The sequence below is a fragment of the Lytechinus variegatus genome, chromosome 3, assembly GCF_018143015.1.
Source record: "Lytechinus variegatus isolate NC3 chromosome 3, Lvar_3.0, whole genome shotgun sequence".
Taxonomy (NCBI): domain Eukaryota; kingdom Metazoa; phylum Echinodermata; class Echinoidea; order Temnopleuroida; family Toxopneustidae; genus Lytechinus; species Lytechinus variegatus.
This window is the reverse complement of record NC_054742.1, coordinates 16,325,799-16,469,977: the sequence shown is the minus strand read 5'-3', so window position 1 is coordinate 16,469,977 and position 144,179 is coordinate 16,325,799. Positions and strand designations below refer to the sequence as shown.

The 144,179-nt window shown below is 35.2% G+C and overlaps 7 protein-coding genes and 1 long non-coding RNA gene across 11 annotated transcripts in view; 5 read left to right on the top strand and 3 right to left on the bottom strand.

The window, feature by feature from the left end:
* Positions 1-7,941: 7,941 nt before the first annotated feature.
* On the bottom strand, positions 7,942-22,535 carry LOC121410348 (RING1 and YY1-binding protein A-like). The gene is made up of 4 exons (XM_041602372.1): positions 22,417-22,535; positions 14,947-15,072; positions 12,542-12,664; positions 7,942-9,317 (listed from the first exon to the last, which is right to left on the bottom strand). The coding sequence occupies exons 1-4, from the start codon at positions 22,440-22,442 to the stop codon at positions 9,143-9,145; spliced, it is 450 nt and encodes a 149-aa protein (XP_041458306.1). The 5' UTR covers positions 22,443-22,535; the 3' UTR covers positions 7,942-9,142.
* Positions 22,536-30,399: 7,864 nt separating this feature from the next.
* Positions 30,400-35,193, top strand: LOC121411974 (probable serine/threonine-protein kinase DDB_G0280461). Its single transcript, XM_041604885.1, has one exon. It carries the CDS (start codon positions 34,372-34,374, stop codon positions 35,191-35,193), a length of 822 nt encoding a protein of 273 aa, XP_041460819.1. The 5' UTR covers positions 30,400-34,371.
* Positions 35,194-37,020: 1,827 nt separating this feature from the next.
* Positions 37,021-40,922, top strand: LOC121410347. 3 transcript variants are annotated; one of them, XM_041602369.1, is made up of 2 exons: positions 37,021-37,733; positions 39,016-40,922. In XM_041602369.1, the coding sequence occupies exon 2, from the start codon at positions 39,145-39,147 to the stop codon at positions 40,300-40,302; it is 1,158 nt and encodes a 385-aa protein (XP_041458303.1). In that variant the 5' UTR covers positions 37,021-37,733; positions 39,016-39,144; the 3' UTR covers positions 40,303-40,922. The 3 variants fall into 3 exon arrangements, with proteins under 3 accessions (XP_041458303.1, XP_041458305.1, XP_041458304.1); XM_041602371.1 differs by lacking the exon at positions 37,021-37,733 and adding an exon at positions 38,173-38,597; XM_041602370.1 differs by lacking the exon at positions 37,021-37,733 and adding an exon at positions 38,173-38,665.
* A 5,005-nt stretch (positions 40,923-45,927) lies between these two features.
* On the top strand, positions 45,928-49,250 carry LOC121410346 (dynein light chain Tctex-type 5-like). Its single transcript, XM_041602368.1, has one exon. The coding sequence runs from the start codon at positions 47,079-47,081 to the stop codon at positions 47,514-47,516; it is 438 nt and encodes a 145-aa protein (XP_041458302.1). The 5' UTR covers positions 45,928-47,078; the 3' UTR covers positions 47,517-49,250.
* Positions 49,251-56,052: 6,802 nt separating this feature from the next.
* Positions 56,053-58,390, top strand: LOC121412182. Its single transcript, XM_041605087.1, has 3 exons — positions 56,053-56,235; positions 56,692-56,817; positions 57,738-58,390. Exons 2-3 carry the CDS (start codon positions 56,741-56,743, stop codon positions 58,174-58,176), a joined length of 516 nt encoding a protein of 171 aa, XP_041461021.1. The 5' UTR covers positions 56,053-56,235; positions 56,692-56,740; the 3' UTR covers positions 58,177-58,390.
* An 8,236-nt stretch (positions 58,391-66,626) lies between these two features.
* On the top strand, positions 66,627-131,031 carry LOC121410344 (FYVE and coiled-coil domain-containing protein 1-like). 2 transcript variants are annotated; one of them, XM_041602365.1, is made up of 21 exons: positions 66,627-66,762; positions 87,675-87,764; positions 88,239-88,358; positions 89,010-89,128; positions 91,315-91,421; positions 92,265-92,493; positions 96,737-96,964; positions 105,476-107,395; positions 107,865-108,075; positions 108,790-109,160; positions 110,739-110,879; positions 112,856-112,927; positions 114,766-114,813; positions 117,079-117,197; positions 119,243-119,330; positions 120,719-120,843; positions 126,358-126,648; positions 127,250-127,423; positions 128,124-128,277; positions 128,790-128,956; positions 130,927-131,031. In XM_041602365.1, exons 2-21 carry the CDS (start codon positions 87,722-87,724, stop codon positions 130,985-130,987), a joined length of 4,788 nt encoding a protein of 1,595 aa, XP_041458299.1. In that variant the 5' UTR covers positions 66,627-66,762; positions 87,675-87,721; the 3' UTR covers positions 130,988-131,031. The 2 variants fall into 2 exon arrangements, with proteins under 2 accessions (XP_041458299.1, XP_041458300.1); XM_041602366.1 differs by lacking the exon at positions 112,856-112,927.
* LOC121410345 lies at positions 77,041-79,208 on the bottom strand. The gene is made up of 3 exons (XR_005969321.1): positions 79,040-79,208; positions 78,207-78,422; positions 77,041-77,181 (listed from the first exon to the last, which is right to left on the bottom strand). It is a non-coding gene; the product is annotated as an uncharacterized LOC121410345 (long non-coding RNA).
* Positions 131,032-139,449: 8,418 nt separating the features above from the next.
* Positions 139,450-144,179, bottom strand: part of LOC121411973 (endoplasmic reticulum membrane sensor NFE2L1-like) — a gene marked incomplete at its 5' end in the record, with an annotated part of 5,204 nt that continues 474 nt past the window's right edge. The window contains 2 exon segments of the mRNA XM_041604884.1: positions 139,450-141,904; positions 142,399-142,497. Of these exon segments, the coding sequence (XP_041460818.1) occupies positions 141,264-141,904; positions 142,399-142,497 (740 nt within the window).

Here is a 144,179-nt window from a genome sequence, read left to right as displayed (position 1 = left end):
GACTGCATACAACATTGTGCTATAAGCTTGCTAAATTTTATGCAAATAAGCGACCGGGGCTTCCCCCCCATACCCCATGCAGTAGGGGTTGAATAAATGTGTTGTGTAAAAGCTATATTCGAAACCCGCGATTTGCCTGAAAATTGCGGCAATCTGCGAGGTTTTAATGGCTTTGATATCAAAAAGTTCCGGGGGCTTCAGACGGACGCCAGTCGCATAGCACTGCCGTATATGAGTATGGAAGGGTTGGGCCATGGTCCCAAAAAGTTCTACAACCAAGAAAAGCAAAGGAGAAGTGTAGGATATGATATTATTTACTGAATATAATGTCAATAAATATCTCAAAGTTAAATTCTCATGAAAATGTGATTTTTATTCTCGCTCGCTTTGCTCGGGACTTATATTAAGCAGCTTTTTAGCACATGCGCCTCTCGTTGGTTTTTTACTCTTCACGCTACTGCCGCAAAGAATCATGTTCACAGTGGCATACAGACCACCACCACAAAAAAGAGGAATGGAAGAGAGAAGAGTGAAATATATTATTCTCTGGATATCATGTCAAAATCTATCACAAAATTTTATTTTTGTATTAAAAATGTCAAAATTTTCGCTCGCTCGCATTTTTTTTAAAAAACTTGCCTAATACGCAATGTCTGGCCCTCTCAAGATCGTCGCCTCAATACACCATTACGCATGTTCATACCATGATATGACCGGGAAATTTTTGGCTCTTGCCCCCCCCCCCCCTCCCCCTGTTACGCCGCCACCACCACCCCACCACCACCACCACCACCATCACCACCATCATCCAACACCAACATCGTCATCAATTCAACTTCAACTTCATCATCACCATGTAAACTGAAATTACTCAGTAAAGGATGAGGCGAAAATTCGGTGGGGATGATATGCAAGAGTTTTAATTATTTTTATTCCAATGCTCCACAGATACATATACACTTGTCAAAAATATGAACTGTGTAAACACAGGACATACGTGACATAGGTATAATGTTATCATGCGTTTTTTTTTCTTCTTAAAAAACAAACAAAGATCTAATGGTGAAGAGCGGGCTTCAATCAAACCAGAAAAGATCTCCATGATTGTAGATGGAGGAAGAAAACATGAATATTAGGCTAAGAAATTTGCAGGAAATACACAATTACGTTGATGTACATGTATAAGTAAGGAACGCGCAGGAAAAACATCAAGAAAATACAATGAAAACGGTGAAGTTTTGAGATAGAAAATGTATAAGCTCTTAGTAGATAAATATTCACTAGGAAACTAACCCAGATAAAAAGTCGTTTTTTTAAGGGAATAAAAGGGAAAATTACGGAAGCAGACAGGTCAAAGTTTGAAAGAAATGAAACATGAGAGAGTCAGAAATTTTAAAAGTTGTTTTTAAGAAGTTGTAATCATTATACCAATGGAGAAATCAAATTGGCCCCATTGACTTCATTCTGATGAAGGGTAAGGGCGACCAATTCATTTGCACCAATGGATGAAATTGCTCAACTGTCTTTGTTTAAAAGTTTCCTGTATTACATTTTCTTTGATGAAGGCATATGATACAATATAGGCCCCATGTGAAATCTTAAAGAGTTTTTTAATGTTAAAGTTTATGAATACAAATTCAAATAGTGTATGCAATTTGTTTGCACGTAATTTGCTCTGCCTGAGCAAACTTTTATGTGCATTGACAAATTAGCAGAATTATAAGAATGGTAGGCAAATAAAAAAAAACATTTACCTTTGAATTCTACTACTAGTATCCCTATAGACCTTGTACATGGACCGTTCAGTTCCAGTAGGCAATGTATGTGCAATGTATGTATGTATTACTTTGTAGACACATATTGTAATTTGAAATATGGAAGAAAGGAACTGGTGACAATATTCATCTCAAGTGTTACCATAAAGTATTACTGTACTAATACTGAATTGGTCTGGCTATCCAGGAAGATTTAATATTACCTTAAAAAAACCTAAAAGGCAGTGTCCAATCCATTACGATTTAAACATTCAAAACATACTTCATTACCCCCCCCCCAAAAAAAAATACATGTCACAGAAAATGACAAGATACAATGTTGTAAATTCATTGTTTTTTTTTAAAGAGACAGTGGGACATAAAAGATACTAACATTGTGACCACGCCTTGTTATGGTGCTTTCATGATTACAGATCACATTTAAATAATCTCATACAGAATTCAATTGATTACATGATTTCAATTATTAAAAATACTACCCTGCACATATTTCATAACAAACTCAATATAACAAACATTTAACAAACATACATACATATTCAGATGTCATCGGTATTGGTCATAACTTTGATGGAAAATGATACCCTTGAAACAAGACAGCTTGTGCAAAAACACAAAAATAAAAGAAATAGATAAACAAATGTTTGATAAAAATTTAAAGAATAATAATAAAGTAATGAGCATTTGAAGTTTAGATCATTATTGTAATGTAGATTCTCATATTGGCAACATGACAAATATGTGTGATGTCACACGTAAACAAATTTGCCATTACTTTTCTATATATTTCATTTAAACTGCCTCACATCTATCAGTAGATCATGTATTCTTTCTATAGGAGGGCAAGTAATACAGATTTTCAAAGAATACATCATGGATAAAGAGCTTGCATCATAACTTTCTCATTATTTGTCCGATTTTCCTCAAACATGCTTTGATCTTATTCTTTGATTTTTCGGTTTCCACAAAAGCCAAGTTGTTCCAAGAGTTTCCTTCCCCTTACAATAAAAACTAAAATTTTGGCAATGTAAGTAAGTCTAGATCAGACCCTTCATAAATTTGTCTTACATTTATTTTCTATAATAAACATATTATTTCTATTGATTTTCAGTGGAAACTTCTACATTTGTGAAACTGTACAACTCAAGAATATCACATGGTCAGGAAATAGATTCAGCTCCTACTTTGAACAAGCAAAAATCACAAAGGACTCCAGTTTATGAATGTCAAACTAATCAGGATATATTATACATGTATTCTTTTACTAAATACAACAGTTACTGTAATAAAATTTTGAAAATAATGAAGAGAAACCTTACAGTTTGAAAATTACAATGACAACAATGCCACTTATTCCTTTATTTATTTTTCATTCTATATATATAAACCAAAAATAGATCAAGCTTCATTAAGAGTAAAATAAAAAAAAAGCAGGCTGGAAATTACATGGTATTCCTGCAGTCATCTTGCTTTTGAGCAAAGTGATGTTATTTTGATGGTTGCAGCAAAACACAACTTATCGAATGTACACCACAAATTGAGGCATACATGTACATGTTGACCTTTCATCAAACAAAATTCATGACAAAATTTTTCACATACAAATAAAAGACACTTCAAAGGTTTTCTTCAAGGGAAGTACAAATCTTGCAGACAACTAAAGTGTTTGTGTATGATTCTTTTAAATGGGGGGGGGGGCATATGGAGCAGCATAAACAAAACACCAATGTTCAGCAAGCAATTAATATCAAAATATCAGGACAGTACCAGAGCCATGGTTCTGACTCTTGTAAACAGAGGGTTGTGTGTTCGAATCCCACTGTGGTCTAGCGCCCTTTGGCAGCCGTTAATCCACACTTTGCCACTCTCAACCCAGGTGCTAAATGGTTACCGGTAGGATGTGAAAGTTTTTGTTTGACTTCGCCAGCACCATTATGAGGCTGCGATGAATTCAAGGAATGCTCCCTAGGAAGTGGAAATTGTGCAGTTTTAATGCGGCATTGAAATGAATCCAATGAACGGGGTAACAATATGCTGTAAAGCACTTCAAGCCGTTATGGTAAAAGTGCTGTATAAAAAGTAGTTATTATTATTATTACCAGAAACATTGTCCACAAAGATAATATAGGTGTATTAAAAACATCTATAGTGATAGTCCAGAAAAAAGATTAAATATATACCGACTAATGTTGATCTTTAGAGCAAAATAATAAAATTAACAAGAATTTGATATTTGACGAACAAGATATAGTTGATGCTCATCAAAAGTGTGATCAATGACATTATTGTGCAAATTAATCATTTGATCTTACTATCAAACTTGCATTTTAACCTTTGACATAAAAGAATGTAACTAACCCTCTCACATTTGTGAACTTTAAAGTCAAAGCCTATGACTTCAAAATTAACTTCATTCATATCAACACACTTTTAAAGTTCTTTCTGGAGTTTTCACTAAAAAAATATGGAAAAAAAAGAGACAAGCAAAATTAATCAGCAGCAGGCAGTCTAGCAAATTTAGTTTTTTACAGCACAAAATAATTCTATATTATATACAAATAAAGAAATATTCATAGTCACAGATGCTCAAATGGATGGTTTAAATGCTACATGAAGTAAAAGTAATTCACACCAAATCTCATCATATGCATAACATTCAAAATCAATTGAAAACATGAATTGAAATGCACATAACTGAAAAAAATAGCAAGAAGTATATACAATATAAAAATTATTTCATAATATGTCATTTGCTAACAGCATAAGTGCAATTCTTCCTACCTATGTATTTCAAGGAATGTAATAAAACTCACTACAAAATGTTTATCATTTGTACTCATTCTAATGATTTTAGGTGTAACAGAGTGTTCTGTGTATTGAAACAACAAGAGGAACGCCTCTTGACAGTCTCGCCTGCATTACGCGATTCAATATAGCAGCAGTGCCGACTTTGAAAACAGCTATAGAATAATTATTCACAAAAGAAAACTCTATGATAATTGAATACTATGTCCATTGACCTAACATGACCTTGACCATGATCATGTGACCTAAGACAGGTGCAAATCATACTTGACTACCCTTACATGTATGTCCATGTTCCATGAAGTACATGTGTATATCCATAAACTTTCTACATGTAAGTTATGATGCCAATTCAACAAATGATGCACCACGCCATACACTGGGGTACCGTAGTTCCCCGGGGTACGGCGTTGTGCAGCGCCATCTCGTGTTGTAATAGTGTACAGTTACATTGTTGTCATGGTGATCACGGTCGTACGATCGGTGCGACAATCATGACATTGATGGGGACAATGATCACAACGCCTATTTCCTTTCTTTGATACAATCTTATGCCAATAATAGTAAACAAATAGAAGAAAGTTATCATTTGCATGCATTAATTGTTACATAAGATCATTAAAAAGAAAAAAAAAATCTGTACATAACATTAAAATATACTTGTACACATTTTTGATAACCCAGGGTACAGCGCAAAAAATAAAAAATTAAACAAAATGGCGGATTATTATTTGGTACTCCAGGGTACCAAATACTGCATCAAATACCCCCAACACGGCCAAAGTTCATTGACCTTAAATGGCCTTTTTATCTTGGTCATGTGACCTGAAAGGCACACAGGATATTTGGGGACACATGGTTACTCTTATGTCAAAGTTTCATGAACTAGATCCATAGACTTTTAAAGTTGTGACAATTCCACAAATACCCACAACATTATCAAAGTTTGTTGACCCTAAATAACCTTTGACCTTGATCATGTGACATGAAACTTTCCCAGGATATTGAGGGATGCTTAATTAATCTCATGTCTTCCAAGTTTCATGAACTAGATCCATAAATTTTTAAAGTTATGACGGTTCAACAAATACCACCAAAATGGTCAAAGTTTGTTGACCCTAAGTGACCTTTGACCATAATCATGTGACCTGAAACTCGGGCAAGATGTTCAGTGATACACTATTACCCTTATCTCTAAGTTTCACGAACTAGGTCCATATACTTTCCAAGTTATGACAACATTTCAAAAACTTCACCTTGGTTCAGATTTCAATATTGATTCCCCCAATATGGTCAAAGTTCTCAGGCAGGATGTTCAATGTTGATGACGCCGCCATCGCCGTCAGAAAAGCGGTGCCTATAATCTCGAATTTCCCAAAGAATGCATTACAAAATTTCATGGATTCATGACAGGCTTAATAGAATGAAAGCAAAATTTGAACCTGTCTTTTCTTTTTAAATTTCAAAGCAATCTGTTAACATATTATTTTTTTATTTATTTACCACTTGTGGGATGGAACACCCTATCAGCACATGCTGTTTTTCGTAGGGGTCCATAAAATTATTATGCCTCTCAAGATCATATGTACTATCTTTAACTCCAAGGTTAAAAAAAAGCATCTCCCCACTGGATACATCTTTCAGGAGTGGGGGGGGGGGGGAGAAAAGAGGTAACAATAAAGTGATAATATAGTAATGAAATATAGTGATAATATAGTAATAAAATTTCTATGCATGGCAAAGGAGGGATTTCTTCTATTACACATTTAATCCGTGCAATTGAACTTGACTTGAATGCAGATGTCATGTTAATGTAGATCCATCATTAACCCCCCCCCCCAAAAAAAGAAGAAAAATACATAAACATCTAGACAGACCAGAATGTATGAAATACATCTCAACTAAAAATCAACTGGCATTCTTTAAACTATTAACTGATATTGCAAATTTGTTTTTAAACAAGATTTGTGAAACCGGCCCCAGATGACAGCATTTCCTTATAATTTAGTTACAGGTCAAGTCCATCCCAGGAAAATGTTGATTTGAATAAAAAGAGAAAAATCAAACTAGCATAACGCTGAAAACTAGGTCCATATACTTTCCAAGTTATGACAACATTTCAAAAAACTTCACCTTGGTTAAGATTTCAATATTGATTCCCCAACATGGTCAAAGTTCGTTGGCCCTAAGTGACCTTTGACCTTGGTCATGTGACCTGAAACTCAGGCAGGATGTTCAATGACACCTGATTAAATTAATGTCCAAGTTTCATGAACTAGGTCCATATACTTTCTAAGTTGTGATGACAATTCAAAAACTTAACCTTAGTTAAGATTTCAATGTTGATGACGCCGCCATCGCCGTCAGAAAAGCGGTGCCTATAATCTCGAATTTCCCAAAGAATGCATTACAAAATTTCATGGATTCATGACAGGCTTAATAGAATGAAAGCAAAATTTGAACCTGTCTTTTCTTTTTAAATTTCAAAGCAATCTGTTAACATGTTATGCCTCTCAGGATCATGTGTACTGCCTCCAAGGTTAAAAAAAAAGCATCTCCCCACTGGATACATCTTTCAGGAGTGGGGGGGGGGGGGGGGGAGAAAAGAGGTAACAATAAAGTGATAATATAGTAATGAAATATAGTGATAATATAGTAATAAAATTTCTATGCATGGCAAAGGAGGGGTTTCTTCTATTACACATTTAATCCGTGCAATTGAACTTGACTTGAATGCAGATGTCATGTTAATGTAGATCCATCATTAACTCCTCCCCCCAAAAGAGAAGAAAAATACATATACATCTAGACAGACCAGAATGTATGAAATACATCTCAACTTAAAATCAACTGGCATTCTTTAAACTATTAACTGATATTGCAAATTGTTTTTAAACAAGATTTGTGAAACTGGCCCCAGATGACAGCATTTCCTTATAATTTACTTACAGGTCAAGTCCACCCCAGGAAAAAGTTGATTTGAATAAAAAGAGAAAAATCAAACTAGCATAATGCTGAAAATTTCATCAAAATCGGGTGTAAAATAAGAAAGTTGACATTTTTAAGTTCCACTTATTTTTCACAAAACAGTGATATGCACAACTCAGTTGCATGCAAATTAGACAGTCAATAATGTCTGTCACGCACCATTTCTTTTGTTTTTTATTGTTTGAATTATACAATATTTCATTTTTTTACAGATTCAACAATAAGGAAAAACTTAACTGAGCTATATAGTATTAAACAATGTTAATTCTACATGTTCAGGGTGTCATTAATTGTTGTTTTACTTGACAATGTGAAAATCAGAATGTTTTTTGGATTTTTCTCTTTTCATTCAAATCAACTTTTTGTTGGGGTGGACTTGTCCTTTAAGGGGGGAGGCAGTAAAAAAAAAAAAATAATCTATTTTGAAGAAGCTGTCGCATCTGGACATTTACCTTTCATTAACAATACAAGCAGATTTATTGATTAAATATAATTTCATGCTTTAAAGTGAATTCAAATGAATCCAGATTCATTGTTATTCACCTTTTCATAATTTACTTACCACCTCAGAGTTATGATCATTCTACTAGTGTCTACGTTTTGTCTTTCTTATGTCATAATGTCTTAATATTGTTACAGGGTCCTGTTGGAGACCAGCATATTGGTTAAAGGCCTTCCCTGATTTTTCTTTTAATTAAGTAAATGACAGAAATTTAATAAACATTTTAAGTGTCACATAATGACCAAGTTACAAGCAAATACATTTTGTATTTAGTAAACCTGAATTAAAAAAATATCCTCATTAATCTTTTTAAATATCTTTATACATCAAATCAAAGACTGTTTTACTTCTGGAAAGATACTAATATTTATCATAGACATAATCTTCCTAACAAAAACACCTTGATGAACAGTTTATTTTTTCATTTAGAGTGAAAGGTTAAATAATTTTTGGCAAGAGCTATTTTCTCCTCTTACATTATATACAATTTTCCCCCTTGAAGAGGAATATACACACATAACAGCATAGGATCTGACAATCACACGATAAACTTGATTTTAAGCTTAGAGAATTGACTATCATAAAGCAAGATCTAATGCTCCTAACTGTTTCAAAGATTATTATTCATTCAACTGCAGTGACTCTGACAGCATTTTGATATTGTGACATCAATCCTGATAAACTAACAATATTCAATTCTGAATTATCTACAATTACATAAAAACATAATAGCTTCAGGCAGTGGCACTGGAATGTTCTGGACAGAAAAATGTTTAGAGGGAAGAGCCTTTGTATTCGCTTGCCCCTCCAAACCTCTGGATGTCAAGAGCATCCCATCCCAGTGCCACTAGTTTCAAGCAACAAGTATAACAATGAGAATCCAGATGACATGTTTACAGCACCATACAAGCTACTTTTCCTTCAAAGTCCACCACTTCATCTCCATTCTCAATGCAGGTAAAGCAGCATATCAGAGTCATAATAACTCCCTTCAGTAGTTTTTTAACCTTTCAGTTACAAATGAATTCAGTCTTACAAAATGCTATAATAGAAAAATGTGCACAACCTGTCCTTAGACTCCATTAATGTTGTTCGTTGTTTGATCTCCTGAAGAGGTATTATCATCTGATTCAGGTGAAACTCTTGTGTGAGCCTTTGCTCTATATTCTGTGATGATCACAGACACATCATTCACCACAACCTGAGTTGATATAGCACTACTTCGGTCAACGTTTTTTAATCTTGGTCTGTAGCGAAAGAAAAGGGGAAAAAAATCAATTAAAGAGTACACACAAAAAGAAGTAAAGTAAAAAGTACTAAAATAAAAGGGACATGCATTTCAAATTCACTGAATTTGTACTGCTTGAAAATATCCATTGGAAATAGTGGGTAGAGTACCTGAAGCAATATGTTCATCTAACATTTTCAGCATCACTGAAACAAAAATATTCAAGAATTACTCTCAATTCAATTTACACACTCAAGGTGAACCAATGATGCCTGACATTTTTCTTACACTACAGAGTTAAAATACCTATACACATAGATCCTTGAAGCCCAGTAGTGGCCTCATCAAGTGCTTCCCACTCTTAATACATCCAATCCTTATCACATTGAGTCATATGACCAATAAGCCTTATTTTGAGATAGACAAGTAGCATGAAATGTAATTTGGAGCTGGAACATGAGCTTTAACACATGCATTCAGATTTAATACCATGATACTTTTTTTCCTTTACGAACTCCATTCAAATGCCTAAAAAAATATAAATGTGGATCAAGTGGAGAGGGTATCAGAAAAGATGGCATTAACAAGAGGAACACCTCGGGCTCGCAATCTTGTTTGCATTTTTCAATTCACTTTAACAGCAGTGCTGACTTTGAAAACAAGTAGCATGAATGAATAAAAAATAAAGAGGAAAAAAATTCCATTCATTCGATAAGAAAATCTTAAAGCTTTTTTAAATGACTCTGTATGCCAATGATCATCAGCATATTCACTAATTGCTACATAAAAACTATAATGTTTTCATGTGCAGCAATGACTTTATAGATGATAAATTTGGAATTGGACCAATGAAATAACCAATAAAACCATCATACCCACCCCCCCTCTTGAATGCTTTTCTAGAAATCTTAAATATCCAGACAAAGGAAATAATAGTTCAAAACAAAACCGTATGTTAATGAACCATGAAACTTATCAAAACTTCTAACAAGGTTATGCTCTTTTGGCACATTTCCTTTAGTTGAATTCCAAAATTTTCTTATAAAGGACAAAAAAGTACAAAGTACCACTATAATGACATTCCCAGACAAAGCAAGTAAAAAAATTGAACCCTTTAAAATGATTCATTCCATACATGTACAAGTGTAAATTGATTTTTTTTGTCTGTAAAGTGGGAATGAGATAGTTTTGCCAAAGATTCTGCAACAGATTAAATAAAGATCATATGTGCATCATGCTGAATGCAAATTTTTAGTAAAAAATGTGTTATAATGATAATCACACTTCTAGCAAATAAAACCAAATAATAATTGATAACAAAACTTAATTATATTGTTTCATATAAGTGCATCTAAAGGGACATGCCTAGCTATGAGTTACATGCTCTAAAAGAACTGGATAATGTAACTTCTGAAGATTTTTTGTCTGTAAAGAACTGGATAGTAGTACCGACATGAAATACAGTATTCATTGAATTAAATTATGTTCAGAGATATGGAGCATTGTGGCCCAGTGGATTAGTCTTCGGACTTTGAAACAGAGGGTCGTGGGTTCGAATCCCATGGCGTAATTTCCTTCAACAAGAAATTTATCCACATTGTGCTGCACTCGACCCAGGTGAGGTGAATGGGTACCCGGTAGGATTTAATCCTTGAACGCTTTAGCGCCTATATGGCCGCTCAGCTAGAGCCGGGGTAATAATAATATACCAAAGTATATTTTCAGCGCCTTGAGCACATAATCAATGTGGATTTGGCGCTTTATAAATACTCTATATTATTATTATTATTATTATCTTCACCATGCATGCATAACACATTATTTTTTATGAGACATAGGAAAAAAATCACTGAAATGTGTATTTAATTTCCAGTTACCATATGTAGCATTTAACTTTTTCTTTTAAAGTGCCATCTACATGTGTAGTACAATTTTCTGGAGGACAGTGTAAGAACACTTGCACTCGTTAGTGACATTGTCGTAAAAGACAATCTTCAAGAAAGGAAATAATTTCGTTCATTTTTTCTTTCTTTATTGCGACCTAAACAGTTTTATTGAAAAAAAAAAGATTCACAACTTTAGATGAAATAGCTGTTCAAGATGTTGATCGTCAACCAATAAAACTGGCAAGCATTGAATGTGTGCCAATTCATAAAGGGGTGTCTGAAGTTGTTTGGACAGCACTTCTTGAATAAAGGCAGAATGAATGTAGTTCACAACAACATGATCTATATTACAAGTTGTGTTTCTAAAGCTGTGATATTTCCTGTCATGTCTGGATAAGTGGGGTTCACATATACTTCATTATAAAAGATTTAGCAATGGATTAGAAAAGAAACATTAAAGTAACAATTCAAGCCTGGTTTTATCTCAACTTTTAACCCATGGTGTCCTAAAATGAATGACTGCAATTTGCACTACAATCATTTTTGTTACATGAATTGAAACATGACTACATATCACACTATAAGAATATTAAGAGATCATGTTGAATGAAATATAAATTCTTGTAATCATACAGGAAAAGTGCTAATAATTAATCAAAGAAAACCAGTTTAACTAAAAAACCTGAAAATGACAGAACTTGTAACCTCTATATACAACATGCATCTATAAAATATTTTTTTGTAAAATAAACAAAAACATACTGCTGCTACTCATAAAATTATATATTTTTTCAAATTAAAACAATATTCACCATGTAGGAGTACATGTAACGGACTAAATGAGAAGTCTGACTAACACAACAAAAGATGAGATAGAGTATCAAGCACTGAAATATAAAACATTTTGTATGACATCCTCTGCTGGTATCAATTTGATTCAACATCTGACGTCATGTAGCATTTCAGTCTTTTCGGATATCTTCAAGTAGTATGTTTAAGTATGAACTGGGACATTACTGACTGTGCGCATACAGGATATGAAGATCAGGCCATGTCTCCCAAATCATAACATGAAAACAAGGTGCTTTGTAACAATATACATGTACCTTATCCATTACAACTACAACATTGCCACAAGTTAATATACATTTCAAGGATTATTATTTGACATTAGAAGTCAATACGGTGGATTATATGATTTCATCACTTATTCTCACATTTACAAACCAAAAAGGCATATATTATGTTACTTAGAGCTCTGCAAGATCAGTTTAATAAAAAATGAAGTTCTTGAGGAAGGTTAAAGGAAATAATAAATTGCATATGGGTCAATAATACCACAGGGGTAAAATATTACCTGTTTTTCCTTTGATTTAAACCTTGTTTTCTGAGGTGTTTCGGTTGGTGTAGACCAGTTCCAGGGGCCATGAATTGTTGGGCTCTCTGTTGTGCAACTACCTGTGCATTCAAACGTGGCTTTCTAGAAAAAAAACGGTAAATGGTAGTAAGACACCCTTTTAATAATAACAATAATAAAAATATTCAGATCTTTTATAGTTCACATCAACTCATTTATCTAATATGTCTATGCACTTCCAAAGGGTCCAAGGATGTGATTACCCAGGTTTTCAATAACTGCCACCACCACCAATGGTACTACATTCATCCTATCAAGAAAAGAAAATCAATCTTCAGAAAAGGATATCAAAATACATTTTGTATTCTATTGTAAGAGATAAAAAATATTTAGATTTTCGCTAATAAGAAAAAGACTCTTAATTAAATCACAATAAGTGACAGAAATGGCAATTCAACTGTTCAGGGATGAATCAAATCCTGTTGCACATTATAATGAGAAAAAAAATCTCAATTCATATAATATACAAAAGAAATAGTGAGTGGGTGACAACATTGGTTCTACCATTTGCATATTTACCAGGATATGAATGTTTTGTGCAATGAAGCAAAACTTTCAAATTAACTTTAAAAAATGTCACGACTTTGCTACTATTTTACAACATCCAATTTTGATGACATTTTAAGCGTTAAGTTTGTATGAATTTTTCTCTTCCTATTGAATTTTTTTTTCTCTCGAGTGCTTTCACTCTTTACAAGAACAAACACGAAAACCCATAAAATTAAATGATTACAATGTTTTAGAAAACAGTACAGCATTTGCCGTATGCAAATTAGCCAATGATCACATTTAATCTAATTCTTTTATACCATATTACAGGAAACATCATATACAGTCTATCAGAGACTGTAAAGAATTTACATTCAATAATGTAGAACCTACTTTTGAAACAATTGATTGCACAAATGATTTGTTGATGAAACATATACAGTTGGTTGAGATCTAAATGACTAAATTTGAATTAATTGAACAGGTCTCATAATCTTGGAAGAAAAAAAATGCGAAGTTATTCTGTCAAAAATATTTCATTTCTTAGAAGTAAGAAATTTAGGCTCAAGATGTAATGGTTCACTAGTGATACATGTAGCTGGATAATCATGGTGACCCACTTGATATTTATCAATAACTGTGCTTTTTCTCTGTATTGTTCACACTAACCCAAGGGGGAAATGAGCGAGTTCCCTGCCAAGGGAAATTTAAATCTCTCCCAGGAAGCAGGGGTCTGGCTGACAACACACACAACGGGATACTGCCTTCCTCATTACCTTAACATGAACATAGAGGGCGATATTGATCTATATACTTGTATCTAGAATTGATCACATCTACTTGTTCATGAAAAAATTAAGCTCAACTCAATAACTCTAAACACCCAATATTATTCATGTACAGTTATTTGTTTTATACAGAAAAGGAAATCATCAGTCAAATATTCAGGTGCATAAGGCATAACTCTACAATGTATTACAAGTGGAAATGTGGAATGCCTCTGGCAGTCTCGCTTGCATTACACGATATACATAGCACCAGCCAGCGCTGACTTTGAAAACAGCTATTGAATAATTATTCACAAAATGAAACACTCATATGATGATAAAATACTATGTGCATTGACCAAAAATGTCCTTTGACTATGATAACATGACCTAAAATAATCATTCATACTTGGTTATGTCTATGTTTCATGAACTACATGTGTAGATCCATGAACTTGTTAAGTTATAATGCCAATTTAACAAATACCCCCACCATGGCCAAAGTTCATTGACCTTGAATGACCAGGATGATCAGGGATACTTAATTGCTCTTATGTCAGAGTCTCATGAACTAGATCCATATAATTTCAGTTATGATGACATTTCCACAAACATGGTCAAAGTTTGTTGACCCTATAAAGTGACCTTTGACCTTGGTCATATGACCTGAAATTCAGGCAGGATCTTCCATGATACACAATCACCCTTACACTGTACATCCATGTTTCATGAACTATGTCCATATACTTTTTAAGTTATGACAACATTTCAAAAACTAAACTCTGGTTAAGATTTTGATATTGATTCCCCCAACATGGTCTAAGTTCATTGACCCCAAATGACCTTTGACCTTGGTCATGTGACCTGAAACCAAGGCAGTATGTTCAGTAATACTTGATCACTCTTATGTCCAAGTTTCATGAACTAGGTCCATACTTTTTAAGTAATGATGTCATTTCAAAAATTTAATCTTACGTCAAGATTTGATGTTGATGCCGCTGCTGTCGGAAAAGCGGCGCCTATAGTCTCGCTCTGCTATGCAGGCGAGACAAAAACAAAGATATTTCGGAAATTATCAAACTTTCTTACCGAGTAGAAGTACCCTTTCTGACATCACACATCTCACATTTAAAAGCTTCTGATCTATTACGATAGGTGCAGACACTACAGTCCCAGTAGTTGGCTTCTGGAGAGCGGGACACTCGTTTCTGTCTCCTGACAAGATATGAAAAATACATACATTGTATACATTAGGGTGTAACAAGTGCCTGTTATCATGGCAGGGGGAGTCAAAAAGTTAAAATTTTCTGGAAAATTCAAAATAGGCAGGAGTAAATCATTTAGCTGGTTTTAGAGGCAAGCCCAAAAAGGGTTCAAGGGATAGATCCTATAAGCATAAATTGTTTTGAAGTGCATTATGACTATCAAAATGCAATTCACTACATTGCAAGTAGCACAATTTTAAACAATTTCTTTCCAATTTTCCTATAAACACATCCAATTTTCCCATCATGAAAGCAACAGGAAACAAAAAAAAAAACCATGAAAACATAATTTTAGCACAGAATTAAACCATGGTCTAAGTTAAACCTGATTTCAGAATATGGGCCATAATGTCAGGAGGAACGTGTACCATCACTTAAAATAATATTGTTTCTGTTATACCTAGCAAAATGCTTAATATCTGGACTAAACAGGCCCATATTAGGTGAAGCACTTAGCCATTGGAGCTTGCACTAATGGGGTACTGTCTGTGTCTCAGGACGACGATAAAATGACAGAAATTGTTTAATAAATCCGCAAGAAAGACGGTTATTCCTGTTGTTATGTCACTGGTCCATGGAACTAAAGTTTTATTTAAATATAATGCCCTGGACCTAATAAAATGAAAAATCACAGGCTGCTGGAACTAGATTTTTAGTAAATGTTGATGAAAACCACAAGTTTTTAAATTTTATTTCAGATGCTGCTTACGAAACTGCCCATTATCCGAAAACATGCCTAAAGTACCCTACACACTGGCAGCTTTACCAGCATACAGTGTATGAAAAGGGAGCAAAAGTATTGAAATAAAAAAGCAAGATCCCACAAGCACACATGACCTCGGGTAGCATTTCGCATTTATCCAGCAGGCTATACACGTATTTCACCTTCATTTTTTTACTGAGCTTAATGAATTGAATCGTATTGTGACATCACCTCCTAAAGCCTTACAACAGTATACGTACATTTTGGATGGTACGTCGTGTATGCAACAGTACACATGTTTGACATTCATTTGCTCACGTACAACAAGCCAAGTAGGCATTGTACAATATACAAATAGCGAATAGGCATAAGTGCGATGGTGCGAGATTTCGCATGAGGTGAAAGAAAGATGCTCTATTCAACGAGGCGTTAGCCGAGTTGAATACAGCGTTTCTTTCTTTCACCGAATGCGAAATCTCGCACCATTGCACGAATGAGAATATTCGCTATTTGTGTTGTACAACGCCTCGGAATCTAGCGAAAATATGAAAAAATCAAGAGTTTTTCCCTCCAGTAATCTCTGAAAAGGGAGCAGAAATATTGAAAGCGAAAATCAAAATCCCACAAGCGCACAAGATCTTGGACGGCATTGCGCATTTAGCCAGCGGGCTGTACGCGCATTGCCACCTTATTCAATGAAATCGCATTGTGACGTCGCCTCCCAAACCGTGCAATGGTACATTTTGGACAGTACATTTTGGATGGTACGTCTTGTGTGCAACGGTACGAATGTGTGACATTCAACCTCCCATTTGATCGTGTACAACAAGCTAAGTAGGCGTTGTACAATATAAAGGATCTCACACATAGAGCTGGGCATGGGGTTGTGTGATCAGCCAATTAGCGGTCGGGGAGTCCGTCTTTTGCAATTGTATGGGATTCTTTTATGTGTAGAGCACAACGGAAGGAAAACTCTTTGGCACCTGGATATGTGGAGGGGAAAATGGTATGCACTAGAACAAAAAAGTAGGTGTAAAAATGATGGTCCCCTCTGAGGCATACACCCACTCTCCAAAATATACAGAGTACGGAAAGACTTTCATATATGTCCCCTCCACATTTTAACAAAATTCTATGACAAAACCCCCTTCGTTTGCTATCTTGTTTCTAATTTTTTTCCTACTTACTGCCAGTTGTCCAAAGATCAGAACCTCTGGTTGCAGAAAAAGGCATCTCTAGTCCATTGCCTTAATCATTGAGCTAGGTTTCACAGTGATTATAATGCTGTTGTTTGAGCTTATACAGTGCATATCTTTCAGCAGTGAAAATTTGCACCAGCATAATTTGCCGTATATTTCATATAACTTTCTCTGTATCAATTCAATAAATGTGAGATATAGCACTGCATTATTCGCACAATTTTGAGAAAATCACAACAGACTGTCGTCACTAATCACTATAGTGCACAATCTATTGTACAATAGGTCTATACTGGATTACATCCAGAGTTCAGGTTTATGAAAAAGACTGCACAAGGGATAATTTTATATTTGGAGTTCATATAGTCAAGTAATATTGTATGATAGCATGTTCACTATTTATCATAGTAAATTGTACAACGCCTACTTAGTTTGACGTATGCAAGCAAATGGGAGGCTGAATGTCAAACATTCAAACTGTTGCACACAGACCATTCAAAATGTACCATCCATAATGTACCTTGCACGGGTCAGGAAAAGCTGACATCACTATAAAAATTAAGATTCAGCGCATTGCATGCGCTTACATAGTAAATGCAGACGCGCAGGGCTTACTGGTTAAATGCCCATTGCCATTAATAATTATTCTCTCCATTCATTTAACACAGGTTTTACCCTCCAAAATTTGAAAGTTATATTGTACATATATGAACAATATAACTTTTTGAAGGGAGGTTACGCGGTACCAATCTATGCACTTATCAATTGTATTCCCGGCCCTGCGGGTCCTGGGACATAGCAGGGACATAGCCGGGAATGTACAAAAAATTGTTGCCCCGCATGCCGGGTTGTGTAGCTGAGACATGGCGGGGAATGTACAAAAGACTGTCCCCAGCCCGCGGGGACAATCATTGAAGTTAGCGGGGACATGTACAAACTTTTTTCCCGGCACTGCCGGGACACAGCGAGGACTGTCTCAAAGATGTCACACCATAGTAAAGGGGGAAAATACACGGGATCGGATGACCAATGAGCGATTTCGCTCTGAAATTGCGCTCGCGATCTTTCAAAGGTACCAGTAGTCTGTACAGCTACAGTACAGACAGTGCGGCTTGGAAGAGGACACTCTTCCCAAAACCGATAGGCTAGTATAGGCAGGCTCGTTCATTTTAGTTTCATGAGACGTTCCATATAAGACAGATTTCTAAAACCTGGAATCATTTTTGTGGCTCGCCTCTGTACACTTTCTAAATTTCTTTGTTCACTCAATTTATATGGTGACCATACAGCTTGTCCATACTCTAATAGGGGTCTGATAAGACCTTTAAACAAATATGACATTGGAACTGCATCCAGATGAACAAAAGATCTTCTAATGATTCCTAGGACTCTGTTTCCCTTTAATGTTGCTTGTGACACTTGGTCTTTAAAAGACAGCTTTGAGTCAATTAATATCCCTAGGTCTTTTTCAGCTTGTACCTCCTTAAGAGTTATTAGATTAGACTCTCCTTTCATGTAATACTGGGTCTGCTCTTCTGTACTGTTTTTTCCTTGCTTTAAGACGGTGTATTTATCCGGATGGAATCGTAGCTGCCATTTTTTAGCCCATTTTTCTAAAAGGGAGATATCTTTTTGGAGTTGTTTGACACCGACAGCACTATCAGAGCGTACATACATCTTTGTATCATCCGCAAACATTACAATATTAGACTTAACAACACTTGGCAGATCATTTACAAAAACCAAAAAGAGGGTCGGACCCAACACACTACCTTGCGGTATGCCGCTCAGTACTTCTCCCCAAGATGACGATTTTCCACCAACAACTACACGCTGCCGTCTTCCCGTTAAAAAAGACATAAGCCATTCATGGAGTTTACCACAGATACCAAAGGATTTCAACTTAAGAAGGAGACGCCGATGAGGCACCGTGTCAAACGCTTTCATGAGGTCCATGTATATGGCATCAATTGTACCACCCTCATCTAGTACCTGTGTCCACTCATCAAGCACCTCCAAAAGATTAGTGACAGTTGATCTACCATCAACAAAGCCATGTTGACACATAGAAATTAAATCATTCTCTTCCAAATATACACACAATTTATCACGGATTAACTTCTCCATAATTTTACAAACAATGCTCGTTAGACTCAATGGTCTATAGTTTTTACAATCAGCCTTACTACCTTTCTTGAAAATAGGTGAAATATTAGCAGACTTCCAATCCAAGGGTAACAAACCACAATTCATACTCTTGTTAAACAGTAAGGACAACAGCAGCGCCAATACATCAGCCAATTCTCTCAATGGAAAAGGATGAAGACCATCAGGTCCAGGAGATTTATTAGTCTTCAAATTTGACAACAACTTGAAAACATCGCCTGAAGTTATTTCAACATCACCAAGAGGGAATCATAATGCATTTCCTGTGAGAGGGGAGGAATATCATGAACATTCTCCTTTGTGAAAACAGACGAAAAAAAGGCCTGCAAAATCTCTGCCTTGTCCTGGTCAGAAGAGGTAACACCTCCATCCTCCTTTGTAAGGTTTGCTACATTTTTGCGAATTGTTGTCTTCGATTTGACATACAACCAAAAACCTTTTGCATTTCGCAATTGAGCGCTCAAAATCACTAGCAGCTTTCCGACAATGCCACCTCGCCTGATTACTCGCCCTCTTATAGCATTCTTCCTGTTTTTTTTTAGCTCTGATGGAGTATATTTTCCATAACTTTTCTGACTATGCATGTTGCGCCACTTTCTGAACTGCCTGTGTTTCTCTCGAACAAGTTCAAGTGTTTTTCCTTTGACCCATGACTTATTTCGTGTATTTTCTCTATATTTTTTCTTAGGTATGTAGCGATCAAATACATCAAGCAACGTTTTCATGAAAAAGATCCATGGAAAGACTTCCATATGTCCCCTCCACTAATTTTAAAAAATACTTCCCCAAAACCCCCTTCTGTCTTTCTCTTTTTTCTTCTTTTTTTCTTCTTTTTTTCTTCTTACTTCCGGTGGGAACTTGGATTCGAACCTCTCGCTGCAGAACGAAGCATCTCCAGTCTGTCGCCTTACTCACTGAGCTAGCAGGAATTGTTGAAAGCCATGGGTTTTATAACAATTATCGTGTGTGTGTGTGTATTTGAGTTTCGTCAGACGTGTATCAATCAGATATGATTATTTACGTCTGGGACCGACCTTTAACGTCACCATCCGAAAGACGTGACCAGGGCTCGAACCTCGAACCTCGAACCTCTGCATCAATTTGTAACTTCCCCACAGCTTGGATTACAGGCGCATGCCACAACGCCCAGTTGTTAATATCAACCGATATTACGACTTGTCTACTCTCCAAGAGTATTGGGTATTTATTTTTCTGACTAAATAAACCGATGCCATTGGGAATTACACACACTTGAATTTTTGACGGAATAAAGCCATATTTTGGTATGTATCCGACTTTTCCTTCTTAAATCTCTTAGATATATGTTAGATAATTCTTGATAAACCTTCTCCATATTTTTTTGTCAGTTTTAGTGGAGGGGACATATGGAAGTCTTGCCAGATCGATGAGTCCTCCATTGACTTTACAGAGAATTCATCAGCCCATTCGATATCAACTAACTTATCATGCATGGCATCATAGTCTCCTTTACCATATACCAGTCGTTCTCGATCATCGAGCCTCGAACGGCCACCAACTTTCAAGTTAAAAATCAGTGTACAATGGTCACTCTTACCAAGACCTGCTGAGGTAACAATACTCGAGATAGCACTCTCATTTAGAGTAAAGACAAGATCTAAAACATTTGAACGCTGACCTTCACGGTGGCGTGTAGGCTTAACCTGGTGCTGAAACAGAAATGCATCTTTACTACAGTCCAAAAACTTATGAGCAGGGTGCTCTTCACCAGATGAACATGACTCCAGCTCCCAGTTAATTTCTGGGAAATTAAAGTCCCCAAATAACAAAACTTCCTGAAATTTGCTTTGTCCTATTTCCTGAAGTAACAGACATAATTCAGCATTGATTTCATCACTTTGCATCTATACACAAGACCAACTAAAAGAGAACCGCCATCTTTCAGTCCCACACAAGCAAACACTGCTTCCTTAAAACTAAAAGCAAGATGAGAAAAACCTACATATACCTCTGCTTTGAGGTCTTTAGAAATATACAAACAAACACCACGACCAGCGTCATGAAGATTATAAAAAACATAAAAACCATCCAGCTTAACTTCAGCTGAGTCAACACTATAACGTAAATTTTTAGGTTTGACTTCACTTAAACCAATAACATGAGGATGATGCAATGAAATGAAAGTTTCTAACTCGTGTCTCTTATTTAACAATGAATCTACATTAGTACGGTATATACACATTTCAAGAATATAAAAAGAAAAATAAAACTATTGTAACTGAAACTGGCAATAGTTAATTTTGCGAAACAAATGTAACATGGATATAGAGTCTTTGTTAGATATCACTTGACAAACATTCTCCATATTTTTTTTCAATTTTAGTGGAGGGGTCATATGGAAGTCTAGATCTAGACAGGAATAACCGTCATTTCTGGGGATTTATAACAATTTCCTACATTCTACTATCATCCCCATTCACCGAGGCTACTATGTCAGTGCGAGCCTCATGTGTAATCATGATGCTCAATTCAAGCCTATAGTCTATAGTGTTTTGTCTAGATTTTTATTTTTTTTAGATCTAGGCCTAAATGAAATTATATTATCTTAACGTACGTGCGCGTCTTTTACGTTGGGGAAGAACAAAAGGAAACAAGATGGCGGCGTAAACATCGGTTAGACTCCCACAGCCCCGTCTTTCCATAATAATATTAATATTTTTCTCATTTTTTTGATGAATTCTTGTTTAAAAATTAAATTGATGGCATAGAAATGTCGGAAATGAGAAGTTGTAGGCCTATTCCATTTTTTAGGGCTAGAATTTTTTAAAACTAATCTCGGGGGCGAAAGTTTTTTTGAGGTTTTTTGGCGGTATCCGGGTATGTGTAGATGAACTCAATTGAATCCCTGGCTTTGTGGAGGGTAAGCATACATTAGTAAATGATTTTCACTCTCTAGAAGTCTCCTGACTAATTTGTCGGTGCGAAACTGATTAGCCCAGCACCGAACTTGCCTAGGCTCGAGTACCGTACATGTACCTATCCCCTAATAATGTACCTCGCGCTACGGTAAGGGCACGCACACCGGACTGCTCCCACTGCACTCCGGAGGATTTAGATGAGAGATGGGGTCCTAGACCTAGTGCAGACAAACGACTCAAACTTTACCATTTCATCACTCCATTCAGGGCAAAATGTGAAAATAACCATGTATATACAACGGAAAATTATACTCAAATTAACACATTACCCTGAAGATGAACGTTTTCCCTCCATGACCACAATTTCTGGGCAAATAATGTACCCAAATACGACGCTGGCTTCTGAACTTTGTGTGCTTTAAGCTAGCCTACTTTTCAGCAGCTGAGCAGGTATTTTTTTGTATGCGCAAATCTTATCACTTCTTCTGTAGAGTGCTGTGGGATTCTCGATAAACTGCTCAATAAAAGTTCTATGTTATAAAAAGAAAGTACATTTTATCATATTTTGATCATGGATATGGATTAGATTATTGTTGAACCATATTGACATTGTTTGACAATGTTTGTAATTTATGTAAATTGTATCTAGCACGTGATAAATTTACAAAATATGGCTTCTTCTTTCCTTGGTCTTGATGGCATCCGGTCAGAATTCGCATAGCTTTTAAAGTGATTTTAATAGCTTCTATTGAGTTATTCTTTTTAAAATTAATTCTTGATTAGGCCTATTCTATTTCAAAATCCAATATGTTTTTAATGTATAAATATCGGAGAGGCTCGAGGGTGTTGATAGGAATGGGAGGGAGGAGGAGGGGGGAGGGGGGGGGGGGGGGGGGGCCGGGCCGGGCGGGGGGTCTGTAGCAAGGGCATTTGAGCTGCCTCATCAACACAAATTCAAATGTTTGAGTTTCTATTTTCATTGTCAATTTCAAGCATTTTTAAACGTGAAAAACATATCTGAAGTTAAATTATTTTTTTTAACGAAAATCTGCTTCAATAGTACATGCATGTATATGAATCTCATTAAAGATGAGAAGATAATTATAAAGTCCGGTCTTAGATATTCTAACTATCAGTGATTCAGTGATTTGCCTATTTGTACGATTCAAATCAATTATAGTGTCAAATGGGAAATTTTTAGTATGATTTTTCCCCTATAGAGTAACCAATTCAATTAGGAAACTACCCTCCATAACAGTTACAATTACGCTTTTCATATCTCAATGCTTCCGCGCCTAATAGCAAGAAGACGCAAGGTCGCATCGGCCAGGGGCCGATTGCACGAAAGGGTCTTTCCAAGGACCGTCTTTCGTGTCGCCCATCTTTTATGATACGCTATAAGCGGGGTGTTTCTGAAATTTATGATAAAAAATAAGATTTGTTAGCCTGCTTTTAAATCAAATTTTGTACAATTTCATGATATATCATATCATTTTATGAACAAATATTCTGTTAATTTTAAAGGACGAATGAAATATGTTTGGAGATGATTTATTTAAAATGCGTATCACATGGCGCATCATAAAAGATTGGCGACACGAAAGACGGTCCTTGCAAAGACCCTTTCGTGCAATCGGCCCCAGGGGTCGAACCCAAGACTCCGTTCATGAGGTGGGCGCTCTACCACTGAACCACTATGCCTAGTGTTGAACACATGCAGAAAATCAGAAACCATACAACAATCCAAGTAATAATCTCAGTACCTGAGATTGTGGTCATTATGGTGTCAATTGGTGTACGGGGGGGGGGGGGGGTGATTGACACAAATTTGTTCTCTGGGAAGGATTTTGTTTTTTTTAGTTTAGGGAGGGAGTCAGTAGCTTAGTAATTCCAAAATGTTTAAGGTGCCAGACATGGCGCAAAGGCAAAAAGATTAATAAAAAATATTAATTTCTAAAAGAAGAATTTATAGGCACTATACGTACATGTACTAGATCAATAATGCTGGTGCGAAGGGCCAGATGAGATTTTAAAAAAAATGACCTGAAAATGAGCGATATTGAGGAATTTATGTCGGTGTTCAGGGTTATTTCCCTTCAAGTCAATATACTCTCTTCTGAAATTCATTTATCGTTTCTTATGTATGTTCCCCATTTATTTCACATCATGAATTGGGATAAAGAGTATACTATCAAACAAAACTGAAGTGCACATTCAAAAGGGTGGTATATAAACGGGGCACCCGCCATGCGCTTGGTTGGGGGGAGGGGTAAATCTAAACAAGATAATGTCCTCTATAAAAACCTGAAGATCAGTGGCGTACCGTGGGTCATGGCATTGGGGGGGCACCAGCAAAAATTTCGGGTCACTTAGGGAGCGCGCGAAGCGCGCTCAGTTGTCAGGTAAACTGACCTAATAGAGATATTTTAAGGACATGCAGTGCCATCAAACGGATATGTATCTCACTGATTAAATAATGCGAGCGCGAAGCGCGAGCTGAAAATTTTTGATATTGAGGGCTAAAAATTGACATTATAAGCAAATTGTTTTGTAATCATGATACTCAACTGTCTCGCTAAACAAACAATGCGAGCGCGAAGCGCGAGCAAATTTTTTTGTATATTCTGACCCTAAACAAGGAGATTTTAAGGATTATATTTTAGAATCCATTAAGAGTATAAATGTCTCACCATAGTCATCTAATGCTATTGCCATCCTTTTCTGATTTTGTACATCTAAGCACAGTCATGAAGCACCTTTTGTTGTCATGTAATCATGATTATCATACGCATCTTACTAATCAAATACTGCAAGCGCAAAAGCGCGAGCTGAAAATTTAGGAAATATAGACCTGAAGAGGGGCATTCTAAGGGTTGTTTGTAGGAATTCTCTAAGACCCTACGTATTTGACTAACCAAATGATGCGAGCGCGAAGCGCGAGCTGAAATTTTTGTATATATTGACCACAAACATGGATATTTTAAGGACTATAGTTACGAATCCATTAAGTCAGAGTATACATATCTCACCATAGTCATCTAATGCGAGTGCCAAGCGCTTGCTGATTTTGTTAGAATTACATCTAAACACATGGAGCACTTTTTGAAGTCATTGTAATCATGATTATTATACGCATCTCACTCATGAAATACTGCGAGCGCGAAGCGCGAGCTGAAAATCTAGGAAATTCAGACATGAAGAGGGGCATTCCAAGGCTTGTTTGTAGGAATTCACTAAGACCCCACGTATTTCACTAACCAAATGATGCGAGCGCGAAGCGCGAGTTAAATTTTTTTTATATTCAGATCAGAAAAATTGACATTTTAAGGACTGATTTTAGGAGTTCATGAAGAGCAGAAATCTCACCAATCCACTAATGCGAACGTTAGCACGGACAGGAAATGTTTTATATTAAGACCTTAAAATAGGGCAATAACTTTCAGTAGTCATGAAAAAGAAGAATATATCACTACTTAAATCAATAATAACTCTAATTGCGAGGAAATATATTATTTTGTTGTGTATTGATTTGAAAACGGGAGGCTTTAGTACAGCAGGTTTATATATCTCGTTAAAAAGTCTATGCGAGCACCAGGAACAATGAAGACACAATTAAGCAAATAACGTTTCATAAAGTTGTGAAAAAATGCTTCTTATGTTATATAACATAACATAATATAACAATATGATAAACAACAATTTCTTCTTCCCCCCACTACGTTTCTCTTCCTTGTTCCCTCTTTTTCTCCTTTTCCCCGTTTTTTTTTTTTTTTGGCCAGCCGATTGGGGGGGCACGTGCCCCCCCGTAGTTACGCCACTGCTGAAGATGATCATGTCATCCGTTTCACCCTGGATTTTTTCCCCATCCATCTGTTTCTAACAATATATGGAAGGAATTGTTTCATTCAAAAAGAATACAAATCCTGAGATAAAATTGATGCATATAATAATTCTGTATAATGATCATCACGTACTCTCTCCTTATAATCATGACCATGCTTGTCATAATGATAATTCATCATATAATGATGTTCGACTGTAAATTATTGGGGGGGGGGATCTTAACACACGTCATTCCCCACCTTAAATAATGGGGGGGGGTGGTGATCTACCCCCGGCCTCCTTTGATCGACACCCATGGTGGTTATGCAAAAGGTAAAGGTTTATCAAATCTGTTGTCACATTCATTTAAGCTTCGGGTCAATAGTAGCCCGAGATATTGCCAACGAAAGTTCCAGAAACGTCTTAGGCCTATAATGTATTATTCATAGAAATGTACAGTTTTGCGACTGCTCCACCCCCATGTTTGTCCGCACTTTGACCCTATATTGTAGTCAGAAACATAAGAATTGAAGATGTAGACCTACTACATAGCTGAAGACCATCGATTATCGACGCTGGTGACATGAGTGACGTAACAATAAAATTAAATCGCAACGAAAGCACATGCGCAGAACGTGCCGGGGCGGGTCATAGTCATTATTAAAGTCTTTCATTGGTTTAAAGTTTTGACTACGTCATCGCATAGACTTGTGGGATCCGTTTGCAGGCGCTAGGCAGGTGACTTAGCCCTGACAACGCTCTAATCGCACTAAGAAAAAGCAGTCAGAAAATCCCAGAAACAAATCCATAGCAGATGAGTTGCATTTGATAGAATGGATTATGCGGGTAAATATTTTTCTTTTGATATTCATGAATCAGTAATTTGGTCACTGTTTGCTTTGCGAACATTACATTACTTAATTCCTTATAACCATAGATGATTCGACTATAACAATGGTGTCTGTTTAAGTAATTTTAATGTTGTTGGTATTCTAAACCAGTGCTATAGGCCTATTCATTAAAACACTAAATGATTTTGTGTGTCTGAACAGGTTTATTTGAGCATAAAATTACATTTCATAATTTACTTTAAGACAATAAAAAACATACATGTACACGTAAAAAGATTAATAAGATCTATTCATTTTTTAAATAAACTTATACATGTACCATGATGATGTCTTAGGTATGGGAATTATTCATGAATAAAAAGTGACATAGGGTCTACCATTTTAGCTATGTTTATTGTTTATATGACTTTATTTTATCATACTTGATGTATGAATTTCAGGGACGCACATTGCATGTAGGATTTTGTAATTAAATTTGACAAGAAACTCAACAAAACTTTATGCAAAATCAATGAAATAAGCAGGCGCGGATCAAGCGGGGGGGGGGGGGGGGGGGTGGCCTGGAGGGGGTTACGGTTATAAAATTTGAAAATACCCCTAAAATGAACGATTACCCCTTTTCCGTGTAAAATCTTTTGGGCAAACACGCATACCGTAAAAGTCCGACTATAAATGTACACCTGCAAAAAGACACATGTCATGTAGTGTAGACATCATTCGTATAATAACACATCGATTCATATTAACATTAACAGCACACCATTAGAATAGAAAAATATCTCAGAATTTTTAGGTGTAATCATGGATGAATTTTTGATCTGGAATCAACACATAACACCATGTTACAATGTGCGTTTCAAAAAGTATTGGGATAATTTCATCTTCCTCATAAAACTTTATTCTTATCATAAAACTCTTTATGCAAGTATATCAACATTCAACTTCCTCCATCATTTGATAAAATGTTTAGGTTTAACCGGTGTCTACTCCTACCCAACCGGCATATCTGGAAACACCCATCTCAATTTTAATAAACAATGACTATTCGACATTACGGTCCCGAATGTATCACACTCTTCAAATTAATACATCAGCTGCTCCCTACTGCATCTGCATTGCACCCACTTGATCAATGTACAAACACATGTACCTTTTACGAGGCCGCCATCATTATCAAGCCTAATCGCTCACGATGGCGGTCTTCTGCATTCCTCTAAATAATCATTTCGTTAAATGGACAATATGTTTATTATTCATCTTAATTGCTTATTTTACGACCACAGTATTGTTGGTTTGTTATATATTTATCATGTGCATTGCCTCTGTATTAAAATCAAATCAAAGAGTACACGTAGAGGCATACGTGAATAAGTTTGAAAATATCTGTGACAGAATAATGGCACATGATGTACACATATTTCAGAATGGCTGAAACGAGAGAAACCAACACAAACGTACAACAAACAGACTTGTCACCTTCAACAAAGAAACCGGTTTTCATTTCAGAGGATGCCAGTGAAAATAGGCCTAGAGCAACAGAATCAGTAAGTACTCAACTGAAAACTGATTTATCGGTGGAAAATACTAAAAGTTTTTATTTTATAAATCTAATTTCCTTGGCTTCTAATAAATTATCTTATTCGAGCCTGACCTTAGCAGCGGCCTAATTAGTAAACAAGTGGAATGCCTCTGGCCGTCTCACCTGCATCACGCGATTCAACATAGCAGCAGTGCTGACTTTGAAAACTACTTTAACTCACACAAGATGTTCAGTGATATTTGGTTACTCTTATTTCCACGTTTTATTTGATTTGATTTGATTTGACTTTATTTTACATATTTCACAAGTACAAACAAAATTTGAAAACAATATCAGAAAACTCATGAGAATACAAATCAGACAAGGCATAACAATGAATTCAAATTAAAGAGAATAGCGATTTGGAATTAAAGACAAATAAAAGAAGTGAAATATGAGGGAACCTGCATAAAAAAGCAAGGCTTGTTAAGTCTGCATGATCCAGAAAAAAATTCGGTCTCAATGAGGAGAGGACAGGTAAGAAATTGATTATAACAAAGTAATGCCAAAATGTGACGATTGTGTAAGGAATACAAAAAAGTAATAAAATAAATAAGTAAAAAAGAGTCCGCCACTCTATCACTATTATTTATTACTCATTACTCAGCCAGAGCGTATTAACAAAGTACATGAATACAAAAGTTTACAAAGGGAAATTATAAGAATTGATAAGCATCGCTTTCAATTTACGTTTGAATATATTAAGTGAGGTACTCTGTACCATATCATGGGGAAGATCGTTCCAAAACCTGGGCCCTTCAAATGCGATTGTTCTTTGAATTGTTTTATGAATTAGACCAATATACTTACAGAGATACATGTAGGATGGTAATTCAACAAATACCCCCAATGCGGCCAAAGTTCATTGATCTCACATGACCTTTGACCTTGATCATGTGACCTGAAACTTGCACAGGATATTCAGTGATACTTGATTAATGTTATGTCCAAGTTTCAAAGTCAGATCCAAAAACTTTTAAAGTTTTGATTGTAATTCAACAGATACCCCCAAATCGGCCAAAGTTCATTGACCCTAAATGACCTTTGACCTTGATCATGAGACCTGAAACTTGCACAGGATCTTTAGTGATACTTGATTACTATTATGTCCAAGTTTCATGAACTAGGTCCATATATTTTCTAAGTTATGATGACATTTCAAAAACTTAACCTCAGGTTAAGATTTTGATGTTGATTCCCCCAACATGGTCTAAGTTCATTGACCCTAAATGACCTTTGAACTTGGTCATGTGACATCAAACTCTAATAGGATGTTCAGTAATACTTTATTAACCTCATGGCCAAGTTTCATGAACTAGGTCCATATACTTTCTAAGTTATGATGTCATTTCAAAAACTTAACCTCAGGTTAAGATTTGATGTTGACGCCGCCGCCGTCGGAAAAGCGGCGCCTAGTCTCACTCTGCTATGCAGGTGAGACAAAAAAAATGAAGGGGCTGGTTATTGGTACGATGCATAATATCATCTGCGAACGAAGTTAACAAACTAAACATATTTCAATACAGTCAATTAGACCCATAACATGACCGTCAAGTTGGGTATATATGCAATTTTTTTTGCTGAAAGTTGTTGTGTATGGTGTCTACCTCAAGAATCCGATGAGTTCCACTTAGGCACCTTTGGGCATTTTTTTTTTCAAATTGACGACATAGTGCACGCCCACCATTTTTTACATACCTCTTTAATATGACTTTTATATTTTACGACATAAACATGTCATGTTTGGTATCAAATTAAAGCCAGTGATAAAAAATCAAATGCAAATATATAGATCGTTGTGCATTTAAACCACGTAAAGGTAATTTACGGTCTTAAAAGGTCAAATGTAAGTAATACATATAACAAAATAAAATTCTTCAAGATGACAAGGTCGCACCCATCAGACTCTTAATATACACACCCTCAACTTAAATTATGTGCAAAAATGCACATAATACATAACATGTTTGTATTAAAACATGATATTTTCGCCTTGTATGTATTACTTAAATGATGTTTAAATTACATTTTCGTAATTTGAATACACATTGATTCATATATTTGCATATGATTTTTCATTAGCTTTAATCTGATACCAAACACGACATGTTTATTTCGTAATATTGAAGAGGTATTTTAAAAAGTGGGCGTGGTCTATGACGTCAATAAAAAATTCCCAAGGGTGCTCAAGTGAAACCTGTCGGATTCTTGAAGTAGACACTATATACTACAACTTTCAGCAAAAAAAAGATACATCCCAAACGTGACGGTCATGCAATAATTTTGATCATTATCTACCCGACTAATTAAGTATTTATTCTGTAATAACTTTGTCACGTAAAGATTATAATACACCCAGAAATTCAAAGAAATTCTGCATTAATTCTTCCAATAATTTAATTTTTATTTCCGGACTGTAGATTGGCGATTGCATTACTAAGATATACTCCACTTGTAGTGCAATTGCATATCATGGAAAATGCCTCAAATAGAGAGCGAGTGTTTGAGAGGGAGTGAGGAAGGGGGAACAGTTGAACTCTCTAGCTGTCTACTTTTCATTTCTATTTGTATAGGACTACGCGAAATTAGTTGACGCGGTTCGAGAAATCGTACCTTGCCCACTTGACAGCAATGTCGATACTGTCATTTACCAATTACACACTACTTGGAGGAGACAAGAAGCTACTCGAATAGTCATGAAGAGGAAGCTCGATGTGAGTTCCATGAAGAAAGTTTTGAAAATAAAGACTAGTAGTTGGTTCGCCAATCACGACTTTACAATATGCATGTGATTATATATTGGCTCCAAACTTCGCTTTCTTTATGAGTTAAATTTGTACACAATGACATTTTGCAAAATTATTTGAAATGATTTTCAACCATCTGAAAATTCAAAAAGATTAATAGAAACATTTACTTTTTATATGTAAAAACGGATAGCTCATAATAGTCCTCGCTAGAGTTGTAACAACCCTTTGGTTGTTTTTGTCATTTTCTTATTATACTTGGTGATAGCAAAAGCTATGTAAATTTTTAATAGAAATTCCCGGATGGCATCTTGCTGATTTAAGCACATTCTTTTTGAAAATGTGTTTATGATATCAATAAATATATATTTATGTCAATGATTAATGCTTGTATGCCGGAACAGTAGTGAACATTCACAAATGAATCTGTCCCTAATATCATTATTCCTAGACAAATTATACCATTATACTCTATTAATAATAATAATAATGGTACGTGGCTACTTATATAGCGCACAGGTCCACCTTTCGGTGCTCATGGTGCTTCAAGAAAAAAGAACACAACACTCAACAAGAGAAAACGAAATTAATTTCCTGTGTACACTAGACTTTTGTAATTTGTTTCTTTTCTAAAAGTTATATGGTTATTTATACCTTCTGCCTACTTTGCTACCATTATTCTCTGTGTATTTCGATGAAATATATTTTTATGCAGAAAATCAAAGAGAAACTTACGTCCAAAGGGAGTTGTGCACACCAATGTGGTCTTGTCAATGAGAATGCAGCACTTCGAAAGCAATGTGGCGAAATAAAAAAAAAATATGAAAAACTCCTACAAGACTATAGGCGAGTTTTAAAGGAAAATAGTCTCAATAATCAGGTAAGAAATATCATCATGGTAATTACTCAATACTGGAATAAGGCAATGACAAATTTAGGGTGTCAAAGTTTTCAGAAGATTTGCGAGCGAGTAGAGAAAGTTAGCCCAAGTCAACATATTGTAATAAATATACAATACTTCCTTTTATACATTTGATTTCTAAAAATCAAGACTGCCAGTAGGAAACTGATGGAAATGGTTGAAAAATACATAACAAAAATAACAACAATTATCATCCGCATTTAAATAGCGATTAAGACATCAGAACAGCGTCTGTTACCCCTTTCATAGGACCCTGGCATGCCCGCACACAATGTATGCACTTTCTCCACTCCCTGGAGAGCAGTCCAATAAGAGTTGCTTTGCTTACTTCATACATGTAGGCTTTCGCTTCCACACCTGGGTGCAGAGTACATGTCAAGGTGTGGATTTACTCCTTGCCAGATGACGCTAGGTCTCGATAGGATTCGAACTCACGACCCTCTGTTTACAAGTCGAGAGACAGAATCGCTACACCACGACGTGTCGTCGTGACGCTTATACACGATGATTAGGCCGAAAATGCCACTTCTGAGATTTTTTTTATTTTTTTTATCTTTTTTTTTTTTTGGGGGGGGGGGGCTTCCAAGTCCCCATCAATAATTTTACTCCTCTTCCTTCAACGCCATCCTTTTTAGCCTAGAATTGTAAAAAAAATGACAGTTTTTTTTTAATTGAAGCATCAAACACAATATCTTGCTCTTTAAACAATTTCGAGGATATTATCTTCATTTACTATTAGAATGCACATCATTAAATATCGTCTAGTGAGCATCTAGAAATGATATGTCACTTTTTTACAGGTATTACGTGAAGAAGGAAGGGAAAAGGATACCGACTCAGCTACTATTAATGTAACCGATGTGAACAAACCATGTGGAGAGACAGTGGCAAGATTAAAAGTCATCACCAAGGTGATTTTTAATCTCAAAGATTATCATAATATGCTTGTAAATGCAAGAGAATTTCTTACATTATACAATGACATTTGTTATAATCCAATGAGCTCTAGGATAAACATTGGATTCATTCACTTGCATGAAGTCAGTGATAAATCGTTATTAAAATATCATTATCGTGGGAGTGTTTATAAGTAAGTAAATACACACACATAAATATATATAATTGCATGATGGGTATAAAGAAAACCTTTCTCAGACAGAATCTGTATAGTCTTCTCGGTATTTTACTTTGGACAAAAGGTTATTTTATCGATGATATGGGATTATGAGGTATGCTTTGCTTTATTATTTTCACTGTGTAGTTTCTCTTTTATACTGGTCACCATCATTCTATTCACAGGTTGACAGCCATGATACTCACATAGGAAATAACAACACTGCTATCAAATCAGAGAAGTAAGAATCCTTCTAACTTACTCCTGAAAGGTTTTCCTCAGTAATGCCATGATATATTTTCAAAGTCTTTAATGTTAATTTCAAAAAGGATAATTAAATGTCATTTGTTTACCACTGAAATAATCGCACCACATCAAAGTGCTTGATTAATTTGCATAAACCAACTTTTAATATAAGTGTTGTACAATAATTGGGAGAAATGAAAGAAAATTTTGTCTCTGTAAATGAAAAAATATTCTACAAAATCTTATTCGAATCGTTTTACCCATAATTGCATATTCACCTTCTTAGAGCAATTTATCTTGTGGTTAGTTTTTTACTGTGATTGAAACAAAATGGACAAATGATAATGACCTGTGATATACTTTAAGCATTTTATTGCTTATTTATTGCCTCAAAAATTAATAAGGCTCTTGTGCATAGAAGGAGATGCAGAGACACTATTTATGCCCTTTCTTTTTGCATTTAGCAACCTAAGATATATATTGAATTTTGTATTTCCCTCAGAAATTCAGATGAGCCTAATTGTAGAATAAAAGAAGAGCTAGCATGTCTTCATTTTGAGAACGATAACAACAAGATCATGGTGGATCGTCTGCGCCATATGCTTTCATCGTAAGTCTCTGAGATCTTTATACCGTTTCCATTGATTCCAGATTCTCAAAAGATTTAGTTTTCAATTTGTATGTATTGCTTGGTTTGCATCAAATAAATTCTGCATAAATTATTTTTTTCAACTTTGTTTACTCCTTAAAACCACTCGTTTTCACTAAATGAGTCTATTAAAACTATTTTACAAAAAAAATATCAAATGGAAGGTTCAGTACTTGAGTTCCTTTATTGCTCGTTTGTAATACTCTCTACAACTCTTTTTAAAATTACCATTTCAGATTTCACAAGAATGTAATCATCAGCAGTGGTACACTGCAAGTGTCTCCTATTTCGAAGACTGACCAAGCCGTTCTTGCCACCTTCGCGAAGATTCCAGTTAAGCGTCTTGATCCCAAAATGCTTCAACTTTGGAAGAACACATCCAATGATACAGGAGAAGAAATCTTAATAGGCAAGGGTGCTTTCGGGAAGGTGAATCTCATGCGCTACATCCCAACAAACATGCCAGTTGCTGTCAAGATCCAAGAAAAGAAAAATCGTGGAATAAATGAAGAAGATATGAAGAACAAACTCATCTCTAGATCAATGAAGGAGGCAGTCATGCAACATGTGATGTCGGATAATCCTTCATTCCCTGGATTGCTTGGTATTGTTGAGATCGATGATAATCTTGGCGTGGTGTTAGAATTTATTGGGGACAAAAGATTTGCCATCATCCATCCATTATGTGATGTTCTCTTTGAAAGACGTCCTGGATTAAGTCGACTGGAATGGATAGACATCGCACTCGATATCGTCCAGGGTCTAGCTTCCCTCCACGAAAATGGACTCCTCCATAATGACCTCAAGAAAAATAATATCCTGATGCAACGAAGTGGTGAGCGATGGCGAGCATACATTATTGATTTTGGACATGGTAGTACAATCACAATGCCTTTAAAATTCCCAATATTCACGCTTGAAGAAGAACGGGAATATCTTGAAGGACTCCTCTATCATCATCTCGCTCCAGAAATTATAAGAGATCAGGAGCCAACCTCGGTGTACACGGATATATATTCTTTAGGAAAAGTCCTTCTTGATATTGGAAGAGTTTCTGGTGATCGGGATCTTAGGCTTGTTGCGGAGATGTGTACCAGGGAAAAACCTTATCGAAGGGCTACAATGTCAAAAGTCGAACTTTCTGTAATACGTGCAAAAGAAAAATCACAGCAATGAGCGTTCTTTATTCCATGACTTATCTCTGAAATTAAGGAATTATAATTTTAAGTTAGAAGCAGCTAGGTTATGGCTATGTTTACTGCTTAACATGGGGATGATATATATGGACGGTGATGAGAGGGTTAGTAAACATTTTTCAGAAATAGGATGGACAGAATCCTGGACGTCAATCGAAAAAAAGAGGAGATATGGTACTTTCTGTTGAAACTATTAAACATTTAAAATCAATGCACAAGCAAATAATCTGTGTGCTTGTGAGGTAATTAACTGAATTGAACACGTTGAATGACGGAAATCTAGTGTAAAATAACATCGTGTATTTTCTCGTATTTTTTTTTAAATCGTGAAAAGGGTCTTTATACATGTCAAGGCATTGGGATCACCATAAATTATCATGGTGGAACTACATTGAAAATAACAACAACAATACATCCCACAAAAAGGCACAGCATGCCATTGATTGTGAACCTGATATTGATGGAATTATTTTGTCTATTTGATCATCAACATTAAATGAGTTAGTTGGAATTAAGTTTTATAACATATACCAAAAAAGTTTGCTGTAAAAAAAGAAGAATATCCCCAAAAGTCCTACACTGCATGGGTTCACAGTATGTTCACATTGTGGGAATAAAGTGAAATCATCTTTTCACACTGTTAATATGCTCAAATTAAAGATTGTGAATATGCCGATCTAGTCCAGTGTGTGAACACACTTTGAATACTCATACTATACATAGAGGTGTCCACACGGCTCAAAATTATTTTCACATTTCATAAGAGTGTGAATTACATTTACAATGTGAACACACCGATAACACACTGTGGGGTCGTTATCTTTTCATGCACGGAAAGCATATTAATATAGGGATCGATCTGGTATTGATTTAATTCTTTTGTTTCTGGAATCAACAACTTAGCTTCGGCAAGTTTTATCTGTTGATTCTGTTATGATGTACTGCGTAACATGCGGAACACCAAACACTATCCACGACATGATTGGGGGAAAACCCATGCATATATTATTATTAAAGAGACACTATCATTCCTTTACAGAATCAGTTTAAATAATTAGTTCCTACATACACTCTACAAAAATGTTAAATGATTCTTTGTCAATGATTTTTAAAGCATTTTCTAGATTTTACAGAATTGAGCAGGTTTTTCTCACGATCTTCAAGTATTTCCACAAAATCAAACAAGATGACACACACGCACACCCAAACACAAAAAGAAAAACACAATGAAATGAAGACATAGACTGGTAACAAAATTGATCTTAAGACCACAGCATTTTGTCGGGAAATTACATGCTTTGTATATTCACATGTGTATATAAACATGCCACGCTACCTAAATTATAACGAGCAATTACACAGTAAAAACGCTGTTTAAGATTTTATACAACGCTGTTTACTATATGAACCTTACAGTATTTGTTTAACCTTTTAAACAATCATGTTTAATTCATTGAAGATTAGATATTGGAAATTAAACTTTGTTGCTTAAGATTTAAACACTTGTTAAAACTGTTTAAACAATTACTGTAAGGTTCATATAGTAAACAGCGTTGTATAATTTTTTCTTACTGTGTAGTGTTTTATCAACGCATTGCAACATTCCTAATATATGTGTTATGTCTTTGTAATCTTTATCCTTTTGATTGGCTCATTTATTTATTCATTCGCTTATTTTTATCTATGTATTTATTCACTTTATTCGACTAATTCATTTGATTATTTCCCTCTGATTTTTTTAAATTTTAATTAATTTGTATTTTCACTTATCTTTAAATTTATTTTGTTTTACTAATATTTATTTTACTATTCGTTTTAGGGAGGGGTGTCATCAAAATGTAACTGCATTGTTAATTCACTTTGTACGTCAACTCGGTATTTATAGTGTATGATAAAATGATCGGAAATATAGTTGTACCTTTAAAGGAACACGACTTGCTTGCCAATCATACCGCTAAATATTTGCTGGTCGTAGGCATGCTGGTATGTCAGTGTTAGTCTGATTATACGAACCTCTTTACGACATCAGTATTTAGCGAATTAATCAAGAAAGTGTTAAAATCAAGTATCATAGTTTGCACGTTTGTATATAGTCTTTTTTTGTCAGAAAATGAAGCTAACTTATCACTCATATTTTTACCATTTAAACAAATACATTTCGTTTTTTAATCGGAAAACCAGTTTCATTTATAAGACTGATCAGTTCGATGCTGGTGATGTTATCAATATTAATTGCAATATACAGTTGTGACAACCTTTACTCACTGTGAGATGTTGCAATGGTAGCCTGTATCCGCCAAGTATATCGGTAATAGTTTTTAGTCAGTGAATGGAAAACCCCGGGATGGAAATGATGAAGAATAAGAGTTTGAAGCATCGACTCATTAAGTTCTCTCGGCGGATGACAAGATAGTTATGTTGAATTTCGAGTATTTCAGTTACTACATGAGAACAGGGACGTGAGAGGGAGAGAGGGTGTATAGGCCAGTCGAATATAACGATGGATCTTCTTATGAGCACGTAAGTATAACAATAGGTCAGGTTTACGAATCATTACTTGTAAACAAAGTCCAATGTACGCTTTAAGTGCAAATTTGAATAAGAATTGCAACAATAAACTGGGTTTCATCGTGCAAAGATTGTATTTTTTTTTGCAGCTGGGATGTAATTTTAATGTTCAATAATGCACATTAAAGGGTCTAAAGCAGGGCCTACATGGGAACGATTTGTAAAATGGATGCTGAATTGAGGTGATTGTGATGTGGAAAAAATAGACAAGCCCCCCCCCCCAAAAAAAAAAAAAATCAACAGCATACCAACCTAATTTTGCAGGGTGCTGTATATGGTGTGCTTCAGCACCCCCGTTTCACACAGCCATGGCCTACAGGAACGCGTAGTTCCATCTTCCCAAGACCAAATTACAATAAGGGTACCGGTATATAGTTCATTGCACTCTTCAGCGTATACGGTTTCTTTGTGAACTAAGTCTCTACTATTTCAAATCAATTCATTGTTTTGAAGGGTGGGCTAGAGAGAGATTTCAATTGAGGATTATAACTCACAAGGATCTACCCGCGCCCTACTTCTATACCATGTATATTGGCCGCCCTTGGCCGGACACTGAGAGCCTCGTCCAATAATTCATTCACCGTAATAACACGTTCACGGAGTCAGTCATGGGAAGATTTTGATGAATGATCCTCAAAGTGATGAATAGTATTTAGATTTTGTTAACAAAGCGAAGATGACGGACGCAGTGAAGGATGAGGGGTAGAGACGATTTCAAGAGGTTTTCATCTTCACAAATACACTGAGAAAATCACATTTGAATTTCGGTCCGTCATCTTCAAAGGCTTTGTGTTCTAATTTCCTTCTACAAGTTCGGTAATAATTAGCTATGATTCGCTTTTATGGGACTTTTGTTGTGGATGCCCTTTTTTCTAATTAGATGGGTATGTTGTTTCTAACTAACTCGACCCAATTTCTTATAAAGGCTGCAGTTGCTCTTCAAGAAACTTAAAAAATCGTTACGCCAGTGCTAAAATTTTCTCACAAGATCTATGAAATACTACACAGATTTTTTATGAAATTACTGATCTTTATGGTCAAATTTGTCTTCATTTGATTTGTTTTCTGTCTATCTTGTAATATCTGGGAAAACAATGCCCTGGTTATAATGCATTATTTTGCTTCAATTTGTAAATTACGTTATTCGTATTCAATATCAGTTCTCGGGAAACGTGTAACATTTCTGCTTAATTGTGTTTGTTTTTCCTTTTTACTCTCTTTGTAACGTTTGCAGCTTTGTATACGCCATGTTATAATACAAGACAACGAATGGTCCACTGAATTCCAAAGTAACATAGTTGCCACAGAACCGTGAAGTTTTATGCAAGAGAAGGGAGAAAGTTTATCGAGGTGATAATTTGATATGCACATATCTACAATGCCCAATCATCAAAACTGTTGTATGGCTACTATGGAGGATCTTTGTCTAATCATTGATAAGGAAACTCGATGTCCATCTTGCCAGAAGGAGTTGCAGGACCCCAAGGTATTATCATGCTCCCATACTATTTGCCTTCAATGCTTAGAAGAAACCATCCAATCTGCAGAAAGTGCTTTCAAGATTACATGTCCAAAGTGCAAGAAAGATACTTTACTTCAATCAGACGGACTCCAAGGTATTCCAACTAATGATGTCATTGTGTCTTTATTGTCTGCAGTCAGTATATTCAAGGTAGAACACGGACTTTCAAAGAAAATGGATTTATGGAAGTTTAGTGTGAAGGAAATAGACCTTCCTTCCAAGGATTGCGCAAACGGACTTTCAGCCACGCAGGACAACAGAGTGGGCCTTGTTGATCGATTCGGAGGCATCCACCTATATTTCCCAAATGGATCCATGGAAACGATACTCCCCGATCTACAGAAGATACAAGGGGCAGTATTCCTCAAGAGTGGTCGATTTGCAGCTTTGTTTAATGACAACTCTCTCCGTCTTTACAATTCATGTAGCCAAAGCCTTGGCGAGAGATTTGAGACGATGAGTGTTGAAGATGGCGGCAGTAGTGTACTAGCCGGGGAAGAAAAGGGCAACATATTTGTCGGCTACCATGGCATGGGAAACGGTAAGATCCAAGTTTTCACACGAGAAGGCGGTAAACCTTATAAAGAGATACCTTGCGTTGGATTTAAAGTCAAGAAGCTACTGTCGGTATCTTCGGAGAATTTATTGGTTGCAGATATTTGCTACAATGGAGGATATATTCGTTCCTCCAAAGTCATCCTTATCGATGAGGCTGGAAGAGAAAAGTGGTCAAAAGAGAGACAGGGTGTCCAAGTTCAAATTGCCAGTGGTCAGGATGATACTGTCTTGATCTCGTGGCTCAAGTCTGACATCGAAAATAACATGGGACTTCTGACGATTGAACAATATTCAAAGGACATGAAAAGCAAGAAGATTTTGATATCAGATTATGAAGTTGTGACCTCTACCTGCCCTTCGTATTATCTACAACAATACTTATCTGGAGAATTGGCATTTTGTACAGCAGATAAGCTGTATATATTCACAAGAATCGCATAATAATATTTAAGAAATCTGCCAGCACCTAGCCATACACAAATTTTAAAGGCAATATGTGGTTGTGCGTGCTTCATCTACCTTTATTGTTTTACATCCAAATTTGATGACATTTTAAGTGATATGCTGCTCTGATTTTTCTTCAAATCTACTGGTTGAGGGTTTGACTTGGTTTAAACTGACTTGGTATATATCATATCTAACATAAACTCGAAGGTGATTTTACTGTACATGCATTTTTGATGTTATACGCATGTAATTGATTTAAAGTTCAGGTTTATATATTTGAAATTTACAATGCGTAGGCATGTTATAAGATCATCATGGGCATGATGGGCAGTGGTAGTTAATTTCATCTGAGGTAATTTTTTTTTAAGTTCAACCTGCAAAGATAACCTAGAAGGTATAATGGATTTAAACGATTTAAATATTTCAAATTTCAATACGCAATGCATGATATTTATATCCCTCAATATAATTTATGTCTTCTTTTTAAAGGCTAAATAGATGTTTTCATAGGAGAAGAATAATATATCTGTGAAGGCGACCACACACCTTACGATTGGTCTGCGACCCGATTTCAGAATAAAATGTAGTAGAATTGGATGCTAATATTGAGACTTCGAATATCTTACTGCGTAATGTTCTAAATCATTGTACAAATACAAATGTTCAAATCTGTGACTATGCTATCATTCTTCTTAGAATAAAAGCGAATCTAAAAATATCTAGTCGTAATGACGCCATAGTAGTCGTACAATTTGCTACGATTTGAAACTAGTTTGGCCTTTATTCCAAAACAAAGGCTTGCAATCTTCCAAAATGGTTATATTAGTATTCTTTAAATTAATTTTAACCTCAAATAAAATTATCACATGAAAGCAAAACATTTTTGTGTATTACTAAATGAATAAGAACAAGAGAACCCCTGTTTCAGTTGGGTGGTGGGGGGAAATTTGTCAACTACCAATAGATCATGAATGGATACACATAGTTTATTTTAAGTTGAAAAATGTAAGAGATAATAAAGTGAGACAATTTAATTTCAAATTACTGCACAATATTTTGCCTTTAAGTTAAAATATTTTTAACTGGAAGATCTCGTCAAATATTTGCTCATTTGGTAACGAACCTGAATCACCTATTCACATTTTGTTAAAATGTTACCAAGTAACTGATTTTTGGAAAAGGGTTCACATTTTAACATTAGATTGGTTTCAAAAAGACATTTATTTATAAGAAAATATTATTGTAATTGGTTTTAAAATCAGTGAGTCTAAATTTAATTTGATTAACCTATTATTAATTTATGCACAATATGCAGTGTACAAACTATATATGTTAAATCACTTTAGGAATAAATTGTTTAACAGTCAATCAATTTGGATGGTATTCAAAAATGATTTCAGGAATTATGTTCAGTGGAAATACAAAAATAAGAAAGATGTTTTAGAGAAACTTGAAAAGTTTCTGTTCTAGATACTCTTACCATTTCTGCATTTGTATTTACTATTTTTTTTTGTCTACACCTGTTGATTAATTTTGTATACATGTGATTATATTGTTATTTGATTTTATGAAATAAAGTACCTCAGAAGAGGAAAAGAAAAAAAAAAACTCAAATAAAATTATATGTTCCATTCACATTTTCAGAAAATGAGCAAAATGCCATTTGTTCCCAAATAGGATCGCGAACGGTTGTAAGGCGCTTAGACACGTCGTTCCGATGTACTAAGCGCTATATTATTATTAAAAGAAAAAACAGACGAAAAAAAGTGTTGATGGGCAAAAGGGTGATACCATTATTTACAAAGAGAAAGAGTATGTAAAATATATTAAATTGATTTCAAATCCTGATGATTTACAATGTAAAATGTCCTTATTTCGTAATTTCACAAAGCGAATTTCATGTTTTGATATTGAGAGGGGGGGGGGGGGTCTTTAATCCGCACATGCGACGGAATCAAAATGTTGTTTTGATGAATTTTGAAAGGAAACTGTTTAAAGTGCATGCTTGGAATATCATAAAATGGAAATGAATTCATTATTTCAATATTATAAATGTTGTCAATATACTTATTTTACATGATTTATCTATGCATTTTTATTTTGTAATTTCATTCAAATAAAATTATTTGTTTTCTTCAATAGTTTATCGACACTCATCTTCTCAGTGCTACTTTAAGATGATGAATGTTCAAAGAACATTTTCTTTCATCAAGCATTTCTCTAGTTTTGGTTTAAACTTGTATATGTTTTTTTTTAATCTTATGGAAGCAACATTTACTCGCGTCATTTGCGAGGAGGTTTACATGCAGTCATGGTTACTGCATGTACAAGACTTTTACTCCTGCAAAGCTGTCGCCAATTTGTCTCCTATTCTCTCTTAAGTTTAAATAATATTGCGATTTTTTTTCTTCTTTGAAATAAGGATAACTAAAATTGTATTGAGTTTTGTCACGGGTACAACATGGTGAGGAGTGAGTTAACGGTGATGTTTATGTAGGCCTGTTATACTTTTTATATACATGTAATTAGATTTGTTTGATAAAAAGGTCCATTTAATAATACACATTAGTCTTTATTCTATATGAAACATGAATTGAGACAAGAAATGAATACATTTGCATAGTATTCAAAAGGAGAAAAAAAGTAGGACGTTGGAATTGTATAGACCCCCAAGCATAGTGTTGTAATGAAAAGTGGAGCGTAACCTAATTATTTTGATGCATTCATTTTGTTTGTGAGAGAAAACACAATGCCATATAGCTTTAGCATACCCAGATACATAATAAAGGAAGGAATAAAGGAAGTTCTGATCGCCATAAATTCCATTTGACGCACGAATTTTATCATTTGTTGAGGTATAATAAAATTGTTTGTTTTCAATTAACCAATTTTGTATTGCTACATTGAGAGAGACATATTTCTTCATCACAAAAGAGTCGTTTATTATATTGCCTAACGGGGCCTAACGCAATGAGCCAAAGAACAATTTCCTTGTTATTTAATATTGAGTTTATTATGATCATATCAAATCTGAAATCTTAAGAACTGGCAGAATAAATGGAGCCAAAAATCGATTTGTTCTTTACCCGAAAATGTTTAATCATATTCAGTGGCGTACCGTGGGTCATGGCATTGGGGGGGGGGGGCACCAGCAAAAGTTTTGAGTCACTAAGTGAGCGCGCGAAGCGCGCCCAGTTGCTGGATATACTGACCTATTAGAGACATTTTAAGGACAGTGCCATCAAACGGAAATGTCTATCACTGGTCAAATAATGCGAGTGCGAAGCGCCAGCTTAAATTTTTTTATATTCAGACCTAAAGAAGGACATTGTAATCAATCTTTTGTAATTATGATACGTACTTGTCTCGCTAAATAATGCGAGCGCCAAGCGCGAGCTGAATTTCTGTAAATATTGACCCCCAAATAGGAAGATTTTAAGGACTATATTTTAGGAATCCGTTAAGATTATACACATCTCACCGTAGTAATCTAATGCGAGTGCCAATAAGCGCTTGCTTGTTTTTGTTAGGATTGCATCTAAACATGCACATAAAGCACTTGTAATCATGATTAACATACCAATCTCACTAATTAAATCTTGCGAGCGCGAAGCGCGGGCTGAAAATTTAGCAAATTCAGAACTGAAGAGGGGCATTTTAAGGCTTGTTTGGAGGAATCCACGAAGACCATACATAGTTTACTAACCAAATGATGCGAGCGCGAAGCGCGAGCTGAAAATTTTTGATATTCAGATTAGAAAAAGGGACATTTTAAGGACTGATTCTAGGAATTCATATTTCACCAATCCACTACTGCGAACGTGAGCACGGACAGGAAATGTTTTATATTAAGACCTTAAAATAGGGCAATCACTATAAGTAGTCATGAAAAAGAAGCATACTATTGTACATAAAACAATAATATTAAACTCGACGTGCGAGGAAATATATTTAGCAGTTTGGTGTATGTTGACTTGCAAACGGGAGGTTTTAGTATAGCATGATTATATTTCTCGGTAAACAGACAATGCGAGCACCAGGAACAATGAAGACATAGGCCCTGAGCAAATTATGTCTCATAAAGTTATGAAAACATGTTTCTTATTTAATATAACATAACATAATAATGATATAATATAACATTATAATGAACAATAATGTCTCCTTTCCCACTACGTTTCTCTTCCTTTCTCCCTCTTTTTCTCCTTTTCCCCCTTTTTTTTGGTCAGCCGATGGGGGGGGGGGCACGTGCCCCCCCGTAGTTACGCCACTGATCATATTGTGTCAACCTCTCTAACCCATTCCGTGATGCCTTTTCGGAACAACAAGTCTAGGGAGTTGTCGCATGGAGACGTGAAGAGAATTCAAGAACACAGAAAATGTATTGTCAAATGCTCTTATTGGCAAAGAACAACAAAGACGTCCCTTTGTCGAAAATTTGTGAATCAAAAACAGCAGTTTAGTCATTGAGTCTGAACAAACAACATATGCTCGATATTCTTCTTCTTCTTATTCATCATTATTCTCTGTCTTTCGTCTTGGAGTAGAATGCAATCAAAATAATAAATACTCGTTCTTTTAACAATAGAAAGTCAATCTGTATTCTTGTTGCTATTTTCTGTTTGTAAACTGAACCGAACTACCCTCCAACTTATTGTATCATTTGTTATAAATAAAACATGATAAATAAAATAAGTAAATGAATTTTCAAAATGCAACGTATAAAGGTTTGATTGAATCACTGAGTGAGAAGACCGTTCACCATGTTGGTAACCCTTCAAAGGATTTTTGGGATTGTGGAATGAATAAGAGAAATTGAATACCAACAAAATGAAAGAGACGGGCTGAAAATTTGAAGGCAAGAACGTAAATGCTCAGTGGGAGAGCAGAAAGATTGTTTTTGTGATGGAATGATGTCCAAAGTTATGATCATGAGATATGAAGTAATGCAGCAAGCCTGATTGTCTATCATTAGGACTTCAGGAGGTGTCATTGAGATAAACAGAAAATGAATTGTGGGCCTTTCTTAATGTAACAAAAATAAATAAGTGCCCGGGCATGAATATTCTATACATCCTCTTTATTCAACAATTAACATGATTAAGATACAATATAGTGCTGTGCTGTGTAGAGATAATCAAATTGAGTTCTGCAATTTGAAAAGTCATATACTCTTCCATGTCATCTTGATATGAATATTCTTTTGAGTCTGGCTCTGTGTTGATTAAATACCTGAATCATGGAGCTTTACTTCTTTTTTTAAAGTACTTTTACATGTAACAACAAAAAATATGATTCAATTATGAAAAAAAAACAGCGCAGGAAAAAAGAATAAATATGTAGCATTTTCTCCTTCAGCTGTGTTAAGATGAAATTTTACAATATCGCAATACTAATATGGTATGGGAGGGTATTCAAGTTGGACATGCTAATCAGAATATCTGACCAGCCATCACAGCTCTGCCATGTTCTTCTTATTGATATACAACATAATCATGTAAATAGCTTGTTGATGCGTTGATTCATATCGTGATTTATATTGCTTGAAATGATCGAAAATAATACAATTGAAACAGATGCATGGAATATTCTGTGCCCAGACACTTCATGATAAAGAAACAATTTTCTTAAAATGCCACATGGCCACTGTCAATCAACTGGAAAGGCTAACACAACGAACGTCACTACGTACAATCAATTAAGTAGTTCTATCATTAGCACCATCCCTCTAATAACAGTTCATTCTCCCCTGTTATGAGCAGTGATTTCAACGCGGTTGATATTCTATTCCAGTCGGGATAATACACTGTTCTATATGTAAATAGAAATGCGGAAGAGAAATCATGAAACATAATACTAATTCTGTGTTAGAACTTTTATATAAAATATAGGTAGGACTGGATCAACGTAGTCGAGACAGGAATTCATTTAACGGTATAATCGAAAAGACAGTCAATGTGAGATGAAAATGAGGAGATGGAGTATTTCAAGCTTTATCTACGATTAAACTGTAGTGTTTAGAGCTCTTAATTAAGAACTAGTACTCTGCGAATCGGACACAAAAGACCACGTCGGTTTGGAGCAAATCACCATGGGTGCATTATTGGTTGACTTTCTCCTCAGCACCCGTTCTAATATTTGCAGAAAGGTTTTAATTCATTCAGCTTCGCTCTGCGTTCTTCTGTTTATCTCGTTTTCTATTCATTACCCTCACTATATACTGATAGCGCTGTTAACAAATCACACTCTCGTATTTTCTTTGAGACATCATTAGACCCTGGTGGATTCACAAACAACAAAAATATACTTCTCATTTAATCTGAAACTTTCGATTAGAAAAGGTCTTTATCGTTGATAGATTGTTATCTCCAGACGATATTTTACCAAGTTCCAAAAGCTCGTAGGAAAAAATGGAATGATAGCCTGTAAGCAATTTTCTTATCAAGAGACATGCACATGTCTGGACTGGAGCATCGACATACGCAGTTAGATCAATGTTACCCTCTTCTAATTTTTCATGCAAGAAATCGTATAGTGACGAAATATATATACGGTCAAATTTGGAGTGGCCAGGAAGGACTAAACCTATTCTAAATAGAAGAACAAGTTGGAGTCGGGAAGAGTGGTTTTTAGGTATTCTCCAAATAATACTTGTCAAATGAAATGGGACCGTGACACATAATCTATCCAGGCTTTCGGAGGACCAAGCTTGCTGTTTCCTTAATCAACGGACTCAAACAAAAAGGAGATAAATTCTTCTATTAATAATCATGTCTGACCGATCCAAAGCTCCAGCTGGAGCTGGTAGCGAAGATGCCTTCTTGACGGAGCCTGCTTCACGACCATCCACTGCAATGGAGCCATCATATCGAATGGAACCAGCCAGGAAGTTTCGAACTTTAAATATTGAGCAAACCACTGAGAATATCTTAGAGAAACACCTATCTCAAGAAAATTATGATCCAAAGCAGTGCCGTCTTCTGTCTCGGGATATCGCAGGCGTTATCATGGAAGAACTGAAGAGAATGATGTATCCTCGATATAAGTTCGTCGTCGTCGTCAACATCGGGAGTAAGAAAGAGAAACCCGGAGTGCAGCTTGGTAGTCGATGTCTTTGGAATGACAGTACCGATTCAATGACCACTGTGCATTACAGTAACGGATCATTGTTCGCAGTAGTTATGGTTTATGGACTGTATCAGGAATAAAACAAATAATGTTCATAAAATATACAGCAGATATTCTCTGAGAAAGTAACCCCAAATCAACTCTACAAGTTCCTTTTCTGCATACATTTGGTGATCGATTACCAAATCTATCAATCGTGAGTTTGATGTTATACGTCTACTAATTTCAGTCATCGCTTGGGTCTTTCTGGTCTTCCTTTCCATCTTTTAGACTGTGCATGGAGTCTTCATACTTGCATTAGTACATCGTGGTTATGTTTACCCATGATATTACTGCTAAAGTACTACGGTATATGGACTAAGCTTAATAATTAATACGACGTCAAACCCACAACTTAATGTATTTGGATTTGAGCAGAAAATACGATTCATTAAAATTTGTGTATACACCATGTGTTCAGTCGTTACACAAACACAAACTACAGTGAACAACAAAATAGAAAGAAAAATATAAATACATGTATAAGTAACAATTTTAGGAAGTACCAGAAGATACTATTTTCTTGGAACTATAATTTTTTGAAATGCATATTATTATTTTGCGTGAATTTGCTGTTATTGCAGTGATGTTCCTTGTATGTTACATTCTTATAATATATATATATATTTTCTTTAATTCAATTGTGTTGCTACTACAAACAAATTTATGAATGAATCCGCCTAAATATAAGTATGGTTTCTTGTTTAATAAGTAAAAACCATTTTAATAACCAAAAATGATATGAGAATCATTTTCATACAGATTTTAAGTGGGAAGACTCCGGTGCCATATATTAATCTTCTCGAAAGTCACGACGATCTGATGTGTTCTTGATGAATTCAAATTGAGCGTGTATCATATAAGACTTACCATGTCTATCGATTTATTTCATGGAGAGATCAAACTATGATATATAATTATCAACGAAAAGCATTATGTCTTTATACGAAGATTGTGCGATTTGTACGAATTGTTTTTTTTTAAATAGAAGAATACAAAAAGCGAATTGAATCAAATAAACAGGGCTAAGTTTTTACCATTCACAACATTGAAAAATGTAGTGTCTTTTCGTGAGCTGTACTAATTGTTGTATAAAATAGTGTTGTAAATAGGAATAATTATCGGAAACAGACTTCAAATTCCGGGGTGTATTTATTCATCGCTATCTGATCTACAAAGAAATAGGCAAGAATTGAAAACAAAACCATTTTTAATGAAATACAACGATAGCTTTCGATATATATCTTTCCCATAAGCATGTTGACAATAGTCTTTTCTCAGAAAAGAAATAGATGAACAAAATAAACTTGTAAAATCTTCAATGGATTTAGCGTACACTCTCAAAAATATTGGGCAACATACTGTCCACACAACAATTAGTTAAAACTTTGTCCAATTCTGGGTAGCTTTAAACCAATGTTTGTTTTTGGTGAGAACTACATAGTATTGGTTGAAAACTACCCATAGTTGGGTAAATTTTAAAGCCAATTATTGTGTGGACAATATCTTGTCCAACATTTTAAGAGTGTATGAACTGATTTTTAATCAATGATCTATTGATCAAGATGAATTTTATTGAAATGGCATTTTCATAATTCATTATATCTAGGTCATAAAACTACTTTGTTACATTTCTTTCATCTATTATAGTTGTGAATTAGTCATATCATTTTGGCTAAGAGTTGTATTTCACAGATATATAGATTACAAGTATAATTCATGTGATAGATATCAGTTTCTTGAATTTTGTCATTCAATTCTTATCTCTGACAAATAAATATTTGAAAGAAATTTCTGCAGCAACCAGTGTCTCGAGATTCTTTTTGAACGGTTACACTTCCTAATTCCGAAGGTTCGTAATTCCGAAACACGTAAATTGCCTATACCTCGATGTTCGTTAATCCGAAAACGTAAAAGGGTTCGTTAATCCAAACATTTGTGGCGTTATTCCGGAGGTTCGATGTGTTCCGAAGGTTCGTTATTCCGAAAACGAAATAAGGTTCGTTGTTCCGAAGGTTCGTTAATCCGAAAACCAAATGAGTTCGTTGTTTTGAAGGTTCGTTAGTCCGAAAACGAAATAAGGTTCGTTAATAATTTAGTTTTCGGACTAACGAACCTTCGGAATTACGAACCTCATTTCGTTTTCGGATTAACGAACCTTCGGAATTACGAACTTCACTTCGTTTCCGGACTAACGAACCTTCGGAATTACGAATCTCATTTCGTTTTGGACTAACGAACCTTCGGAATTACGAACCTTCGGAAATACGAACCTTCGGAATAACGAACCTTCGGAATATCCGAACCTTCGGAATAACGAACCTTTGGGATATCCGAACCTTCGGAATAACGAACCTTTGGAATATCCGAACCTTCGGAATAACGAAGCTTCGGAATTACAAATATATGCGTTTTTGAACAAAGAAACCGAATTATGTAAGAAATTAGATGAATGGAACTTGCAGCAACTTTCTAGCTTCTCTTGAAAGTTCAGACTGTAAAACAATTTTTACTGTGTCTTTTATTTAAAAATGAAATAAATACCACTTTCGACTGTAAGGTGAATACACCAGTTTAGTTTTGGAACACTCCATAACACTTCATGAGACTTTTATACTTTATGGAACTGGGAATCTTGAACAAATACTTTAATACCTCAAGATGTGTCTTTAAACCCTTTATTGTCTCAGTGGTGAATCTTGATAAATAAATAGAGAAAGATCAAACAAGCATAACACTTTAAAAGCCCCCTCACACCTGACCGAATGTAGGCGGACGAAGGGTGACGAATGGGGAAAATGAACGAAATGCACGCGAATTCAACGAAAATTTCCGTCAAATCATGCGATCAGTAACTATTGTCAATTTTGTTTAACGAACAGTAAGCGAAGGATAAATATGACATGCAAAGGATATCGATTTTTGGGTTCACCTCTTCAAGAAAACTGCTGCCGAAGGCGAGCGAAGGGTTGATATAAGCCAATAAGACGAAGGAACAGTGAGCAATGGTTTGATATGGCGTGCGATTAGAAACGAAAACGAGGGAATAGATCAGGCAGTCTTGTTCGTTGTGTCATCCTGTCGGTCCTCTTTGGCAAGAGTGCGAAGAGGGACTATGCGCGACAAAAACACACGAACTATAAACGAACGATTACCGCAGACGAAATAAGAGCTGCGAATTCAAACAGTTGACCAACAATTTTTCAATTCGTCGGAAAAAAATTTAAACATGTTCAAAATTTCCGCGTGAATTTTGATAATCGTTGGTCATGTTGTTTGAATTCGCATCTCTTATTTAGTCTGCGGTATTTGTTAGTTTATCGTTCGTGTGTCATTGTCGCGCGTAGTCCCTGATACATTCCCTGATATTATTGCCTGATCTATTCCCTCGTCTTCGTTTCTAATCGCACGCCATGTCAAACCATTGCTCACCGTTCGTTCGTCTTATTGGGTTATATCAACCCTTCGCTCGCCTTCGGCCGCAATTTTCTAAACGAGGTGAACCGAAAAATCGATATCCTTCGCATGTCATATTTATCCTTTGCTTACCATGCTTACCGTTCGTTGATAAAATTTGACAATAGTTACTGAGCGCATGATTTGACTGAAATTTTATTTTAATTCGTTGAATTCACGTGTATTTCGTTCATTTTTCCCATTCGTCACCCTTCGTCCGCCTACATTCGGTCAGGTGTGAGGGGGCTTTAAAGAATAAGGCCAGCGAATTTGTGGTGCACAACAACCTTGATATTGTTGGCCTGTTTGCGAGACCTGGTTATCTGCGGACGATGATACTGTGATAGCAGGACTCAACCCTAGCTGGTGGATACACTTTCAAGCACGTACCAAGAACGGGAAAACGTGGTGGTGCATGAGTTGGCCTTCTCTATCGAAGTTCTCTCAATGTTAAAATCCACCCGTCTGTCCAAAACGTCAAGTCCTTTGAAATGCATGACTCAGATGGATGTCATAGAGAATTCGAATGCTGTACGCCTGGCTGTTTTCTACAGACCGTCAGGTTCATCAGTTCCTTTCAGGTGTTTCCTTGATGAGTTCACAAACGAACTAGAAGATTATCTCTTTAAGCAAGCCAGTTTAATCATCTCGGGAGATTTCAACATTTACGTTGACACAACTTCAGCAGAAGCCAGAAGATTCATGGATCTTCTTAAATCGTATTATACCTTGGACGACACATCCAGCAGCCAACTCATGAACATGGACATACCCTGGACCTTCTGATATCAAGGTCACAGAAAGAAGACTTCCAAGAAAGTGTTCTCTGGCATCACGTAACATTATTGAGGATTTGAAGAAAGTCCCACTGATACATAACGAACAGCTTGGAGATTGCTGTCAGCAATTACAACTCAATTCTGATGGCTACTTCAAATCAACATGCTCCAATCAAGAAGCGACTGTGACTGTTCGTCCAAACACACAGCGATATACACCGAAAATCTCAATAGAGAAGCTTCAACGTGGGCAGCTTAAGAGACAGTGGCTCATCCAATATTGAAGTACACTGACAAATGTATCTACATCAGTGCTCGAAAGTCCAGTCCGTGATTCGTGAAGCAAAGAAAGAGTATAACCTACAACGAATCAAAGACTGTTCGGGGGACTCAAACGACTCTTCAGGGTTGCTGGAGATCTTATGAACAGAAAGCAGAAATCATCCCTATATATCAACAAACAATGCTGCTGAAGCCTTATAGCTTCTCAATTTAATAATTCTTTGTTCAAAAGATTGAAACTATCTGTGCCAGCTTACCAGACATCAGACACGTACCAGTGACCAGCCAGACTACTGCAGTTCTGGTCTCACTTGCACCTGCTTTTGAAGGTTAAATTCGCAACATCATTTCAAAGTCATTAGCAAAGTCATGCGAATTGGATCATCCCTACCTCCCTTCTGAAGAGGTGCATGTCTGCTATATTGTTCCGTCTGTCACATAGATTGTCGATCCATTTTTTTAATACCATTTCTGGTCTCATTTATTACATCAAATCCACATAAAAAATTACAGGCTATAACAAAATTTCCTTTTTCAAATTACCCCCCCCCAAATATACTGTATACAAAAATTTAAGGTACAGACAAGGAAAAAATACAGATTATCGGAATACGATGACAACAATAAATTGAATTAAAAGGGAATTACAATCTTCCGAGGACCCTTTTCCACAACTCGGTATTCATCTCTTTATTTGTTTTGCTTTTGTTTGTTTCTACACAGCAAAAACTGTGGTGTTAACCGGTGTACACAGAGGACCACACAAGTTATTTTACACCGGTGTTAAATTGGTGGTGTTAGTTTTACACATATAAGTGTTATTACAACACCTATGGTTGTTACATCTTTGGTGTTATGTTCAATCTCTAGGGTGTTATTTTAACACTTCAGGGTGTGATCCTCTAATATTAACACCAATTAGTGTCAGTTTTAACACCATAGTTTTTACAGTGTACCTCCATACGATTTCTCAACAATAAAGACAAATAATTTTTCAAAATATCATGTGCCTCATTTTCATTTCCTATATGTATAATTGCGGCTCTATGAATAGAAAAAAGCGCGTAGTTAATGAATAATCTTATATCATTTATATTTTCTGTCTTTGTAACTAAGTTAAATACGGCAAACTGATTGAGGTGAAAACACAAAATTCTACTATTTCTACAGTATTCCAAAACGATTTAACTGAATCGCAAAAGAAAAATACATGCATTAAACATTAAATCTCCCTTTTGGTCACAATAATTACAAATATCAGACTCTTTCAATTTCCATTTAAACAATTTGGATGGAATTGGCAAAAATATTGTACATAAACTTAAAATTAGATTGAATGAGGGCATTATCACGAACATATTTTAACTTATATAACCAAAGCGATTTCCAATTTTCGCAGGATTTGGGTTAAAAATTTCATTCCAATATCAAGCGAATTGCTCTAGATGTCTTCTTTTTTAAGGTCAAAAGATCATTATATGTTTGTTTCAATTCAACACACTCAATACAAGTCTTGATACTGGAGTTGTTCCTTAGAACCTGAAGGCGGCGATTGTTCGTCCAACTTTGAAGAAATCTGGAATGGATGCCGAGTCTCTTCAGAGCTACCATCCCATATCCAATCTGCCATATCTTTCAAAGGTTATGGAGCGCGTAGCATGCTCCCGCCTTCTTGAACATCTCCAGAAAACACGCTAATGAATAATTACCAATCAGCGTACTGGCCTTACCACAGCGTGGAAACACTTCTGACCAATCTAACTGATGATGTCCTGCGACAAGTGAACAAAGGCAACATCACAGCTCTTGTCCTTCTTGATATGTCGTCAGCATTTGGTACGATTGACCACGGAATATTCCTTGACCAGCTGCGATCCCTAATTAATTGGCGTCGATGGTACTACTTTATGTAGGCTCAGGTCCTATCTGATGAATCGTTATCAGTGTGTGCATATTGGCGAAGCTAAATCTGAAGCTTCTCCTCTGACATACGGCGTCCCCTAAGGGCCATTATGCCGCAAGCTCTTTTCTCTGCATCTTCAGCATATGTGCATCATCATTAAGAAACATAACCTCAAATATCACTGATGCGTAGATGGCATTCAATTATTGCGTCATTTCTTCCCAACTGTACAGCAATGTCAATGGCTGCAATGCAGTTAGAGACTTGCATCAAGGATATCACCAAGTGGATGGATGTGTCTGGTCTAAAACTCAATCATAAAAAGTCAGATTTGATTATGTTTGGATCAAGACAAATGCTCAAGAAAACACCCACCGAGGACTTCTGTATTCATGTTTGGAAAAGTGTAATTTACCCATCCTCAAAAGTTTGCAACCTTGGTATGATATTTTACACAAACATGTCCTTCGATGATCATGTGTCCAATATATCAAGATCTGTGAGATATCAACAACCTGAGCTTTGCTCGCAAATTCCTGACCCGAGACGCAACTGAACAACTAGTCCACGCCCTCGTGTCTTCTCGATTTCTGCAACTCCCTGCCCTCACCAAGAAAGCCTGTCACATAACCCTGTTCTGCAGTCCCTTCACTGGTTTACCCATCGACAAGCGCATCATCTTCATGCTCTTGTTGCTGATTTACCACACAGCCCATGGCTCATCACCAATCTATCTGCAGAAATCAATACAGGCACACTAACCTTCTCGACGTGTTCTACGGTCATCAGACTCTTCCATACTCAAAGTTCCTACACCCAAGCATTCTTGGGAGTGACCATAGCTTTTCCAACACAGCCAATATGTGGAACATGCAGTCCTCCTCCTCCTCTCCGCCAGGCTTCCTCCGTCTCATCTTTTAAACAATCATTACTCAAAAAACACCTTCTCACCATGTAACTTTCTCCTTCACTTGTATTAACTGTATTATCTTTAATTGATATGTTGCATTTTATCCATTTAAGTCAGTCTAATTAATAACATTGAAGTGGCCTAGATCATATGTTTATGTTATTTGATTATTTTTTTCTGTTGATCATACTAAGTTACATCTTTGTAAAATTTCCTTCAGTTTTTAGTTTCGTATCATTGAATTTGAAAGTGTGTACTTAATTATAAGGTGCAAGACAATTTATGTCCTGATTTTTTTTTTTTATAATTGTACAAACCGCCTTGAGCGTCATGCCAGTCGGTGTGTGCGCTTTAAAAGAATCAACCATTATTATTATTATTATTACTATTATTATATATACTTCTACTGTATATATTCAAATCATATGACATTGGTGATAAACAATCTCTTTACTGAAGTTACATGGCACTGGGAAGCGGGAGTGCTGCGTGTGTTGTTTTCCATTTTCATGTAGCACCCCCTTGAATTCTGTTAGGTATGGCAAAATGGATAAAATATCATAAAAAAGGACCTGCAATTTTAAGTGAATTTCCTTCTTCTGTTTTGGTTGTCGAATTCCTCTGTACCAAAATAGCCTTCACTTTATAGAGTGAATCTTTTTTTTCTTCCTTTCTTTTAAAAATAACATCAGCAATCACTACCCTGAAATCCTTGATTCTGATTGGCAGATTAGCATTGTTGCCATGGTAGTAGCCACTGGATGCCATCGTTGCCATTGGATGACAACGTTACCATACTAGTATCTTTTATGCAACGGGGTCCAGGTCTATTTCATCACAAGGTTATCTATCGCGGAATGGTTTATAGAAATCAAATTGATTTTTTTTTTAAGTGCCATGCTACAATTGACATTGATGAATCAGTGTAGCCAGGGGCGAATCCAGGAATTTCCAGAAGGGGGGGGGTACAGTTTCCGATGAAAATCTGACAAGAAAAAAAAAGGGTTTTGCCAAAAATTGAAGGTCATTTCGTCCGTGAAAAAAAATGATAAATAAAAAAAAATGTTCTCACTTTCCAAAGGGGGGGCACACTTGGGCACACTATTGATTAGGGCTCTTAAGGGGGGGGGGCACGGGCCGGCTGTGCCCCCCACTGGATCCGCCAGTGAGTACAACCTATATCCTACACATTTTGGATACCAGTATATCTTGTCGCGATACATATAATAGTTTGAGGCCCGGGAAAGACCGGTTCAAGTTCGTATTGTGTATTGTTCAGATTATTGTGTCGATGGAATATTTTTTCATGTGATCGACAAATAAACCGATATTTGGAACAGGAAAATGTGATGTTGTACACCTATAATAAACATGTGATATCATCATTTTCATTGTGAATATTATTGGCAGCAAAATGAGCATCATACATGGTAAGTACTTACTATTTCAAATTGAGCTATTCTCGATGTGTAAACATCATGATACATGATCTTACTATACAGTGGAAATTATTATGACAGCGACAACATTATCGATGATATCAATGATGTAATAGCTGTGTGTGTTTTAGATTAATTAATTCAATTTTAGTATGCTCACTTCCAAATCTTATTCTTGAAGAACAGCCACCATTTTGTCCGAAGAGAGTGTTCAATTCCAAAGTTTTACTCCTCAGTATTTCTAAATGTTCTCGCTGTACATTGGTTAAATTGAGATAGGTAATTTGTTCATGTTTCATAGTTTAATTTTATACATTCTGTCTTTCTCTCTACATACAATAATGAAATATTTCATTGCTGATATAAGTGATGGAAATATATAAAAAGTAAGAATAAAAGTGAGTAAAGCACTGATAACATAATAATTACCCATGTATTCCCATGAAGGCGTACGAGAATAAAGAACTAAAACCGGAGGAAAATTCTTGAGAGGAAAATGTGTGACGAGGAGAACAGAGTATCACGAGGAGAAATAAAAGAATCATGGTGGGGAGACTCATCTTCATACACCGGGTGAGCTAACTTCTTATGAAAGAAAATTAATAAAGCTGTAATGTACCTGAATGATGAACTGATAGGCCAAAAGAACTAATTTTCCATGTAATGATCCATACATGGTCTATACGTCTTTATTCCAGATCATTACTATCATGATTATGTTGATAAGAACAACAACAATAATGATAATGGTGATAATGGTAATATTAATACATTCCTGCTAATGAACAAGAAACACCTGAAAATAAAATTTGTGGAGGCACACATAATAATGACTAAATTATTTTCTTAATCTGCTTTGTTAGGTAAAATCTAATCCGATATACCATGAAAGAGGTAAACCTAATTTTGGAGTAAAAAATAATATACAAAATGGTACTGCCTGGTATTCCTGACAAATATGTAGTAGTGAATTCTTCATCCTAGACTTCAAGTACAAGACTAAGTGCACTTCAGAATCTGAAATAGTAACATGGGGCATATGGCTGAGAGTATTATAAGGCTTACATTGCCGTATATACGAGTATACGAAAAGATTTATGGAATATGGAATAAAGCTGCAGTCAATGACACATTATGCAGAAAATATGACATATCTGACACATGTTAAATAACAATTTTAAATCTTATCTGGTATAGACCTATAATGGTTGATTCATGACTAATTTTCTAAGTTCTTCTGCTGGATATTTGATTTTACAGGGTATGTTCATTCTTGATTTGTGCTACTTCTGCTACTACTACCATCATGTCTAAGATATTAAAGACTTTTGTTACAAGCTTTTTTGTAACAAATGACCGGGGTAATGATTATGAGCTGTAAAGCGCTTTGAGCCGTTATGGGAAAAACACTATATAAAACTAGCTGTTATTATTATTATTATTATTATATTGTTTTGTTGATTTGACACAAGTCTGTTCTCTCTTTCTTAAAGCCCCATGGCGTTTTTCGACTACGTTCTTCTAGTTATCGCTGGTTTTATCATCATGGTGATTATCATCTGTATTTTTCGAAAATGTTCATGCGATTTCATCAAGGGTGAAAGCTCCGATACCGAGTCTAGGAACGATAGCACAGACGATCTTCGAATAATTCAGGATGATTATCAACCTGAAACATGTTCGTCGGTCGACCTTCATCATCTAAGCCATCATAACTTCAGAGTGTTAGAGGAATACTCACAGCGTATTGCACAGGTGATGCAAGGACCACCACCGTCATATGATGAGGCTATCAAGGATCGACCTCCCGCTTGTCGTCCTGATGGTATGGTTGACGATAGAATTGTATCGACATCGATGACCTCCTCACATTCACAACACCCGTTTGAACAAGATGATGGAGATGATATCTCTCTCTTGTCAAGAAACTGATGACAGCAACCGCTGTTATTAACCTGAATGGATTCTTAATTGGAAACCCAAAAGAGGGATTCTTTTTGTGAAATGTGTGTAGTCTTACTAGAATTATAATTAAGAGACGTGACATTCTGCATGAAAATAAACTTTTGACTTTTCAAGTAAAGCAATGGAAGGAACAAGCTATATTGTAATCAAATTAAAATTAAAACCACCATCTTCTACTCTTCTTATATGGATGAAGTAGGTATGAAAATAAAATCATTTTTTCTCTTTCTTTCTTTCTGTCTGTCTTTCTTTCTTTCTTTCTTTATTTCTTTCTTTCGTTCTTTCTTTCTTTCTTTCTTTCTCTCTCTCTTTCTTTCTTTCTTTCTCTCTTTCTTTCTTTCTTTCTTTCTTTTTTTTTTCTTTCTTTCCATTCACTTCCTTCTTCCCCTATGCTATCTATAATCCTGTATTATTTCTTATGCACTGAGGTTGGTTTGCCCTCCCATCGGCATTTACTTTACTTTTCTTACCAGCCAGGGACCGGGGCAGAGAGAGTTGCAATCAATTGCAACTCTAAAATCATGCGTAACTTGATTTTCTACCAATCAGCAGCGCATTTATAGGGATTTGCGATTAATTTTTTGGACTTGCGTTTAAACGCAACTCTTTTTGCAACGGACCCCTGGGCTTTAATTCTAGTCTTAAATTATTTGTCTTATCTAAATGTTTACATGAATCATTTTATATATTGTTATATCTACGTGGATTTTTCGTCTTTCTTAAGCTTGTTTTGATGTGTTGTTAATGATTTGATGTTTTGTTCTAATGACAAATTCAGCTGAATTACATACACGCACACACACACACACACACACACACACCCTCACACATATATGTATGCAAATATATCCACAATTCCATGCAACGAGGCGTAGCCGAGTTAAATGGATCAGTACAGTCATTTCATCTTTCGCCCAATGAAGTATTCTGTCCATTCCCAGAATGATGATAACATTCATTTTGGGGTTTATATGACACCTACAAAAAGATTTTTTTTTCATATGAAATTTTTGAATTTCGATGCAAAATGCTCGGTCTGTTGATTGTCGCGTACATACAACATGCGGGCGTGCAATGGAAAAATGGACAAAATCGTATGGATCCAAAATTGCACGATGAATGGATCCAAAATTGTACGGATGATGACGTCATTAATGGGCTGAATGACCGATATCGAACAACCAATCAAAATAATGGCACTGATCTATCAAGATATATAAATTTCAACAAAATGATATCACGAAATAAAAATATTAATGTTTAAAAATAGATGGGGACAAATAAGAAGAAGTGATTGTGTGAAAAGGAAGTGCCAGTGGACGAGTAAATATACTTGGAATTACGAAAGATGCAGACTGTTTAATATAATTTAGCAAAGCATACCAAATATCTGCGTCATGGTGGCGTATATCGTCTTATAAGTGCATTCTGGGGTGGTTAAGTGGAGATCTGATACTATGTTGCAGTAAGATAAGTGAGATAAAATGAACGAATTATAAAGTATTAACAATGACTTTTGTGAGAGAAAATATACAAAGTGCAAATTATTACTATACAAAATGTAAGTGGTGTTGCACTGAAACCCTAATTTTTCATCCGTAATGCTATTTTGAAATTATTTAGTAAACTTATTGGTAATGTATTTAAACCAATTTCGTTTGATTAGTTAAATTAGCTATGGTATAATGTCCAGTTCGGTTCGTCTAATATCTTTTTCCCTTATCAAATAAAAATTGCGTGTTTTTTGATAAGCGAATATTAGAGAAATAAAAAAATGAATATAATCTATAAACTTATTCTTTATCATCTTCTATAAAACTTGATATCTGAGCGAATGGTTAGTAGACGAACTAGTTACAGACTAACATCACTAACTAGGATTAGAGTTTATGTGATGAGACCAAACAGAAAGTTGACGAAAGTTTGCTTGATCAAAATGCACATTATTTAACTCCTCCAACTACTGTCCTCTTTAGGATGGCAATCCGTCGCAGATAGAATTCAGTTCCAATTCAAAATATGGATGTACAAAGTGATGAACAATAAAACCAAAAATATATTCAGGATATTGTGCGCCATTGAACAACACAATTCCTCACTAGATATTCAACTAACTGTCCGCTTTGTATTGGAAAACCTCGAACCGAATAATATAAAAGATTATTTTTTTTTCTATCAAGGCTCTGTCATTTGGAATGCATTACCCTCTTCTCTCTGATTAGTACTCACTTGATTCATAAAAAAAACAACTGCAAATTGATTTTCCTTACACAGATATGTTTTTTAGTTTTCCATTAGTGATATTGATTTTTATTTATTTATTACTTTTTCTTATTCACTGATTAATATCTTCATTTTGTTCACTAATATATGTATCATTGTTTTGTTATGTTTTCAAAATTTCTGTTGATAGAGGGCTCCTTGGTCCTTTTACGGCTGAAAGGGCTACCCTGTTAAAATAAAATAAATGGTCTCTCGATGAACTTTCAATTAACTCTGATGTCTTTCACAATTACTGAATGATCTATCATGCAGTCTTTTTCGTAGTCCCTGTATTCTCCAAAATTGTATCGTTGTTCCATCTATCTAGTATTATTCCGAGGCGCAGAGGGATGGAGGGATTACGGGGAAAAAATACATTGACATATTCAACAAAAGTAAGAAGAAAACAGAAAGGAGTTTAAATACTTTTTTTTATTGCTTCAAGTGACTCAAATGTTCGGAACCTCAGTGGAAGAGCATTCCAGAAAGGTGGAGCTGAAGAGGCAAATGCCTTTATTTCTCCTAGGGTTAAATTTATCCTATGTACATTTAGCTGTTTGTTAGTGGAAGAACGGAGATTTCTTGCGGGAGTGTACTTTGAATTGATGTTTTGAAGGTATATAGGGGACAGACCATGCTTTCCATGTGTGGAGTAAGATTTTGAATTCTATTCTTTTAGATAACGGTATCCAGTGAAGACTTTTAAGAATTGGAATGATATGGGTGAAAAGAGATGTTCCACTGAGAACCCGATCAGCAGAATTTTGAGCACGTTGCAGCCTGGCAAGTTGATAATGATGTAGTCTTAAACAATAAATCATTGCCATAATCAATACGAGATAATTATGAGAGAATCACAGATGCTGCAACTTTAGGTGACAGAGACTGTCTAATGCTGTGAATATTACGTAAATGTAAATATACCGATCGGCAAGTATATGTGATGATATTGTCAACTCAGAGTCAAAATGAACTCCTACAACTGGACAGAGATTGTACTTCAACACACCCTATACTTATTGACTTATAGTACGAACTTTAGCACCCAGGCTTTTAGAGGCAAAAAAATGAATCCCCTCTTATCGCCATTCAATTTCACTTTGTTTTAAATCATCCATGCCCTCACATCATCAATGCAGGCCAGTGGCGTAACTACGGGGGGGGGGCATGGGGGGGCACGTGCCCCCCCCCAATCGGCTGGCCAAAAAAAAAAAAACGGGGAAAAGGAGAAAAAGAAGGAAAAGGGAAGAGAAACGTAGTGGGGGAAAGAAGAAATTGTTGTTTATCATAGTGTTATATTATGTTATATAACATAAGAAGCATTTTTTCACAACTTTATGAAACATTATTTGCTTAATTGTGTCTTCATGTTCCTGGTGCTCACATAGACTTTTTAACGAGATATATAAAACTGCTGTACTAAAGCCTCCCGTTTTCAAATCAATATACAACAAAATAATATATTTCCTCGCAATTAGAGTTATTATTGTTTTAAGTAGTGATATATTCTTCTTTTCATGACTACTGAAAGTTATTGCCCTATTTTAAGGTCTTAATATAACATTTCCTGTCCGTGCTAACGTTCGCATTAGTGGATTGGTGAGATTTCTGCTCTTCATGAACTCCTAAAATCAGTCCTTAAAATGTCAATGATCTGAATATCAAAAAAATTTAGCTCGCGCTTCGCGCTCGCAGTATTTCATTAGTGAGATGTGCATGATAATCATGATTACAATGACTTCAAAAAGTGCTCGATGTGTTTAGATGTAATTCTAACAAAATCAGCAAGCGCTTGGCACTCGTATTAGATTACTATGGTGAGATATGTATACCCTGACTTAATGGATTCGTAACTATAGTCTTTATATCCATGTTTGGGGTCAATATATACAAAATTTCAGCTCGCGCTTCGCGCTCGCATCATTTGGTTATTCAAATACGTAGGGTCTTAGAGAATTCCTACAAACAAAGAATGCCCCTCTTCAGGTCTATATTTCCTAAATTTTCAGCTCGCGCTTTCTCGCTTGCAGTATTTGATTAGTAAGATACGTATAATAATCATGACTACATGACTACAAAAGGTGCTTCATGACTGTGTTTAGATGTAATTCTAACAAAATCAGCAAAGGATGGCACTAGCATTAGATGACTATGGTTAGATATTTATACTCTTAGTGGATTCTAAAATATAATACTTAAATTTCCTTGTTTAGGGTCAGTATATACAAAAATTTTAGCTCGCGCTTCGCGCTCGCATTATTTGTTTAACGAGATAGTTAAGTATCATTATTACAAAGCAATTTGCTTATAATGTCAATTTTTAGCCCTCAATATCAAAAATTTTCAGCTCGCGCTTCGCGCTCGCATTATTTAATCAGTGAGATACATATTCGTTTGATAGCACTGCATGTCCTTAAAATATCTCTATTAGGTCAGTATACCTGACAACTGAGCGCGCTTCGCGCGCTCCCAAAGTGACCCGAAATTTTTACTGGTGCCCCCCCCCAATGCCGCGACCAACGGTACGCCACTGATGCAGGCTTCAAGTTTACATCTGGAAGTGACCTCACTTAAAAGATCAGATGGATCGAACGATGTGTAGAGTTGGGTGTCATCTGCGTAAAGATGTATACTGGTGCCGTGTGATCTCGCAATGTTGGCAAGAGGGCTGGCATAAATGGTAAAGAACGACGGGCACAGAACGGATCCCTGCGGCACGTCGCACGAAAGATCAGCTACAGATGACAATCAATCACCTATATAGCGGTGCGTTGCTTAGATACGAAGAAATCCATGCAAGTACAGATCCAGTCAATCCTATCGAGCGAAACCGTCTGATAAGAATATCTCTGTCGCCGCGCCGACATGTCGAGAATAATCAAGAAGACAGCCCTTTTCTGGTCAAGTGATCGGATGATATCATTGTGAACCTTGATAATATAAGGGCAGATTCGGTGATATGATGCTTCTTATGCTGACTGCAATGGTTCACAAAGATCTTGAAGACGCCGGGCAACAACTCTTTGGAGATAAACTTCAAATTAGACACTGGTCGATAGTTCTTTAGGTTGTCAGGGTCTAGCCTTGCCTTCTTCAGAAGTGGTCGAACAACTGCCTCCTTGAAAGAGTCAGGGAAAATACCTGTTTCAAGTGACTTATTAATAATGAGTGTTATGTGTGGCAGAATAAGACGTTTTTTTTTTCAAAATCCAGGCAGGAATTGGTTCTTGTGAACTACAAGTGGATGGAGAATTGTGAATTATCCTTTTACCTCCTCCTCTGAAGCCAATTAGTCAAATGTGTCAAGAAGTGGGTCATTTTCAGCAGAATGATCAGTTGTTATATTTGTGTCAGTCACCACGTAAGCGTCAAGTCCTTCTCGAATATCCTTTATCTAATTCTTTGTAAAAAGTATAGGCAAAACTTTTCTGCAAGTTCTTACTATGTGAAGGAAGAATAGATTTGACGCACTTGTGAATCATATTGTCTATAACCCTACACACTTCTCCTTGACCACAGAACTCAGATATCTCTTACTCACAATCGAGGCTTTTGCATGTTTTATCATTTCCAAGACAACCTGACGTTCAGGCGCGCCGGAACACTTTCATTTTTTTTTTGGGGGGGATGCAAAATCCCAAAGGGGGCACAATATTTTTGACAGTGTGAGATACCGAAGCGATCGAGCGGGAGAGGCTGTGGGACCCCCCCCCCCACGGTAAGGACTTTGTGTAAAAATGTAGTATAAAAGTTTCGTTTCTAAGAGCATTCAAAAAATAAATTTCTTGAGAATTAAACAGTCTTGGAGTTCTTTTTTCCTTCTGTTTCCTCCCTTCTGACCCAGACTGGTGTTTCTTCATGATCAGGGTCGCAGTTCCAGCAAATTACGAGCCTTATTGCAAACGAAATTGTTTCAAACCAATGTAATATAGGCCTTTTAAAGACTTTAAGATGACAAACATGACCGTACGCATCCGGGGGCCGCCGATCGAGAGGGCAAAATTCACCAAAAGTGTGCACGAAACCCTTCAATTTTATTCTAGAAAATTTTTAAGCTCCCCCATCACAAACCCCCTCGCTCTTAAGTTTCTTCGAAAATTTAGGTCTTGCAGCCCCACCCACTCCCGGATTGTTTTATTTTTATTTTTGCAAACGTCCATGAATAACAAAAGCTGGGATGAACCAGAGAACATAGTTGCCATCTCGACCTGATTAGTAACAGGTAATGGGAAGAAGTTTTGGAATCTAAAATACATAAGTGCTATATCATATGAGCTGAAATAGTATCAGACAAAACGCCTTCCAATCATGCCAATGAAAAGGAATAGAGGAAAATACGGGGCTGTGAAAATATCTTAAGATTTTTTTTTTATAGTAGAGCGGTACTGGAACGCTTATTTTTGTCTTTTATATTCTTTATTTACATTTTTATTCATATCTCGGATAATATGAGTCCGGTCAAGAAGACACTTTCACAGATGATTTTATTTTTTTCATGTCTAAACATTATCTCAAGTTGCTTTCGAGTGGGATTCACCATTTTCACTAATTATAAATTATAATCCTCTACACATGATTATTCTGCGTGTAATTTTCTGATAACATGTCTTTATTGAGTTGAAATGACCTTGGTATTTTCTTTAGGGCACTGACTTGTTAGCACTGTATTAACTCAATTTATATTTATTTAGTTGAAAATGAAATAATTGAAACAAGTTTCTCGAGATGTTATGGTTTCTGGGCTTGGCAGCTATGACATAGATTCCATATGTTGCTCGAGTAACTATAGTGTTCACGCGCGTTAGTGATATCGGGTCCGGCCTTCTGAGCGTTTCTGGGCGACCGCGAGTTTGTTAGACGACACAGCCAGCATCTTAGAGTTATAAATCATTGGTGGACCACTATCAATTTGCCATTCGCTTTTAGTCTGACATGTATTCATTAAAAGGTTAAACGTTATCACACTGTAATAAGATGGAAAAGGGGCTTATCAAAGGTATGTTTCACAGAGGAACTGTTCGTCGAGGCTTTCTACAATAATGTATTTGCCCCGTCAGGGGCAATTTTTTTTTTCATTTTTGACAATGGAAATGACAATTTTCAGGCAGAAAAGTGCCTTCATTTACTTTTGTCCTTAAATAATTTATAAGTTTTCTACTTTCAGGGGGCACATTGGGGGGGGCCAAAATCTTGTTTTGCCCCCCCCTAAAATTTTATTTTATTTATTTATTTATTTATTTTTTTTTTTTTGGGGGGGGTAAGTGCCCCCCCTGCCTCCCCCGCTTCTGGCGCCCTTGCTGACGTTGAGTCTTGAAGCACTGTCTATCCACTTCAAGTCTAGTCTTTCTCCACCTCCTTTCCAACCTCTTCCTCAGCTTCTTTGCTGCTATAATATTTTCTGAATACCAATATGATCTGGCGGATGTGTGGCAACAGCACAACGCTTAACAGGGGCATGCTTATATTGAGAATGTCAAAGAGTTTCGTCGTATTGGTCAATCAACTTTTGATGTCAGTCTCTGGTTCCAGTAGAAGACAGACGAGTCCAGGTCTTCAGCAAAGACATCATGATCTATTGCCTTGTTTTCGGTACAATCAGTCAGTCAGTCAGTCAGACAATCAATCAATCAATCAATCAATCAATCAATCAATCAATCAATCAATCAATCAATCAATGCCATGATCTAGTGACATCCTCGACTTCCTTTCTTGTTAGATTAGTTTGAATTCCGAAATCTCATCGAAATATATAGGTCATTGGAATATATGTGTCTTTGAATAGCCTGTGCATTTCTTTTGACAAATATAAACTTTCGTATTCCAATAGGCCTATTCAAACAACAATAATTGTATATAAAATTGGATTATATCTTAAGCTGATGAAATTTTTGTTCTCTCTCATTCCACAAAGCTGCAAGAAAGGCCCGGCCGCCCGCGACCCCGGGGGGGGGGGGGGGGCGGGGTGGCCCCGGGCGCCCTGGCTGTACCACACTAAAGTTTCTGCAGTGTATTTTACTTGATTCAATTACAATCAACACCACCATCTTCAATAGAGATAAACACAAGACATTATATTCAATTACTTTCTTTTCTTTGCATGTTTTTTTTCTTCAAAATGTGTGGGGCGATTAAATTTTGGGCCGAATTTATGCGGATGATAGAGTCCTAGACCTGTACAGTATGTTTATGTTTTTGGAAGAGAATGGGAGGATCACCCGTGATCTGTTTTTCAGGAAACGAAATCGCTTTAGCGTTTGGAAGTAGTTAGTGCAGCCCTTCAGATTTGATCTGGTAAGTATCAATTTTAAAAAATCGGATATTTTAGTGGTAAGATGACTTAAAATAGTAAATCATAAAATTTGGGATGCAAGCGCCCAACATAGAAACTCTATGGCGCCCAAGCTCCACCGCTTCCCCTCCGCCGGCTCTGGCCGCCCTGTCTGAGATTCTGTTGTGCTGTAGGGCACACATGAGTATTACAGACCCCCATTCACTCACGTGTTATATCATAGCTCATCAAAAAATCATTAAAAATCAATCCCTCGATAGATTTTGCTTTAATTCACTGACATTAGTCACAATTAACAGTACATTAAGACTTGATATGTTAATCAGGTACTTGACCAGCTCAATCAAAAGTTAAATGGCCTGAAATAAGACTAACCATAATTTCGGCCAGTTCATTGCCACAAAAACCAGGGTTCCGGGACAGCCCGACCACCGGACAGCCCGACCCTGGACAGCCCGACCCGCTGCCCTGGACAACTCGTCCCGGTCGAGTTGTCCGAGTTGGCTCTGAACCTGGACAACTCGACCACTTGAATTCTTCTTCAAAATTTCATTAAATTAAATTTCAAAATTTACTTCAAAAGTATTTTCCCGCATAATCTATGTTTCTTTTATATATTCCCGACAGAAAAATTGACATTTCAGTGCATTTTGAGCTATTTTGAAAGAAAATAAAGCGAGTTTCCTTGCAACGAGAAAAATCCGATACCGCCGGCGAGCTGTGTTCATTCAACTTACAACTTGCAAATTTGAGTTGATTTTTCCGTCACTTTACATATTTTAATGGTGAGTGTGTGCTATTTTGTATTTTCATATTCCATTTTCACATTTCCTTTACTTATTTAAAGTTATTGCATTTCACAAAACTGATACTTAATGCAAACTTTGTGAGATAGTTCACCTGGAAAGGACACCGATACGGTACGGTGCTTCGCCTCGCCGGCCGGCCAGCTGGGCGACCGGCTGTGCTGTGATTGTGACTGAGTGAGGCAGTCAGCTCAACTAGCTAGCTATGCTATGCGAGGTCAACTTACTTATTTCAGTTAATTTTCCGTCTCTTGACATATTGCTCATTTTCCAGTGGCGAGAGTGTGCTATTTTTGTATTTTTACGCTTCTTCCACTTATTGAAAAGGTTTTTTTTTTAAATTTTAATGTCTCTAACTAAAAAAGGGAAATAGATTTGAAAATGTCTTCGTAGCCGGCATATGTACATGTAACTACATGTAGATATGAAGTTTACAATTTTTGTAGGAAAGTGTCATTGTTTATTTTTTTTTCTTAAATAACTATAATTTTTTTATTGTTTTCGAAGTTTTGAAGGGCAGGGGTAAACAACTGACAATATATTGGGTATTTATAATTATCAAAATTGAATAATTTATTGAAAAATGAAATGTACTCTGCCGAAATTGAAAAACTTAACTTTTTATCAAAATCTAAAAACTTGCTTTTTCGTTATCGATTACTGTCGCAGCTTTTTTTAATGCAACTTCCATTGGTAACAGTGGGTCTTCTGGAGGATACAAGCACTTGGGCTGTACCAGGAATGAGGAGAAGAGGTTTCATACTCGACTTGTAAGCGATGGCCTTTCCATTTCTTTCACGAGCAGAAATATTACCGAGTTCCAGTGACTTGGGCATCAGAGCGGCAGTCCCCTGATCGATGAGGTAAATACAGCTTTATAGATACAATAAATCAATTTTTGCGCACTTCATGCAGGCATATCAAAGAGAAATTTAATTTTTTTTTGTATTTTCAAATTCTTTAAAAGAAAGAATGGACAATTGAATATAAATGAATTTACTTTTTTTCTTTATACATTGTTTGAATTGAACAAAAAAATTACTTATAGGTTTCGTAGAAGTTGTAACATTTCAAATTAATTTTTGGGTATGGTAATGCGAAATTTATGTGGATCCTTTATGTTATGTAATTATTCCAGAATATAACAGGTATAGTTCTAGTGTGTTTAGCAAATTAACTTAACTTTGATATATTAAACTTGTATTTGCTTCTAAATTGTTCAAGACAAGGTGACGATTGAAAATGGTCTAATTTCTTTTATTATCAAGAGGTGCAGACTGCAGATCTTCAAATATTTGAAATTACAATAATTTTGTCAATAATTCATTTCATACTTCATTTCATCTTTTCAGCTGTTTGACTTAGTTGAGACAACATGGATTGCAAACCGTACTTAGCTTGTTTTTATTTATAAAACAAAATTGTAAGGAAGTGCTGAAAGGACAAGTCCACTCTAACAAAAAATTGATTTGAATAAAAAGAGAGAAATCCAACAAGCATAACACTGAAAATTTCATCAAAGTCGGATGTAAAATTAGAAAGTCTTGACATTTTAAAGTTTCGCTTAATTTCACAAAACAGTTATCTGCAAATCCTGGCTGGTATGCAAATGAGGAGACTATGACGTTATCCACTCACTATTTCTTTTGTATTTTATTGTATGAAATATTCTAATTTTCTCCTCATTGTCAAGTGATACAACGATTAATTCCTCCCTGAACATGTGGAATTATCATTGTTTAATGCTAATATGGTTCAGTCAAATTAGTCCTTATTGTCAAATCAGATCTATTTAAAAAGATGAAATATTTATTATTCAAACAATAAAAAAAGGAGAAATAGTGAGTGATGGGCATCATCGACTTACTTATCGGTACCTATTTGTGCATATCACTGTTTTACGAAAAATAAGCGAAAATTTAAAATGTCATAACTTTATTTTAAATCCGATTTTGATGAGTTTTAGCACTATACTAGTTTGATTTTCTCTATGTATACAAGTTAGCATTTTTCTGGGGTGGACTTAATTAACCTTGAAAGAGCCCTCTACATAAGTTAGGGTTAAGTTAGTTGTCATGGTAATCATGCAATAAATTTTGAAATGTATATTCTTAAACCAAAAGGGGCAATTAATTTTTACATGTTAATGTGTATGGTTACTATTGTAGTTTTAAGATTGTCTATATTGTTACATTCGCACCCAAAGCAGAGGATATTGTTCTCAATCAGAGTTACAAATCAACAAATATAGTATGGGCACACATGAATATGTGAATATGCACAAATAGTATACAAATATAGCAGGCTTTAAGTTTAAGGAAGTATAGCAGGAATTATTTGTCTGAAGTTGGACTGGCAATTGCTTTTTATACTAAGAGGCAAAAGTATGACTGGGCACACATGAATTTGTGAATATATAAATAATAAACAAATATACCAGGAATGGTGCACTATTTGATTTTCTTTATGTATGTTTTTTTTTCAACAGCATAACAAGACAATGTTTTGTTATGCTATAGGGGAAGGCGGGGTAAGTTGAGCATAGGGGCAAGTTGAGCCACCAGCCCCAGGCCAATAATGAATGAGTCAGACACTGTGGTGGTGTCATGTATTGATGACCCATAGCATAACCCCTAACCCCACCACAATGTTTTCAACTTTGAAACAAAAAGTAGTTTTTTAGAGGGAAAAATATGAATTTCAGCCAAAAAAGTAAAAAAAGAGTGTGAAATAAATAAGTGCTTTATAAACACACACGTCTTTAAATATAATAAAGACATGATAACAACATTGTTAGTCCAGGTATACCGGTAGATCTTCATTCTTGTCATAGTCTTTTATATGATGGATGCATAATAAATGTGTGGATACAAAATTATCGCACTTAGTTCGGACTGGGGTAAGTTGAGCCGAACAGCATGTGGCAAGTTGAGCCATGGTAATTCCTATGGTAATGTATCTTAAAAAACAAACAAACCATAAAAATTGATTGAAATGCCGGCTGAAAGGAGCAAATTTACATGACTGCTCTTTTCCTTTTAAAGGATGTTAGTATTTATAGAGAATTAGCAAGTGAAAAGACTAAACAAAAAATTGACATGCTGGTTCCCCCCTCATACACTTTGTACATAGTTTTTGAGGCTCAACATACCCCAGAAGATGGCTCAAACTTACCCCATATATGGGGCAAGTTGAGCCATTTGACATTGTTTTTTTTTAAAGGTCACGATGACTTTCAGTGTGGGGATAGAAAGTTATATATAGGTGGAAAATATTTCAGAAGAATTAAATTTAAAGGCAAGGTACTTATTTCGACAAGATTATTAATCATATCAATTTTAACATGCAAAAAGCAAAAACTATCACAACTTACCCCGCCTTCCCCTACTGTTTGTAAGATATAACAGAAAATTATGTGTTACTTAGTAATTTTAGTTGTGATCAAGTTTATCACATTGTTACATAGAAAATAAAGAGTCTACTAAAAAGTATTGTGAATATTGGGTTCTATTACTCCCATGTATTTTTTTCTGCTGAACATTTCACTGTTAAGTGCTGTGGTGATCAGGTGGACATTTTGGGAGAGATGAAGTTGAAATTGGAGGGATGGAGACGGTGAAGTGAAAAGGATGGTAATGAAAAGTGGGTTGGAGATGAGAAGAAGGATGGAGATGAGAGGGATAGAGATGATGAGAGGAGGCATGGAGATGAAAGGAAGGATGGAGATGAGAGGAAAAGATGATGAGAGGACGGATTGAAATTATGAGGGAAAGGATGGAGGGGATGACGATGAGAGATGAAGCTGAGAGGATGAGAGATGAAGCTGAGAGGAGCAGAGATGAGGAGGCGATGGAGATGAGGGGATGTAGAGGAGGAATGGAACATCATCACCAGTTCACCACCAACATCATCTCTATCATCGCCACCACGATCGTCACAATCATTGCCATCACCACCACCATCATCATCATCACCACCAAATCACTATGCTATTATCATCGCCATCATTATCATCACCATTATCTTAATTATCATCATCATCACCACAATCGTTATCGCTATTTTCATCGCCATCATTATCACCACTTATCATCATCACCATAATCACTATCGCTGTCATCATCATCATCTTCATATTATCATTCAACATCATCACCAACATCATCGTCTCTATCATCGCCACCATCAATATCACAATTATTGCCATCACCACCATCATCATCACACCAACATCATTATCATCACCACCAATATCATTCTCATCCATCATCATCATAATCATCGCCATCATTATTATCACCATAATCTTCATCACATCACCATCATCGCCACCATCACCACCATCATCACAACATCATCCATTATTGTCATCGTATCACCAGTATAATCGCCATCATAATCATCATCATCATGATCACCAATATCATCATCACCACCATTGTCACCGTCATCACCAATGTTCATCATTATCATCACCATCGCCACCAACATCCTTTTCATCATCTCAGGAATATTATTGAGAACCTCTTGGAAATGATGCAATCCATTGACTCGATCTCATCAGTGCATGAAGTAGCTGGGTTTATTCAGCTTTGGGTGCACTGGGGGCCTTGAACTTTTGTAGGGGGCACCAAGATAAATATGTTGTGGGGATAATCCTGCAGACCAAAGTTTAAGAAAATCATAATTTCATTCTAAAAAACAGGATTAGGTTATCTCAAAAGGCCTAAAGTTGGACCGTCACTCTCTTCCCCTCTTCTCTCGCTTTTTCTGTTTTTTTTTTCTTTTTCCTCTTTCCTTTATCCCCCATTCCACTGTTTCATTCGCTCTGTCTTTCCACTTTTTCTCTTCTTCTTTCCCTCCCTTTTGCTCTTCTTCAGGTGCGTGTTTTTTTTTTTTTGGGGGGGGATTAAAGCCCCCCTTCCCCCAAAAAATCGCTCAAGCCCTACCAAGTTTTTTCGACCACAAAGAAAAATAATCGCTATATATGTGGGCCATATTATGTATTAATGTACTATTTCATTCATGTCATCAATTTGCTCTAGAATCAACTAAGTTTTTACTATTCAAATTCTTCAAAGATTTTATCCCGGTCACCACATTCCCTCATAACAATTTTAAGGGTGTCATTGATATTAAAACCTTATCCGCTGCCATGTTCTATCCATGTAGGAGTGCAAAATTGATGTTTGAACTAAGGGGGGGGGGTTGATACTTGAACTAGGGGGTGCCAAATGATTACCAAGAAATTGACTGATAAGGCCAATGATGATTTATTAAATAATTTATTGAAAAAAATGAATGTTTGATCAAGCATATTGCACATTGATTGAGTTGATTTATTGATAAATTTTTGACAGAAGGATTGATGGGTAAAACTTGATGCCCCAATTTTCGGAACTTATCATTAAAGGTCAAGTCCCAACTCAGAAAATTTTGATTAGAATCAATAGAGAAAAATCAGACAAGCACAATGCTGACACTTCATTAAAATCGGATGTAGAATAAGAAAGTTATGACATTTCAAAGTTTCGCTTATTTTTAACAAAATAGTTATATGAACGAGCCAGTTACATCCAAATGAGAGAGTCGATGATGTCACCCACTCACTACTTCTCTTGTTTTTTATCGTTTGAATTATACAATATTTCCGTTTTTACAAATTTAATGATTAGGACCTCCTTGCCTGAAGCACAAATGTTAAAATAATGGAATTCCACGTGTTCAGGGAGGAATGAAACTTCATTTCACATGAAATGTCGAGAAAATAAAAATATTCATATTTCATATAATAAAATACAAAAGAAATAAGTGAGTGAGTGATGTCATCAGTTCCCTCATTTGCATACCGACCGAGATGTGCATATAACTGTTTTGTGAAATGAAGCGAAACTTTAAAATGTCATAACTTTCTTATTTTACATCCGATTTTGATGAAATTTTCAGTGTTATGCTTGTTGATTTTTCTCTTTTTATTCAAGTCAAGTTTTTGTTGGGGTGGACTTGTCCTTTAAATTCCGAAAATTCTGCTCTGGACTTCATACGTACATGTAAGAGCAATCAGTCTCTCAACAGAAGGGGAGGGCGGGTGAGAGGGTTTTTTTTTTTTTTTGGGGGGGGGGGGGCTAAATGTTCTGTTGAACCTTATTCCATCAACCTACTTTTCCCACTTCCAAGTTCCATCTCACCCTCTATTCTCCCGACTCCCATGAACACATTGCTGAGATCCACATAATAAAGTTAAAATGCTGCCCCCCAAAATGCAATGTGTGTTGAACTTCACTCATGCATTAAAGTTCAATTTATTAATTTATGGAATTTGCTTTAACAACCAAAACTGGCCACGATTGATCATTAATTTATCACAACACCCTTAACTTTGCAGGTTCTAACGGATTTGCCTATCAAAAACTGACTGAAATTGGAAGGCTATTTCCTGCCCAGCCTAATTTTCATACCCTTTGTTTAAATGGGAAGTGCTCGCTCAACACATTTTGGTGTCATTTGAAAGTTGGCTTTATTATATATGTAGGTCCCCCCCCCAAAGTGATATATTTTTTATTCGGCAGCCATGTCAAAAGTTGATAGATTTTGGGGAGCTACCATCAAGTAGATAAAACTAGTATTGTACCCAGGTCAGTCAGGGTCGTATCTAGGGGGCACATTCAGAGGGCGCAAATAAAGAAAGGAAAAAATAATGCAAAGGAATAAAAGTGCAGAAAAGGGATACCACTGAACTGAAGGAAATTAATACCCCGGCTTTTGTTATTCCCATGGTAATGCCGTTTCCAACACATTTAAAAATGAATCTTGCATGTCTTTATCCAAAGATGAATATTCGTGCCACTTTTTGAATAAAGGGGTGGTCCAGGCTGAAAGTATTTATAGCTTAATAAATAGAGTAGAATTCACTGCACTGAGCAAAATGCCGTCAATTTCATCAAAATCGGACAACAGATAGCAAAGTTATTGAATTTTAAAGTTTAGTAATATTTTGTAAAAAATAGTCATCATGAATATTCATTAGGTGGGCTGATGATGTCACATCTCCACTTGTTCTTTGTATTTTATTATATGAAATTAGGTTTATTCAAATTTTTTCCTCCAAGAACTAGAAAAACTGGATTGACAACAGTTACTGATTTAGTACATTAGATATTTATTGCTGCAACTTATTTCATCATAAGGGAGACATATTATTTTCACAAGTATGAAAAAAATATGATTTTATATAATAATATAAGAAAACAGAAAGTGGAGATGTGACATCAGCTCGCCTAATGAATATTCATGACGACTGTTTTCACAGAATATTGCTAAACTTTAAACTTCAATAACTTTATGATTTGTTATCCGATTTTGATGAAATTTTCAGCGTTTTGCTCAGTGAATTCTACTCTGTGTATTAAGATATATTTTCAGCCTGGACCACCCCTTTAATGATAATCATATCAACTCTCTACAAGAATTCCAACAAACAGCTTTAGCTTGAAATATTCCATTTGTCAATCGCAAATATGACTTCTTTAGCTGCGAGTTTGAATCTTGAAATTTTACTTTTCATTAATTCTCATTAATAGTTATGAAATACATTATTATTTATCTGGTTCCCTTTTCAAAGCGTTTTCAACACGCGCTGATTTGATAAGGGAGATATAAATCCTATTCATTGATTTTCACTATGATTGAAATGTCATTTTGGGGTGATATGTAAAGTCCATCTTACAGTAAGAGATGAATAATGTGACATAAGTACTAGTATCTGTGTATGAAATCACAGATAAAATAATCATGATGACGATCAAGATGATGTGGTGATGAGGATAATGATGATGTGATGAAGATAATTATGGACTGGTGATTGTTATGAGATGGGAGGTGGTGATGATAGTGATGTCGATGATGGTGGTGATGTTGTGATGACGATGATGGTAATGAAGCTAGTGGTGTTGATGATGATTATGACGATAGTAGATGATGTTGGTAATGAACAGTGGAATACAGGTGGTGGGGGATCATGGTCTTGGGGGCAAGAGCACCCCCCTCAAAAAAAAGAAGATAAAATACCCCCCAAAAAATGAATGAAAGCGAAACGAAAAGAGAAAAGTTTTAGTATGATGTTATAATAAAAAAATGAGTTTGTCTAATAAAAATGTCAAAAATTTTACTCATTCACAATTAAAAAAAAATAACTTTGGCATGATGGGCCACATCTTACCCCTCAAAATCTCTCACTCATTGCGCCAATGATAATGATGAAGTTTGTGGTGATGTCATAATGACGATGACGGTAATGATATTGATGATGATGAAGTTGGTGGAGGCAATAATGTTTGTGATGATGATCCCCCCTGCCCTTTATCTTTCTTCTCCCGTTATCAACACGCCTCCTGACATCTCCACCCCCATTATCTCCATTCCCGTCTTCTCCAACCATTTTCGCATCTCCATCCCCATTTCATTTCAATCTCTCTCATCTCCACCCCCTACTCCTGTCAACCCTTCCACATCATCTCCATTCACCTCATCATCTCTACTCGATCCTCTCACCATCTCCACCACTCCTCACCATCTCCATCCTCATCTCTAAACCTTATCTCAATCCCTCCCCGCATCATCTCCATCCATCCTTGCATCATCCCCATCCCTCCTCTCATCATCTCCATCCACACCCCTCTCAACTCCATCACTCCTCATCATGGCCATCCCACCTTTCACCATCTTCATCCTCCCCCCCCCCATCTTCATCTCTCAAATCATCTCCATCTGATTACCATGTGACACAACATTTGCTCCTGCGACAATTAACCCAGGCTTAATTTTGTCTAAAGCCCCTTTCACAATTGGTTGCGTGACTACTTACGACCCTTCACCGTTGCAATTCTGTGCAACATATATTGTGACCAAGTGATCGCAAACAATCACACGAGCAATTGTGAAAGCCCCTTAAGATAGAGGTTCAGGGTTGCAATATGGTTTTAAGTTAGGTTTAGACCTTACTGGTTGAAGCTGTTCATAAGATTATGGTGTGGAATTTGCCAGAGCAAATGTCATGGAACCCGTCAACACAGCTCTCAATAAAAGGTAAATATTTAGCGAGAAAAGGGATACAAAATAGTGCAAGAACCAAATATTCAAAATACTTCTTTGGATTTAAGTGGGTTTTATTAAGTAACATTAAGGTAAACTTGATCAGATCTAAAATTACATAGTAACACATATTGAACTTCAGTGTATATAAAACATATTATATCCCACACAAAATAAATACTGGTTCATAATTTCAAATAGGATTACATTACCACAATTATGATAATACTATTATGATAATAAATATGACACAATTCCAACTGGGAACAATATTCTCTGCTTTTGGTGTTTATGTAAAGCTAAAAATAAGGACAATCTTAAAATTACATTAGTGCCAATATAAATTAACATTTATCCAACAATTGCACTTTCATGAATATACAACCTGTTATACACTACTATATTTGGTTTCCATGGCAATTACATGATCCCTAACTTAGCTGGAGGGATTTTCAACCCTTATCTTTTATTTTGTCACACAAAAACTGGCCATACAGAGCTTGCAATTCAGGTGGTCTCAAAGAGCTGGAAAGATAGAAATAAAATAAAGTAATTTCAACTATTTGAAGCTCTGCACCTCTTTTGCTACTGAAACAAATCAAATCATTTCAACCTTCAGTTTAGAAGCAAATACTTTTAAATATATTAAAGTTAAATTAATTGCAACTAATTCAATATCATAAAGGGAAAGTTCACTCTGAAAAAAAGTTGGTCGTAAAAATAGCAGAAAAGTAATACCAAAAAAAATATTGGTGAATGTATGAGGAAAAGTTTCAAAACGTTATTTGAATTTTAAGTATTAGATTTGTGGCGTCATAAATGAGCAGCTGCCCCATATGTTTTGTAATATAAAATTCATGAATTCAATTTTTTTCAATGGTTCCTGATGACTTATTTTTGTTTTCTTTTCATGTTTGGGTGTGAAATGTTTTGTCTTTGAATATATACAAAAGGAATAGTAAAACCAGTTTCAATTTTCTTAGAAAATTACAATTTCTTGACTTTTTACCATTTATTATGCAGAAATGCTGCTCGCACATGACATCACAAATCCAATAATTGAAATTCTAATAACTTCAATTCTTTGATGGATTTTCCTCAAACCTTTGTCAATATTTTTTTATTATTTTTTCTGCTGTTTTTACAATTAACTTTTTGTCAGGGTGAACTTTCCCTTCAAGCTCACTTGAACGATACTTGGTATCATCTATATGTGTATGACATAAATGTTCCTCATGAATTAAGCATAACCCCTACATACCCAAAATTAATTTAGAATGTTACAACTTCTACTTAACCTAAACATGTAGTAGTTACTCACATTTTTAAGAAGCAATTTTGAATTTTTATGAATACAATGCATATATATAAAAAAAGTTAATTTTTTTTTCAATTCAAACAATGTATAAAAGAAATAATAAGTAAATGTTCAATTCAATTGTTCTTTCTTCCATTTAAAGAATTTGAAAATACCAAGAAATAAAAATAGAAATTTGATATGCCTGCATGAAGTGCACAAATTTGATTATTATCTAAGAAGCTGTACTTACCTCATCGATCAAGGGACTGCTGCTCTGATGCCCAAGTCATTGGAACTCGGTATCATTTCTGCTCGTGAAAGAAATGGAAAGGCCATCGCTTGTCGAGTATGAAATCTCTTCTCCTCATCCCGGGTGTAGGTGGTTGGGACCAGCCCAAGTGCTTGTATCCTCCAGAAGACCCGTTGTTTCCAGTGGAATTTGCATTTTAAAAAGCTGTGACAGATACTGACAGGTAAAAAAATAAGAGACATGTTTTTCGATAAGAAAAAGCAAGTTTTAAAATTTAGATTTTTATAAAAACAAGTTTTTCAATTTCGGTACAATACATTTTTTCAATAAACTATTCCATATCGTAAACTTCATAACTTACAAATGTATTTCCTTAATTGGTTTAGATGTTGGTTGGAAGCACCACCCCCCCCCCCCCCGCGGCCTGAAGGGCGTCAAGGCTGGTTACTTTAATTGGGAAGCGCATTCTCAGACCACGCAGTCACTGTCCTAATGATAATCAGCTTAGTGATATTAAAACACTTTTTAATAAGTAGAAGTGTAAAAATACAAAAATAGCACACTCTCGCCATTGGAAAATGGGAAATATTAACTAAAAATAAGTAAGTTGACTTCGCTCTAGTTGAGCCGACTGCCTCACTCAGTCACAATCACAGCACAGCCGGTCGTCCAGCTGGCCGGCCGGCGAGGCGAAGCACCGCATCGGTGTCCTTTCCAGGTGAACTATCTCAAAAAGTTTGCATTAATTATCAGTTTTGTAAAATGCAATAACTTTAAATAAGTACAGGAAATGTGAAAATGGAATATGAAAATACAAAATAGCACACACTCACCATCAAAATATGTAAAGTGACGGAAAAATCAACTCAAATTTGCAAGTTGTAAGATTAATGAACACGGCTCGCCGGCGGTATCGGATTATTCTCGTTGCAAGGGAACTCGCTATATTTTCTTTCAAAATAGCTCAAAACGCACTGAAATGTCAATTTTTCTGTCGAGAATGTATTGAAGAAACATGGATTATGCGGGAAAATACTATTGAAGTAAAGTTTGAAATTTTATTTAATGAAATTTTGAAGAAGAATTCAAGTGGTCGAGTTGTCCGATTCAGAGCCAACCCTGGACAACTCGACCGGGACGAGTTGTCCAGGGCAGCGGGTCGGGCTGTCCAGGGTCGGGCTGTCTGGTGGTCGGGCTGTCCGGACCCCAAAAACCAGAACTGCATTGTGGGTAATAATAATTAAAATGAAATACAAAAATGCAGTCTAGCCTCCCCAAACGCCTTAATTATGAAAGAGTATGAACGTAGCATTTTCTCTATCGTTTTTCTTTTGATATACAAACATTTAATCTATTTTTAATGAATTATTTTAATCAATAAAGTCATGTGATCTTTACTTACGCCTGTCCGGCATGCTTTGCGCGCGGTTGAATTACTCTCATGTGCCCTGTATCAATTACCCAGCTAACGTTACCCAGTGAGTATGACAGAGGAAGTAGTGCGAGTGGATCGTAGTATTAAACCGAGATAGGATCATTGTCATAGGGATTTGTATTACTGAACAGCAAATCAAACTTCCACCATGAATAATTAGACCCTTCCTACAAAAGATGAAAATTTAAGGGAATTTTTGCGGAGATCATTTTTTGTTGTCATTGGAGCGTTTGAATTTGCATCTTGTGATTGTGAAATACCGTATTTTGGTCAAGTTGAAAATGTACTAACATTAGATATGTTATCCTGTCCACAGGAAAGTTGTAAAATTCGCCAAATTACTTATCAGCTTTATTTTACTATATTGTTCGATAAAGGCTTACTTTGTTTAAATAGATTAAGGTTGGGGGGTCGGGTGTCCAGACACTTTATCGTTTTTGAAGCCTTCTTTTTGTCTGTGGATTACACTAAAAATATGAATTCATTACTTGTACGGTACGGTAATCATCTTCTATTTTGATCTTTATAATATTTCCTAACATTTTGTACTAAAAATTTATGAAACTTCACTTGTAATTTTTTCCACATGACTTTCTAAATTGATTGTCCGTACACATAACCCGTCCGGTCACACAACAACTGGGTATACAATATATTTGACCCTTTTCATCATTTTTCTGCTCAAATTCTCTTTGGAAGGATGTTGCACAATTTTGAGCATATTTGAAATTTTTTGATGTGTAAATACACATGTTCTGTATTTACAAGGCTGGTCAGTATGCAATTATGAAAAATTCTTTCTTTGTTCAAAAGAAAAAATAAATCAGTTGAAATGGGTGTCCAGGAGCAAAAAAAAAGTCAAGGTAAAAAAAAACTGGTTTTCCGTCTTGGCATTTTCCTCTAACAGTGACAATGAGTAACTAATGGAAAAGGAAAAAAGTAATTGAGCTCCTATCCACTGATCAAGAAAACCAAATTTTGTTTATAGCATATTACAATTTATGAAAAAATATACACAACCAAATAATCATCATAAAAGTGATTACCGGTAATCACTTGATCGATTCATTTGACAATAAATTCAATTTATTGCGATGCGAGCACCACAGGTGTTAATATCGGTGAAGAAAAGTAAAAGGATGTTGTACAGGCTAGCATAGTCACTCAATTCTTAAGGGGGCTGTTAGTTATAATACATCCTTATTGCATAGGATTTTTAGGGACAGTGATTTTCTGCAATCGCGGAAAACGGACGGAATTCACGGAAATGGCCTTTTGAAACAGAAAGTGGCATTTCAAACGGAAAATCACGGGAAACATATTTTTCCTCAAAATACATAGAACAGCAACATAAATTACTCCAAAATCTCAACAAAATACGAATATTAAATGGCCACAAAACCTCACAAAACACGATCTCACTTCACCGCAATCACAACAAAATCAACACATCGTGACTGCTCTTCACTCCTTCACACCTTGACACTCGATCTTACCCTCGCCCCGGTCCTTCCCGGCCGCTCTGGCAGGTTACAGTCGATCGGCCGTATCCAAAACATTCACATGCAGGTCGTGTTTTGCTGTCCTCTATGTTTGAAAATGTACAGCACGATCTTGAAATCCAAAATGGCGGATAGAATGAAATCGTTGACTGCTCGAAACAATGTCCAAAACCCCCCAAAATTATCTGTAAAAGTTCATTCAACAGTGAAATAATGCTAGAAATGTGAAAGGTGAGGATGTATTCATGTTAGATAGATGTATAAAAATATTTTTTGTGCCCGCATAGATCCGATTAGAGCGGATTCTACTGCGTTGTTGGTACAGTGACATATCCAAATTTTCACCAGCGCGAGCGTTACATGTACATGTAACTTGTGTTGTTGCTACTGGATGGGTAAACGGAATTGTCACTTTTCCGTGTGTACAAAGTCTATGGGGAATTCCGTTTTCTGACATGCCGAAACGGAATTTAAGATTTTCTGAAACGGAAAAGGCAATTTTTTTAAACGGAAAATCACTGTCCCTAGATTTTGCGTAGAATTTACTATAGGGGGTACAGAGCTGACTATCCAAATCTTCTGATGATTTGGTGCTGTTGGATCAAAGCAAGTAATTAAAAGAAGACCCTAATTTGCTAAAATCCAAGAAGAAAAAAAAAGAAGGAATTAATTGCCTTGCAGATCACATTGGTATTCCAAACTCTTAGCACATTTTGGCACCTTCTGTTGCTAAGAGTCCCGTCCTTTCATTTTGACGTATGCAGACTCTTCCCACAAGTCAGTGGGACACTATGCAATTCAAGAAACAACATGAATAATGAAGGTGGTCCCATTTTTGTGCACCTACAAACTGAACTTAAGATTGAACATGAATTTCATTAAATTATCACAAAATTTTCATTTGATTTTGTTCCTTGTGTTCTTAGTAAGTTTGTCCAAAATCCGAAAGTAGGGCCTATGCTTAAATCTACATGATTTTCTTAAAAACATTTTGTGATTAGTCATTTTCAAATTGAAACATAAAATGGTGCCCCATGTGTGTGCACACATTAACTTTACAAACAATTCTGGGCTCTTGGGAAAAAGGGTACATTTTGAGTCTGTTACATTAAATGTGTGTTATTCAGTGTTATTTCACCAGTTGGGCTCAGAATTTTTAGTGAATATGGTATATATGTCTATGGATTGCAGGTGTAAATTTTGTGGTTGTTGCATGACTTCTTTTATCAGATTTATGCAGATTTTCATACATTTATGTGCAGACAAGGGACACTGCACTACTGGTAGCCAAAAGGGTCAAAATTAATAATCTCAAAAATAAAGAAACTCTCAGAAATAAATGTAGTATCTCAGAAATACATGCAGTCATTCAAAAATAAATACAGTCTCTCAGAAAAAATTGCTGTTTCTTAGAAATGAATTAACTTCCTCAGAAATAAAAGTAATATCTCAGAAATATAACATTCAGAAATGAATACATTACTATGGAATACTACATAAATCAGAAATAACAATTTTTAACCAGAAATGGATATAATTGAGAAATAAAAGACAACTCAGAAATTGATCTTGTCAATCATAGTAAAAAGATTTTAGAAATATAAGACTCATTCAGATTTATTTTCTTCTTCTATAATACTCCACATGGTGTACCGTAAACCCCATCAGCAATTGTACATGCCACCATGCAAACCTTCAAAAAAAAATATTGTAATTGAAATAGCAGTACATTTTAGAAATAAATGTCATAGATAATGTTGCAAACAAAACAATTTCAAGAAATGTGAAAACTCAAGAAATAAAGATAACTACAGAAACAAATGCAACCACAGAAATAAAGACAACCACAGCATCTTAAGTTTACGCAGAATTAAAACAATTGTTGGAAAATTAACAAGATTTCTCAAAAATAAAGAAACCTTTAGAAATAAATATACCGTAAGTAACGGTGTATTAACCGCACCCGTGTATAAACCGCACCCCCAACTTTGGACTAAAAAAAAAAAAAATCTTATATTTACATGCATATTTGAGGTACGAAGAAACAAAAACTAAGTTTAAGATTTCAAAGTATCCAAAGAGGTTATCGGTATGCGGAAATCTGCTGTTCTTGATAAATCTACAAATGTTAGAAAGAACAGTCCCGACAATTTTGGCCAATTACACACTCACTCACCTCACAGTCAAAGTGTACACACACACAGCACTGCCATTACATTGCAAACTACGATACAGTACCAGTCATGCCAGTACATTTTATCAAATCATAATCTGTGTCTTTCCCAGCGTAGGAGGAAGAAACATTCACATTTCTTGCATCACAACCTCACAATCACTTTCAGAAATTTGATGTCTTAGCATGAATTTTGGATACGGGATTACAGGAAGGTTCAAGAAACAAAGAAATTGACATTTTTTCCAGTTGTTTTTTACGGCTTCGTGCCGTCTGTCTCCTGCGTGGCTTGCATGGTATTCATGAAAAGCAAACAGGAAGGAAAAAAAAAAGCTGGCGCGAAACGGGACTTTGAATAGCGCCAGCTTAAGTCGCACTATAACCATAGTACAACGCAATCTACGCTCGAGCTCACTCAATTGTCGCTCAGCGCTAGCGGTGACAAAATATTACCGAGATGCTTGGCGTCTCTTTTAACTTAGCCAGGGAACTTCACTACTTTGAATCGAGAATAAAGTAAAAATTAGTGTCATGAAGGTGGGTGCGTTTGTTATGGAAATATTTAATTAATCGCTTCCCATTACCCGCGGCTCATACCCCTCAAAACGACATTGCCTGGGCGGCTACGCCCGGCCACTCGATGTGTTGTGAACTGGCAGACATCGTACATGTACGGGAGGGGTTACGGCGGGCTGGCTCAGACCCGTCACCGTGTATAAACCGCACCCCCGACTTGCTTCTATCCCGCCGAGAAAAAGGTGCGGTTAATACACCGTTACTTACGGTAGTATCTCGTTGTCTTTCAGAAATAAATGCAGTCTCTCAGACTCTCATAAATAAGTTAATTCAGTGATAACATATATTCCTCAATCCTGCAAAAGTATGCAAATCTGTGTTTGTGTTTATTTCCAAGAATTGTTTTAAAGATAAATGCCAGTTGTGGTAACGATCTCAAAATGACTTTTTACAAAATATAATGACCACCCAAGTGTCTGTTTGTATGAACAAAAAATATGTGCCAAAGGATTCTGGAAGATATTGTGTAATTGCTGAGAAATAAGCAAAATAAGCGCAAATTCGGTCACTTCCGTAGGGTCTTTATTCCAGCAATAATAATACACTGTCCCACATGTGCCAGTCTGTGTTGGCAATCTTCAGTGTGATCGTTTTCAGCTTAGATTGTATGATTCACAACGTTAAGTTTATGCAACTGTACCAGATCTAGATCCACGATGATATAGTAATATTTAACCTTGGTTTTACAGACTTTCTCATGAAATCAATGTTTTACTGAACTCCTTTCATTTACGTAAAATTTAGATTCTGCGGTTGTCTTTATTTCTGTGGTTGCTTTTATTTCTGTAGTTATCTTTATTTCTAGAGTTTTCTTATTTCTTGAAATTGTTTTGTTTGTGAGAATATCTATATCTAAGTGATGACATCCATTTGTAAAATATACTGCAATTTCAATTACAATATTTTTTTCTGAATGAGTCTTATATTTCATAAATCTTTTATCTATGATTAACAAGATTTATTTCTGAGTTGTCTTTTATTTCTAAATTTTATCAATTTCTGGTTAAATACTTTTATTCTGACTTATGTAGGCCTACTATTCATCCATAGTAATGTATTATTTCTGAATGTTATATTTCTGAGATGTTAGTTTTAATTCTGAGGAAGTTTTATTATTTCTAAGAAACTACAATCTTTTCTGAGAGACTGCATTTATCTCTGAGATACTACATTTATTTCTGAGAGTTTCTTTATTTTTGAGATTATTAATTTTGGTCTCTTTGGCTGCCTATACTGCATGGACTCGGGGGGTGTTACACCCACAAATGTAATAATCGCCCACAAATGTAATAACGCCCACAAATGTAATAACACTTTACCCACAAATGTAATAACACTTTACCCACAAATGTAATAATTTTTGATCGCCCACAAATGTAATACCGGTAACACTTTACCCACAAATGTAATGATGCACTTTACCCACAAATGTAATAATGACTTTACCTACAAATGTAATAAATTTGAAGTGATTTTTGGCGAATTCGTTCTAAACTAATATCCTATAGTAATGCGTTCATATAGCACAAAAGCACAAAGTCTTTTTTCCAGACCCGGTTAATGAAAAATTACAGTACAAGTCCAAGTCTTTTTCCAGACCCGGTTTTCAAAATTATAATATACGTCCAAAGTCTCTTTTCCAGACCCGGTTAATTAAAAAATTACAATGCAAGTCCAAAGTCTTTTTTTCAGACCCGGTGGTTTCAAAAGTTATATATAATATACGTCGGTGAGGGGTAAAGACAACACTCTAAGCCCAAGCATTTTAAGTGAGTTTAATTTCGAAGATTGGTCTCAGATGTCATTTTTAAAAATATTTCTTTATCTTTTGAATAACCGGGTCCAGACGAAAGACTAAGCATAATACTCGTGTTATTCCACAAGAATAAGAATATAAGTCTTTTGTTTTTAGGATTGTTTAAATCATTTTTAAATCACCGGGTCTGGAATAAAGACAACGCTCTAAACATGTGCCTTTCTACATGCATGGTCTTAATTTGGAGGATTGTTGGTTCTTAGATTCGTTGTTGGGGGTTGAGTTTTATTGATTTTTTATTCCTGAAATAATTGTGTCTGGAGGAAAGTCGATCTTCGACAATCGGTCTTCATGTTGTTCCACAGTAATTAGATTATTGGGTATTCGTTTTAGAATATTTGTAAAAACTAGTTTATTTTTCAAATAGTAACCAAGTCTGGAGAAAGGATGTCTGCTTTACCCTCGCGTTATTACAATGTTTTGTAGGGGTAGTAGTATTATTTTAAAAAAGACATATTTTTACTGGGTGAAACTTTGGAAATTTGGTCTTAGATTCGAAGTTTTTCAGTTACTTTTTTTTAATAGCCGGGTCTGGAGGAAAGAGTACGTTTTAAAACTTGTGTTATTCCACGAGAATAAGAATATAAGGTCTTATGTTAGAAGATTTTTTTTCGTAACTGTTTTAGGTCTGGAATAAAGACAACACTCTAAACCTCTTTTAAAACAGGTTCTTAGGTTGAAGGTTTGTTTGGTCTTAGACTTTGATTTTTTTTAAATTCTTACTATTAGCGTTTTTTTTTGAAGAAAAAATGGTAGGGCTGAAAGACTACGCTATATCCAGCATTAATAAGATTATGGGGTCTTTATACTGTTTTTAAACTGTTATTCATAATGTTTAAATAACAGGTAACCGGGTCTGGAGAAAAGACTACGTTTGATTCTCAATTTACTCTTAGTGCATATATTCACAATATACACCGTATAAGTTGAAACAACAACAAAGACATTAATTCCACCAGTTTTAATTAACTGGGTCTGGAGAAAAGACTAAGCTCGATTCCCATTTTTTCCACAGCAATATCATTATTGTATCTTAGTTTGGACTTATATTATAAATTTTGAAATAACTGGGTCTGGAAAAAAGACTTTGGACTTATTAAAATTCTTGAAACAACCGGGTCTGGAAAAAAGACTTTGGATTTATATTTGTACTTTGATGTTTTATTAACCCGGTCTGAAAAAAAGACTGCACTTTTGTGCTATATGAACGCATTACTATAGGATTTTAGTTTAGAACGGATTCGCCAAAAATCCCTTCAAATTTATTACATTTGTGGGTAAAGTCATTATTACATTTGTGGGCGATCAAAAATTATTACATTTGTGGGTAAAGTGTTATTACATTTGTGGGCGTTATTACATTTGTGGGTAAAGTGTTATTACATTTGTGGGCGTTGTTACATTTGTGGGCGTTATTACATTTGTGGGTGCAACGGGGGGGGGGGGGGGGGGGGGGGCTCCACACCATATTACAACAAGTGAACATTTCATTACATGGAAACAATGCCTGGAAAATTACTTTCTAGTCGGCTGATGGTATGGTACAATCAATCTGTCATGAATATGACAATTCCAAACGTTTTGAAAAAATGATTATTGAAATCAATTTATTCTAAGTGAAGTTAGAACAGCGATGAAAATTTTGCTGATGTTTATGTTGCCATCTTAAGGTTTTTGTTTATTATCCTTGTCAAATGAGCTAGTAAAGCTGAGTAAAGTTTGCAAACTAACAGTGCATGTGGTATACATCTACACAGGCAAAGTAGTGGCATCACTGGCCTGGCATGCATTCAGCAACAAAGAGCAGAAAATAGGGCCTACTTTAGTTTTTGAAAGCTAGTCAGATGTACACTACAGACATAATCTCTTCACAATGAGAAGAGCATAGGAAAACTGTTACTCGGAAGCTATACATATGCACATCGATCTGGTAAGAAAACTTATTTCAACATTTCTTTCTTCACAGAATAAACACAGGTTTTTTCAAGGAGAGATAGCAGAAAGAACATCATCATGGCACTTGGTAGAGCGCCAAAGATTATTTCAGAAGTGAAAGGTATTTGAGAAGTACATTACAAACCATTTTGACTTAATTTTCAATTTTATATTCAATGCATTTCTGCATTCATTATTATGCAAATTATTACAAAAACAGGTCTCAGATTTCAGTAAACTCAATTATTAAATGAGAAAAATTGAAAGGGTATTTGGACATCTAAAGCAAAAATGATAGAACATGTAGGGCAATCAATGGGGCTACATAGAACATGATCTTGATGGCCTGGTATTGATATAAACCATGAAATATCTTTGTTCATTTTATAGAGATGATAGTATTTTTCGATTATTTTATTGTACTGTTTTGGCTTGGTAAAATGAATAATTAAGGGGAGCTTCTTTCATGCTATTTTGGAAGATTTTTGTATGAAAACGTTCCACTGAAAAGGATTGCTGTACCATGGATCAATCTCATAACCCATACCTTATATTCGTCTTTTGATATCTCAAGCATGTATTTTTTTTTCTTTAGAATTTATCCAAGATCTGAAAAGAAATTATGAAGACACTCAACTGCCTGTTTCAGATGACAGTGTTCCTCTTCACAAGCTATGTGCAAAGTTAGAATACATGCTCCAGATCGACATGAAGCGTAAGTAAACTTCTTTCGTTGTTTAATGATAATTGCAGATGGGTAAACTTGGGTAAAATCATGTTGTAGAGATAATAATGGGAAAATTAGATAGTCTTGGAGAGGGTCTGATATTGGCAAAGAGGTTCCAGGAAATCATTACATTTAACTGATATTCTAGGGTTTTGTATTATGATGGGTTCCAACTATATAGTTAGTTTATTTTAGTTAATACAAATGAATAATTTTTTCCCTTTATGTGTGCGCATTTTTGACCAATTATGATATATTCCACCTCCATCAAAATGCCATCAGCTTTTAATTGGATTCACATTTTGTTAGGAGACCCCAATTATGAAAGTGAAAAGATGAAAATATGTGTGCTCCCACACTGTATTATGCACCTACTGAGTAGGAAATAAATTTTCTAAAAGTTTAATCCAAAATTGATAAATGCTGATCAATGCTCTTTATTTTTTCGAATGGGGGGCATTTTCATGGAAAAAGATTCGGTGATCTCACTATTTGTGTAAGCTATTATTATATTGCATCTTTGGCTGAGAGCGAATTTTGTCAATAAAAATAACTATTGTTTCATGAAACACTCCCTGTATACTTTTATATATATATATATATATAATTTTTTAAAAAATCTTTTTCAAATTACTAAAGCTTCAGCAAGGTCTGGAATGTTTGCAGGCAAGAAAGACTATTGGGATTATATTTATCAGTGCCTTTATAAGGTCAAAGGACTTGATGATGGAATAAGATTTGTCAGAGCTAAAAGTGAGGTATGTATCATAAAGCATAGAGGACTTTAAATGACTTAAAAGTGACTTTAAATGTGCTAAGCTAAATAAATGACAAAACATTCATCAAATCACTATCTATTCAGTTGTTCATTTTACTTTAGCACTACTCATGTCTTATCAGCTAATATTAATATTAATGATGATAATAATAAGAACATCATATTTACCCAGTGCTTCCAATTCAGTACCTTAAAAATTAGAATGTTATTATTCCCCTGGCTTTAGCTCGGCTGACTTGGAGCTCAAGCATTTGGGGAATTTGTTCCTACACTGGGAATTCATTTTACTACACCTGCATAGAAAGTGGTAAATCAAAGGACATTGGTACTGTGGTGGGATTCAAACCCGAGACCTCTTAGTTCATAGTCTGGAGACTTATTCATAGTCTGGAGACTTATCCACTCATCCTCAACACCTTTACATTCTATGAGAAAAGGAAACAATACTTGCTTGTCTTTAGTTTCCTCAAAAAATTGCAATTTATAACACAATATATATTCATTATTGTTATTCAAGCTATAGAATTAATTGTTAATTCTTAATTAAGTGGTCTGTCTTTGACAGATCACCTCTTAATTTCGTCAGAATTTTCTTATTTTTATTATTTATTTATTTATTTTTACGGATTTTCTTGTCGCCAGGTTATCTCAAAATGGACATGGTCAATTTCATTGAATTTCATGTCATCTATAGGATCTGTCATGGACACGTCAAAATAAGCTTTTCAAGGTCATCAGGTCATGATGACGTCATCTAGGCGCCATTTTGTAAAATCACATTATCAATTATCAAAAATCAATCAAATTTACATCACATCAACTTCAGGTCAAGGGTCGTTGGGTCATGTCATCAAAGGTCACCTGGAGGTCACGACGCACGCGTACGCGCGCGTCAAAATTTTTAAATGCTCAAAATCACTTTTTGACCAAACAAGAGTATGTTTCAGGTCATTTTAAGCAAGTGTGCGCGCGCGTTTCCGCGCGTAACGCCTTAACGCAACGCAGAAACACCGTTTTTTTTAACATCTTTGCATTGATAATAAAATTCTGAACAATTTGATACCTTGATCAATCTTCTACGACCATTAATGACGAAATTAACACCCGTTGAAGTTTGCAGCACGTGTGCGCGCGAGCTCTCACTATAGGCCATATATGGGCAAAAACATGCCTATTGCAAATTCACTGTAGCTCTTTAAATAGTCCGTTGACCCCCAACTTTTTTTTCATATATCGATAGAGTATGAATTGTAGATTTGATTTCATGTTATCAATGTTCCTAAATTATATCATGACGTCATCAAAATGGCGCCTAAACTAAAAATTTCATTTTTTCAAAAATGACGTCATCAAATTTATGCAAATTTGGTTGTAACTTCTCGAATATAGATCGTTTTTCGCCCAGATTTTGATATGTTGTAGTTTAGACTGTACTCTTTCTCCTTAGTTAACATGAATTTTCGTTTTGAGAAACGCATCATTGCGTAAAACAGCAATGAAAAGAGGCATGTCATTTTTCTTCATTTTGCGTGTAATCTCTATGGGACATGACTTTTTCTCAAAACTAGATTCGACATTCCTCTATTTCGTGAGCCATATCTCCATTTTTTCTAGTCGGGTTTCCCTGAGCTTTTAGTATGTTGTAGCTGAGATTCTAAGCTTTCGGAAGTGTGCCCTCCATTTTTTGATCAAATGCCAGGATCATGCCCGTATTTGGCTTGCAAAATTTGAATTGTAATTCTCAAAATTGCTTACGTGTAATCTCTATGGGGAATATGCTAGCTCAATGGATAACGCAGTTGACGTGTTGGTCCGTATTGCTGACGTGTAGGTCCGTGTCGCTGACGTGGTGGTCCGTGTAGCTGACGTGTAGGTCCGTGTTGCTGACGTATTGGTCCGTGTTGACGACGTGCTCTGCCGGCATGATCCGTGTAGATCCGTGTGAAGCTGCCGTGTTGATGCCGTGTTCACAGTCATCTGGGGCAAAACTATCCCGGACCTCCCCGGATCATGCCGGCATTGCCGTGTTGATCCGTGAGGATCTGTGTCTATAAATCATGATGGCGAGAATAAAGACAGACCACCTAATTCGTCCGCATGACGAATTAAATTCTAGTTAATTCTTAATTCTATTAATTTTTATGATTTTTTTATGCACTTTAATAGGTCAAAACATCTCTCGGACGTGGGAGGGCATTTATCCGTTACAGCCTTGCCCATCATAGACTTGGGGATAGTCTTCAGCAGTGCTTCAATAATCAGAAAATTACAAGGTAATTATAAAATAAATATATATTGCAGAGTGCTGGTTTATTAATGCATAGTTAAGTTGATTATTATTATTAGTAAAGCCATTATCCTCAGTTCCACTTCAGATGAAAGAACACAAATGTGAAAAACAGACTGCATGCCAGAAAATATCTTTGAATTACTTCGAGGGGTGCATTGCGCCACACCCCACTCCTCCACACACCGAGGCCATCGGGACGATATTTGCTTTACACTGAGCTGTGATTTACATGAAATGGCTTAGGCTTGATTTTCATTTTGTTAATCATTGTCATGCTTGGAAAAGGTGTGGAGAAACAAGTATAAAAATAAAAAATGCAATGTAAACCCACTTTAAATGATAAAAACTTAGTGAAAAAGTGCTAGAGATGTCTGATATAAACTTTGGTTCAGATTCAGTTATGTCCTCAGATCCAGCAGGCACAAAAAGGGTAAAAGTTGTGTATACTAAGTGATAGAATTTCAATTTGTGTTTCAAAATTGTCAGAAAATGCTTGAATGTATCCGTTTTATTTCAATTGACTAAAAGTGCAAGGGAAATGTGTGAGAAATGTGTGAGAAATGTTTCGCAGGGTAAGTATGATTTCACCCTTTCCCCTTGACACAGCGTACAAACAGGCATTTCTGCGCAAACAGATTTCTGCGAGCTTTACGAAAATGGACAGTGCTCACTCAAGTGTATCATTCTGTCAAAACTATTACTTTCATTGGATAGATGAGACCCAAACCCAGGATTGTATGTGAAAAAATTACCCACATGTTGTATATTTTTAAATTATATACAATAATTACAACTTTATTTTTTTATACATTTCATCTTTTTACAGCGCTTGGTACAATCCAAATTCATTACTACTCAATCCCAGCCTCTATGGTCCGTTGGTTAATGACCTGTATGACCTCAATGACCTACAGTTTGACCTGGCTCCATCAGGTCATGACCTTGATGCTGCATGGCCAACCCATTCACGTCATGTAATGGGTCCATCACCAGGGATGTACAGTTCATGGCAGCCACCAAGTAGGACAGAGAGTCTCAGCAGCTTAAGCTCACAGGTAAAACTGTTTGATACGATGAAGTAATATATTATCTTTATTTCTGGTGTCCTGCCAAGGCTTATTTTTCTGTTTGAAAATATATATTTCGTTCAGTAACATTGGATCTGGTCTTTGTCATATTTGAGAAGGGTTGCTATCAGAGTTTAAGAAAAATTGTTATTCTTATTTTTGGCATCATGATTTGTGTTTGTTGCGGTGACACCTTTCTTTGATGTTCCAAATTGCAAATTATTAATCTGCTATGTCACTTTTTTTTTGACCTGGTTGCACTTTGCAATGTACAATTAAGCATACTGACTGCATGGAAATTTAAGGTCTGTAAATTATGATTAAGAATATGACCACAAAGTTAAATAGACTTTATAGAGAAATACTCCATTCATGTCATCACATACCAGTGCAAGTTTAGATTACCTTCTTTATGAATTTGATTAAAGGGCAGTTTTAGGCAATGAAATTGATAGTCACATACTGATTACTTGTAAGTTTATACTTTCACTAAGAAAATTGTGATATACTGCTGCTTTGTGTAGTTATAGGTCTGCAATCGTCTCAAAGGTGTTTGTTTTTAATTACCCTCTTCCCTTCGTCCTAATAAAACCCAAGTTTGCTTGATTATTTTCAAAGGTAGTGCTATCAGTTATAACCAAGGCTTTTGATAATAATAATAATGATAATAATGATGATATACTGCACAGGTTCACCTTTCGGTGCTCATGGCGCTTTAAAAAAGGCCCTGCTATTATCATTACCCTGTATGAGCTAGGCAACCGATTAAGACGCACACAGCTTTTTGATCGTAATTACTTCCTGCCGGTACCCATTTACATCACCCGGGTCAAGTGCAGCACACAGTGGATGAATTCCTTGCTGAAGGAAATTATGCCATGGCTTGGATGTGTACCCATGACCCTCTGGCTCTGTTTTAAAGTCTGAAGACTTATCCACTTTGCCACAACACTCCATACTTAGTTTCCTGTAGATGCTTTCTAAGGGAAAGTATGAGCAGCATAATTGAAATAGCAATTGTTTGCTTTCTAATTTTGCTGTATTTAATATTCCTTTTTTTATTATATTGATAGCATTTAACAGAATTTAGAATATTTTCATTCCCCCCTTCTCTTCCGTAAGTGCATTGAAGACAAGTTAACTTATGACATCCATGAGGGACCCTGTATGTGACAAAATATTGGTTAAAGATTGGGGAGAGATGAGGTTAAATAAAGAACAGGAATTGCATTGTTTTCACACAATTTAGAGTTCATATTTTAATTTAATGCCCAACAAGTGAGTGAAGCAACTTTATCCCAAATCTAACCATTATATTGTGTCATACTTGCATTTTATGTGTTCTTGGTGATAAATATCAATTACTTCAGCTTTTGTAATTAGCACATGCATGCACATATTTAGAAGTGTACTTGTATGATGTATAAATTTCTGCAGAAATTTACAGTCTTCAGGGGCCCGTTACAGAAAGAGTTGCAATCAATTGCAACTCTAAAAATCATGCGCAACTTAATTTTCAACCAATCAACAGCGCGCATTTGGGACTTGTGTTTAAACGCAACTCTTTCTGCAACGGGCCCCAGCTCTTTTTGATAAAAAACTCTATCAGAAGTAAATATATGAATCAATTCTTCACTTTTTCTTCTAAAATGCTGGGAATTGTGTGCAGGATCCATCACTTGTCAAGTGTGCTATATTCAAAGATTGCTTGAAAGCCTTGAATAAGGAAGATTTACTAGGAAAAATATATTGAAAACATCAATGAAAAGGCATTCCGTGAAAAATGTTTATAGTGATATGTAGAATTTATGATTTTATAAGAGGAACTCTCTTTTTAGGTGGTCTGTCTTTGACAGATCACCTCTTAATTTCGTCAATTTCTTCTTTTTTATACCTTTATTTATTTATTTTTAACGATTTTCTTGTCGCCAAGTTATCTCAAAATGGACTTGGTCAATTTCATTGAATTTCATGTCATCTATAGGATCTGTCATGGACACGTCAAAATAAGCTTTTCAAGGTCATCAGGTCATGATGACGTCATCTAGGCGCCATTTTGTAAAATCACATTATCAATCATATCTCCATTATCAATTATCAAAAATCAATCAAATTAACATCACATCAACTTCAGGTCAAGGGTCATCAGGTCATGTCATCAAAGGTCACCTGGAGGTCACGACGCGCGCGTACGCGCGCGTCAAAATTTAAAAATGCTCAAAATCACTTTTTGACCAAAGTAGAGTACGTTTCAGGTCATTTTAAGCATTTCAAAATTTTGCGCGCGTAACGCCTTAACGCAACGCAGAAACACCGTTTTTTTTTACATCTTTGCATTGATAATAAAATTCTGAACAATTTGATACCTTGATCAACCTTCTACGACCATTAATGACGAAATTAACACCCGTTAAAGTCTGCAGCACGTGTGCGCGCGAGCTCTCACTATAGGCCATATATGGGCAAAAACATGCCTATTGAAAATTCACTGTACATGTAGCTCTTTAAATAGTCCGTTGACCCCCAATTTTTTTTTGATATATCGATAGAGTATGAGTTGTAGATTTGATTTCATGTCATCAATGTCCCTAAATTATATCGTGACATCATCAAGATGGCGCCTAAACTATAAATTTAATTTTTTCAAAAATGACGACATCAAATTTATGCAAATTTGGTTGTAAATTCTTGAATATAGATCGTTTTTCGCCCAGATTTCGATATATGGTAGTTTAGAATGTACTCTTTCTCCTCAGTTAACATGAATTTTCGTTTTGAGAAACGCATCATTGTGTAAAACAGCGATGAAAAGAGGCATGTCATTTTTCCTTATTTTGTGTGTAATGTCTATGGCAAATGAATTTTTGTCAAAACTAGATTCGACATTCCTCTATTTCGTGAGCCATATCTCCATTTTTTCTTGTCAGTTTTCTTTAAGCTTTTAGTATGTTGTAGCTGAGATTCTAAGCTTTGGCAACTGTGCCCTTCATTTTTTGATCAGATGCCGGGATCATGCCCGTATTTCACTTGCAAAATTGGACTTGTAATTCTCAAAGTTGCTTACGTGTGGGTATTCTCTATGGGGAATATCGTGGCTTTGACTGCTTTCTAAAGGGCGTGGGTTCGAGTCCTGGTGGGTGTTTCATAAAGCTGTTCGTAAGATAAGAACGACTTTAAGAACGACTGGTGATCCTTTCTTTTGGTAAATGGTATACACCATAGGCGATGGTTTAGCGCGTAAGAAAGGATCACCAGTCGTTCTTAAAGTCACTCTTAACTTACGAACAGCTTTATGAAACGGCCCCCTGGGGTGAACAAGATGATTTTTTTTTTCATTTTTTTTCTTTTTGCCACTTCTTACATGATCCTTTATGATAATTAAAAGGTATAAAAGTTTAAATTTAGCAAGATAAAACAGATTATAATTGCTTTTTTCATATCACTTGTGTTTTGCGTGTAATCTCTATGGGACATGACTTTTTCTCAAAACTAGATTCGACATTCCTCTATTTCGTGATCCATATCTCCATTGTTTCTTGTCAGTTTTCCCTGAGCTTTTAGTATGTTGTAGCCGAGATTCTAAGCTTTCGAAAATGTGCCCTCCATTTTTTGATCAGATGCCGGGATCATGCCCGTATTTCGCTTGCAAAATTGGAATTGTAATTCTCAAAATTGCTTACGTGTATTCTCTATGGGGAATATCGTGGCTCAATGGATAACGCATTTGAATTGCTTTCACAGGGGCGCAGGTTCGAGTCCTGGGGTAAACAAGATTTTTTTTCCCATTTTTTTTTCTTTTTACCACCTCGTACATGATCCTTCGTGATAATTTAATGGTATAAAAGTTAAAATTTCGCAAGATAAAACAGATTATAATTACTTTGTTTCATATCACATGTATTGTCATACATGAAAGAGACCCTTTTAACAGTGCTTTATCATCTCCCGTCTTTCACAAGTATTCCATCCATAATGAATATTCCGTCGTCATCATGAAGATCATATTGATCTGCATGAACATGGTAATAGTGATTACGATGGCGAGAATAAAGACAGACCACCTAATTCGTCCGCATGACGAATTAAATTCTAGTTTTTTCTTTTTTTGCTTGATTAGAGCAAGTAATTGCCTTTGAATCTGATCCACTGTAATGAAGAAACAATTAATTAGTATCCCTGATAGTCAAATGATAAATGCCTATATATATTTTTGTGTTCTTTATCGAATTAGCCTAGTACACTAGATGGCTACCCTAGTCCTACTGCAGAGTCTCGTCAAATCATAGGAGAGGAAAGAGCATTACATCAAGCACAGACAGAGTTAGAAGAATGTGAACAGGTCAATCGTGAATTACGCAAACGCATCATACAGCTAGAGAGTGATAATGATGATATGCATCGTCTTGCCATGGAAACAGAAGAACGATTGAGTAGCACGCAGTCAGATTTGGAGAGAAAGGTATGGATTGAAATATATTACTTAGAAATCAATGAAAATTATGTTCTGTAAATGTTAAAATACAACGTAGGTGGACTGGTAATTCATTGTTTTGTAATATTTCACAAAGAAAACAAAGCAAGGGAAAGAGAGGGGGAAGGTGGGAGGGAGGGAAAGAGAGAGACCATAGGGGGTATAACATAAAGTCGATCGATCAATCAATCAATCAGTCAGTCATTCAGACAGTCAAAATTAACAAATGATTGTAATTGTTTGATATGACATAAGTAAGCTTAATTGTGTAATTGATTGTATCTTGTGTTACAAGACCCTTGTGAAACAACTTTTTTTCCCTTGGGATGGTGGCGGGTAGCAATGGCAACATTATTATTTTCTTTTTCTGTTCAGCACTCCTGTCAAAATGGATTGCTTTTGTTATTGTATATGATCAATTTACTCTATCACAATTAATTAAAAGGAGAATAAAGTGTATAAAAATGAATTAAGGTTCAAGTTCAGATAATTCCTTCCAGGTTGAAAATTTGTTCCTAAAATTCAAATTGCAAACCAATGAATTTGATCAAATAAAAATGCAATTTTCATATTTGTGTCAATAAGTGTGTTGCTAGTTACAAGTAAACTGGATTGCATGCTTAGATATTAAAAAAATGAAGAAATTTATTCCATGAATGTATGATGGGTGACCTAAAGCTACACACTTTGTTTACAATTGATAAAAACTATGTCAATTTTGATATTTGAACAAATGTGACTCATCACACCGAAAAGAGAGACAAGTCGGAATTTTTCAAATCCGATTTTTCTAGTGATTATTATTCCTCATTTATTTACCTTTAATTTGATATATTACTCGACTCTTAAGAGTAAATATTAGTGGAGATATTAGCCTTAGAATGCAAGAAGAATTGGGCTCTTGAAAATAAAAATCAAGAGAAAAACGCCTTCGAAGTTTGACTTCCGTTTTGACCCTGCTCCATGAAAAAATCTATTTTGCCACCGCCGAGCTACCCGAAATGCCCTAGTAACCGCTTGCCAAAAAAGGCAAAACGATTAAATAATGAGAAGGCTTGCATTGAGAACAATAGTCAACTTGCAAGTAAGGCGCGACTGCAAGACGAAACAACGTTCCATGTCAATCAGTTATCTTCTACACATCATTGGTTAAACCGGGGTTCTATGATAATCTTCGTGAAAGAAAAAGAATGTCAAGATCTCCCTAATTAATGAAATAAAAGGTGGGGATAAAAGGTTGGCCCTAAAACCATGGAGGAGGGAGTATTCCAATGATTTTCATTGTGCCATCGGCTTGTTTGAATATCGATGGCGTTTACTCTCACCCGGACTCTTGACATGTAATCTATCAAGCGAGTCATTAAGACCTGAACTTAAACCGCATGTTCTAAAAAAAAATATCCCTTGTAAAATGCTAAGATGGGCCTTCAAAATAATTTGTACATGTACCTCACCTTTACTAATGGCTTGTGTGCTCATGTTTTTTTAATACTTAATGTCAGATTGAGAAAGTGAGAACAAAAACGTGAATAATTTGATCAATATCGTCTATTACCGATCATGAGGGGAGGGGGAATAATTTACATCATTGGAATGATTCAAAATTAGTACAAAATACATACATGTAAAGGTATATTAATGAAAAAAAGGCAATATAAAAAGGGTTATAGTGATTCTAAAAGTGATGCTGAAAAAAACCTTGATATAAACGTCTTAATTCTACAACAAATAGAGCGAGGAAGTACCCTGAGTAAAGACCCGTCATAATTATTTTCAACAGAGGATTGATTAGGGGAGATACTCTTTTTATATTTTTAAATAAATGAGTGCACACCTAAAAAAAATAAAAACATAATAATAATAAAAAAACTAGAATTTTAATTCGTCTTACGGACGAATTAGGTGATCTGTCTGTCAATCTCATGATAATGATCTATTTTTATATAATGATCACCATGTCAATGCAGATCAATATGAGCATCATGATATTAAGCGCAGTTTTATTAATGAAAGGACATGTTGAATACTGTTGAAAGACATTATTTGAAAGAAAAGGTTGTAAAAAAAATTTCCTTTTCTAAAGAATGACAATTCAAATTTAGCAAGTGATAACACGAAATAGTGAGCAGTGGTGATGAAATCAAGAATCCAGTTTTGAAAAATTTAAATCAGTATCCATAGACTAGATTTTTGGTTACCTCATGAACAATCATGACCAAATGACCTTTCATCTCTTACATTACGATAGGTAGATTTCATTGCAAGATATTATGCAAGCATGTCCTACATAGCAGGATGGAGAAATTGCTTAGACCAAGTGAATAGAAAGCAAAGCAATGAACACTGATGGAGGTATTTGGAATGCGTTCAGCATGTTCTTATAACAATACTTGGCCAACTCTGAAATACCAGTTGCTAGTACACGCATTGTTGTTTTTATGCGTGTATTTTGAAACGCACAATTCAAAAGAAAAATCAAGACATCAAGGTTGTTGCTAATATCTCATTAAATATAAAACAATCATGTCACTTTAGTACGAATGAACTTCTTATCATGCGCAGAATGGAACCACAAACTGGCTTAAGGGGGTTACACGCAAAATGAGACAAAATTTAATAAATAAAAAAAAAATAGATCCTGATGGGTTTCGATCCAGGGACCCTCGCATTGCAAGGCAGATGTACTAACCATTCGACCACAGTAACTGCCATACACTTTCAAGGCAACGATGAAATATAACCTCAAATTGAATTTTTCAAGTGCAAGTTTTATCATAATGATATACTTTTATACATTCTTAATATTTATGATGATGTTTTGCTTAAAATGATAAGATTGTAAAATAATTTGGAAGAATGTAAAACCAGCTACAAGATGTAGAAAACCGGGCCAAAAACGACCAATGATTACGGAGTTATAGTCATATTTCCAAAATTATTAAAACGTCAAAAAACAAAATTGGAAAATTTTAGTTCTGACGAAAATTTGATGACGTTATGATAAAATTTATTGTCAAATGTGACATGAAATCACATCTACAAGTCCTATTCTATCCGAATATAAAAGAAAATTTGGGGGTCAACGGACTATCTGAAGAGTTATATAGAATTTTGTAAAAGCATGTTTTTGCACATTTTTGGCCTATTGTGAACGCGCGCTTGCGCGCGTAATTCAAACTTTGACGGAGGCGCATTCCTTCATTACTGGTCGTAGAAGGTCGGTTAAGGTATCAAATTATTGGGAATTTTATAAAGAATGCATTGATGTAAAATAAAGTGCAGTTGTGCGTTGCATAAGGACGTTACGCGCGTAAACGCGCGCGAAAACCTGTGAGCGCGCAAATTCCTGAAATGCTTAGAATGACCTGAAACGTACTCTACTTTGATCAAAAAGTGATTTTGAGCATTTTAAAATTTTGACGCGCGCGTACATGCGCGTCGTGACCTGTAAATGACCTTTGATGACATGGACAGTTCACCCTTGATCTGAAGTTAATTTGATGTTAATATTGTTAATTTTTGATGATTGATAATGGAGATATTGTTGATAATGTGATTTTACAAAATGGCGCGTAGATGACGTCACGATGACCATTTGACGTTGAACTTGTTTCGTACACATCGTATGATAACTGTCCATAATTGATAATATTTTGATGAAAATTGATTGAATAGTTTTGATGATTTTGGTGGAACAAGAAAAGGGTGGAAAAAGAAAAATAAATAAAAAGAATAAATAAATAAAGAAATAAATAAAAAAGAAAATTCGTAGAAACACAAGAGGTGATCTGTCAATTGACAGATCACCTAATAAAATAAAAAAATTGAATAAAATGAAATAAAACAAAAATCTGAGACATGACAGGACGATGTCCTGAATGCCACGCTTGATCGTAACATTAATTTTCTAGAAAAGTATTAAATGAGTGTAAAATTAATGTTCTTTTCATTACAAGTTTATATGAGACGAACTGAGTTATCAAATAATGATTGATATATATTATGTAATTATAGATTTATTGCAATTTTTTTCTTCCTTGAAATTTATCAAACCAATGAATAAGTAAGAATAGCTTTCTTTATGATAACTATCATTCTCATACTGGCAATGATCGAAATAAGCGAAGGGTGTGGTTTGTTGAAAGAAAGTTCAAGTTCCCCTGTTAGTTATCCCTCGAAAATGGGATAATTTCCCCTCCGAGTCCCCAACACACACACAGGTCAGGCCTTGTTTACAATCTTGCCTTTAGAATCGACTTGACCGTGTTCCTTGTCAATAGGCCTACACTGCTATGCGAAGAATGAAAGGGAAAACAACGGGGATTTCTCCCCCTTTCTTTTGTTACCATAAGAAAGCGCTAGAATGAAAAGAACTTTATTGATTTTTTATTTCTTTTAAAGACATTTTACCATGTAAATGCATATCCGCCAACCGACGTTGCCAAGATCGATACAGAGGCGTATAATCATCATTATCACGGGTATCTTGAGTGGAGACTCCAATTCTATACTCATTTCCCGTGAAAAAAATGAACTCGTGGAATCATTTGTTTTTATATTACCAAAGGTTTTTGAAATAGATATCAATAAATAAAAGAATTGATATAATGTTCATTGTTGTCAGTTTACTTCATTTCAAGAAAGTTTCTGATAGAAAGATTGATTGAAGAGCCTGTGTATATCTATTTTTAGTTCCATGTTAAACCTTAAAACTAACCGCTATTTTAAATCGAATTGCAGGTATGATAAAAATGTTAGGCAGCCCGGTTGTGTTTAAAGTTTTCTGTTTTTTCTTGACCGTTTTCGTAATTTTCCAATCGAACTTTTGACGCATTCCATTCTACCTAAATTTCCCGCTGTTAATAATTGTTTGCTATTTTGTCATCTTTGTTGTTTATTTCCCTTTCTTACTAATCACACTAGCAGAGTATTTTTGAATGATTTGTTCTCACATGTTCTTCTTCTTTCCCACTTTGTATGTTTTTCTTACTTTTTCATAGGCGGATCCAGCTTTTGGCGAAGGGGGGGGGGGGGTTGTAATGAAAGCTGCTTTGAAGAAAATTTTGTATATTTGATTTATCTGAAAAGCCATCAAATGATTTATTGTGTTAAAACTGGAAAATTTCATTGGGTCTGAGGGTCAGACTACTTGAGTGAGCACACACACATTTTCTATGTATTTACACTTTGCATGTATAGTATATGTGCTATGTATGCCTTGTCTGAGGTTTTCTTTTGTTAGCGCCATCTCTTGGCAAACTGAGGTAATGTGAAATTGGAATCAGTTCTGGAGATTCTGTTTGAGTTTTTGAATCAATATAAATCTAAAGCATCCTACATGGGATTGCCCTAATTAAGAAGATTTTTGGAGGCAAAGAGGTCAGTAGAAACATTGATTCATTTATTTAAGAAATACGAATTTTATAATGCAAAAAAAGTTGATTTTAATCTGGTTGGATTGACATGATAAAGCTATTGTGTATTAATTGTAATTGATGATAGGAGAATATAAAATACATGAATTTCTCAGGTGAAAGTTAATGTATCTTGAAACTGGATTACGATTTACATTCAGGTAGAATATTTAATTTATCATAAATGATGTAAAGGTTTATTGCTCTCATACTTATGACTTTCCTATCATTTTGTTTATACCAACAGTTTTCACAGAATTATTTGCAATTGCTTCATGTCAAATTACATAGAAGAAAATGAACGAAGAATTAAAGGATGGCATGAAATTAACATTCCCGTCGAGACCTTTGGTTTTTGTTATTAAACTCTCGAACAAGTCTTCAGCTACAGGCGTACTGCCGAGTGGCGCACATATTTTTGTACTTCACCGGCGCCATAAAATAAAATTTTGAAAAAGGGGTAAAGTCTGAACCTGTCAAAAGCTCTTCTTTTCTTGCCTTTATTTTTTAAGCAGCGCCTTTTCTTTCTTTTCTCAAATATTAGGAGAGGGGGGCGTGCGCCCCCTCTTCCCCCCTGGACCCGCCATTGTTTTTTCACTTTCCCTTTCCCTTCCATTTCTCCTCCCCCCTTTCCTCGCTTTCTTTCCCTTTCCTCTTTTTGCTCCCTTTCTTCCCCCTCCCTTTTTTTAAGATATGGCGATGAAATCAGCAAGGGCAGCCTGCCCCCCTGCCTGTTACACCAATGATATTATTTTAAGGGAGGAAAATGGAAATTTTAGAGAAAGGACAACAAAAAACAATAAAAGCTGTACGATATTTTTCTGTTGTCACTGTATAAAACCGATCCCCTCTCTCCTGTCCTTGTTTTCACTTATTCCTTCCAATCCCTCTCTCTTTCTGCTCTGTTTTCATTTATTCCTTCCCATTCCTCTTTCTTTCAGCTCTGTTTTCGCTTATTCATTCCCATCCCTCTCTCTTTCTGCTCTGTTTTCGCTTATCTCTTCCCATCCCTCCCCCTTAAAGAACGGCTGTGATAAAAAAAATAGAAGATCGAATGGGGAGAAGAAGGAATTATATAGAACAATAACAAAAATAAGAGGGAAAAGTTAAAGGAATAAGACGTTGGGATGAGCAAGAGAGAGAAGGAAAAGGGCAAGAAATGAGGTAAAAAAATTGGAGCAGATCGACAAGGTAGGAGAAAAAGAAATGGAGGGGGAGGAATAAGATCGTAGGGATGAGCAGGTGAGAGGAAGAAGGAAAACAGAAATATACTAAAGAGGAACGAAATAAAAAAAAGAAGAGGAATGAGGCGGTGGGTGAGGGAGGGAGAAAAGAAAGAAGTAAAGAAGAAAACCGGCAAAAAGAGAGAAGATCGAACGGTGAGAAGAACGAAAAAAAGAATTATATAAATAGAAACGAAACAGATGAAAAGGGGAAAATATGGTAAAAAAAGGTGGAGGGTTAACAAAGGGGAGAGAGAAGGAGGAGAAAATAATCGACATAGAAAAAAAGAGAGGAACGAAAGGGGAGGAGAACGGAAAATAAAAGAGGAATTAACGAATTAGAATTAAATAAGAGAAAGGAGTTGAGGAAGAACAAGGAGGGAGATTTAGAAAGAAGAGACCACATTATCTGAATGAGAAGAGCGAACGAAAAGGGGGAGAGGGGAAGAAAGGTAGTAATAAAACACAAGAAAGACGAAAGAAGAAGGTAAGATAGTAACAGAGAGAATTTTGAAAATAAACTTTTCTCTTCGAAACATCCCGATCACTTGCATTATCACAATAATAACCCTTTTGAAGTTGAATCCCGTTTGTTAACTTTTGTCAAGAAGCCGCCTTTTCAATTTCAGAATACGTATTGAAAGTGATGCTTATGATCTTTCTTTTGAAGCTCATTGAACCGATTGATCGAGCGAGCGGCTGGTCGGACGCCGCCAGCTGTACACGAGTTTAAATAAATAGCCAATCAACAATGGCGTACGTTGCTAGGGGCGGAGCTTAGTATGAAGCGAAATTCGATCAAGTCGAGCGTGCTAAGTATCAGAAAATCTCGAACTGACCGAAAAAACACTCGCAGAAAAACATGTTTTTTATCACTTTAACGTCATCAAATTCACTCAATGTTTTCACAGAGTATTTATGAAACATGGAAGAATCAGAAAATGAAAAAAAAAAAATCTTCAAAATTTCGACTTTTTTATTAGTTTGCCGAATTTCTAGGAATTTTGATTTGCGACTTCTCTCTCATTTCGGTATGATCGATCTCAAATTATCTTTCACTTATTTGTGGTAAATACAGGTATTCTAAAGATCCTTACCAAGAAGAAAACATCTAAAAACTCACTAATACGAAAATCCCGCCATGTTTTCTGAACACCTCTTGATTTCGCCACCCGATGTACATGAAGAAGGGGTCTTAAAGCTATGAACTCGATATATCATGCAAAGAAATAGTATTGTCTGTGCCTCAATTTCTAAAATATGTTCATATTATTATAGGAAAATATGAAATAAAGCGAATATAACTAGAAAAAAGTTGCTGTTTTTTCCGTGGCATTTAGTGCGGCCTCTGTAGCAAAAATTGAATAGAATTTGTTCATTACACTCAGTCACAGTTCATACAGAGTGCGTATTTTGCCATTGAAATTGCATGCGTGATGAGTGGTGTGTAGCTTTAGGATACGCAGAGCTTTAGGACCCCTACCATATAATGTGCATGCATAATTGTTGAAGGATCGAGTAATATGTCGTGAAATTAGATTCTACTAGCTATATACCTTTTCTTGGAGAACTCTGCAATCGAGAAATAGAAAGTGTGATTAAAAGTAACTGCTTTTGATTTAGTAAAGGATAAATGACATAATATGAGTCTCATATTAAATTTAATGGGGGAGATGATGAAACTTGTTGGTACCTACATGTAAGTAAAATCATTAGTGGTATGAGGAAGTCTCGATTGTAAATGCAACAAGCCTTCATTACTAAATTCTATTGAGTGAAGTAAATTTGAGCATGTTTTGTGATTTCTCTTGGTTTGTGTTTGTATGAAGTCACTGAAAGTCGCTCTTATTCATCTCATATAGGTTCAACAGCTGCAATATGAGCTAGAGAAGTCTTCCAAAGAGTCACTAGATATTACTGAGAAAATGAACAGATCTGAAGAGAATTGGAGAAAAAAGATAGAAGATGCTGAGAAGGTAAACAGTGATTTGTGCAGCAGGCTAGAAGCTACAAACATTCAGCATGCCAGCCAAGCCAAGCTATGGCAGGAAGCTGAGCGTGATCACCAAACCAAGTTGATTGAGGCAGAGAGATCTTTAGCCGAGGTCAGGGTTGAACTCACTGGGTTCAAAGGTGAACTAGATACAATAAAAGGAATGGAAATGAGGAAAGATAAAACAATCCATAGTCTTGAAGAGAAAGTTGATGGCATGGAGACTAAGAATGCAGAACTTTTGAAGAAGATGGAAGGGATGGTGGACAGTAAAGATGCAGAGGTGGCAAACCATCTGCAGTCTGCAAACAAAGTTCATGAACTCTTGGACAAGCTGTCGGAAGCAGAGAGCAAGAACTTAGAACTACGTGGAGAGAAAGATGCCCTCAGTCGCCAGATTGAACTTTTGGAAGACAATCACAGCTCTCAAGAAAAGGATATTGTTGCCAAAGTGGCAGATCTTGAGATGATTCTCTCAAAGAAAGAAAGCGAGAATAAAATAATGAATGAGAATATTGCAGCTCAAGATGTGAAACATGACTGTGTGGTTCAGGAACTTCAGGCAATGGTTAGTGCTCTCAAAGAAGACAAAGAAAAATTACAATGTGATTTAAATGAGCACTTGCAGAAGTTTGAGAATTCAAGTAAATCATTTGAATCAGTGCAAAATGAAAATATGCAGTCAAAGACAGCCATAGCTAGTATGCAGCAAAAGATGGTTGAACTTCAAAAAGACACTGAAAGGTTAAGAAAGGAACTTCATGCAGCTGGAGTGAAGAATGAAGAATTTAAGGCACGCATAAAACATACTGAGGGAGTCTGTCAAGAAAGGCAAAAAGAAATTGATGATTTGGATAAAGAAATTAAAGAGCAAGTATCCAAAAACACAGATATTAATGGACTTCTTGAGAGTGAGAGAGGAAGAACTGCTAATCTTGAAACACAATGCAGAGACAATCAAAACAAAGTGATTGAGATGGAAAAGGAGAAAAGTAAGCTAATGCAACAATTCAAAATTGTAATGAAAATGCTTTCATTGGGAGAAGAAGCAAGTATTGAAAGAGAGTCTTTGCAGGGGAGCAATGATGAACCTGATAGTGCTGATGCAAGAGGAACTTTGATTACTCAGCATTTATCAAGGATGGTTTCAGAGAAGGACAATGCCTTACAATTAGTGAAAGAACTGCAGGTTGAAAATCAAAGCCTATCAAAAGAAGTTGAGAGATTGACTGAAAAAACTGTCCATGATTCTGAGGATGTTAGTCAAAAAGCAGATCTTGTCATTAAGACTGAGAAAGAGATTGGTGATCTTCAACTAAAACTAGACACCATGGGAAAAATGCTAGAAAGCAAGGAGAAAAGTTTGCAAACCCAAAGCATTGAGAGGCAGAGGATTGAAGGCCAACTTCAAGAAGCAATGAATGAGAAGGAGAAGTTGGAGATGGACATAGTAAGGTTACGTCTCGCGATCGACAGCAAGGACAAGGAGCGAGATGCCTTGATCATGGATAAGACAACACTAGAATTGGCTAGAGATGGTTTGGAGAAAGATAAAGAAATTAGCAAACAAGAAAAAGATGGAATGGATAAGAAATTAGGAGAACAAGTAGAGGTGATCTCAAAGTTGATGGCAGATATTGAGCTTTTGAAAGCGCAGAAGCAGGAGGCGGAGGAAGGAAGGGATAGTGTCCTAAAGCAACTAGATAGGGAGAGACTGACCACAAGAGAACTTGAAGACACAGTAGAGGATCTCAAGAGACTTCAAGAAGAAACAGTTTCATTAGAACAGGTGAGATAAAATACTCTTAGAGATTAAAGGTGTTTTGATTGAAACAGAGAAAAATCAGCGATGCAGATAAGTGAATGTTTGAACAAAATTGACCAAACAATAAGAAAATTATGAATTTGTTAGAAAAAAAACATTAAGAAGTTGTAATTACTACACTGCGGGCATATAAGATTATCCCAAATGTAGGCTAAGGACAAATCTATTTGCTTTGTAACGACCATATTTTTTTAAGTATTAGAGTTATATATTTCTTTTCTGAGGACATGGAATATGCTGCCTATGTTTAATTCTTTATTCCCTCCCTAGGATTAAGGAAGCTAATTAGTGATGATTAAGTGTACATCAAATGGGAGTATAGTTTTTGCAATTTGTCATCATCTTGCCAATTTTAGATTTACAAAATATACAACATGTGCTGTTTATTGGCAGTGTATTTGATCTAGAAGTCATAATGTTGTTACTTGAAAAGGTTTATGAGGAGCGAAAGACAAAGATGACGCAGGAACATGCTGACAAAGTAGAGTTCTTGACTGAACAGTTCCAACTTTTAAAAGAGGAACAAGAAAAGACAAGCGGAGAACGACTTCACTATCAGGAGCAATCAGAAGATTTCAGCAAGGAGTTAGATCAGGTCAAAGAAAGATGTGAAATCTTAGAGACTGAAAATAAAGCTGTTAGAGGTATGTTCTTTCTTCCCCCCCCCCTGGAAAAAGAAACTGCTTGATTTGTTTGAATGATATTGGGATCTATCTTCATAATCATATTTAATAGCTAGGTATTCTTTGTTGAGGAAAATAATTATGATTAGACAAATTAGTTTTACCCTACAGAACAGTATGCTAATTTTGTTGTACACACTGTAACGCATGGATATTAGGGAAAGTTCACTAGTGCAGTGTTGTGGTAATATAGACACAGACAATAAATGAAAGAAGGCAGTGGATTCATTCCCAATTTAAGTTTTTTTTTGTAGAATGATATCTAATTAGGATTGTATTATTCTGCATTTATTGTTATTTTCTTATTACCCTAAACTGTATTTTTGTGCCTTTGATATAAAGAGACTATGCTTCTTGATATTTGGGACTCTTTTTAGGATTGAAATTATCTTGAATGATTCTAGTAGAGTAGTAATGATGAATTTGTATACAAATATTAGGAAGTTATTATGCTATCAATTCTCTTTTTTTCATGTATTAATTCAGAATACAAATAAAGGTATCTTAAAGGAGAGGTATGCTGCTAAACTCTTCACTTCTAAGATTAGTTAGGTGATTACTTGAACAAAGGAAAGAAATACAGTTCATTGTACATTTGAGAACTATATTACTATGCTATTCTTTTGACATATATTTACCAATAAATTTCTTAATCATCTTTTTCTTATTTCATAGACAAAAACAATGACCTCAACATGGAGATCCTGCGTATGCAGGAGGAGGTAGAACTATCCAAAACAGAACGTATTGAGATCACAGATAAGTTAGAGCAGGTTAGCACCGAGACCTCCAAGAGCTTACAGGAAACCAAGCTAGAGATGGAACGGCTACAGGGAAAGGTGGAGCAGGAGGAAGAAAGATCCAGGAGAATCAAGGAGTTGGAAGAAATCCTGGAGAAGGAGAAGGAGAAAGGACAGTCTGCTGAAGCAAAGACTCAAGAAGCAGAGGAAGAGACACATAGGGTACGGAGTACATTGGAAGAGGAGATCTCAGCTCTTAAGTTTCAGCTCAGCTCTGAAGCCATGCAATATCAACAAACACTTCAGGTAATTCTTTACTATGAATGCCACTCTAGGACTACATGATATTGCATATGGGGGTATTCTATGGGTGTATTCTACCAGTTGTTATACCATAATATGGTGATACAGCATCCCACCTGTCATCCATAATTGTCAAGCAATGTTCACATACCAAGTTTTGTCATCAAAGATTAACATATAAAGTAGGTATGGAGGTGAGGTTATAAATATTTTTGGGGCATTGCATGTTTATGACCCTTCTCCTTGGATGCTTTTTATTGGAATAGGTAAGTGGAGATAATACCTGGGCTTTGTAACATTTTATGACAGATTTCTTGTGTGAAACACATCATAACTTAATTTTTTTAATAGTTAATGTGAGATATGATAGGTACCTAATATTTATTTATAACTGGGCTATATCAGACCAGGATATACTTGGTGAGAAGGGAGGGGAAGGGGGGGGGTCAGTTTGACCTCCCTTCAGATTTCGACTGCTGATTGTGTGATCACCGCAAAAATTTGCATGCGCTTAGAGCCGTATGTAAATTACCAGACTGTCTAGTGAAACTTTCAAAATATCAATTGTTTATACTTTTTTTTATTAATTATGCAAATAAGCATACAACATTTTCCCTTTGTTTCTTTGTGTATGTTTTTGCCTTTAAATCTAGTAGAATGCTAATTTTTGATGAGAATATCAATTTTTTCATTTCCAGCAAAGATCTACAAAATATTGCCAAAATATAATTAATTTCTTATGTATTTTCTTTTTTTAAATTCTTATACATGTATATTTACATGTATCTGTTTCTTCAAACTTTTTTTTTTTTTCTAAAGAACTTTGTCAGGGACCCTTTTGTGATCATAAAATTAAACCCATTCAAACCAATAACAGTGAAAATATCATACATTTATGATTTTTTGTGGTTGAAAAACGCAATGTGCATTGACTTTATACACGGAATCACGTTTTTAAGCAACTTTTGGTCTGACATGCAGTTACAAAAAGTTGCGTAATTTCGGAACCGCAAGACTTGAAAGTAAAAAGTCAGCAAGCAGTGCGGGCAAACCATTTTGCTTGACGGTGTAATGACGAAATTTGTCAAGGGGGGGGGGGGGGTTAAATTGACCCCCCTTAGTTAAATAAGGGTAAAGCTTCATTTCATTATTATTATTATTATATCATGCAACCTTATGCTAAACATCTACATGTACACACTACCTGACAAAATTAAGTTGAATTCAGTTGTTAGTGATTCATGGAAGAAAGCCATCTATAATTAATGAAGTAGATGAAATGATGAATGTGTAAATATCAAGATTGAATTTCTTTGATATTTAATAATTTTGCAACTATTTGCTCACAGGTAATCACACTTTGATTGTAGATAACTTTTAATCATCTCATTTGGGTCTCAGAGGGAAATTTGAGTTACTTTCTCAGTCTTCATAATTTCCCATGTATTGAATTTTCTTTGTACTGTATATGAAATTGCATCCCATTTGGGAGCCAAAGGGCTGTGAGGAGTGACTTTTTCAATCATCTAAATTGCTGTTTTGTGTGTTTTTTGTATTGAAATAACTCTTTATTTTCTAAAGGGATACCATGAACAAGAAAGTGATCTTGAGAGCTTGAAGATTCAGAATAATGAACAGCAACAAACGATCCAAGAACTCAGTAATGAAATAGAGACTGTCAAGAAACAAAGCAATCAAGATAAAATCAACTTTCAAAAGAAGGTAAGAAAACGATTTGATTATAGATTCTCAAAACAGCCATGCAATAAATGATTATGTTAAAATATTAAATGCAGATATAAAACCACATCTCAAACAGACATTTATTATGTAGCCAAAAGTGCATTGATAATCTCAGTACTAATTATTTGGTTGAACTATTTGCATCATAATGCATTCATATTTCATGCATATTACTCAGGGTCTTTTTAAGAGGCCTGGGGGGTGTTTCACAAAGATTTAAGTATGACTTAGAGTCGCACTTAAATACCAAGTTGCGTACGGTATGAAAGGCTTGACAGCATTGGTCAGATCGTGTCATTAGGACGCGCACTACTGCGTGTCTATCAATAAGATCGCGCGTTCCATATCATGTACGCATAGGCATTTAAGTGCGACTTAAGTCATACTTAAATATTTGTGACACACCCCCAGTTTATATAAACTTTACTGTATTTTAATCACAGTTTTTCTGCTTACCTTTGTTAAGATTATTTTTAGTAGAGAGTCAAGTTGTATTTTTTTCATATTCAGATGAGTAAGCATAGGACCCTTGTTATTGAAGCTAGGGGTTTCACTTCCATTTATTATTTTATTGTATAAATCACACAGAAAACCACAGCATTTATATGTGTTAATTCATTATTGTGACAGTGTATCATACTCACCTGCAATGCACTTCAGACATTCATTGTAGATCATTATGAGCCAAATGTGTCTCAATTGAAGTGCATTTTGAAAACCTCATGTACATAGTCAATATAGATTTACTGCTGTCTGGATTTTTTTTTTGCAGTGATTTGATGATAATGTATATATTATGACTTATGATGTCTTGTAATAGCTTGACCCCATTGAGTGTGGGCATGGCATTGCACAATTAATAGTTCTTGATGTTTGTGAATATCATTTGTTACCACTTCCTCCCTTATGGGGCTATGACATTTGAACATTTTAGCCAGTGTATATTGAAATACTGCATGTACTGCCAGCTTTTTTCTCCTTTAATCTAATTCATAGATACCAAGAATTCCATTCTTAGTATCGAGAACTTGGTTTTGTTAACAACACGAAATTTCATATTCAAAATTCAAATTAATGAAATGCATTTACTGGTGTGAAGAGATAAGATTAAGGAAATTGCTTTCCATGGCTTATGTACATGTATGTTCGCTTTCGCTGGTTAAATATTCAGGTGTGACAACCTTATTAGCATGTCATGATTTGGTGATTTTGTATTGCACAAACTAAATGTTTTTTTTATACATTGTGGGTATGTGAACCATTTGACATTATTTTTTTGTTTGTTAAACATACCCATTACCTTTGGAAAAATAGTACAGGGACCCATCTTGTAAAGAGTTGTAAAATATTTCTCCAAATCAAACTGACATTGATCTTAAATTGTGTAGCTATGAAATTGGAATTAAGATCAATCATAAATGAGTTGGATTTGAATCTATTGTAATTTGTTGAAAGACATGCCCTGATGTTAAATTTTCAAATACTATACCGCACATAAAATTGATAGAGATTTGAAACAAAGTAACAGTAGTTTAACCATTGGCTGTGTTATCAAAATAATATCGCTTTGTCAAGAAGCTGTGTGCTTTATTAACTTTTTAATCATTGGCTGTAAAGTGTTACCTCCCTTTATGTAGCTGCACAAACAATCTTCTCTCAGCACCCACTTAGCTTCAAACTTGTATTACTGTATTTTATTCAACAAAATACATTTAATGATAAACCCTAGCAAATGAGATTGTGAGATATTTTTAATTGAATAAATGTTGGAAAAGATACAATGTACAGAAAGTGACTTATTTTCCATCATTTGCATGTAGAGATTTCCTTGTTCTTGGTATGAATTGTTCTTAGCCTTTCATATAATGATTATTCATTACATGTCGCACCCCTTACCCACCAATCATCCAATCAAATATTGCCTTCTATCCCTGCTCTATTGCTTGACCAATCAGCTCTCAGAACAGGAAAATGAAATTGCAAGGCAAGAGCAGCAGATCACCATACATGAAGCCAGTGTTGAAGAGGTAATTTGTTAGTTGCACCACCCCTAATATATAACAATTTTGTGTTCTTGTGCCGACAGCTACTAATCATTTGGCAAAATCACATTTGCAGTTTCAATTTATTTTGGTCCTAGTTATCATGTAGCAATGTTTTGTGTTCTCTCATAGAATTCAATTTTTTGTAACATGATTCTAAATGTGCCACACTGTATTGTTTTCATGCTTGTCATATGTTTCTGTTTTAACAAGCTAACAACTATAATATCCTTATGTCATGAGTTTCAACTTCCTAAAGCTACATATAAATTTATGTTTATATCATGCAATGTTGCAATGTAGTTATTTTGTTTCATCGATATAACAAACACCTTTTCATTTAATTCATTCACAATAAATAAGAAAAATAACTTTTTCATATATTCTGGAAAAAGAAATTAATCAGTATATTGCACCAAATCTTTCCTTTCTCTCTTCTACTGTCCTTTTTTTTTGGGGGGGGGGGCAGGGTGGGTTAAAGGGGAGATAATTTATTTATTTATTTTACAAAACATAAGTTCACCTGTTAGGCATCAGACTACCCTCTTTTGCAGATGTTAATAAATCACTTACATTTAATAATATGTGGGTCTTAAAAAGGTAAATTGTTGATGATGTAAATTCATTTACACCTCCGTCCAACATATGTGGTTACCAGAGGCATTGTGTTTTCAGATTGTCCACACCATTTTTTGTATCTCGATATTTAATGAACCATTTGACAGATCAACGGACAACTTCAGACTTGGACAAGTATGCCTATACTGTAGGTGACAGAAGGCTTTATAATACCGAAAGTGTCTCATATTTGCAATAACTAAAGAGCCGTTTGATAGTTCAACTTGAAATATGGCTCATGTATGATAATATGGAAGTGATGATTATCTGATTAGATTTTGGGGTCATGAGGTCAAAGGTCACAGGTCATTCTGTACACTGAAATACCTTGTTTTTTGTGATAAATGAATACCAATCGAGGGATCTTCTCCAATATTTGTTCATGCATCCATATTGGAAGGACAATGACCTGATTAGATTTCCACATCATGAAGTGGTTGATCAAAGGTCGCAATAGTCACGATATACTTGAAAATAACTTTCTGACAAGAATTAAAGCACCTTGGGAAGGATCAATTTCAAACATGACTTGTATGTATATGTAAATGTGGATGATCCAAGTAGATTTGGTGGTCTCAAGGTTAAAGGTCATAAAGGTCTTTATTTGAAAATTGTACAAATTAGTTGTGTAAATTGTTGGAGGATGATTACCACTCATTGCTACGTCCTCCCCTGTGACATCATTTGAAACTACTTCTGTTTAGGAGGGATTTAAGAAGAGGGAGAAGGTCGCAAATCTTAGACTAACATTATAGATTGCAATGTATGTGCAATATACATTGTAAAATCTTGAATCACATTTTCTTTACTTTTTACCTTTAAGTCAGCCTACCCTGCACACTATTGAATTGTAAATCAGAATGCTCTTCCAATATGGTAGGATAATGCTTTGAAGATAGTTCCTAAGCAATTTTCAAACACATCATATGTAGGAAGAAATTCAACATTTTCACAGTGGAGGCTGTTTAAATATTTTATCAGGAAAAAACAATTATATAGGTCCGTTTGAAAACATGGATGCTTATTTGCATTTACCTTGCTTTGACAACCTTTCCCAGGTTTTGTCCCTTTTAATTGTCAATGAACATATGGGGATTTAAGTGTGTGGATTTGTGTCTTTTTTAATCTCTCTCACTGTCTTCACTGTCTGTTGTTTTTATTGCTTGTCTAATGTCTCCTCTCTGTTGTGCAATTCTCTGATACAGTTATCAAGATGTCTTGAAGAAGAAAAAAGAAAAAGTGTTTCATTACAGGTATGTAGTATTTCTTGATAATTATCAGTGCATTTTCTAAAATGGAATAATTGTATTCTCTTTCCTGACAATTTAAGGAGTAAACAATTAACAAATAAGTGATATACAAATATTGATAATGATACATGAATAACTGCTACATGTACATGTAAAAGTCATCATAATATGTATTTCTGTATCTTTTAAGGTTGGTGACTTTAATTCATTATCAATTATGTTGCATTAAATTGAAAAGTGTACTGTGATGGTAGCAGACTTGTTAACTGCAAAAGAAAAGTAAATTTTGCATTTTTAAGTACTATTTGGCCACATGGTAGATATATTCCATGAGCCTGTTGGGATATTTATATCCAAATAGACACTGTAAAGTGCTTATTGGCAAAAATTATGTTAATTAGCCCCAAAATGAAAATCATCCCTTTATGCTTAGCCAGTGTGTAATGTGCTTGATCGGCTACCATGATAGGTGTCTGTCCCAGATAGTGGTACTCTGTAGCATGCTTGATGATCTTCGTACATTGAAGCATTGTTATTACACAGTTTGCTGACTCCGTGAATGGTGGAAGCATATGAGACTTTGAAATGAAAGAGGGTAATTCTGACTTTACGGCTTTGTTGGCAGCCAAAGAAATCCAGTCTTTCATTGTCAACTGCCTTTCTAGATGATAGATTACGTGATTTAACACTCATAGCCACTTTAAAGGACCTGTGGCACAGATCTTGAGGAACTCAGGCCTGCCTGACTTTTAGTATGTTGTAATAATGGAACATGAGCAATTTTATCTGAAGAGAGAGAAAAAAACATCTTCCATAGTTGTCTACGACACAGGAAGTGGTTTCACAGTCTTTTGACCCATTTGTACTATACATGTATATATATCATTCAATATATCTTTGTTGTCTTCCTCCACTTGATTCGATGAAAAGTGCTGCAAGATGCTGATGCTTGTCCCATGGACAACAGACTGAGGAGAGGCAGTTATAGATGAGGAGTTGTAATCAATGTTATCAACTCCTCCAGTTGTGAATACTCTTTTTTGGTGGTTTGAACCAGAACAACCACACCTTCCTCCTCCCAATGGGTTATTATTGAGTTAGCAATCTCAGTACTTAAAAGCTGGTTAGGGGCGATGATATACCCTGTTCTGCAAGGGTATCCACTAAACTCTCCTTGCTGGTTTTCATATACACCTTCATTGCAAGTGAGAGAGCTAAAAAATGGAGTTTCATGGTCATGGGGATGGCATGGCTTCCTCTGCAGATTGGAAGAATGCACATGATGGTTCAGACCAGTGATTATAGCATTTTCTCTGAAGAGGCAGAATATGTGGCAGCAGCAATACAAGGGCCATCCAACAGCATGTGAAAGAAGGATTTCAACAAGGGATTAAGGGAATCAGCTTTAGGTGTGGAATTAAACGAGCCTGAAAACAGTTTCTTCTTCTGTATTATATTCCTCTGTAAGGTCCCTAATGCCTGTGCCTTAATTGCAACATCTGCTGAGGTAATGTCCTTCATCTCATGAATTACTTGGGTGAGATTTTCATCACATCCAATCCCAGAAACCAAATGACTGTTAAATTGCTTTGATGTCAGGGACAAAGCTCATTATATCCTGCCATAATCATGTTGTATGACTTTGACTGTGAGGATAAAGAGATCCAAGCTGTTTGTCAATGGTTTACTTTCATATCAGACATGCTGAATACAGGTCCGGAAACACTGTTATTTTCCATGTTATCAATGAGTTCCTGTAAAGCTTGAGCTTTGCTATTTTCACACCGTGGGTTTCACATGAACACTGACCAACTGTATTTGCCTTTACTATAAAGGCTACTGAGACATGTATTAAGATGACAAACTGCATCTAAATCAAATCATATCCTATTCAGAAAGTTTAGCCTGCAATTGTACATCACCATCCTTGCTCTCAACATCATGAACTCTTTGATCCAAGCCTAGAGTAGAAACCTTTCTTAAATCTCTCTTTCCACCTGCTTTCTTTGAAAAGACGCATTTTATTTCTCTGAAAAATCTTTGTTCTTGGTCAATGCCCCTGGTACACGCTCAATCTACGGGCTTAGTCACCTTGTCTTTGTCAGGTTTTGGGGTCACTTTTTGCTTAGCACTATCCACTTTGTGTTTATTTACAGCACTTAAAATCTTAAGCCAAACTCATTGTTCATTCATGATATTGACAAGAAATTAATTATATTAATGGCATGAGAGTTTCATATAGGAAAACATTTGAATGTTTTGTTTCAGTCAGAGGTGACGGAACTACGGAATGAAAGCGGAAACCGAGTGACCAGTCTAGAAAAAGAACTTGCTTTGGCTGAAGATGACAATGAACAATTAAAGAAACAGCTTGTGAAACTCATCAAGTATGTATTATCTTCAAACACTTTAGACATCTTATTGTTTAATTCATTTTAAATTTGTTAACCTGAATCTTTGAATACATCATATTTACACTTACTGTTTGATTGTGGTTGTACTTTAGTTTATCTATTTTTCCATTTTTTGTGTGCTAACACAAGGCTCCACATTAACTTTTTTTGGTGGTGGCCCGTTCGGGCCACCAAAACCTTCAAATAATTTTTTTGGTGGCCCATTAGTAAAGTTTGGTGGCCCGAAAAATATAAAGAAAAACATTAATTAAAAATGAAACTTCTGAAATATTCTGCAGTCATTACTACTATTCTTTGTACATCTTGTATGTAAATCGTGCTTGCTGTTATTTTACTTTGCTTATTTTGTGGTAATATATAAATTGTTCTATCATCGTAAATATGAAATGATTGAAAGAGAAAAGAATTGTATCGTTCCCAGGTTGTGTGGACTTTTAATCTCCATATAGGCACACACTCATAATGGTTAAGTAAATAAATAGTGCATATTAGCAAACTCTGATAGATTTACAAAACAATGATTTTTCCTTTCTTCCTTTTTGATCGTAAAACTTAGATTATGCAGGCCCCAAATCCAGTTTATTTTCTCTTTTCCAGCATATTATAGCAGGAGAAAATCACAGAAAAATATGCTGCAGAATGAGAACAATGTATAAAAGGGGGAAATAAACAAAAATAATTTTTAGAATAATTTAGTATATTGAAAAAAGAAAACAAAAAATGTAAAATGAATAAGTGAAATAAAACAAAAGAAAAAATGAAGAAAGAAAAAACAAAGAACAGGAAAACAAAAATTGAGAAAAAAAAAGAAAATGTAAGAAAAATGAATAAGACAAAATTATTTTTAAAAATGGGGAAAATTATTATTATCATTATTCAGTAGAAACATGTTTTTAATCGGGCATATTCAATGGGAAGGGGTCAAATGGTTTAATCACTGTAAAAAAAATGAAAAAAAAAATAAGAAAACTGAAAACGGCAAAAGTTATATGGAAAAAACAGTGAGAAAATTCCTTCCCTATATTTGACAAAATGATGGAAAAATTCCCATTTCATATCAATGAAATGCCTTCCCAAAGTATTTACTTCCTTAAAAGTGGTTTAAGAAGTCATTTATAAACAAGAAAGAAAGTAGCTGTCTATTTATTTTTTATTAGAAGAGACACAGCTTCGAAATAAACCAAATATCAACATACATACAAATGCACATGTGTGACTGTGATGTACTCACCTATGTATTTTATGTGCATTAATGCATTAATGCATTTGGAAATCGGTCTTTTTGAGTCAAAAGAGAGGTCATAATTCCTCCTTTTAATGCTTGCAAATAATCAGGTTTCAGTAATATGGACTGTAGAAGGGCATTTCATTGGTGTAAAATGTGACTTTGACGTAGATTTTCAAAGTTCTGGGGAAGATTTCTTAGCAGTAACATTTCGTATCGCAGCTCCCGAGTCTGAATAGTCTGCTAGCGCACAGCTAGCTGCAGTGGTTTCATGCATGCCAAGCTCAGCTGGACAGCCGCGCGGCCGGCTGAATAATAGTTACTGTATTCTAGCGGTAGGCCTACATACTGTCATGACTATGCAATCTTTGTGTGTGTGTATTTGTGTGTAGATTAACAAAAAAGGCGCATGACGAATTGGCTTGCATTTTGAACTGTAGAAAGTTGATAAATGCATGCAAAATCGGGAGAAAAATTGCGCTACTTTGAAAATTATTGGTTGCCCGATTCGGGCCACCAAAACTTAACATTTTTTCAATAATGGTTGCCCGAGATGAATTTTTGGTGGCCCTGGGCCACCGGGCCACTGCTAATGTCGAGCCTTGGCTAACATCAGTCTCTATTACTTTGTTCAGATGGTCAATAGAAAAATAAAATATTTGCTGAACATTGCTTGTCTATTATATTTTCAGGGACTATATTCCAAGTTGAAATACATGTATGGCTTAAAACTGTAAGTGAATTATTGATTGATAGAATATAGTAATATGTGTAAATATGTTTGTGTTTTCAGGGAAAAGGACACTTTGTGGAAAAGGACAGAGAAATTGGAGTACCATAGAAAAATGAAAGCATCTGAAAGATGGCTAGACGATAAACAGGTTAGACAGTAACATCTAAGATTTAATCATAAATGACTGCTTTATAAACTAAAATCTTTTGGTGGTAAGCATCAAAAAATGTTTTTACTCAATCATTAAGAAATATCCTTTTTAAAAATACACTTTCACTTTCATAACAACAATAACAGTTAGATTTCATTGTTGTGCATGCAAAAACATATAAAACTTTTCATGCAAATTGTTAGGTGATTATGCTAATTTATGTGTAATTAGTATGCAAAATCATACTTTTCCCTCAAACTCCCTAAATAAAGCTCCAACTGTTCTAATTTTTTTATAAAAACTCTTTGTGTTGTTCTTAGCAAGTGTACAGGAAAAAAATTGCGATATCAGATCAATTACTTATGTATATTGTGTTTTTGCAATTCCTTATGTATTTCCTTGTTTTTCAATGAAATTTATTTGGGATTCTTCTGAGATCAGAAACAGCATTAATAAATAAATTTAGACTGGCAAAGCTAAAAATAATCATACATTTATGATTTTTGGTTGAAAACACAATCTGCATTGACTTTGTACACGTTTTTGAGCAATTTTTGGTCTGACATGCACTTACATAATGTTGTGTAATTTCGGAACCGCACACCTGGGTAATGTAAAACTGGTCTCAAAAGTTGCGCAAGACTTAAAAGTAAAAAGTCAGTGAGCGGCGTGGTAAAAAAAGTTCGCACGGCGAAAATATTGCGCGAATTGTTAAGGGGGGGGGGGTTCAGAGGCCCCTCCCCACCTGGTCTGGATAGGGTTAACGATGAGAGTCTGATAATGAAGAAATAGGCATCAAAAGTTGGAAGCATGTTAATGATGATTTTATTTGAACTAAAGTATTTGTTTTCTGATCTTCATGACCATAATTTTTTGCATGGGTAGTATTCATATAGAGGTCTTGGAAGGTAATGATAGTAATAATGATGTCTAGTTCTTGTTTATAGCATATCATGTAGCATTTAATGTCTCTATACACTTTCAGTGGATCTTGGATATTATTACTGTGGTTTTAGTGTTGCAAGCCCTTCAGTACACAAGCATTTCAAGGAAATGCTTTTGAAATTCCTGCCAGGTACCAATATACATTTACCTCACCTGGGTTGAGTGCAGCACAATGTGGATCAATTTCTAGCTGAAGAAAATTATACCACGATGGGGAACAAAACTCACAAATCTCAGTTTCAGAGGCCGGAGACTAATCCACTGGGCATACCTGGTATCATGTATTCTCTCTTTTTTTCCTCTCCTCAAAATACTAGATGAAGGAGAAAAATAAAAACTTTAAACTTATGAAAGTAAGATTTCTTGTAGAATATTAATTCTAATGTTATACTTTTCAATTGAAATCCATGCATTTCATGAAAATTTCTGTTTCTTATTAGGTGACTCAGTGCATGTCCTGTATGTGTGAGTTTAGTCTGACTGTTAGGAAACATCACTGCCGTCTTTGTGGAAGAATATTTTGTGCAAAATGTACAGACTTCTTTGTACTGACCTCCCATAGCAAGTAAGATTTTGTCTTCAATATTAAATCTTTGCAATCACTATAGTCATCAACTAAGAAAGTTTTTATAAATGTTCTCTTGTCTTACCCCAGTACATGTGCAACTGAATTGTGTGACTAATTTTAGAACCTCCTACTGTGATACAATTTACCTATAGGTTGTTTCATTTCTTGTGTATAGATATGTATTAAATATAATTTCATTTAAAAAATACATATATGTGATTTGTAGTTTACAATAAGATGTTTGATCCAATTTGGTAACTTAGAATGAAGAATAATGTTATGAAAGATTGCAGATCATTGCCCGCCTCTTTTAAGAAGCTGGTACCAATAACTAACTAAAAAAAATAGTTATTGTATGTGTTATGTAAAAATTTCATGAATTGAGTAGTATATGAGGCATCGAATGTACCAATATTATATAGCACAATTATTTGTTATATAATCATTATTTATTAAATAATAATTATTTATATATAATTCACATTTTATTTATAAATAATTACTATAATATAAAATAACATTTCTAATTATTTATATACATTTCAAGTCATACTTCATTATTTGTAAATAATAATAGTTTGACATTCCATTATTTATAAATAATGATTATTTGTTTTTCCATTATGTATAAATAAGTTTGTCAAGTTTTCTATTATTTATAAATGATAATTATTAAACAATGCCAGTGCACATTTCTTTATGTATAAATAATTTGTGGAGTTTCCCCATTATCTATAAATAATGATTATTTGTTAAATAATGGAAACGTCTACTTCATTATTTATAAATAATTTTTTCGAGAGCGCCATCATTCTCATTATTTATAAATAATCATTATTTAATGTTCGAGTTTTCCATTATTTATAAATAATGGAAAACTCGACTATAACATGCAAATGTGGGACCGCCCATGATATGAATATTCATAATGCGATTTCCTTTTTCTAGAGTTTTCTTCACACATTTTTGTCCATTTCCTCTTCATAATGACATTTCTTGAAGCAATTTTCTAGGAATATGGTCTGATTGTAATATTCTTCATTTTCTATATAACTTCGTCTTCGTAGAAATATCAAAAAGTGTAATTTTATACGATTTTTCCTACAGTTTACAATCCCCATAGGCGCGCGTGTATTTCACCTTTTCCATCGTAGGGACAACCGGTGAATCGACGGAGTGCTCTTCATCGAAATACTATGTTGGTTAGTCCCCGGAACTGGCGGGTGGAATTTAGCCCAAATGCTTGATGGAAGTGGATCAAGTGCATATGAGCTGAGAGAGTGAAATATCAGTCTACGTGCATCAGGCCCTTCTACTTTTTTAAAATTATTTTTTTTTTTTTTTGTTAAGTTAATTTTTCCTGGTGTAGAGATAAGTTTCAGTTCTAATAATGCACTTCAAATACATTTTGGAGTGTCTGTTTGAGGCGTTTGGGGCGATTTCATCCCCGGCCCCAAAATGCTCGCAACAACAATATGGGGGCATGATGACCCTAAAGTTTTGAAAACTTATCTTTCTATTGACAATTATCACAAATTCACCAAAAGTGTGCACGAAAGCCTTCATATTTCACTTTTAAAACTCCAAAAAGTGCCCAAATGACAAGCTTGGTCGCTTCGCTGTGTCGCTTGAGAACGTTTGCGCGTCTGCTCCCCCCCCCTTCCGAAAGAAATTTTGTGTACGGCCATGCTCAAAAGAGCCTGGCACATTGACTTATATATACTTTCATTTTCTTATTTTTATCTCATTATCATCATGGCCTTACCAGAATTTTTTCCAGGTGGGGTCAGGACGCGCATAAACTTTCTCAAAAAAAAATCTTGAAAAAGCGAAGCGACCAAGCTTGTCATTTGAGCTTGGTCGCGTCGCTGTCTTGCTTTCAAGATTGTTGAAAGAAAGTTTACGCGCGTCCTGCTCCCCCCCAAAAAACAATTCTGCGTAAGGCGACGATGATAATGTGATAAAAATAATGAAAATGAAAAGTGTAATGTGTAAATAAATCAATATGCCATATGCTCTTTTGAGCATGGCCCTTCACAGAATTTCTTTCGGGGGGTGGGTGCAGACCCGCGTAAACGTTCTCAAGTTGAAAGCGAGAGAGCGAAGCAACCAATCTTGTCATTTGGGCTTGGTCGCATGGCTGTCTCGCTTTCAAGATTTTTTAAAGAAAGTTTAAGCATGTCCTGCTCCCCCCCCGGAAAAAAATTCTGTGTAAGGCGATGAAGTATAAATAAATCAATGTGCCATATGCTCTTTTGAGCATGGCCGTTCACAGAATTTCTTTCGGGGGGTGGGGGCAGACACGCGTAAACGTTCTCAAGTTGAAAGCGTGAGAGCGAAAGAAATTCTGTGTACGGCCATGCTCAAAAGAGCCTGGCAAATTGATTTATATATACTTTTAATTTTCATTATTTTTATCTCACATATCATCATGGTCTTACGCAGAATTTTTTCCGGGGGGGGGACATGACGCGCGTAAAGTTTCTAAAAAAAATCTTGAAAACAAGACAGCGACGCGACCAAGCTCAAATGACAAGCTTGGTCGCTTCGCTTTTTCAAGATTTTTTTTAGAAAGTTTACGCGCGTCCTGACCCCACCTGGAAAAAACTCTGGTAAGGCCATGATGATAATGAGATAAAAATAATGAAAATGAAAGTATATATAAGTCAGTGTGCCAGACTGAGGCTCTTTTGAGCATGGCCGCACACAGAATTTCTTTCGGAAGGGGGGGGAGCAGACGCGTAAACGTTCTCAAGTTGAAAGCGACACAACGAAGCGACCAAGCTTGTCATTTGGGCACTTTTTGAAGTTTTAAAAGTGAAATCAAAATGTATTTGAAGTGCATTATTAGAACTGAAACTTATCTCTACACCAGGAAAAATTAACTTAACAAAAAAAAAAAAAAAAAAATCTAAAAAAGTAGAAGGGCCTGATGCACGTAGACTGATATTTCACTCTCTCAGCTCATATGCACTTGATCCACTTCCATCGAGGATTCGGGCTAAATTCCGCCCGCCAGTTCCGGGGACCAACCAACGTAGTATTTCGATGAAGAGCACTCCGTCGATTCACCGGTTGTCCCTACGATGGAAAAGGTGAAATACACGCGCGCCTATGGGGATTGTAAACTGTAGGAAAAATCGTATAAAATTACACTTTTTGATATTTCTACGAAGACGAAGTTATATAGAAAATGAAGAATATTACAATCAGACCATATCCCTAGAAAATTGCTTCAAGAAATGTCATTATGAAGAGGAAATGGACAAAAATGTGTGAAGAAAAATCACGAAAAAGGAAATCGCATCATGAATATTCATATCATGGGCGGTCCCACATTTGCATGTTATAGTCGAGTTTTCCATTATTTATAAATAATGGAAAACTCGAACATTAAATAATAATTATTTATAAATAATGAGGTAGACATTTCCATTATTTAACTAATAATCATTATTTATAAATAATGGGGAAACTCCACAAATTATTTATAAGTAAAGAAATGTGCACTGGCATTGTTTAATAAATAACTATTATTTATAAATAATAGAAAACTTGACAAACTTATTTATAAATAATGGAAAAACGAACTGCAATTATTTATAAATAATGGAGTATGTAGTGTCATTATTTATAAATAATAAAAAACAAATAATCATTATTTATAAATAATGAAAAATAAATAAAAATAATGGAAAACAAATAACCATTATTTATAAATAATGAAAAACAGATAATCATTATTTATAAATAATGAAAAACAAATATTCATTATTTTTAGATAATGAAAAACAAGTAACCATTATTTATTAATAATGGAAAACAAATAACCATTATTTATAAATAATGAATAACAAATATTCATTATTTATAAATAATAAAAAACAACTAAATGTTATTTATGAATAATGAAAAACAAATAATTATTATATATAAATAATGGAATGTCAAACTATTATTATTTACAAATAATGAAGTATGACTTGGAACATATATAAATAATTAGAAATGTTATTTTATATAATAGTAATTATTTACAAATAAAATGTAAATTATATATAAATAATTGTTATTATTTAATAAATAATGATTATATAACAAATAATTGTGCTATATAATATTGGTACATTCGGCACCTCGTAGTAGTATGCATTAAAGATAAATTCCTGTTTTGGTAACGATCTCAAAATGACTTTTTACAGAATCTAATATAATGACCACCCAAGTGTCTGTTTGTATGAATAAAAAATATGTACCAAAGGATTCTGGAAGAAATTGTGTAATTGCTTAGAAATCAGTAAAATAAGCGCGGATTTGGTCACTTCCGTCGGGTCTTTATCCCAGCAATAATAATACACTGTCCCACCTGTGCCTATCTGTGATGGTGATCTTCAATGTGAACATTTTTCAGCGTAGATTTCAAGATTTCACAAAGTTCAGTTATCCTCGATGATATACTGACATTTAAGCCTGGTTTTACAGACTTTCTCATGAAATCAGTGTTTACTGCAACTACTGGCATTTCTCTTTAAAGGACACTTGATAAGATTAAATTTGTAAAGACAAGTCATTTTTAGTCCCTGAACTATCAACATTTTCGTACACCTTTTGTTGTATCATATAAATTACATTTTTTCCTTCTGATTTTTGTCTTTTACAATTTACAGTAGTTTTGTCTCACCTGCATAGCAGAGTGAGACTATAGGCGCCGCTTTTCCGACAGCGGCGACGGCGTCAACACCAAATCTTAACCTGAGGTTAAGTTTTTGAAATGTCATCATAACTTATAAAATATATGGACCTAGTTCATGAAACTTATACATAAGGTTAATCAAGTATCACTGAATATCCTGCATGAGTTTAATGTCACATGACCAAGGTCAAAGGTCATTTAGGGTCAATGAACTTTGGCCGAATTGGGAGTATCTGTTGAATTACCATCATAACCTTGAAAGGTTCTGATTCATGAAACTTAGACATAAGAGTTATCAAGTATCACTGAACATCCTGTGCGCATTTTAGGTCACATGACCAAGGTCAAAGGTCAATGAACTTTGGCCATAATGGGGGTATCTGTTGAATTACCATCATAACTTTGAAAGTTTATGGATCTGACTCGTGAAACTTGGACATAAGAGTTATGAAGTATCACTGAACATCCTTTGAATGTTTCAGGTCACATGATCAAGGTCAAAGGTCATGTAAGGTCAATGAACTTTGGCCATGTTGGGGGTATTCGTTGAATTACCATCATATCTCTGTAAGTGTATTGGTCTAGTTCATAAAACGTGGAAATAAGAGTAACCAAGTATCACTGAACATCTTGTGCGAGTTATAGTAGTTTTCAAAGTCAGCACTGCTGCTATATTGAATCGCGTGATGCAGGTGAGACCGCCAGAGGCATTCCACTTGTTATGTTCATACACCTATTTTATAATTTTTTTTAATTTCAATTTCTAATGAATGTTGTAATTCAAAAATGAAAATGTAGAATTGAACTTTATAAACCAGGAAGAAGAGCCGAGTGTGTGAGCAGTGTTACGTAGGTCACCAGCATTCCCTGGAGGCTGCTAGTGTCAATACATCTATCATATCAACCAACTCTCATGATGATAGCCTAGATGATGGTCATCCTTCCAATCAGAGTACAAGAGACATGCCGGGTGGGTCAAGCTCTGTTGCTAGTGATGAAGGATTGTCAGATGTGATGTCAGAGAGTGTGAACAGTGAGCCTGTCACCATGGATGATGTTGATGAATCACTAAGGATTGTGGGAATGGATGCAATAGCCCAAGGTGATCCGTAAGTATTCAACCTTCTCATCTTCTCTGTAGAAATGATTGAAAAACAGAAAGTTATTAGAATTACAGAGGATAGGGATTTCAGTCAACAAACATTTATACCAGCAAATGTTTTTTTAACAACCTCTGATTTCCTGATCCATCTGATCAATTATTAAACTTATTGTCACCTTCACCATCACCTTTCTTCTATCTATCCAACTATTATCTACCTGTTTTCTCCATTTATTTATTGATTTATTATTTTTATTATTCATTTATTGGTATATAAAGATTAACCAGCTGTACAAGATAAAAAAAGTTTGAACAAGCAATTCACTAGTCTACAAGAAGGTTTCAAGGCATAATGATAAATAACATAGCTACAGTATAAACTATAAAAGGATTAAATCGCCAATTCATGACAGAAAAAAACTCTTTTGTTTATGCATTCTGATACACTTGCAGTTTCAGTCAACTCCAATCCTTCATTTTTTTAATCCTTTTTTTGAGTTCTTTTGTGTCTATTTGTATAGTTAAATCACCTCTTCCCTCCATCATATCTTCTGTGGTGCCTTTTGACAAGGCCAGCTTTATTGTTGCTCATTTGTTTTTGAATTCAGTAAACATAGGTTAAATCGAGAAGACATGGTACCTTCTCCAACCCTCACCTCTGAGAATACTGCATCAGAACCTGACTTTGATATAATTGGTGAAGATGAAGTATCTGCTGCTAGACAAGATGAAAAAGACAATGAGGAGAATGAGAGGGATTCCAAACCTGATGAAAATACCAGGTATGCCTCTATCTCTTTGTACAATAAATTGTGATTGATAGTTGAGATAGAGGGTCAAAATAGTTTCCAAATTAATAATCACATTTCCAGGCCTGTAGTCACATTTAAGATAATGCATGGAAAATAATATTTGATTTTTTTCAGTGTAATGACAATCATTACAACAAGTATACTTGCTTGTATAGAGCCTAACCATCACTTTATCAATAATCTTCAGTTATGCAGCATAATTACTTTGCCTTTAGCAGAACTTGTTTTATGCACTTGGCATTTTAAGGCATAAATTCTGGCTAGGTCCCCATTTACGTTATCTTTATGGAGTGCAGCACACAATGGATGAATTTCTTGCTGAAGGAAATGAATGCAGTTGTAGGATTTAAATTCTCAACCCTCAATAATGTATGTATTGATTAAAAAAAGGAAGAAAATGTTTTTTTATGCCAAATATTCAAGTATGTAACAAATACTACCATTTCCAGTTTTCCTCACATTATTCTGTATTTCAATAAAAAAAAACAAAAATAAAAAATAAATTCAGTGAGCAAGTATTACGTAGGTAGATAGATAGAGAAAGGAGACATTATAGAGCAACATCAGTTTAATTACAATTCTCTTGAAAGAAAAATGAATAAAGGAAGTAATCTTACAGAAGGAAATAGATTTGACCTTTCAAACATGTCTTTCCCTGTTATTATTATAGAACTGATGGTCAATTGCTGAGTGCAGATGAGCTAGAAGGAGAAGGGTTAACTGGAGAAGAAGTAACTGTAGCTGCTTATCAGAAGCATCATCTACCTGTAGCTATCAATGATGTGGGTCTCATGCTATGCTGGGAGTTTGTTTCATCCCCAAAGGTTAGCATCAATGTAATCATAAGTTGAATTCTATGGGGTTGTTAAAAAATAGCTAGCCCATGATTCTACATACATGCAAAACTGTGATATTAGTGTTTGGGTTTTTCTAAAATGTTGGTTTGGTTTTATTTACTGTATAAAAATAACAACAAAAATATATTGCACAAGATATAAGATTAATTATAAATATATAAGCACCTAAAAATTTACGGATGGATCACTCTATTCAGAGCCATTGATATAATGGCTCTGTTCTTCGTAAAGGTCCAGTCACATAGTTACATGCTAATTGAAGATTTCATATTTATAATAATTGATGTCAAAAAGATTTAATAAAACAAAAATGTAAACTTAACTGAACATGAATCCTTGAAAATATGTAATAATATTTTTTAAGCTTCTTAAATGTATTTACCAAGTACAGCTTGTTTGAATTGTATTAGGTTGATTATCTTCTTCCTAGCTATATACCATTAAGTGAAATATGAAGTATCTTCTATATTATCTTTCAGAGTATTGGTTTCTCAGTAGTATTTCAAGACTCTTCAGATACTACCTCACCTCAAGAAGAGTTGATACCTCTTTGTAAATGCAACTCACATCAACATGCTGTCCAAGGAGAACTCTTAGCTAGGAAACCTGGAATATATACCCTTATCTTTGATAACAAATTTTCAAGGTAAAAAACAGATCATGTAATGATCCCTTTGTTACAAAGCAAAGTTAATTTTATAAAGATGACTATAGGCGCCGCTTTTCTGACAGCGGCGGCGGTGGCGTCAACATCAAATCTTAACCTGAGGTTAAGTTTTTGAAATGACATCATAACTTAGAAAGTATATGGACCTAGTTCATGAAACTTGGCCATAAGGTTAATCAAGTATTACTGAACATCCTTTTAGAGTTTCATGTCACATGACCAAGGTCAAAGGTCATTTAGGGTCAATGAACTTAGACCATGTTGGAGGAATCAACATCAAAATCTTAACCTGAGGTTAAGTTTTTGAAATGACGTCATAACTTAGAAAGTATATGGACCTAGTTCATGAAACTTGGACGTAATAGTGCGGTATGGTGTGTCATCCCATAGGGATAATCATATAAATTACATGTGATGTATTCCTATGTTATTGGAATGTATAACAAGACATATTCATTTCATTTTGTAATCCTTTTGTCCTAATTCTAGTGCCAAAAAGGTAAAAATAATATTTTGGGGGTAATATTTTACAATTTTGGGGCATTTTTCGTAACGTCCGCCCCATATGGTAAAAGTTAAAAAACATTGACATCACAACATCATCAAATATTCATTCTCATACACCTCAGACAACTTAAAAATAAAATTGGCGAATAAAAGTGAGAAATAAGGTTGAAAACAATGAATTATCCTATTGGGCTTTGTACAGGCCAATATGGCGCCAATAAGGACCCCCCACAAAGGGAAGGAGGGGTCTAAAAATTTGAACCCCATCGTTTTTGGTCTAAGGGGACCCTATTGAAGCCAAAACAATCAAAAAATCAATTTTGGCACGCTAGTCCCACGGGAGCTGTGTCAGTGACATTCCGTACCACACTATAAGGTTAATCAAGTATCACTGAACATCCTGCATGAGTTTTATGTCACATGACCAAGGTCAAAGGTCATTTAGGGTCAATGAACTTTGGCCGAATTGGGGGTATCTGTTGAATTCCCATCATAACTTTGAAAGTTTATGGATCTGATTCATGAAACTAGGACAAAATAGTAACCAAGCATCACTGAACATTTTGTGCAAGTTTCAGGTCTCATGATTAAGGTCAAAGGTCATGTAGGGTCATTGAACTTTGGCCGAATTGGGGGTATCTGTTGAATTACCATCATAACTTTGAAAGTTTATGGATCTGATTCATGAAACTTGGACATTAGAGTAATCAAGTATCACTGAACATCCTGTGCGCATTTCAGGTCACATGACCAAGGTCAAAGGTCACTGAACATCTTGTGCGAGTTAGAGTAGTTTTCAAAGTCAGCACTGCTGCTATATTGAACTGCGTGATGCAGGTGAGACGGCCAGAGGCATTCCACTTGTTGTTCTTATGATAACTAAATTTGATGATAAAGAACAGTTTGATGGATCAAATTTGGGTCAAGTAAGGTGGGGATTAGATATTGGAGTCCTGAATTCAAAGGTCATAAAGGTCAGTTGAAATAGCTTTTTACTGTCATATTTGATCACAGTTCAGGAATAAACTTTGAACTGTGCCCATGTAATTCATTTAGAAGTGATAATGATCTGATGAGATTTACAGGTTTTAAAGACAAATGCCAAAGATTAAAAAATAATCCATGTTTTAGAGTTTGAGATCATGGGTTCAAGGTCAAAAGCCAGAGGTCATTATATCCTTGTCTTATGATGAAAAAGCACTGATTAACAAATCTTTGTTCCTGTATGCACTTAGAAGTGACAGTTATCAGATAACATATATTTTTTAAAGTATATTTGATATATAGCAATATTTTGATTTATATAGTTGAAAATTTACCTTGATTTTAAAAATACCATATTAGTTTGAGATTACATTCAAATTCTTTTCATATGTATACTTCATAATGAAAAGTTTTGATTATGTTATACCCCTTTTTGTATGTTCTATCTATATCTGCAGGTTTACAAGCAAAACAGTGAAGTACAGTCTCACTATCAATAGGCCGGAAGCAGCATACTGATTATCAATACTTGATTTTTTGATGAAGTAAAGTGCAAATATAATCTTTTTTCCATTCCATTTCTTCAAAAAGAATTCATGATAATAAAATGTATTGTAAAAGTTCCAGCGGTATACCCTTTTTTTCTATTTCCGATCACTTACCATATAATTAAATCATTTACCATAATAATTGTCTACATTTTGGTTTATCTAAATCTCATATTTTTGTTCTAATTTCCCAAAATTCGCCTTTGTTACTAATGCCTTAGAATGAGTTATTCATTCTCAACTTGGAAAATTGCAAAGGTTGCAAAATGCAGCTGTGCGTATTGTAACTCTATCTAGCAAGCGCAGCCACATCACCCCTATATTGAAAACTCTTCACTGGTTGCCCCTGAAGGAACGCATAGTCTTTAAAATCCTTCTTTTGATTTTTCATACAGTCAATGGAACTTCCCCCAGTTACAATAGGTCTTTGATGCATCATTACCAACCCTCAAGAAATTTACGATCCTCATCATCTAATCTCTTACAAATTCCAGTTGCTAAGAAATCATGAGGGGAGCGGGCCTTTGCTCATGCAGGACCTAGCCTGTGGAATTCTCTCCCACACAGTTTGAAAACCCAGACTTCAGTGACCACCTTCAAGGGCAACCTGAAAACATACCTGTATAAAAGTGTTTTTTGATAGACATTGACTTATTGTTCAGACATGTATTACATGTATATGTAAATAGTTTTTGTTGTTCTGCTCTGAAGCGCCTTGAGCATCTAATCAAGATGGAAAGTGCGCTATATAAATCTTATGTATTATTATTATTATTCAGTGGTGGCACCAGGACTTTAAAAAATAGGGCAGAGGTAGACAAAGAATTTCTATGCATTTTCATAAAATTGATTGTGAAGAGGTAATGTGAAGCTTTAGTGACTAGGGTGCAGATATTCACCTTTTCATCCCTGGTTGGATGCAGGGGCAGAGCCTTGTATTAACAGAGATAGATATAAGTCTTCCTGTTATAAAAAGGGATTTACAAATATCAGGTAATGCTTCCTGTCTTTAAGGTAGCCTATTTTTTTCAAAACCACATTATGAACTCATCCCTTGTATAATCTTAACCTCATAAGGCATAGACCTATTCTTTTGTCACATAAAGTGCATTTCTCTTCAAAAACACATCAGAGTAAAATGCAAACAGCAATACCATTATATGCAAGAATAAATGTTGGAAAAAAATATACTAACCAACTAATCACAAAACTTACATTATCCTGACATTTTTCACCTATCTACATGGATATATCTATATGCACGTACATTCCTGACATCTTTAGGCTTACTTTCATTCCTACTTAAATGCGATTCTTGTCTTTGGATTCTTTATGATAAACATATCCACTAGTCAATTGAAAGTGCTCTAACCATGTGACTTACGAATGTACAGCTTTTCAGCCTCTGGTTTGACATCCTGGCTTTAAGATGATTTTTGCTGGAGGTGCGTTCATAAGCAGTTGTACTAACTGGGAGAACGGCAGATAATTTGAATCTGTAATGGACTGAAAGATGCTTGACGGTTTTGTAGTTAAGAAATATCTGGAACTTTGGATTGCAGTTTATTGCAATTGTATTTCGGTCCATTTTCCTTTGCTACTGTAAGTAATTTTCTGAAGAAGTTATAAGCTTTGGTATCTGATCTGAAAGTATTAAAGTCTTCTTGTTATGACTTTATCAGATCTGCTGCATATTTTTTTTTTATTTATTGTTTCATGTGTGTTCACATCATCCACAATCTCATATATGAAAATACAGTGATACATGATTATTACATAAAGACAATATTACGTGAAGAAAATATTACATAATCTCTCATTAACAGAGCACACAAAGGTCTTACAACATAAGTTTGAAGCTTGAGTCATTACAAAACCATTATTTTACACTAACCAAAAAAAAAAAAGCTGATGAAAGGGTATATATGCATACAGGTACATGTATATAGTATATACAATATTTACATAGAATTATACAGAGAAGATGAAACAAGAAAAGAAAGGAGGGTACCCTAGTTCATATAAGAATATATGCATAATTTGTCAAGCAAATATTGGTAATCCAAATTGACACTCTGCTTTTTATCTGATGCAAACTTGGCAGAGCTTTTTTTAAATTAGTTCCGCGTCTTGTTTGAGAATATAGCCTTGTTTGATGCAGCCTATTTCTTTGGTGAAATAATGATGTAGATAAAATGTTATAAAATCAGTTGCTCAGGGAATAGGAGATGTGTCCCCTCATACCTACAAAAAAACAATTTCAGTTGCTTTTACAAGGGAGAGGAGCTCTAGAGCAAGATGATATGTTTATTTTGGTTATGGTAAAACTTAGCATTGTAAAGCAGTTCTAAGCGTATAATGTGATATACACTGACAGTCATACAAATCAAGTCATTAACCATATAGACTTATGTTAGTGGGTAATAGCGTTAGGAGCTAAGAGTGAGCAGATGATAAAATTGTCATTATTTGAAGGGTGAAAATGCCATTTTTGAAAACTATAAAGCTTGAGTAGGATTCTTTTGACAGCAATTACTGTACCCTTTTTTTTCAAAATTTCTGGTGGGGGGGAGTGCTCCTGACTGTTTCTATTAAATGAATTGAAATGAATTTTTTGGTATCTTGATTAATTCTTATGTTATCATTTCGATTTGTGAGGAGAAAAGATCATTTATAGTTCTGTTATTGACATTTTTGTCTCACCTGCGAAGCAAAGTGAGACTATAGGCGCCGCTTTTCCGACGCCGGCGGCGACGGCGGCGGCGGCGGCGTCAACATCAAATCTTAACCTGAGGTTAAGTTTTTGAAATGACGTCATAACTTAGAAAGTATATGGACCTAGTTAATAAAACTTGGCCATAAGGTTAATCAAGTATTACTGAACATCCTATTAGAGTTTCATGTCACATGACCAAGGTCAAAGGTCATTTAGGGTCAATGAACTTAGACCATGTTGGAGGAATCAACATCGAAATCTTAACCTGAGGTTAAGTTTTTGAAATGTCATCATAACTTAGAAAATATATGGACCTAGTTCATGAAACTTGGACATTAGGTTAATCAAGTATCACTGAACATCCTACATGAGTTTCACGTCACATGACCAAGGTCAAAGGTCATTTAGGGTCAATAAACTTTGGCCGAATTGGGGATATCTGTTGAATTCCCATCATAACTTTGAAAGTTTATGGATCTGATTCATGAAACTTGGACACAATAGTAATCAAGCATCACTGAAAATTTTGTGCAAGTTTCAGGTCTCATGATTAAGGTCAAAGGTCATTTAGGGTCAATGAACTTTTGCGAATCGGGGGTATCTGTTGAATTACCATCATAACTTTGAAAGTTTATTGGTCTAGTTCATTAAACTTGGACATTAGAGTAATCAAGTATCACTGAACATCCTGTGCGCGTTTCAGGTCACATGACCAAGGTCAAAGGTCAATGAACTTTGGCCGAATTGGGTGTATCTGTTGAATTAACATCATAACTTTGAAAGTTTATGGATCTGATTCATGAAACTTGTACATAAGAGTAATCAAGTATCACTGAACATCTTGTTCGAGTTTCAGGTCACATGATCAAGGTCAAAGGTCATGTAAGGTCAATGAACTTTGGCTATGTTGGGGTTTTTTTGAATAACCATCATATCTCTGTAAGTTTATTGGTCTAGTTCATAAAAAAGTGGACATAAGAGTAACCATGTATCACTGAACATCTTGTGCGAGTAAGAGTAGTATTCAAAGTCAGCACTGCTGCTATATTGAAACGCGTGATGCAGGTGAGACGGCCAGAGGCATTCCACTTGTTAATTTTAACAAAAATGTTAAATTTGTCTTTGTAACATCCATATACATGTTTGGTCATGATATTTTGGTATTTTGAATACTTTTCCTATAAATTTATTATTATTATTTGTAGTATTATTAGTATAATATATGTGTGTATATATATATATATATATATACCACACATTCCTCGATATATACTGCTTACATTTCTTTCATTTCTCCAAAGTATAACCATAATATTTTTATCTAGGTACCTGTGCAATACAAAAAAAACCTCGAAAGCTTTGCATATACTTGCAAGTATAAAGAATATATTTTCTACACTCTCCTGCCTAGATTCCTTGCTAAAATATATATTCATATTCTAATGTAATTTATATACAAAGAAGAAAATATTGAATTCATATATTGCAATATTAATGCAGTTCATGCAGTTTGGAATGTGTACTTGTAAGGTAAGATAAAAATATTGGAATTCTATAATTATACAAAATGAAAACAGAAGTTTGTGGCTAAGATCTTGTATCACATCTAAGGTCTTGTATCACATCTTGGGTTTTGTCCCATAATAATAGACCAGTTCATAGTTACCTTCAAGGGCAAAGTTTGTACAATTGACCTTTCATTTACTCCATTAGGATAGGCAAATTTCAAAGTAAGATGTTACGTAAGTATGCCTGACACATCAGGATGCTGATAGCACACCAATGAACACTTTATGAAGGTATTTGTTGTATTTCTTTTTTGACTTGGCATATTACTATTGCAATATACTTGGTCAACCGTTAAATGCCAATTGCTTCCAGTGGATCTAATGAAAAGCCCAATTCAAAAGAATATATGATTAATAAAGACATCACAGTCGGTGTGTATCTCATTGAATATTAAACTACCATGTCATTTGAGTTCAAATGACATTCTTCTGATTAAGCATCATGCACAGAATGGAATTTCGAACTTCTAAGGTTTAGATTGAAATATTTATGTATGTCAGTATTACTTTGATCATCTATGTCAACAATGGTAATTAATTAAACTCTTGCCAAAGGAATAAAATCCTGTGTTTATTAAAGGTGATATGTATTGTTTGTATGTCACATTTAGGGTTTGAATTTTTTTTTAAAGAACCTCACCCTTCAATGAACTTTGGTTTGTTTTTCTCCAAATCTCTTTGGCAAAAGTTACTTGAATAACTAATTATAATTATCTGTCTGACCAGTTCTCTGTCTACATCTATGAATTCACTTTTGTCATCTTCTTGTCTCAGCCTTTTGCAAAACTGAGCAATGTTTTTCTTCTGGGTTTTGGAAAATTTCATGAAACATGATGGTTTATGAGTGGAGAATGTCCTTGGTTTTCACAATCATATTCATCCTTTTTGTCATCAAGTGTGTCAAATATGTTATGCAAAGCATCTCCTCCAAAGTGTAATAACAAAGTATGCTTTTGCTGGGGTACAGATATGTTAAACCTAATTATAACTACCTTCAAATCATTTAATCCAAGTCTAACACCTTTCAGTAATTGAAGTGTTGTTTCCATGGCGGGTCAAGTGGTGCAAGTACTGGCATGCCTTCTATCATATTCATCTGCTTGCGCTTTGAAGCTGACAGTAAGCATTACACAAGATCAGGTATGTGGGGCAAGGCTGCTCATAGGTTATATAGACTGTGCACAAAATCAGGCGGGACAATTTTCCATCAAGGTAGTGGGCGCATTTGGGCTCAGACTCGTTGCCATTGTAGTGTAGCTTTTTGTACATGGAATGATTCAATGAGAGAGAATTCATAGTTACATGTTAGGATGAATTTCAAGTCCTTTAATGAGATAATTCATGATATCGGGCACAATAGATGTTCTGCCTTAGATGGCATGAGAGAATTGAGGATAATATATATGATCTGCCATCTTTTCTTTTTCAGTGGTAATCAGATGTTTTTGTTTTAATGTACTATTGTGCTATGTATGAAGTCAGATGCTTAGTTGAAAGAATTTAAGGCATAATGTTACATGTATTGTAGTGTTTATATGTGCTTTATTAGGCTTATTCATGATTTTGAATATTTAGTGTAGAAAATATCCATGTACCAATATGCAGACTGTTATTATGCCGGATGATAAGTTTACATAATAATCTCTTTCTGTCTCCTTGAAATAGATCTATTCATTTGTTAGTAATCAAGGTCGGACTCCAGAAAAATGAAATTTGAAATAAAGCATGTATAGGGGAAGGCGGGGTAAGATAAGCCATTTTTTTGCTTTTTGCATGTCAGGACTGATATGACTAATAATCTTGTAGAAATAAGTATCTTGCCTCAAAATTTCATTCTTGGGAAACATTGTTTACCTCTATGAAACTTTATACTCCCACACTGAAAGGCACTGTCATTTTTTTAAACGAAAGATGTCAAATGGCTCAACTTGCCCCACCCATGGGGTAAGTTGAGCCACCTTTTGGGGGTAAGTTGAGCAGCAAAATCTATGAGGCAAGAACCAGTGTGAAAATCATTTTATTTCAAAGTCTTTTCACTTCTTAATCATATAGAAACACTAAAGTCCGTTAAAACTATAACAGTTATCTTGTGAATTTGGTCCATTAGAGCTGCATATCAATAGCCTTTTAAGAATGATTTGTTTTTATAAATACATTATCATATCAATTACCATGGCTCAACTTGCCACATGTTGACTGCTCAACCTACCCCAGTCCGAACTTTATGGAATATTTTCACATCCACACATTTTTTATGCACCCATCATGTAAAAGACTATGACAAGAATGAAAATCCATACCTGGACTAACAATATTGTCATCTTTTGGATGCATATGGGTTAAATGCATTAATCTATTTCACACTTCCTTTCTTTTTGGCAGAAAGTTGTATTTTTCCCTCTAAAAATCTTCCTGTTTCAATCTTGAAAACAATGTGGTGGGGTTGGGGGTTATGCAATGGATCATCAATAAATGACACCACCCCAATGTCCTCATTCATAATTGGCCAGGGAGTGGCACTGGTGGCTCAACTTACCCCGCCTTCCCCTACATATTTAGTGCTTTTAAAACTTTGTTTCACTACCTTCCATCAAGTCTTTACACACATTCCTTATCTGTCATTTCCTTTTTCTTATTCTTTCTTTCGCACATATTTTCTTTTCCTAAATTTTCATCTGAGTTGATTTCCCCCATTCCAACATCATTGTTGTGATCAATATATTATTTAATAGTAATATATTATTTGGTATATTTCTTTGTGAAACAGTAAAGCAAATATTTGGTTATTAAAGAAATGTATCTCTGTCGTGTCTAATTGTTCAAAAAATAAACACTTGACCAATGTTATTTCATAGGCATGATTAAAATAGTGGCTTAATGGATTATGATGTTGGAGAACTCTGTGCATCCTATTATTAACTTTAAAGAATTTATATATTTCCATCTTTCATAAAATGAATGAAATATGTCAACTATAATGTTAGTGTAACTATTAACATAACTTCCGTGAAATTGTATGTGTAACAAACTGAAATATTTTCTAAATTCTGCATGAAATTGAAAATAAATGATATATATTCAAACTTTGTGAATGGAAAACATTGCCTTTGTTGACCGATAGTGAGAAAGAGTAAACAAATGTGAAGATAAAAAGAATGACACATGGAGAGAAAGTGTGTTTGGGGGGGGAGGGGGTAGAGGGGTTGGGAGATAGATAGATGGAGATAAAGTTTTGAGAGAAGGTAAGGTTATACGGGAGGTCAATCTAACATCAAGTTAGTTTTAATAAAAGCAGAAAAAAGAAAGATTAACAAAGGTTTGATGAAAGTATTTTCAGGTTACATGTAGCTCATGTTACATGTGTACTCAATCAGAAAATGTATCAATGACCCATTTAATAATCACAATGGAATTTAGATGAAATATGGGGAACTGCTCACATGTGACTTCACAAATTTTTCACTTTGAATATTCTGAGTTTTTCATGGATGGATTTTTGTTCATAACACACTTCATCAGGCTGCTTTTCCTTTAAAAGCTGTAGAGTGAGAAAGAGGTCCATTATTTTTTTTTTTTGGGGGGGACAAGGGTACATTTAGTAGATTTTTTTCTAATCCCACAAACATATCAATAAAAAATTCATAAAAATCGTATGGATACTAAATGTATATAAGTTAGTTTTTTAATCCCTTGCTCAATTTTACATGTGATCTATCCACAAAAATTGAGCGAGATGATGTCACACACTATTCTTTTTAGGTGAATTAGTTCTTGATTAAGCACAACTTAAAATGAGGAAACTTCAAATGATCAATCAAAACTATGCTTGGTATTGGAGGAAAACAAAAACACGTTCTCCATAAAAACACAAAAGGAAGTGTGACATTATTGGCTCAGTTATTAGCATTCCACCTGGATTGCGCAGAAAACTGATTAAAAAAAATTAGTTAATAATTTGTTATGCCATACCTCTTCTCTTACTTTCGATTTTCAATGAAAAGAAGTGTCATGCTTGTTTGATTTTGCTCCATTAATTCAAATCAACTTGTTTGGGTTGACCTGGCCTTTTCTTTAACCAATTATTCATAGTAATTCCGGATTCATACATGCACACACACACATACAAAGAAAAACAATACAAATTTGATATATTTTTAAAGATTTTATTGGTTTTCTCTTTCTCTCTGCAATAATCAATATGTATATGTACAACAATAGCAGGATTTTCTGTTATCAACACTTCTCTTGCTAATAAAATATTTTATTCAACAAATGCAATCTTTCATGCAAAAATCTTTTCTGCGGATACAAATGAAGTCCTTTTGAAAGTGAAAATGGCAAAATCTGATTTTGAGTACGACATAATAAAGCATAAAATCTGCATGTAAAACTTAATTCAAATCTCAATGTCCAGATAAAGCTTTAAAGGAGAAAAATCCTCATTTACAAAATGCAAGCAGGCCTTCTTTTCTACATGTACATCTACAAAATGAATATTCAATCATGTGATATATTTGTACCAAATGTTGAAACTGGAAAATATTAAGTTTAGAGACAAAGTCTACATGTACAGACAAATAAAATTTACACATTTCCTACATGTATTAATCATTCATCAGAAGTAATTCATGAATGTTAATTCATATCACTTATTCATGGGTATGTTACCCATGTACATACAAACCCCTGAAAACTTAGTAGTAAACCAGTGGGTACAATGAACGGATTGCCAACAAAAACATGAAGAAAAAAAATGCCATGATCATCCCACAAGAATATCTGAACTCCTTCCACTACTGGATAGCTAGTCATAAATAAGTCTTGTCTTCTCTTTTTCAGTCAAATATCATCGTCTATTATTGGAAAACTCCATTGCATAATAATCTTTCTTTAGCTATTTACAAATATGTACATCACAAGAGTTAACACAATAATATAGGACACATTTAGCTAAGCAGAAGAGAAGCCTGTCAAAGCAAGATGAAAATGATCATTATCTCTAATTTGCTATATTAAATAAATCTTCAAATTTTCATGTCATATTCCCCTTGACCACAGAAAATTGAAAGGCTAAGGGGATGTATTCTTGTGTCTATAGGAGGCTTTTGTATATCGATTGAAAATATGGCTTGAAAGATTCAGAATCATTCACAAATAATACAAATATTATATCCTGTCCTGTCAACTTCTCTGACCATAATAATGTTGTGTGAGATGATTTATTACAATAACTGATATTTCTAATCCAGTAAGAAGTAATTTGATAGAGGCACAACAATCATTACTAGTCCCTCCCAGGCCGACCAATCTTGCTTTCTATTAGCTACAGCTGTCCCTAGGAAAACACTGGACTATCAAACACAACTAAGCAATCATGCTTGAAGCATGTGCGTAATGCGACCAACAGATATAAAACAAAACACATTTCTGCAAAAAAAATACAATATAGAAAAATACATTCAAATAATGGACCCACATGTACATGAATGTGTAATATAAGCCTTGAAGCAATATAAAACAAAAAAAATTATAAACTTTGTGGTTTAAATAACTTGAAATAAACTGAACACTGATGATGCAAGCTGAAAGAGGAAAGCAGACCTCTTTTGCAATCACAATGGTTGTGATTAAAGGGATAGTTCAAACAATGTAAAAAAAAAAATAGAAGTATACAACAGGAAAGGCACTACAGAAAATGGGAGGTTAAGTAATTTGGGTCTTTGAATTTTGTGTTTTGCCTCTTGCACCTACATGTAACAGGTATATCTAGATAATTGTAATGATACCAAATAGAGAAATATTCATTCCCTCACTCCTCAGGGTAGAACAGTGAAAATAACAAAGAAAGAATGATACACTGCCAACAAATAGTGACATAAAAAAATTAAAAAAAATTTGATAGCATGGAATCATAAGCATATTACAGCTTGAACAGTCTCTGAAATAAGTGAAGTGATTCTTGATTACATTGATTGCTCATCTCTGTCTCTTTGATTGCTATTGCGAGGGATAAGGTATACAGTACCATCAGGCATCTGTTGCAGCGTATAGTCATTGGGATCAACTGGGCTCCCATGCTCATCTTGAACTGAAGAAAATACTTCTTCACAGAGTTCTGCATATCTCTGCTGCATCTCACTAACTTCTTTGTCAATGTTATCACGCTCTTTCACCAGCTTGTCTCTCTCCATCCTCAGCTCACCAACTGTTGATTCCACAAACTGGATGGCATCTATTTTACGTTTACGGCAATTCTGAGCAGCGACTTTGTTTTTCCCACGCCTCCTGATATCACGGACAAGCTGCATCTGAGGATCTGTGAGCTCGTATTTTTTAATCAAGTCATTGAAAGAATCAACGGGAAGGTTAATGATCTTTTCAATGCAGAGTGGAAGTTTTAAAGCCTTGGCACGTTTCTCATCTCGATTTAACTTGGAGCTGCCATTTGTTCCATTGTGGCTCATGTTTTGTGCACCATTGCCATTCTGCATCTGAGATTGTGAAGGTGCAGCATATGAATGGTTGTGTTTCACATTCTCCATCTTAGGGGGTTGACTACTGTAGCTGTTACTGCTTGAATCACTGCCATACTGCCGCTCGTGACCTGTAAATGAAAAAAATGCTATGTAAGCATCAACATGTACACCCAAGCTATGATAAAATTTTACCCAAATACAGGAAGTGTAAAAGCAATACATTGACCACCCACACCATATTTAAGACCATGATAACAAGAATATCATTCTCCAGTAAACTATTTTTAAAATATAAGAAGAAATTCATTTGAAAGGAAATGGATTTGCCTCGTCACAATGAAACTTGTGTCTTTGGGTAATCCATTCAACACTTGTGCCATACATATAATGTCAAATTTAGAGCTTTTGTTTACTCTGGATATGTTATTCCAAACAATCAATTTTCTGCCAAGTCTGTCTCTCCTCCAAATGAAAATAACTTAATACAGTGCACCTACAAAGTGATAACACTACGAATGCTTACTCATTTTCAGTATGATTTAGTATGAGCATGAATTTACAATATATATTTTGTTCATTGAAATAAAAAAATAAGAGAATAAATGCTGTAATTCCAACTGACCTCTTGAAAAACCATATCCTCCAGTTGCACCCTTGAAGCTGTCTTGATCTGAGCTAGATGAGTAACCAGTTGCACCTTCACCTTCAAAGATTGATCCATCTGTTAATACAAAACAGATAACAATTGAGAAAATATAAATATAAATAAAGCAAAGTTCTGACTGCATAATGCGTAATTCTCACACAAAAAAGTTCAGATAAAAAAAATTGTCACATTCTTCCTGGTTACTTGAGAACAAATGATGAAAAAAGAAGACAGTAGTGTCCATCTTGTCCTCCTCTGGTCTTGCTCCTTGTGTATTTTCAAGTTTCATCTCCAAGAGACATGCATGCCAGTGCTCATGAAATCAATAGTGATATATAGGAGTCACTTCTGCAACCATACAACCAACTCACCTAAGCGTGGATAAGCAAACAAAGGCACAACAACCTGTATATACGCCATTGGTAATCCATCCATCGGAAAACAATGAGGGATCCAAACATAAGCAGGAGCAATAAATGAGAATGGTATATTAGCATCAAATCTCTGCATTATAAATGCTTTCGAGCTTTTCCAACATCACAGACTCTGCATAACAGCCAGAAGAAGTAAATACATGTAGCATCACATGAAGTATTGAATCAAACTAGAGCCACGTCTGATATTTGATACATTATTGTTCTGCAACAACATAAATTGAACACTTTCTTAGCCTGATTGAGTCAATTCAAAACAGCAGCAGAAGAGTAATGAGAACAAAGCATAAGGTTTGAAATGGAAACATTCAGCACTTGAATGAGAGAAGAATACATGTAAGAAAAGAAAGAAAAAGAATAACAGTACAGGATCAAGTTGCAAGTAGACCTTATCACCCTTCTCCTGAGAATATGTAGCAAGCTCAGCACTCTCACTGACCTTTCTTGACAGTCTCATCAGATTCGGCAAGGATCCAAGTTCCTACTGCATAAAAAAATTTTCATGGTAGTGGAATCCTCCTGGAATCCCATGATAGGTACATAACATCTTATGACCTACATTTAGAGGCCCTTGCTTATATGTGGTAAATGTACACCTACTTTTTGAGAACAAATGTCTGGAATGATGATATGATGGAGGCAGTCAAAAAACCCCCTTTATCTGAAAAAAATGAAATAGTCACTGTAGACACATACCAGCACTTTCAACTACAAAGTCTACAATATGCACCATACAATTTAAACCTGACAATATGAGAGTATCTCAAACAGCTTTTCCGTGGTATTAGTATATGGCAAGCAAAATGATAGAATACTGAAATTAATGGAAATAAACATCACTACTGGTTATTGTCAATTCATGAGAGGATTAGAGACCTCTTGCTCTGTGCCTCATCAACCCCTGTCTTGAGCAATCCTATTATCATTGAAAACATAGTGACACTTTGTGTGAGTCTTAGCCATCATATTCAACTTGTTATAAAAGTCACGTTCAACATCAGTAAAAAGGCCTGATCCAAGTCATCCAACAACACACGGAAACAGAAAATGTTAACAACTGAATGAAGACAATTCTCTTCAATTGATCATGTAGCATTTAAAGTTACAAGTAATATCAAATATACAAAGAGTAGGCCTATATTTTTTAAAAAGGGAAAATGTTGGTATGGTAACAACTTTACAGATTGTGAACCTGCTTAGACTTTGTAGGAGGCTCACTTGGTTCCTGTGAACAGCAGGTTCAATGTTTAATTTACAAATTAATTAATGTTAAATATTCATATTTTATTCTTATCTTCAAATTCCTCATAAATACACAATAGT

What these genes read in the sequence shown, in the direction of transcription:
- LOC121411974 (XM_041604885.1), top strand. Translation starts at nt 34,372, where the DNA reads ATGCTTCAACTTTGGAAGAACACATCCAATGATACAGGAGAAGAAATC.
- LOC121410344 (XM_041602365.1), top strand. Translation starts at nt 87,722, where the DNA reads ATGGCACTTGGTAGAGCGCCAAAGATTATTTCAGAAGTGAAAG. An exon ending in TTGTCAGAGCTAAAAGTGAG is followed by an intron (nt 89,129 to 91,314) that starts GTATGTATCATA and finishes GCACTTTAATAG; the next exon opens with GTCAAAACATCTCTCGGACG. An exon ending in CAGCTTGTGAAACTCATCAA is followed by an intron (nt 117,198 to 119,242) that starts GTATGTATTATC and finishes TTGTGTTTTCAG; the next exon opens with GGAAAAGGACACTTTGTGGA.
- LOC121410348 (XM_041602372.1), bottom strand. Translation starts at nt 22,442, where the DNA reads ATGGAGGGAAAACGTTCATCTTCAGG. An exon ending in GGAAAACGTTCATCTTCAGG is followed by an intron (nt 15,073 to 22,416) that starts GTAATGTGTTAA and finishes ATATCTTGTCAG; the next exon opens with GAGACAGAAACGAGTGTCCC. An exon ending in AGAAAGGGTACTTCTACTCG is followed by an intron (nt 12,665 to 14,946) that starts GTAAGAAAGTTT and finishes TTTTTTTTCTAG; the next exon opens with AAAGCCACGTTTGAATGCAC.
- LOC121410347 (XM_041602369.1), top strand. Translation starts at nt 39,145, where the DNA reads ATGCACATATCTACAATGCCCAATCATCAAAACTGTTGTATGGCTACT.
- LOC121410346 (XM_041602368.1), top strand. Translation starts at nt 47,079, where the DNA reads ATGTCTGACCGATCCAAAGCTCCAGCTGGAGCTGGTAGCGAAGATGCC.
- LOC121412182 (XM_041605087.1), top strand. Translation starts at nt 56,741, where the DNA reads ATGTGTGACGAGGAGAACAGAGTATCACGAGGAGAAATAAAAGAATCA. An exon ending in GACTCATCTTCATACACCGG is followed by an intron (nt 56,818 to 57,737) that starts GTGAGCTAACTT and finishes TCTTTCTTAAAG; the next exon opens with CCCCATGGCGTTTTTCGACT.